Source organism: Megascapheus bottae, chromosome 23 (assembly GCF_031878675.1).
Source record: "Megascapheus bottae isolate mThoBot1 chromosome 23, mThoBot2.hap1, whole genome shotgun sequence".
NCBI lineage: Eukaryota > Metazoa > Chordata > Mammalia > Rodentia > Geomyidae > Megascapheus > Megascapheus bottae.
The window spans coordinates 10,264,164-10,373,041 of record NC_143531.1 but is presented as its reverse complement, the minus strand read 5'-3'; the positions used below and the strand labels follow the sequence as shown (position 1 = coordinate 10,373,041).

Sequence of the window (108,878 nt, the reverse complement as noted above, 5' to 3'; positions counted from 1 at the left end):
TTTGTTATTATAAAGGTGATGTACAGAGGGATGACGATAACATGAGTCAGACAATGAGTACATTTCCTTTTGGACAGGGCCTCTGTTCACTCACTGTTTCCCAATTCTTCCCTCCCTCCCTCCTTCCAAGTTTTCTTGCACAGTTTCAAAGAGAGGTGTTCCCTGGACATACCGTGAATCCTGTTTTCTGCATTAGGTAAGTACTCAACTTACTGTCTACTACACAGGAGCTAGGGGACTGTTCCCCCTTATGATCATAACCAAGCTGTGACCTGGTGTTGCACTTGGGAGGTGATCTATATAGAGTTGTAAATATTTAACAGTGATTACGCGTTTCATTTCTAACACATTTCACGTGGTATATCTAGTGCAACCTTCCAAACATCATGTGCCTGGGGACAGGGAGATTGTCCCTTAGCCCACGATTGTTTATCTGCCTGGTGGAGACCTTGCCACTCTCTCTGGGTTGGTTGGTTGATTTCCTCTAAAACTATCTTCTCACTGTAGTCTCATTTGATGTGGACATTTAGTGCAAGATCTAAGAACCATGTCATTTGTCCCCTCTGTTCTGGGACAGGCAGCTTAGGAAACACGCAGTCTCGTTCAGGGCAGCTGACTTTTTCTTTGCTGTATTGCGAAGATGAAATTATTTTATTTGCTCTGTTTTAGTATGATACCAGAGAAAGCCTCATTGGCTTGTTATCAATACGTCTGAAAAACATTTTCAAATGATATTCCTAGAACAGTATTATTTATATGACTTCACTGCTAGAGGAAGAGAATTTTATGTTCTAGGGTAGGTGGAGAAGTAGAGTCCTATATAGAACAAGAGCCTACTAAGAAGTCAAGGCGTTGCTGCCATATACTGGTGTGTCTCAGGAGTTTGAGATCTGAGGATTTTGGTTCAAAGCCAGGGCAGGCAGAAAAAGTCAGGGGGACCCTTACCTCTAACCACCAAAAAGCTGGAAGTGGAGCTGTGGCTTAGGTGATAGCGTGTTAACCTTGAGCAAAATAAGCTCAGGGACAGTCCCCAGGTCCTGAGTTCAAGCCCTGGGACTGGCACACACACACACACACACACACACAAACAAAAACAAATTCTAGGTGTCCAAAACCTAGAGACGTTCAAAAAATCATAACTATGTAATCTTGATCTGGTTGCAAATGTGAAAGATGCTTATTGCACGTGTACTCGCCACCCACCCTGGCTGGGTCATGCACTCTTCTGTGGGTTCTTATTTGCCATGGGCCTTGATCATTGAGGAAGAGTTTTAGGTTCTAGATCTGGTTACTTTGGATTCTAGCTCAGCTTGTATATGGAAAAGTATTATTACTTTCCTTTTTCGTATAGAAAAAGGATCTCTCTGACCCGGAATCATTTCAAATAAGGCTTAACTGAAATCCTGATGTGGAGGTTCAGAGAAAGTCTCTGGAGCACTTTTCTCTACATTGTGCCACGTTAAATTCCTCCCCAGCCCTTTCTTCTTAATCCCAGACTTCTTATCCACTTCTTTTCTCAACTTAGCTCCAAAATGGGACTTTTGATCCTCACCCTCCAGTAAGTTTCTCATTACTAGCATTTATGCACTTGCTCAAAATATCTCGAGTGCAAACTGCCAGTAAATGTTACTGTTGCTGGAGTCCTTGTAGTGGGCTAGACTGAGCATTTGCCTCCAGCTACAACTCTATGTGACTCCCTAGCAAGCCGAGACCTATAGGTGGTTTGAAGACTCCACACAAAGAAAAGTAAAATGCTTCATTAATTTTTAATTATTTTTTATTATTGCTTGTTGAAATAACATTTTGGATATATTGTATTGGATTTAGTATGGCTGCTGGCAAGTTTAATGTACTTCTGACAGCTTCCATTACTTTTTTTGTTGGACAACAGTATTTCAGAGGGAGAAAGTGACAGGAGGACAAACAATTTAACAGGATAATAGCTTTAAGTGTGCTATGTGCCTGGAAGGAAATAAACTGAGAGAAATGATCTTAAGCCAGAAGTTGGGGAGTACTGGAGAATTCCCTTTTCTTTAGCTCTGTTCCTATGTCAAACTATTTTCACACTCTATTAACTCCACTTGGAAACACATCTTAAATCAATCTGCTGCCACCCAATTTTCACCTGTGTCTTCTCTCTCTCTCTCTCTCTCTCTCTCTCTCTCTCTCTCTCTCTCTCTCTCTCTCTCTCTCTCTCTCTCTCTCTCTCTTCTCTCCTCTCCTCTCCTCTCTCCTCTCTCCTCTCTCCTCTCTCCTCTCTCCTCTCTCCTCTCTCCTCTCTCCTCTCCTCTCCTCTCCTCTCCTCTCCTCTCCTCTCCTCTCCTCTCCTCTCTTTCTCTTTCTCTTTCTCTTTCTCTTTCTCTTTCTCTTTCTCTTTCTCTTTCTCTTTCTCTTTCTCTTTCTGTGGCTGGTCTTGTCCTTTTCCTAGCTTTCTTCTCTGGACTCATCTTGGACTCTCACTGCACTGGTCTCGTTTGTGCTTAGATACTTCAGGGATTTTGCATTTGCTTGAGATTTCAACTAAAATGTCACAGGCAGACGCAGGTCATACTAACACAAGCAGCTATCAAGGAAAATAAAACTTTCAGGCATCTGTGGCTCATTCCTGTAATGGTAGCCACTTAGGAGGCCAAGAAAGTCTGTGAGACTCATTTCCAGTTATCCATCAAAAAGCTTGAAGTGGAGCTGGATTCAAGTGGTAGTTGCTTTCAGTGGGAAAGTTCAGGAACAGTGCCCAGGCTGTGCGTTTAAGCCCCCAGTATCAGCACAGAAACAGATAACCCTTACCGCCCCCAAAAGACCAAACCTTAATTTTCCCTGTTTTCCTTGTCTTACTCAGCAGTGTAGCCCTCTACCACAAGGCTAGGGACGTGGTAGGCTTTGATAAATGTATGCTAACTGAATAAATGAAATGGAAACACATTTCAATATGGAATACTTTGATTTAAAGATGGACGTTTCATGAGCTATATAGCCATGAAAAAATTTGGTCTGCTTGTGTGTTGATTGCTCACTTTTATCGTTACCATGTCTTGACTGCTTAGGTATATTTGTATAGGAAAGCAAATCACTGTTGCTCTAAGAGCAGAACATTCCCCCAGTGTGTAAGTCATTTCACAATTTGGAATATATAATATTAAATCAATGGAAAGGACAATCATGAAATCAAGAACTGACACATCGTAGCAGCAAAATAAAAATGGGTGAAAGTCAACCTGCATCCATCCTTTAGAACGCTTTGTCAAAAACAAAATTCTAAGAGACCTTTGGGGGCATATTTTCTTACACCTTTCTTTAGTATATTGATCAGGAATGTATGTGGATATGCATCCCCCCTACCCCCACACACACCAAAAGTTGATGTTCACTCAATTTTGGGCCTGACACTATTGACTGACTTACCCTATTGAGTGTCACCTTGTAGGTCAGATTCCTCAATAGTTTATGCTTGGCCAAATGAACCATATGTGTGCATGACTCTCGGAGTGGTGGGGCGGTACAGTCCTACAAGCTATAGACGAGAGGAATTCTCTCTGTAATCTAATGAAAAGTAAGTGGCAGGCTTTGATTTTCTTAATCATGCACAGATGAATGAATTTTTGTGTGGTCAGAACAACAAAAACTTGCCAGCCCATTATACAATACTGAAGATGGAATGTGTGCATTCCTCACTACTTCCCGTTACCCACCCTCACCTCCCTACCGTTCACAAGGGCTCACCAACTGTGACAAATGCTTGGGGAGTGACCTATGATGTCCAGACAGAACCTTTGCAGCAAGCATGAGGGTCATGCGTTTGCACTTGACCTGAGCATATGCTGCACACAGTTTTCCCCATTCTCATCCACAGGCCCTCCTATGCCTTGCAAGTTCAAGGCCACTTAAGGAGCCAGCCATTGGACTACCACTGTGTGTGTGTGTGTGTGTGTGTGTGTGTGTGTGTGTGTGTGTGTGTGTCTGATGCCATCTGGGGATCACAGGGTCCTGTTCCTCTCTTACCTCTATTCTGACATGTTCTGTGCAGACTAAGCTTGGATTTGAATGCATCAAGAGAAACCACAAAGCATTGCAGTTTAACAGCACTCTGGAGGATGGGTTGATTACTTTCCTGGTGACATGGCTGTCTGAATTATGGCTTGTTCCCGTCTACTGCATCATCAAAGAATATCTAGCTCACCTCATATTGCTAGGTTAAGGAGAGATCAACATTTGAAGCATGCTTCTGACTGAATGTGTATCACCCTGGTAGCACTGTAGAGCTGGCATGTGAGGATGGCTTATGTTACATGCTCTGACATGTCTTCCAGTTTTCATACAAGCAAGGTTGGTAACAACAGCTCCATTTTCAGAGAAAGAACTTGTGACTCGGAAGGTTGTATATTTGCTCAAGGCTGCAGGGCTCCTTTGCATGGGTGGGAAGGCAGAGGCAGGACAAAAGTCCCAGAATAGTTCATCACCCCATATGCATACATTCAAGAAGGATCAGCAGCTGTTCCATTAATGGGAAATCTCTCACCGTGAGGGTCACCTTGGCCAAAGGCTACCTTTGTCTCAGAGGTCAGCTCTAGGCTTCTCTGGACAGGTCATTCATTGCTCTGCATTAGCTCATTTTTATACTGGCGTGTGTGTGTATGTATGTGTGCCCAGATGTGCCCATGCATGAGTGTGCACCCGCACTGGTTCTGGGGCTTGAACTTGGGGTCTGGGTGCTCTCACTGAGCATGTTTTTTTTTCTCAAGGCTAGCCCTTTACTACTTGAACCACAGCTCTACTTTCAGCTTTTTTCCCCCTGGTAAATTGGAGACAAGAGTCTCATAGACTTTCCTGCCAGGGCTGGATTCAAACCCTAATCCTCAGATCTCAGCCTCCTGAGTAGATAGGATTACAGGCATGAGCACTTTTACCCAACCACATTTTTTTCCCCTTTCAATGTATAGAAACAATCTGATATTGATTTTAGAATTGCTATCACATTGATGAGTGACTTTGTAAAATGCAGTATTACTATTTTAAAATAACATGGGCACAATTCATTTAATTTTTTTTTTTTGCCAGTCCTGGGGCTTAAAGTCAAAGCCTGAGCACTGTCTTTGGGTTTTCTCAAGGCTAGAGCTCTACCCCCTGAGCCACAGCACCACTTCCAGCTTTTTCAATGTATGTGGGACCAAGGAATTGAACTAAGATATTCATGTATGTTAAGCAAGCAGTCTATCATTAGGCCAAACTCCCAGCCCCATTTCATTTTTTTTTAAGATAAAGGATTTATTAACTTTCAGGCAAATCCTTTTTATCAGCTTTCCTGTAATTAATATAGCATTCATTTATTTTTAAATGGAAATACAAATCTTTGTTAGCAGCTTTACTTCTAGATTTTAATCAGGTGCAGCCTCCCCTGGAATTTGCTGGAAAATAAAACCTTTGTTAGCTGATAATAGACATCGCACTAATCCTTGTTTTATTTGTATTTGTGGATTGTAGAAACATTTTGCTTTCTCATTTGCATTTTGATGAATGACCTTCAACCCAGAAAACATTGAGAGTGAAATTGTGTATGTAGATGAGATAGATTTTAAGTAAGTCAATTATGGTCAATAAGTCAGTTTTGGTTGCTAACATTCACAGACACTGGCAAGAGTCTTGACACCAATCTTAATTCTTTATTAGATATGGCTTATCAGGAAATTGGGCTCTGGGCATTTAAGGGTTAGTCATTTTTCTAGCATTCACAATGTGCCCCCTGTTGGTGAGATGCATATAAAATGTGTTTATCCCCTTAGAATTCTTTAGTAGATTGAAATGAATTTTACTGATTAGACATAGTATTCTGGGAGATCAGATGTGAGGAAAGTAGTTAACCCTTTCAAAAACCAGGTTGATATTTTTATTCTTACTATGGAGTAAGGATGAGATGTTGTTGATTATGTTGAAAAAGGGGAATACTGGATGTAGCCAGCTTTTTGAAATGGGAAACTCATTAGGAGAATGTGACTCCACTTCCTGTGGGATTTGATGTATCATCAGGATTCTTAATTTTCCTTTAAGTATTAGGGAGAACTTTGTCTTCCTGATTTCAGATATTAGGAGTAGACATTTGGGAAATCTTCAAGGTCACCTGTCGTGAATCTAACCATTCTTTGTAGCACTTTTGAGCTGTAGGGAAATATAATTGGCTGACTGTAACTGTGCCTGTACTGTAACTGTATTGATGGCAAGACTGCTTGCTAGCTTTAGCACTATAGTGAAGAATGTGGAGGTTGGTTTTGAATTCTGGCTCTGTGACTTTTAGCTGTATGAGCTTGGCTAAAAGACATTTCTGACATTCTAGATGTCTAAGGTTTAAAACGAGACTGATAAAATTCTGAAACCTCACAGTATAATTATAAAGATGGGATGAGATAAGCCAAGTGGCTACCTACTCAGGAGGAAGAGCTCCAAGGATCACAGTTGAAAGCTAACTTGGGCACAAAAAGTCCTTGAGTCTCTCCTCCAATTAACTGCCAAGAAACCAGAAGTGGCACCGTGGCTCAAATAGTAGAGCAGTAGCCTTGGGCTGAAGAATTCAGGCCCAGAGTTCAAGCCCCACAACAAAACAAACAAACAAAAAATGAAGAAAACGATAAACACTCTGTTTCCATGGATCTGTGTACACTGTACAGATTCATTCTGTGACCAGATCTTGGTCATCAGCTTTCCTGTTAACTCTAAACCACTCAGCCATCTTCATGCACTTCTGCATGTTGGCTTGCTCTTCAGTTTTGATAAACTCTTTATACATTTCTGTAAAGGTTTATTCCTCACTGGTCACTTATGAGGGAATACTACTCCCAACTTCATGGAAACCATATTTTTAATATTAGACTCAGAAGAAAAAAGGTCATGATATATTTAGCTTGAGTTGGAGAAACAATCTAGTACATTCTAATGCGTATGTATGTGAGGATTATTCCAACTATTAGGACATTAGTAAAATCCCTAAGTTCCAGAGAGTTAGGTTGCTTTGGAATTGGTTCATTTGTTAAAAAATAACTGAGACTCTACAATGACTTTCTGATTTCTCATCTAGTAGAGGAGACATACAGTTATGTATAATTTGATAAGTATTTAGCAGTATTGAACCACGTGACAAGTAGAGCTGAGTAGTATCTGAGCTTGGCAGGAGGGGGTGTTTGCTAATGCATCTGCTGAGTCCTGGAAGAGTGGGCTGTGTTCATCACCTGGGGTGGGGTTGAGGATGGGACTATTTTAGGCCTTGGGAGCAGCTATGGAATAGTTTACCATGGGGAATCTTTGGGCTGGGTTGCTGAGCTGGGAGACAGGATGCTTTATGAAGCCAGTCATGTTGAGTCGCAAAGTACCAAAGCATCTGCATGAAGAAGGCTGCCTGCTGGACGATTTCAAGCACGGGAAGAATCACTGTTCTATTCTCCTCTTGAGCTGTTTCTAATAAAATTATTTTGGCACATACGGTTGGGTGATACTGAGAAATGATCTCAAAAGCTGATGTTTTTGATGAAGGCAGTTCTCATCCTATGGTGTCTCACACAAAGAACTGTTTAGTTCGTGTTGATTCTTTTGCTTTGTGTCATCACCCTCAGTGATACAGCGCATGGAGGGCGTGGCTAGATCCCAGGAGGCCATTTAGAAGGCTCTTCTCAAGCACAGAGAGAAATGAGGACAAACAGAGGCAGTGTTGAAATGGGGTGGGCCTGGGAAAGATTGAGGAGGTGGAGTGGAGGAGCTGTGGTAACTGGATAGAGGCTGTGTGTGAGGGTGTTGAGAGGGGTGTGGTGCTCGAGTGTGGTGTCTCACTGTGCTTGGATGGCAGGGGGCAATAAGCGCTATAGGTCTTGGAGAGAAACAGGGTTCACGTGAAGATAAAGAACCCATGCTTAGCACCCATGTGGCCACGGTCCTGATGGCTGGTCTGGAAGACACCAGGAAGGCTCCTTGGAGACAGCATGGTTTACTCTTCATGGATGAGCGTGAGCTCCTCTTGAGAATGTGTAGCAGAAGTGCACAAGATAGGATGAACTGAGTCAGAGTCCGGAGGAACATTCGTAATCAAGGCAGAGGAGGAAGAGTGGACTGAGGGCAATGAGAAAGCAGGGCAGGTGAAAATGACAGGATTGTAGAGACAGGGGAGACCTTAAGCCAGCCTAATCAGGAAAGTCTGGGAGACTTTTATCTCCAATAACTACAAAAAAGGGGGGGCTGGAAGTGGCACTGTGGCTCAAGTGGTAGAGCACTAGCTTTGAGCACAATAGCTCAGGGATAGCTCCCAGGCTTTATAAAGTTCAAGCCCCAGGACGCGCACGTAGACACAAAGGTGTTGGAAAGGGTGGTAGTGGTATGTGTGTCTAATGCTAATGTTAGGAACAAGAAAGATGAGTGTGTTAGAAGTGCTTTTATTTGGGACTTGGAAATAATTGTTGAGTGGAGGCATTCAGTCATCCACCATGCACTAAACAGTTACTGTTATGTACTATATTCTAATCTCACTGTGTGAACTCGTGTGAGGGGGAGCATGAAGACAGAGAATACTGGAAGCGTTAGTACTTAACACAGAAAGTATTAGTTTTAAACAGAATCCCTTGGCTATGTACTGGTTGACTGGTAGAGTTATGATGGTGTGGAAAAGTAGACTAAAATTCTTTGTGGACTGTGTCTAAATAAAAAAATAGGCCAAGGTTTTCATGAATATCAATAAAGCTTTATAACAATACAATTCATTATTGTTGGATTAATATTGTAATAATTACACACTTTTTACATTATGAAAATAAGTCATAAATACTGTAAAAATAATTCTGAAGCTCAACTTCTCACAAACTAGGAACCCTGAAAACAAGTGTAAAAAAAAGCAAATAAAAAACAAATTACAAAGTGAACAAGATGTAATAATCATCTCCCAACTGCCCATCATGCATCCTTTGGTGAGGCGATTTCAGCTGGAGAAATGACAAGAAACTGAAATAGGAAATCGGGGCGAATTCAGTCTTTCAAATATTTACACTACTGAGATAATCAGCTTTGTGCCATGCTCACAGTGATGGGACACAACACATTCTTAGAATAATCAATGACATGAGGCTGGCCCATGAAATATTAACATAAAATCACAATGCAATTAATGATTATCATCTTTTTCATTTTCCTCTTCTTACATACTTAGGTGAGGTTTTGGCAATATAAAAATAGCTGCACATAGAGATGATGTTTAAAATGTAACAAAAACAAATATAATATTTCCTAAAGAGAAATCAGATACATACATCTTTAAGAAAATGTTAAGTTGAATGAAACATTTACAACAGTAGAAAGGATATTCACAGAGATGTCAACAATCTAAGACATTCTTTTGTGAATCAAATTCATTAATATTTCTGAGATGAGAGACTACCAACTGCATTGTGAGAAACTGGTACTGTGTCAAGAAATCAGACATGATAGGTCAGGTTAAAAGTTTTCCTATTTAATGAGCAGCATAGGTAATTTATGCACCTAAATGTATTTTTAATGAAAAAAAGTCATATTCATGAGTATTGGATTAAAAACACACCAAACAAATAAATCCACAAAAATTTAAATAAGACTGTCGTCATTTGGCATATAACAAATCTAGCTAAGCTGAAGAGGTGTTAAGGGTAATAAAAGGGACTGAAAAATGCCTTTGTATGCTGAAACAATTCAGCAGTAATACCTGGCCAAACATGGATTTCAATTTTGCTATATATGTGATTTAACAGCTAACACCATTCAGTTACTATTTTTAGTATTTTTGGAAACAGTGGATTCCTACAGACCATGACTGCTTAACTTTCTGGAGATAAGAGCTTTTTTGTTCATTTGTAGAAATTCAAAGTTTTATTTTCTGGCAGTAGTTGATTAAAAATATTAATCAACTTCTTGATTTACTAGAAAACCAAGCTTTCAAATACCAGCTCCTTAGGCACTAAAACATTATCAGGTTAAGTACAGTAAAGCCACGTTTGGGTAAGACGATGCAAAGATGGGGAGAGGTCTGTTTCAATATAAAACAACAACAAAAAAAACCCTTGGAAATTAAGCACATTCCTAAGGGGAAAAAACATACTGTTGGCATAGGTGTGCTGATTTGATTGTTTTCTACATTAGCAAATATACATACTGTGCACAAAGGAAACACTGTATAAATCACTTCGATGTATAAGGTTTTGCTATTCCTTTAGTGTGTCTTAGGCATAAGGCTGGATGTTAAAACCGCAAGACTTTTCTATTGGTAGAAATGAAAGACATTCCAATGTTCTCTATAAATTCACACGATAAAACAATTCTCCAGGACTGCTTTGGATAATAACAAGAACTGGAAGAATGATCTGTGCATATTTAAGCACCTGGTATTCTAAAGGCATGTACAGACTACCACTCGCTGTGTCAAGTCTAATCAGATTATGTAAGCTAAAAGATGAGGTAAATGAAAGTTGAGTAAAGTGTATGACCTATAAAGGGATCTATGACCCAAATTTAAAATCAAAATCACCTAAAGGCACACTGTTTTTTTTTTTTTTACATAAAGAAAGGCTGATCAATGAATCATAAAAGTAGCAAATTCACAAACTTTAAAAAACAATAAAAGTCACACACAGTTTAGGAATGCTATAAAGCAATGAAATGAAATTTTCTGTAGTAGAGTTGCATTGTCCATAAAGAAAAACATGAAATATATTAGCACCAACCAAAATGAGTGGAAAAGCATTTTTGATCTAAAACATATGACAACTTTTATCCTTTAAAGATGTTTGACCAGAAGTAGAAGTTGCCCTGGATTTAGTGCCAGTATATCTTCCCCTTTTCAGTATTCAATCCAGTAATATAGATTAAAAGAACTTTTAAAGAAACTGCTACCTGTCTCCGTATTTCAGTAACCACAATTCATTATCGATACATTTGGAAACTGAGAACTCCCTATATTGATGATTCATGTAGAGATGTTTGAAAATACTCTAGTAACCCAAACTTTAAGAATACTTATGGTGAAGATATGGCCATTCCATGGAAAAATGAGAAGTATTGTCTTTTCTTTTTTTCTTATTTCCCAAGGAAATAAATATAGTGGAAACTTATAAGTTCTTTTAATCATGGACTAAGTCGTTATTGTCAAATCAGTTATGAAGCAAAAGTTACACAGGAAAGCCTCATGGTTCTTCGAAGGGAAAGGTTCCACAAAAATGTTAAGTGCTTCTCTGATGTTGAGGTCTTCTCACTGGAAATAGAAGTCTTAAGTAGTAATCCATCTCACAACCTTTTCTACTTGAGGAATAGAAAGAAAAGGAAGAAATATAGTCACTGGGCTTTTCGCAGGATGTTATAGTTTTGTTCAGGATGATGTAGTTCCACTCGCTTGGTTCTTTTCCCCCCCCAAATCATTTAAGACAATTGTTTCAGACATTGAGCAATACTATATCCTATTCAAATCCTATAAGAAATAGTTCTGGGGGCAGGGAGTTTGCCCTAGTGATAGAGTGCTAGCCTAACATGCACGAAGACCGGGGTTCAACTCCTCGGTACCACATACATAGAAAAAAGCCAGAAGTGGTGCTGAGGCTCAAGTGGTAGAGCTCTAGCCTTGAGAAAGTCAAGGACAGTGCTCAGGCCCTGAGCTCAAGCCTCGTACTGGCAAAAAAAAAATAGTTCTGAAATATTCTCTGCTGTTTTTAAATGCTAAATTGGCTTAGAGGTGTGGAATGTTACTAGAAAAAATTGCCATGTAGGTGCATCTACTAGTTTAAACATCTCCCTAACCTTAGAAGCTTAATGTTAAAAAAGATGACATTTAAATAATGGAGCACTTGGTTACACAAGATGAAAGTGATCATTAGGATCTAAGAGTGATCATTAGGATCTAAGGCTATCCTATGATCTTACAAGGATCTTACCATTTTATCTTTACTGGTGTTACCATGAACCAATGATGAGCTAGTTTCTGGTGGAGTATACTTATGCTCATAACTGAAAATTTCCCACACAATGATGATAAATCATATTGAAAATGAAATTTCTCTAATGAGCTGACAAGGTGACTACTTCTCTTCAGCAATGTTACTCTTCCATAACTCTTCTACCTAAGCCATGTCCAAATGTGCTACCAAGTTTTTAGACTGTGCAAAGAAATGCTCAATTTAATATTGTTAGGTGATTTCTGAGCAAGTAGATGAAAAATACTCTTTTTATGGCAACTATATTTCATAGCTTTCTGAGATCTCAGATTTGGTCTGTGGATAAGACAAATATTTAGAAATGTAAAAGCAACAGAGAGAAAGAAGTCTAAATATAAAAGAAAACTCTTAGAATAATAAGAAATAGAAATGAATTAATGTTATCCAATGTGATAACATCTTGATTTTCTATTAGTCTCTACATATGTTACATTCATGATGTAAAAAAATCCAAAAGTACGACAAAATACTTCACTTTCATATTTTACAATGAGTAAGCTGCAAATAGAGCTTTAAAAGGTATTTTCAATTATCTAAAAAAAGATGTAAAAGAATCATTTCAATTCTTGGCATCAACTTATTATGAAACAACTTTAAACAATATTGCTTGAAACAAAAGTGATAAAGAATTTTTTAAAATACTCCCAGGGCTAAGAAAAAGGAAAAGTATGAAAAAGAATGGGAGAAAAACCAATCTCTTGTCTAGGTATTTTCTAGACCTCGCAGGAGATGCTGGGTATGGGTGGGAACTCAGAAGGAAGGAAAGTTCTCACAGTCAGCTTGGGTGGAGATGGTCAGGAACTCCAGGCTGCTTCCACAGCAGCTGGCAGACCCCTTCTAAAGACGACACACATGGCTGTGTCAGCAACCTAAGCTTCGGTGCGATGCCATATCCTTTGTCCTCAGGATCGGAGGGACCATTCCAAGAATCTCCTATCCCCAGTAGTGCTTCATGCTTCCATCATTTTCCAAAAGCACCCATTTTCCACACCTGCTAGAGTTCAGCTTATTAAAAATAAAAAGTCTGCTGTTCTGGGTGTTTGCGTCTGTAAACCTCTTTCCTATTGGTCTCTTGAAAGACTCTTCAGCATGCTGAGCTGGTCCTCTTCCGTGTCTTCACTGCCAAGGGCAGCCCAAGGAAAACAGGTGGCAGCCATCGGCTCAAGCCCTCGGTATTTCAACCAAAGTGGCCACGTGAGCCTACAATACTGGGAGCTGTAGACCTGCAGTTTGGGGACTGTAGGTGCCCTCAAAATATAAGATCCACTGGGTGTGCGCTCTCCACCAACTTATCTCTTTTTGGCAATAAGCCATGGTGTAACCCCCTTGAGATGGCAAAAAGGAATAAAAGCTCAGATATAATCAATGGTCTCACTAAGCAGCATGCTCAGCTTCTGAATCTGCACAATGACAGGCAGGGTTGGCACACAGTCATGCATTTTTAGTTTCAGTGGATGGTGTGGGTACAAATCAATGCTAATAGAGGAATGTGAGTGGGAATGTGACAAGAAACTCCAGTCAGTCAGTACAGTACACATTCATAGCTTTGAGTCCATATTTGGTCACCATTTCATGTAAACTATTTCAGGGCATTTTTGTTTTCTGTCCATGCAATTAACAGGCCCAAAGTAAGAAAATAACAAGGATGATCCTTCTTTATCGATGATGTCCATATAAATAGCTTCATGTAAGGTTAAAGAAATAACTGATGTATTTTTTGCAGGCGCCTCACTAGTTTCATAAATAGGCCAATTTCAGATGTAAGTGGAGGGAAGGTGGACATGTATGCTACTGCGAACGAGAGGAAGCAGCTCTATGTAAACAGATCTCTGACTTGCAAAACCTGCATTTCGGTTTTCAACTATAAATATAGAGAGTGGATCGTTATATACACAACTTCATGCTTGGAAGGTTAGGTTCATCACTGCAGAAAAACACAACAACAACAAAAAGACAATACATGGAATTAGTAGTCTTGGATGACAGTTCGAAATTGATATTTTTAGGACAGCTGGTAGAACCTTGAATATAGTCTTTCACTAATGAATTAACTGATCATTCAGATGTTTTCCACATCCTGTTGTTCTCAATTCCCAGATGTCATGATTATTTTCATCCTAGGTCAAACTCATATTTTCTACAGAGAAATCTGTAATAAGTGTATCTCTCTGTCAGTATTCTGGGAAAGCAGAAAATTAGGATTTTTTTGGATATTATGCTACAGTTACATTATGGTTTGTGTTTGTATCTTACATAAATGTCAAGCATTACAACACAGCTAGGGAAATGGCCCAGAATTCTGTCCTTAGTGGTGATTGCTTCACTAACCCCTGCATGCTCTGAGCACTTTGATCCTTGGTTCCTCTTTCTTCTAGATAGCTCTGCCCTAAGCTGAACAACCCAAGATTTCATAAATCCCAGATTCCTCATTCTGAGCTGCCATCCTTAGAAAGATTTGCTTTTAAATTTAAATTTTATTGAAAAGGTGATGTACAGAGGGTTATAGTTACATAAGTCAGGCAAAGCATACATTTCTTTATGAACAGTGTTATCCTGTCCCTCAGTTTCCCCCATTTCCCTCCCTCCCCCCAAGTTGTATGGTTCATTTCCAACAACGTGTCTAGGGAGTATCACTGTTGAATTGGTTTACCCTTTGGCCTTCCATTTCTGTGCTTTTCCTCCCCAGATAAGGTAAGTATATATACAAGACAAAGGGTACAGAAATTACAAAAGATGGTGACCAAAGGGAATAAACTGGAAGGGAAAAAAATAATTGCAAGTGGTACAAGAAGAAATCTCTTGTTTGTATTTCATGGAGTTTACTTCAATAAACGTATGATCATATGCACATAGCAATTGAGCCATTGTGACCCTCTCCTAAGAATATCCTCCTTTGTGCTCACTATGTGAATGTTCAGAGTACTGTTTACTTAATAATGGCCAAGTGTATTAGGAAGGTTGTTTTTCTTTAAAACTGAAGCTAAATTTGGAAGGCTAAGAAGTAGTATACTTCTTAGTATCAGATGATAAGGAAATCTTGGAGAATTCTTGAGTCACTCAAAACAAAACAAAACAAAGCAAACAAACAACAGAAAAGCACCTCTCAGTGAGAAAAGTCAACTACAGAGATTAAAATGGTAGAGATCTTTTCTCCTGCTCTTTTCCATCTTAGTTTGTTAATTAGTGATACTGGTTTTTCTGTCTCCCAGGGAAACAAAAACGATGCTCTCCTAGATGTGCTTTGAAGGGTGTATACTTTGATCTTTAGAAATGGCCTTCATGCAAAGTTAATGCATCACACATCCGTGCCAGAATTTGGGGCTCTGGGACAAATTCCTTTATCCAAATATTTATCTCAGATTTCAAGTCTGACATGACTTTGGGCGCCATAACCCGAAGTTTTAGAAATGATCTGTAGAATTTTACATTGTCTTCCCTCCTCCAACCCCTCAGATTTGAAAATTTTATTTGGAAAAAAAATACTAAAAAAAAAAAAACTAACTAAAAAAAACTAAAAAAAAAAAAAAAGAAAAAAAAAACTATTCCTTGGTTTTAGTAAGACTCTATAACAAACTTGTCAGAGAGAATGGTTTAGAGATATATTTCAAAAAGAGATAAAGGTATGGAATTAAAGGACCAGGCTCTAGCTAGGCCTTTTCCTATTATATACTTTCTTTTTTTCATATATTTTTATTTTAATTAATAGAAGGGTTACATTATATTTGCCAGATAGAAGGCGCATTAATTCACATACATAGATACCCTTTCTCATGTCTTGATCCCCATTTCCCTCCCCCCCACCCTTATATACTTTCTTATTCCTAGAAAACCAAGTTTACTTTGGATTTTTATTTCTTCTTCCCTCCCCTCCCCTCTTAACCCAGGATCTTGCTATACAACTTAAGCCTGAAACCCACAGTCCTCCTGTCTTCAGTCTTCAGACCTTAGGATTATAGTCAGGTGCTAAGCCTGCTTGTGCTTTCTGAATACATATTGCTATTTATTCTCATTATACAAATTCTTCCACAAACTGGTACATTGTACTTTGGTTTTAGTTTAGCAACACTTCTGTTGGTAAATTCAGCAAATGGAACTACATCTATTTAAAAAATGATGTTCAGAATTTTCCCCAAACAATTATGCCTCCACGTTCTCAGTGGTGTCAGAGTCTGGGGCAAGTAAACCTTTCACCTGTGTAAAGTGTGCTAATAAATGCATTAAAAAAATCATTATCTTATTCAATTACCAGACAAAGATGAGTGATCTCAGCTAAGGATGGCATTACAGATACCTCAGATGGGAGTTAGGACAGCAAGAAGATAGTTTCATCAGGGAAGAATTAATGATCTGCACCTCTGTGCATAGCCTGAGACCTACTTGACCTTAGGTGGTAGAGCTAATTACCTGATGGGCTGAAAGTGGAATGAATATGGAAAGCTCCTAAATAAATGATGTTGCTTAGAGAGGTTTGGCTTTCCTTAGCTAAGTCTGTGAAATTCATTAAGAGAATTAATCAGGATTTCCTTAGTGGCTGAGGTGTTGATTTGAGAAGCAATTAAAAGTCAAGAGTCTTAAGTTTCTGCTCTCTTACATAGTTTGTTCTAACAGTGCTCTGGCCACCATGACAGAATAAGTTATAGGTTTTGGATAAAAAAGAACCTCTAAGCTGCATGCTGATAGCTCATAGCTACTCAAAGTGCTGACATCTGAGGTTTGAAGTTCAAAGCCAGCTACAGCAGGAAAGTCCGATCTCCAATTAAGCCTAAAAAGCTGGAAGTGGAACTGTGTCTCAAGTGGTAGAGTGCTAGCCTTGAGCATGAAAGCTTAGGGACAGTGCCCAGGCCCTGAGTCCAAGCCCTGTTACTGGCATTAAAAAATAATCTAGGGCTGGAAGTTTGGCCTAGTGGTAGAGTGCTTGCCTAGCATGTATGAAGACCTGGGTTCGACTCCTACTGGTAGAGCACTAGCCATGAGGAAAGCCCAGGGACAGTGCTCAGGCCCTGAGTTAGAGCCACAGGACTGGCAAAAAAAAAAATCTAAAATCCTCAAAATAGCTTGTATACTTTCTTCAGTTCATTTTCACTTTCATTTTGTCCTTCCATAGTGTGTACGATCCTTTCTGATGGGGTTCACACCATTATTGTGAACAGATCTGGCATTTTTTCTGAGATTTACAGAATAGTTTTTCCCTGCTTGCAGTTCTGTCTTTGTTTCTCTTTTGCCAAATTCATTATGGGCCAGCTCAATGTTTCTGTAAGTTCCTTTGCTTTTCTGCATTTCAGTTTCCTCATCTGTGCATTGTTGCATGGATGAAATGAGATGACTGGCTCCAATTGAAAAGGGTTCACCCCATAGCTTTTGTACACAGAGGGTTTCCCAGGGACTCATCCCACATGTCCTGAGTGTATGCCCCAGTGGCTCTGGGTAGTCAGAGTTAGAGGCTAGAATAGATTGGTATCATAAAAGATGCCAGTTTAACGTTAATCAGGTTTTCTTAACAAATCAAGACATCACCAAAGGAAAAAAAAAAAAGAGATCATTTTCTGCTTTCTCAGCTTCATGACTAACACAGTCAGGGTTCTACCAGATGTTATTTTTGTCTAAGTAATTGAATATAAAGGACAAAGTCATGGGGAAGAATCATTTTAAACAGCAGGAGGACACGGTTATCAAGGTGGTACTGCCCCTTTCCATTCCAAACACAAGGATGGGAACCTTTTTTATTCTTCACTCTGCCAAGGGTCATTTATATGGTTATTGCATCTTTTGTGGGCGTGAATCCGTTGACGTTTTTTTTGAAAATGACTCCTAGATTTATTGAATTTCAACTCCTACCTGTTGTTGTCTTGGAAGAGTCAGCCAGATGATTTTGTGGGTATTATACAGCCGTTAGGCCAGAGATTTTCACCTCCCCCCAGTCCCTGCAAAACTGCAGATAACAAGGTATAATACTAAGAACTGTTTAAGTCATCAGCTTAGAAAGAAATCAACAATAAATATATTCATCAAAAGAGATTCTGAAGGTGGGATATGTTGCTTTTTAATAATCAACTGGTTGAATGTCAAATTCTAAATATCTGTTCTGAATGGAAAGGGCCAGGTCCCAGAAAGGGAGAGGACTTCCATTAAGGAAAAAAAAATTCCACAAACCTTCTGCCAACAACCAGGCATGGGCAATCCATCTGGTCCCTGTTTTAAAGGAGCAGAGAAAGAATTCTTCAGGCTCTTCAGGAGTGATCAAATTTCACTGCTTCCACACTTTCTACTTTTTAGGTGGCTCTGGTCCTACACATCCTTTATTAACTAGCAACTCCCAATACCTTATTAACTTTATTAACTAGCAACACCCAATTAACTAACACCTAATGTTAGTTAAAATGAAGATAATTCAAACAGAATGTGCACACATTTTGAAAACACATGAAGTACACAAAAGCTACAACTAATCTTGAGAAAATAATTTTCAAAGCATAATGGTTTAGTGGTCTACTCACAGTTACATCTTTAGCTAACAAAATTGTACTATCTCAATTTCCTTAAAATATATTTCATATTTTGCTAAATAAGCAAAAATAATGTATCTTCCTGATCACATATAACTGAATCATGACAATGGCCACCAGTAGTAAATCATTTCTACCTGAAGTTTATAGCTTTTCATATGCCAATAATTTTGCTTTCCTATATAGAACGTAGGAATTATAGAATACACTCAATGGAAATATAGGTCTATATAAAAGTACAATTCTATTCACACCATTAATTTTTCTATTTAAGTTCTTAGAAGTCAATTTGCATTCTAGGCAGAATACTAACTTCCTAAATGTTGCAAAATTTAATTTGAAGTATAAACATGCTTCAAATACAAATGATACAAATGAAACAGGAAAAGTTGGCATATTATGAAGGCATGCATATATTTCCCCCAATAAAATGCTCATAAAACATGAGTATCAATAGCAAGCAAAAAAAAAAAAAACAGAACGCTGGACCCTAAGTATAATTATTGCCATAGTAATATTTTTCCTCATATTTCCTCCAACATCTCATAAAAGACTTAAAATCTAAATTTACCTTTAAAGAATCATGCTTAGCATTTAAGAATCAAATCAAGAACATGCACATCCCATCTACAATAACCGTTCAATTTTTTCTTATACTCCAGAAGATATGAATATACTTTCTTTTTTGATGCTATAGATCCTTGAAAGAGCTTTCTAAAATATTTGGGAAAACTGGTGGTGCCAGGTTGGTACAAGGAAAAGGAGATCACCCAGTAGATTTTGTTTTTTGTTTTTTAGATTTTAGTGTAAGGAGGATTTTGAGTTCATGCCAATGGAGATAAGGGAGATTTGTCTACTTTAGGAAAGTGAGTTTCAAAAGGAGAGACCATTAAATTGCAAAGGTTAAGGGACAGAGAAGAGAGGTTGGGCTGCAAACTATTATTATCTTTAAAAGTTCAGAGGGGCATAAGGTTTTTTGTTGTTGTTGTTGTTCGTGGGGCTTGAACCCTTGGCCTGGGCGCTGTCCCTGAGCTCTTCAGCTCAAGCCTATCGCCCTACCCTGGGTCTGGGCACTGTCCTTGGGCTCTTCAGCTCAAGGCTATTGCCCTACCTTCTGAGCAACAGCACCACTTCAGGTTTTCTAGAGGTTAATTGGAGATAAGAGCCTTCCTGTCTTTAGTGCCGGGGCTGGCTTTGAACCACAATCCTCAGATCTCAGCCTCCTGAGTAGCTAAGATTACAGGCATGAGCCAATGAGCTGGGCTAGAGAGATGTGGTTTTCTTCACTAAGTCTCCTAGTAGCATTCCCTTGAATCAATTAGCTCTCAATGCCAGAAGCCTAATTTTATGGCCCTATTTATGACCTGATAAAAACTTAGCAAAAGAATTCCCTCTCTTCCTTCTCTTCCCCCAACGCAAACCCTTTCTTTGGGGAGTGGGGAGAAATAGTTAAACTTGAGGCAAAATGAGAAGTTACTAGTCTAACAGTACCTTCACATGAAAGCTTTTTTTTAAAAGTGTAATTTAAAAATAATCTTTGGGAATATTCAGCTAATCCATAAATATTTAAAGAACACAGATGCAGTGGTCAGGTCAGTTGTGAGAAGGATGTCCGTTAGTTCATGTTCACTGATAATGATCATGCATGTTCTCTTCCCCCTGTCTGGGGGGGGGGAGGGAGGGGGTGTCTTGGAAAGAACTGTTCATGCACATGCGTGTAGTGAGTGTGTTTGCCATGTAAAGCTTGCTCCACTTTACACTGGTAGAGATGAAAATGTGATCAACAAAGGAAGTGCATGCAGGAAGGTAGGAAAGAGAAATACTGTACCAATTGGCAAGGAGCATCCAGCCCATCTAGTCCAGGCTGGCCTGGCTCCCCTTTTTCCCCCTTAACGCCACGGAATCCCTGTTTGTAAAAATTAACTCATCATGTTACGAACACAAGAATTCACTTAAGCACCAAATAATAATAGCTAGAGCAACAAGAGACTGGACGAGGAGCAGCAGCAGGAAGGAAGGACAAACAGATGTCATTCTGTTCAGTCAAGTGGGACAAGATGAAAGGTGGCTGGGCCACCCTGCTGTCACTGGACCTGTGATGGAAGTGTGGGCTTCTCTTTTCGATGGGATGGAAGAATGGCCATGTACACCTCCCCGCCCCCCACCCCGACCCCAGATCCTGTATTTGGGTTCCAGCGGCTCAGCCATCCTTGAGAATTAGGAAACCAGGCCGAAAGCCGGTGGCCAGAGACCAGACCTAGAATCAGGGTCAGGCACTTCTAACAAGATGAGGAATGCATCATGTCTTGAACCCCTGGTAGAACCCTGCTGCCTCTGGGCCTTCTGGCTGCTCCTCGCCCATCTCCTCCCTCATACGATGTCTAGAGACAGTGCCACGAGTCACACATACCAACGGGCAGGGCGCATCTAATCCAGGCGCCCCCTGTTCTCCTTTCTCCCCTTTAGGCCCCTTTTTGCCTTTCTTTCCCTTTTCCCCCTGTGAATACAAGGGTTTAAATAAAAGACAGGTTTTAATTGGGGAAGGGAATTACAAGGGAGTCCAAAGATGGCTTAGTTCAGGAGAGTCTGGAAGGCCATTTACCACGCTTTTGGGGCTTTAGGTAAGGCATGATACTAGAAAAACTGGTGCAGGCTTGGCGTCACAATGTGTACTGGGCTGTGAGATGCTCAACAAGACAAAAAGACAGAGGCCTAGATGGCGGAAACCCCACAAAAGCAGATCGGGGTGAGATGAGGACTGACTCCCACCACTCACTTGCAGTCATGGAGAATGAGAAGCTGGAGCCTGGAGACCTGGGGTTAGGATGACAGATGTCAATCGTACTAAAAGCCAGCCCATGGCAGAATCATGGCCAGGTTTCCTAATTTGCAATACCTGTATCTTGCTTTTCTTTTTATTTCCCTAATCCTGAACGATATGATAGCTACCCTGAATCAGAGGAAAAGAGATGATGGTCAGGAGTGTGTATGCTTCTCTTTGAAATCTATCCAGTCGTAGGCTATTGTTTTGGCAGCTCTTGTTAAAAAATATTCATTGTATTAACATACACTTCTCTTTGGTAAATATTCTTTCTTTTTTAGAAACAATACTCAAAGCAAATACTTTCCTTATTCAGTCAGGTAAACAAACGTTCAAAAGGCTAATGCTTTGCCAAAATACAGATGGGAGAAACAGCCATCTATCAAGCTAGGGGTCTTCTTTAATTCATTGTTTGACTGATCTCATGCCTGGTGCTTACAGTGGTAAGTGAGATTCCAGCTTACTCAACAAAGGAACAAAAGCCAGAAAATATTCTGTTGGAGAAAGGAAAGGCTGTTTGGATGGAAGAGGGAGGGAGGGAGGGAGCAAGGGAGCAAGGAAGGGAGAGGGAGAGGGAAATGGAGAAGGAGAGGGAGAGGGAGGGAGGAAGGAAGAGAGGGAGGGAGAGAGGGAAATTGGCAGGACAATTAGTAGGAATGTAGCCGTGGAAATTAGTACTTGGGAATCAAGGAAAAGGTTGTGGGAACTCTGCATGGATACTAGGGATGGAGGGCTAAAGGAAAGGAGGCAGAAGGAGCAGAAGGAAGGAATCACCTCAGCTGTTTCACATTAGCATAAAGCACTCGGCACATTTATAGACAGGGAGTGGGGTGCTGTACAGAATACAAAACACGAGGCGGTACATATTTAAATGAGTGTGTTCATTCTGGAGTCAGGATGGCAGTCAACAATGGGACAGACTCATCTTGGAAGCCAAGGGGATATATATGCAGAGGTGAAAAGACATAGACAACAGAGACATAAGAGATACACGGTCAAAGTAATGCATTCATTCTGACAGCATCAGCGAAAGTGCGTCGTGTATCTCCTGTGTGCCAAAAAAGAGAATTGCATCAGAAAGCTCAGAATCAAAACCACTTGGGTTTCTCAAATATGAGGGAAAGAGAAGTTCATCATGATGTATGGTGGGGAACTGGAACCCAGTAAGCTGGGGACAGGGGAGGGGCATTCAGAAATCGTCTGCTTGTGATAGTCTTTCCTTAGCAAGTGACTTCAGTGCCATGAGAGTGATGGCTTCAACTTTTAGGGGAACTCTTTCTTCTCAGAAGGATTTGTCTTTAGGGTCAAATGCCTCTGGTGTCAATTTTGAATTCACTATTTGATTGGCCAATCCATTTAAGATTGACGGTTTAGCACAACAGAGTTGTCATATGTGTGTCACTGGATTAGGCACCGAGAGTCTTGTTTTTATTATTTTTCCCTGTCATGCTAATGAACAAAAAGCTTGATGGAAAAGGCACTAATAGATACAGAATAATGCGTTCATGGTCTCAGTAATCAACTATGCAACCCAAACTTATGGTCATTGTGGGTATAGGCATATGAGAACTCTTCATCTTTTTTGGGGGGGCATGGGTGGTGGCTGGTCCTGAGGCTTGAACTCTTGGCCTGGACCCTGTCTCTGAGATCCTTCTGCTCAAAGGTAATGCTCTACCACTTGAGCCACAGCACTATGCCTGCTGTTTCTGTAACTTAATTGGAGATGAGTCTCATGGACTTTTCCTGCTAGGCTGGCTTGGAACCTCATTCCTCAGATCTCAGCCTCCTGAGTAGCTAGGATTACAGGCATGAGCCACAAGTGTCGGGCTTCTGCTTATTATTTTTTTCCCAGAGAGAATTTCACTAATTCTTTCCCTGGGGCTGGCCTTGGACTGTAATCCTCCCACTTTGGTCTCCTGAACAGCAGAAATTACAGATGCACATTGCCACATTCATCTTATTTGTGGTGATAAGCTAGCCTTGAGCCATGACCCTTCTGATCTGTCTCTGAGTGGTATTGCTACTAGGGGGTAGGTTATAGCGTGATATCTAGGGTTAGAATGTTTTCTTTTCTATGCTAGATAATTCCCTTTATTTCTAGCAATGGAACCTTCCTTGAGACCTGATTCCTTGGATTAGGAATCATTGCATTTTTGGCACCCAGGACTGAGATAGACAAGACACTGATGGAATCCACAGGTTGCACAGAAAAGACACGAGTGAGCAAAAGCATGCAAGACATGTGCTGAGAGGGAATTACCTTTTCTCCCTTTTCACCTAGGTCTCCCTTCTCACCCCGTGGACCAGGGAAGCCCTGGAAGAGAAAGAACAGACCCAAAACATCTATTAGTGCAGTGCGGCAAGATGAGATTGAGGTGCAGGTAGGGGAGACACAGTTTAAGATTTCATTGATCTGAAATCAGGCATAACAGAATGGCATGCCAAACAGTGGTAGAATTTAGATAAAGTAACAAGTAGAAGTAGTAGTTTTCTACCCTCTTAATGATCTATATGCAATTACTCTCTTGCTTTCTTTCCTAACATGGAGGAGAGAATATCAGAATACTAGTTTGAGTCCAGGCTCATCCACTGATGAGCTCAGGTAAATCACATACCTCTGCACTTTAGTTCTTTCACTGTAAATTGGGGCCCAATGGGTATGTACCATATGGATACTAATGATTATTGGATGAGGGGATATACACAAACTACCAAAGTGAGACTGCACACAACAGGTGCCCAGTGTAGCAACTATTCTAACTTCTGTTACCATCATTTATATAGAACAGGAATTGCTTTTAGAGGCATTTGCTTTTGACACTATTTTTATGGAATTACATTAGCAAAACATATATGTGGAGACTTTATGATAAGGGGAAAAATACCTTATACTTGCTTTGAGAAAAAAATGTTAATGCCCTAAAGGTATCTGGTGAGACATTTGATTTTATGCATCTTTTCTTTCCTGTACATGGGCCGTGCTGATGTTGAATGTGTTTAATTTAGGAAAGCCTTCTGAAATGACACTATACCCTGTCAGTCTAATTTTATACCAGATAATTATATATATATGTACTTTTTATCTCATGCAAAATAAGTGTATATTCTATTGCTGTCTACATGCACAGCAATATATTCTATGCATATCCCATGCATAGACAAGCAAGTGCTCTTGCTATTCCTTTTTTTTTCTTGGTTGGTTGTGGGGTTTGAACTCAGGGCCTGGGCACTGTCTCTGAGCCTCTTTGTGCTCAAGGCTAGTGCTCTACCACTTAAACAATAGCACCACTTCTGGATTTTGAGTGGCTAAGTGGAAATAAGAGTCTCACAGAGACTTTTCTGCCCCAGCTGGCTCCAAACTGGGATCCTCAGCTCTCAGCCTCCTGAGTAGCTAGGATTACAGGCATGAGCCACCAGCACCCAGCTGGTCTTGTTATTCTTGATGATGGAACTCATCTATGACATGAGAAGATGGTTATTTTACATTTTACTTACATCAAGACCAGGCTCTCCATCTTTCCCCTGTCAAAGAACCATAGTAGCTACATTAGTGTTCCTAAAGTTTCACCAACAGGTTATTCTTTTGTTTAAGGCTGTCTGGACATGCAACTCAAGTATTAGAACAGCTACTTTGGAAAAGTGCAAAAGAGCCCTCATCAATTAATAAAATGAAATTTAAAATTAGTACCCAAGTCAAGTGACGTGACTATTAGTGTTCTAGTCAGGGTCATAGAAATTATGTATGGGGTTAAATAGATTCTGTTGCTGAGGATTAATGCTCTCTATTCAGATTATCAGTTTAGGAGTAGAGCCAAGAGCAAAAATACTATTAGTTCTTGCACACTAACACTAATGGAGGATACAAATCATTGCACTTTGGTAGCTTAATTAGTTTATTACCTATTATTATTCGTCCAGTAAAGAGTATTTGTCAAGTGTAGTTATTTGGCCAGATATGGACCAGAGAGGGATTATATTCTTTATAAAGAATGTGAAGTGTTGCAATCTAGAAACTGTTTTCCAGTGAGCTTCGTAAATTATTCCCAAACATTAATCGATAAGAATAAATAAGGCATGAAGATGGCTGTGATTGATGAAGTTTCTACTCTTCTTTTGGGATTCCATGAAAAGGCAGTCTGAGCATCCAGCTAGAACACGTAGAGCAGTCATTATCTGATCATCAGACTTCTCCTTTCAGGTTAGTGCGGCTGCTTATCCCACAGCCTTGTGGGATGCAAGTCATGTGACATGTATAGTGTGACCATGCATGTAGGTGGCACATGCCTGCTAACTATCTGGGAGTAACATGGAATGATCCATGGTGCAGAGCCTCAGTGGACTTCCTGCTTCTCAGGTGTGATGCGTATGATGCCCAAGGGAAGGATTAACCATTTGAGTGACAAGTTATGGATGGGTGCATGCTGCAGGTGACAACCATTCATGCAGCAGTGACTCACAGGCATGCCATGGGGCCCTCTGGGTCCAGGTTCTCCCGTGGCTCCCTTTTCCCCCTAAAATGAAAAGCAGAAAGTTCAAATCATACATGCACTTACAGTTCTCCACCTTCTCTCATGACCCGTGTTTGAAGCCTCTATTTAGGGGGTACTCCTTGGGGATACTTTTGAGATCCAGATTTCTGTGGGATGTGGGCAGTGATACAATGAACAGAATTCACAGTGGATTCCTCCAAGAGCTCGGAGAAGGGCAGGAAGAGACTAGGGCTGCTTGATTGCCCAACAGATTTACAGATTTGGGTCGCTATGCTTCACTGTCTCCAGCATTGATATAAAATAGGTATTCCTGTCAGGTGCCGATGGCTCAGGCCTGTAATCCTAGCTACTCAGGAGGCTGAGATCTGAGGTCACAGTTCAAAGCCAGCCCAGGCAGAAAAGTCCATGAGACTTTTAGCTTCAATTAACCACCAGAAAACTGGAAATGGCATTGTGGCTCAAGTAGTAAAGGGCTAGCCTTGACTGAAGAGCTCAGGGAAATGCTCAGGCCCAGAGTTCAAGCCCCAGGACACACACGGACACACACACACTCACCACCCCAGCAAAACTTTTTATGTGTTCACTAAATGCTTGGGAGTATCAAATTTCTATTACTTCCATCACTCTTTCCCAGCTTAAATGATAAGTGTATACATTTATAAAGAATACTTGGTATTAAAGGTGATCCCACGAAGAGATAATGGTGCTAATAAAGGAGGAGTCTCATTTCAAGGTTTTCATCAGCCACCAGATTAAAGTGATACTGGTATTTCAGGTGTAATGGTAATGTTTATATGACTAGGCTGGTAGAAAATCTTACCTTCTTACCACCTGCAAAATGGCTTAAGCGTTAGCACATTTGTTTTCACAGATGAGCGCTCACAAAGGGACACGGCATATCTGTGCTTCACTGAAAACTGCCAGTACAAGGACATGGCAGAGCATGGTACACATGTGACTTCTCTCCTCTAGGTCTCAGCTTGAGCAAATTTCAGGCCACTTTTCTCATTCTTACTTTGCATTTTCCAATAATGCATCATAATTGTACTTGGCAATATGGGTCAGTTTGGCCCGTGGCCTTTCCATTTGTTCTGGCTCTTTCTGCAGCTAGATGCCTTTAGTCAGTTTCTCTGCCTTTCTGTGACAGACCTACCTGAGTCATAAAACATGAACCATCATCTGTAATAACTGTTCTCAGGATTAAACGATAGTGATATATGACAGTGTTAGAATAGGTATCAGGTGACATAAACAGCGGCTTAATCAGAGGTGAGAATTGTTAATAGAAAGGGCATTCTAGCTTTACATTAAAATCACTTTCTTTCAGACTGAGTTGGCAGGGTTTTTTTTTTTTTTTTGGTGCTAGTCCTGGGGTTTTAACTCAGGGCTTGGGCACTTTCCCTTAGAGCACCAGCCTTGAGCAGAAAAAGCTATCACTTGAATTATAGCTCAGTTCCTGGCTGTTTTTGGTGATAAATTGGAGATGAGTCTTGTTGACCTGCCTGGGCTGGCTTTGAAGCGTAATCTTCAGCTCTCAGCTGAAGATTGAGTAGCTAGGATTACAGTTGAGAGCCAGGGGCCCTCGGCTACTTGTGATTTTATTTTTTAAACTGTGTGTTGATAGGAAGTGTAGTTACAGATAGAGTTCATGTAAATTTGAGTCTAGTTTGAAATAACTATACATATTAGTTCGATAAAATCCCCATAGAGCGTGTGTGTGTGTGTGTGTGTGTGTATGCATGTGTATGCTGGTCCTGAGGCTTGAACTTGGTGCCTTGGCTCTGTCCCTGAGTTGGTTTTTTTTTTAACCACTGAGCCACAGTTCCATTTCCACCATTTTGGTAGTGAGTCTCATGGACTTTCCTGCAGGGACTGGCTTTGAATTGTGATTCTTAGATGCCAGCATCCAGAGTAGGATTACCTGTGTGAGTTACTGGCACCTAGCTTCTCCATTGATCTTTTAGATAGCCCTTCTCCATCTTCTCTATTGAGAACACTGGCTTTGCTTTGGTTTTAAGATGAACATACATGGCTTATTTAAATAAAGCTGCCACTGTGGAACTCTTCACTCCATATCATTATTTGAAGCAAACAAGGAAGCCCCAATTCTCTGACTAGTGAGTTAGAAGTGGGCGAATGACTCAGTGCTGGCCCATGATGCATTGCTAGAGGGGGTGTTAGTCAGCTGGAACTACTGGGTCTGGAGTACCCCATTCTTGAGAGTCCTCCTCTTTCACTGGAGGGAAACTCTATCCTCTGCTCATGTCCCAGGAGGAAGCTTGGATCTGCCAAAGCAAAATCAAGAGCCTTTCTTTGCCGATTTGTCATAGGGAGCAAGACATTTTCGCCATTGTGAACTAGGGTTCTGTCTCTTAGAACCAAAGGCCTTTCAATTAGGCATCTTGAATACTTTTAGGAATAAAATACCAGCTTGGAGATTTGATGGTGTAACTTTTCCTAGAGTCAGCAGTTCAGAAAGCACTTTTGAAGTTCTCCAACTTAACGCACTACAGGATGCATTTTTTTTTTTTACAAGGAAAAAAACTCAGTTTGAAGTCAGGTGTTTGGGTTGCTGGATACCAGGGCTGTCAGCCACGTGCCTGGGAAATTCTGAGTAATAATGTGTTGAATGCCTCATTTCTTTTGGGCTAGTCTAATTTCTTCATTTAAATTATTTAAGTAGTTGTACAAGGGAATTATATTTGACAAAACAGTATAGAGTTACAATGCATTTTGATCAATGTCACATCCTCCATTGTTTCCCTCCATTCTTCTGAACCTACCCATTTCACTGGTTCATTGGAGCTTATGACTGCATTCTACCCCCTTTCCTCTCTTCATTGGGTTAATCTAGTTTCACTCAAACTCTTGATTTATGTATCTGTCCTGAGAATTAATCTAGACCACTCCTTCTGCAGATGGCTGCATCTTTAAAATGGGGATCTTTCTCAAGAGACTGGATGCCACATGACTGGCTTTAAGCACCCCACTCAAGTTCAGCACTTGAGGTGAGGACCACTTGGAGAGGGAGATGTGACCTAGTGAACACAGCATGCTGGGGGAAATATGAGCCTAACACTTCGCACTGAACACCATCTGCCTTCAACTATGCTGTCCAAAATTCTTCAGTGACTTCAGTTGTTCTTCTGGTCAGTTCTGCCCTGGCTCTGAGATCTGATACTCTTGTGGATGCTACAGCTACCGGATGTAACAGCTGATTTACCAAACCATAAACCCTCTTGAGCCTCAGGGCATTTTGCCAAAAGACTGCCTGAGATTTGCAGCTCCAGTTTTAGCACAGGGGCTGGGTTTCTTCCTGCAGTGCCTGGAAGCATGCGTGCTACAGCAACGCTGAGGCCCTTCGCTCTGAAACAGCTTTAATGAAGATGACACGCAGTGGCTGGTTTGATCTTAGAAAGGAGGCAACTGTAGATTCAGAACATATGTCTCTTGAGGACTCATCTCTTTCTAGAACCATTCTTGCATAAACTCACTCTTCTTTATGTCTAGCCTTTATTTGTATTCACTTTGGCTTCAATCTTGGGCTATTTCCTGCAGACATTTCCCCTCTTTTGCAATTAGATTGTAAAGCCTTCTGGGTCAAGGAAAACCAGCTGCTTCCTTAGCAGCACTGAGTGCATGTAAGTATTAATAAAAGGCTGGATCATGAATCTATCATACTGGTATTATTCAAAAATGAGCAACACAGATTTTCTTTCTGGCTGCCTAGTAGGAGTAAATACTCTGCTCTGCATCGGCCCAGTACTTTTGCCTCGATTGGACTGAGTTTGTAGATCGTAGTGTTCAATGAGAAGTAGAAGGCAGATCAAAGAAATTACTCCTCGGTTCTCTTTCTTTTCAAGCACATTATTCCAGTTGGATGAAAGCTATCTACTTTTCAAAAGACCACAAACTTGCCAGTATTTTGAAGTCTCCCCTTCACTTTGGGGGAAACTTACTTGATATCCTTTCTTGGATGGTGAAGGAAGTGTTGACCTAATTCCACCCATACACACACACACACACACACACACACACACACACACACTTTTGAGTCTTCCAAGGTAAAGAAAAGAAAAAGTAGAAGAGAGAAGGAAGGAGGGAGGGAGGGGGAAGGGAAGCTGTAGACAGGTAACCAGATGCCAACACTGAAGCATATTTTTCTGTGTCAGATATTTATCTTTGCCTCAGAACATTTTTTTTCTCTAAGAATATGGAAATAGGGTCTGGAATACTGAGGTTAGTGAAGGCTTTTGTTTTATAATGCACTAAAATTATTTCCTCATGGCTGAAGAAAAACAGGCTATTCTTTAGCTTGAAAACATGGCAGAATGTATACATAATTATAGAGAATACTTAGGATTTGTAATTTCCTTTGGAAAAAAATGTTACAACTTAGTCTAAATGAATACAGTAGCTTTCTACTAAAGATGATCAACCAGAATATTTAGTTCAGGAAATTTTAGCCCCATTGACTTCTGCATTCTGGATGAAGGCCAAATGAAAATATCTTCCTTATGGGTTAAGAAAGAATAATCACAGCAATTTATTTTAGCTATGTAAATGTATGCATTGTTTGTTTTTTTTTTATTAAGGTAGCTCTCTGCTATTTTAGATTGTGGTTTTCTTCTCAGGGTTAGGACTGAATAGAAATTAAATGATGTTATCTATTTTCAGTTGACACTAGATTGTCTTTTATTTCTTCTGGAAAATGAACAGTTCCAGTAGAGTGAATACGAGAAGACCATGCTTGCTATTTGCTTTTACACTCAGTTTGAGCTTGATACAACTCAGGAGCAACTTACTCTTTCTCCTTTGGGACCTGCAGGGCCGTGGGGTCCCATAGGACCATCTGTACCCTAAAATAAAAGACAGAAAAATAAAGCAAGATGAGACATGTATGAAGGCCTACAAGCAAAGCAGTCACTACTTATTTTTGACCTTTCCTGGCATGAGTGATGCCTTACGAGTCACAGAATTCATCTCTTTTCAAAGTACCTTCTATTTAATTTTTTTCAGGGCAGTGCTCTTCTAGAAACTGGTATAAAAAGGATGGGTTATGTAACCAAAATGTCTATGAGTAGTATGTACAAAGAGCTATCCACCATGATTGTTATATATTTCCTTCCTGCCTGAAACCACTATCCTCTATAATCTTCACAAGAAAAACAGAATGTTTCCTTCCTCAAATTCTTTCTCCTGTCTCCGGCTGCTGTTGGCCAGGCATGCTTTAGAGACTGGCGTTTGGCTGTAGACGTGGCTTCCACAGCTCTGCAAGTGGAAACATATATTCAATGGAGCAGTGTTTACCTGTCCAAACCCAGCAGGGGTGTACAGACAGGGAAGGAATTATTTTTCTAGGTTCTGCAGCGGTGGCTGTAATTACCAGGCTCACAAGTTGCAAACCAGGCAGGTGGAATCATTTAATGGTAGTAACTGTTGGCTACCAGGTTAGGACAGAGCATTTCAGCAATGGAGGAGACAATACGTGAATGGAAACAAAGAAAATTAAATGAACTTTAGGAGCTATTTCAATATAATTTCCTTCCTCCTTCTCTTCCTTCTTCTCCTTCTGTCCCTTCCCTTTCTTTTCCTTTTCCTTTTCCTTTCCCTTTCCAACTTCCCCTCCCCCTTCCTTCCTTCCTTCCTTCCCTCCTTCCTTCCTTCCTTCCTTCCTTCCTTCCTTCCTTCCTTCCTTCCTTCCTTTCTGTTGAGGATTGAACTTTGGGGCCTTATGCTTGCTGAGCAGATGTTCAAACACTTGACCCATGCCATCTATCCCTTCTGCAGTCGTTATCTTTGAGTTAGGGTCTTGCCAGGCTAGCCTGGGTGTGGATCTTCCTATGTTGCTGGGAATAATAGGTGTGTGCCACTGTACCCACACACTGGTTGAAATGGCGTCTCTTGGCTTTTTATGCCTAGACTGACCTCAAACATCGATTTTCTGATTTCTACCTCTCAAATAGCCATGATTACAAGCTCGAAGCACTGTACCTGACCTGTAAGCACTCCCTTTTCTTTTCTCTAGTATTCTGAAATTCATACTAACGTTGCTGAGATCTCATCATCTCAAGTCTTACTGCCCGGACTCAAAAGTTCACCTTCAAAAACATTTAAATGCTGAGTTTCTGCAGCTGAAATGTAAGAGATGGGGCTGTGAAGAGCCAAAGAAGAGAGGGAAATTGACAGGAGACAGCAAGTAATTCCCATGAACAGACACTTCATTCCAAAGCAGTTACTTTTCTTAGATAGAGTGAAACCTAAAAGAAAAAGTTATGTTAAAAATAAATCCACATTAATCTCTTTAGAGGGCCTCTCATGAAATTTCAGGGAATATTTTATTGGTTATGGAAAGATGTGTGTGGGATGCTAAGACAAAAAGCCAATTAGACTGCTCTTTCTTTGCACCTAGAGAATTCTCCAGACTTGAACTTGAGGCTTTTCTTCACACTGTGCTGCATCCTATTTTCTGAGCATGTGGTCCTTTCTCCTCTTTGGCATCAGCTCTAAGTATCCCTCATCATCTGAGGAGACCCTGAGTCACGTGATTCACAGCTGCACAGCATGTCAGAGCAAGATGAGGGACAGACTCACCCGGGATCCTGGCTTCCCGTCTAAGCCAGATGCTCCCTGTGTGATTGGGTTGGTAGCAGGGTTGGTGGGTGTAACACGAATGACAAGAACAGAGATTAGTATGAGGTACCAGTGAACAAATGCAACACTTTAAACCACACAATACACAGTCACAGGATTCTGGAATGAATAATCACATGGCTACATTTTGTTAGTTTCCAAAACAAAACAAAAAAAAAAACTAAACAACAAACCACATGACAATAAACACCCCACAGAGGATGGCATTTTAATGACTTTGCTATTAAGCAAATTCTCACTTAGAATTCAAGTGTATGAGATTTATAGAATGTGCTACTTCCATAGTAACTACTGGTCAGTAAGCATCACCTATCTGAATTTCTGTATGAAATTCATTTGTCAAAAGACCAGCCATTCACAATCCGTTTGTGAGGATTGAAGATATTAAGTCATTCTAGGGGAAAAGCTCATTTTAAAATGTTTAAGAAAAAGAAAGCTGTAACTACATGTGTTAGAAGTTTTATGGAGAACAAATACTTGACTCCTAAGCTGGGATGACTGGATTTTCTACGAATATTTTCTGGGTTGTTCCTGCTTGTTACCACTAGAGGGACTTCCAAGAACGGGGAAAAAAATAATATATGAGAACCGGTTAAAAATAGTTCCCACAATAAGTTATTTCTCAATTTTGCTTCAAATAATCCTTGCATCAAAGCCTAAAGGAGAAATGCCTTAAAAATCTAATGTTCTAAGACAATGCATCCATTTCTTTACTTTGAATTCTAGCCAATTGTGTGTGAGCAAAATAACGAATTGCTTTCATAAAGCTTTTGTCTTGTAAATCCAAGTAATTTTAGTATTTCAAAGATATTGATGAGATGGAGTGCTTAAAGGATGCATTATCCCTGTAAGTTCTCATGGCAAGGGTGTAGAACTCTTCCTCACCTTTACACTTCTGATGCAATGAATAACACAAGTTAAACAAAATATACTGAGTGATAGTGGCTCATGTTTGTAATCCTAGCTACTCAAGAGGCTCAGAGCTGAGGATCATGGTTCAAAACTAGCCCAGGAAAGAAAGTCTGTAAGACTTTCATCCCCAATTCCACCCGAAAGCTGGAAGTAGAGCTGTGATTCCATTTGGTAGAGTGTCAGCCATCAGAAGAAAAACTAAGGGACAATAGCCAGGCCTGAGTTCATGCTCCAGTACCTGCATGCACATACATACATACACACATACACACAAATCCCAGCAGCAAACTACCAAACAATACTGTACAATATTCCCTTAAGTATTTTTATTTTTATTAAAAAATTCTTTCATCCTATGATGATCCATATCTGAATATTTTTTAGTTATTGATGATTACAGTAAAGACATGTTTGGTGTTTGGCATTCATTTAATCAGGCCTAAAGAAAGCTTTTGACTAACTGGTACATAAAATGATCAATTGGGATCAGGAGTGTAGCCTAGTGAAAGAGTGCTCAGCTAGCATGCATGAACCACTGTGTTCGATTCCTCAGCTACCACATACACAGAAAAAGCCAGAAGTGGAGCTGTGGCTCATGTGGCAGAGTGTCCAAAGACAGTGCCCAGGCCCTGAGTTCAAGCACCAGGACTGGCAATAATTAATAATAGTAAAAGTATCAATAGCCTTCATTTGAAATGAACAGAAGTTAAAAAGTCAGATTGAAAGTTTAGGAAATCCAACCTTTTTTTCTTTTGGATAACATTTGAAAGTAAACAAGAAAATGGCAAGAATTTTATATTGATAATACACGTGCCTGTGGTGCTGAGTTAATGGTTCATATAAGTTATAGTGGTTTAATGTGTATGGTCCATTGATGCAATTGTCTTGGTTGAATCTACACTAATACAGGGCTTCTGTTCTACCCTCAAAAAATGAATTCCTAGGCAACATGTATTGTGTCCTGTACACACCCGCTGGCTTTCAGTGCTGTATCTGGTACATTGGAGTACTTGAATATTTAAGCACAGTATTCACAGGGAAAAAAATGAGTGCTCATCAACTTTCTTTCCTCCCAAATCTCAAACAGATGTAGTAACTACTTTCTATATGTTTTATGTCATCTCTTACTAATGTAAACAGGCAGCGTATTAAAAGCTTGGAACTAAACCTCTATATTCAGTAATAATTTTAACAAATCTTTTTAGTTGTGAAAAGTAAGGCTGGTATATAGTGCAGACAAAGGGAAATCCCCTTTTCCATTAAAAAAAAAACCCTAAATCTTCCATACTACCTAAATTGTCAAAATCCCCTCCTAACAGTATTTTCCAAACGAACAACATAAAACATATACAACACGGTGTGACTGATTCATATCAGGAGCACAGCACTGATCTGATGTCACTGACAACGGCCAATTGCATACCTGCCACCAACACAGGGCTATAGTTTGGACGTTTGGGGAGAAAACAATCAAGGGATGGTCTTAAACTGTCAAAGCATATGGGGGAAATTAGAAAATTATGAGCACAATACTTTGTATGTGTGCATGCCAGTCCTGAGGCTTGAACTCAGAGCCTGGGCTCTGTCCTGAAGCTTGTCTGCTCAAGGCTAGGAATCTACCACTTGAGCTACAGCTCTACTTCCAGCTTTATTTGGTGTTTAATTAGAGATAGAGTCTCAAGGAATTTCTTGCCTAGGCTGGCTTTAAACCACAATCCTCACATCTCTGGAGTAGCTAGGATTACAGGCCTGAGCCACTGGCACCTGGATAGGCACATCTCTTTTTAGAGGAAGAGAATAGAAGAATTGTCAGCCCTGAAAGAGGGTTGGCATGTATGTAATTGAGAAATGACAGATGTTGTGGCACTGTTATGGGATGGCAGGTATCAGAGAAGACAAAAGTAGGCTGAATTCTTCTCTGATGCATTCTTTTCTAATTACACAAATCTCATACTTGGGAGCTATGTAAGGTAGAAAGAAAAATCTGAGGTTTGCACTGAAATGGAAAGTTTTCTTTACTTACTGGAAGGCCAAGGGGGCCTCTGTCTCCCTTTTGACCTGCTTCACCTTTCAATCCTTTAACACCATTTAACCCTGGGTCACCCTAAATGCAAAAAGCAAATGCCGGTTTTGGTTGCTATTATGGGTGTGGAAATGGTGAGAGAAGATAGCCAGTCTCGGAAACATGATCACAGATTCCAGTTTTAGGTGCCGGCAAAATTGGGTACCAAAGTCAAGTTTTAAAGATGGGGCTGGGGATATGGCTCAGCGGCAGAGCACGTTTGGCATGTAGCATGCTAGAGTCCTTGGGTTCAGGCCTCATCACCCCACCCCACTCCCCAAAATATTCGGATAAACTGCAATGGACAGGTCAATAAGATTCTAAAAAGCAAAACTCTCAACCAAGTGTGCTGTAACACATGTCTGTTCCTGGACTTAGATTAATGCCACACTGCATTGCTTTGATTAAGCAAATGAATGGCAATCAGAGAATGCTGAAGGAGGTTTAGCAGCAAAAAAGCCCACTCTGCTGCAATGGAAAACTGGAATCTGCAGGACAGTGTACCGGACAAACATTTTAAGCCTTTAAGCATTTTGCCCAGGGGAATGAGCCACAAACATAGCAGCTGATGTTTGAAGCAATACCATCGATCAAGTTCTCAAATTCACTGCCAATGCCAAATCAAGATTCTGTATGGATTCATCAGTTGACACCATATTGTTAATCCTGATTAAAATGCCTAAATGTTGAACTGTCTATCTGTCCATGCTAGAGTCAAGGGGGCACACGTATACCTCCCTACTAAGACCGCACAGCACAGGAATGGGTGCACTTTGTGAGTGTTCAATCAGGAAATACAAAATTAGATCCATATATAGAACCATGTCATGTGTGAGGGTCAGAGAGGGAGGGCCCTATCTAATCTATCCATCTATCCATCTATCCATCCATCCATCCATCTGTCCGTCCATCCATCCGTCCGTCCATCCATCCGTCCGTCCATCCATCCGTCCGTCCGTCCGTCCGTCCATCCATCCATCCATCCATCCATCCATCCATCCTTTTGGCTACAAGTGACCCCCTGTCCTGACACTGGGTGTTTGAAGACTGGAGTTCTCAGTGCAGCTACCATAGGAATTTCAAATGTGCTAAGACCAGTAAAGTTGGATCCTCAAAAATGCACAGGGTCATATCAATAAGATGAAGGCCAAAAGGCGACTTCAGTCACTAGGCTTGAGATGGAAAGCTTTCCATGTGTGGGCAATGTCTCATGTGTGTGGTCTTGAGCTGATAAGACAGGCAAGGGCAACCAAGGTAAGCTATGTTCTTTGGTGGTTAATCGTGGATTAACTGGATGGAGGCTAGGTTGACAACAGTGAAATCCAGTAGAACAGAGACTAAATTTCAAATTGAGGCCCAATCCTAGTCCAGGATCTGCTATTAATTACCTATAAATGATCAGGCAAATAACAATTCCTAGGTCTGTAGTTATTAACTTGTGAACATCAAGAAACAAGCAAGAATAGGTTATCTGTGAAGTCTTTTCAGTTTTATCATTCCCTGCTAATCTGCACAATGAGTCATTGCATTTTAGACATCAAAAGGTGTGGGCCATCTCCTAAATGAATGGAATTTTTGCTGGCACCCTGAAATCCAAGGACAAGCCCAGAATGGAAAGCATGGATTTAATTCTGCAAGGGCAATGAAGAAAGCTAAGAGAGGTTGAATAACTATGCATATTGCAAATTGATAGAACTCCCTTCTCTGACTCCCAAGAATAGTATTCTGTGGAAACATGGTCACTGCCTGGCATTAATGGGAGATGTGAATTCTTTCCATTCTTGGTGTATCAACTGCCTGTCCCCCAAAAAGAAAACTCAAGGTTTCCTGAGGTATATCAGTTAATACCTACTACCACCTCTTTTTGTGGAAAGGCTAGAAGGGAGCCAGCCCCCATCTCTCCAACCCCCCAAAGAACAGGGTTGACAGCCTCGGGGCTTTCTGATGTGTAGGGTCAACACTTCACTGCAGATTGGTCCTTTAGGTCTGTAAGAGGCAAAGACTATTTCACATCGCAAGCTGCTCTAATTCTAGTAAGAGGAATGGCTCTCCATTGGCTCTCTTTCTAACCCAAAATACATTTTAATCCTTGTAAGGAATGCTAAAAACCTCACTACAACATTCTAGACCAGGCTCTCTGGACAAGGAAAGCATGTAGATGGTGAGTACTGTTTTATTATGTGGCAAGCGAACCACTTCACCAAAGAACCAACAAACAAAGCTAGACAGACATGATAAAGAAAAGGCACCTGGACTTGTCTGAGAATCTCATCAGATGACTTTGAAATGGTTGACCTGAGATATGATTAGCAATTTAAGGAACAAGTCGTGACAAGGAAAAAAGTAAATTGCAAGAATAATTGACTTACAGGTGATGTCATTTAAATTGTTGAAATTTAAATGTGAGGTTTACATATCAGGATGCTTAAAGGCTTAAAGAGTATCAATATTACTTGACAAATGAGACAGGACAGACATGCTTCCGTCATGCTTCCCCACAATCATCAAGGAAACAGAAATCAAATAATCAAGGGATTTGTTGAATTACCTTTGGCCCAGGAAGTCCATGGGGTCCCTGTAAATGGGAAACAGTTTTTAATTAAGAGGTGAGTTCACTGTGTTGCAACGTAAGTGAATATTCTATCAAGTAACGGAAAGGGTACTTGTTTGAGCTGCAGCTAGAGGCAGGCAGACCCTTGGATGTTATTTATTACCTACCAAACATTCCTTCCTGCTTTTGGACTGCACTGTAATAGGAAATTCATTAGTAGCAATTCTCTCTGCTAAATACCTATGTGAAGGAGGGAGAAAGCCACCAGGTTTTCATGGAAGAAAAATTAAGGAGAAAAATGTGCTTTTGAATTTATATTACTCCTTCTCAAGTTTCTATTAATTTTTTTCTGTGTGTGTGTGTGTGTGTGTGTGTGTGTGTGTGTGTGTGTGTGTGTGTGTGTGTGTGTGATGTTTCATGAGTTTACTCAGAATAGAAGGACTTTTAAGCTAGGAATGCTAACCTTCAGCAAAAAAGCTAAAGGACAGTGTGCAGACCCTGAGTTCAAGCCCCAAGACCAGCACACACACACACACACACACACACACACACACACACACACACACAAACAAACAAACAAAATCTCCAGGAATTTATCACAGCAAAATCCTATATTTTAACTACAAGTAGGGAAGTGTTCTTTTTTCCTTAATGACTCCATACCCAAGGTATTGAAGGATCTAGAGATGATAGGGAATTAGGATATGGCAGTGAACTGTGAGGTTCCAGCATGATTCATTTGACAGGAAGGAAGGCTAAACATATATATATATATATATATATATATATATATATATATATATATATATATATATATATATATTTGCCAGTCCTGGGCTTGAGCTCAGGGAAAGCTCTACCACTTGAGCCTCAGCACTGCTTCTGGCTTTTTTCTATGTATGTGGAACTGAAGAATCGAACCTAGGTCTTCATGTATGCTAGACAAGCACTCTACTACTAGGCCAAACTCTTGGCCCAGGCTAAACATATTTGTATTAAATTTAGTTTTACAAAGAGAAATTGTTTAAGGCTTTTACAATAACTGTTTGTTTGAAATCAGAATTTAAAGAACTCACATATTTTGGAGAAAATATAAATGTAGAGGCAATATAAAGATGAACACAACAGCAAGAACAATTTTTTTTTTTGCCAGTCCTGGGCTTAAGCTCAGGGCCTGAGCAATGTCCTTGGACTTTCTCAAGGCTAGAGCTCTACCACTTGAGCCTTAGCACCACTTCCGGCTTTTTTCTATGTATGTGGTACCAAGGAATTGAACCCGGGTCTTCATGCATGGTAGGCAAGCACTTTAACCACTAGGCAAAACTCCCAGCCCAAGAACAATGTTTTGAATAAGCAGGGCCTAGAGTGTTTGTTATATATGTCTAAAAGTTTTCTGTCAAATGGTTGTGGATAAACATGTTCAGGAAATGGCTGCGATTTCATCTAGTATTCTTATCTCATTTTAATGATGGCTTAAAATTCCTGAAAGCTAATTAATTTTATCATCTGAACAGGATGTAGCATTTTCTAATTTAATCTTCTAAAGTCAAGTAGAGGGAGTATAAAAGCCTCCAAGTATGGGACTTTACTCGATTCTGAAAGAATTGTTTGCTTTTAAGGAAACCAGATTAATTCTCATGGTTTTGTATTATGAAATAGAAGTGAGGGATGGTAGATGAGGGTAGAGTACCCTCAGCGACTTGGATCTTTCCCAAGCTCTCTTTACAGAATAACAGGAGGAAAGAGTGACTAAAACATACAATCTGTGTTATTGATGATTTTCAGTTTAATGAGGCACCTCTGCCTGCCTGCCTGCCTGCCTGCCTGCCTGCCTGGCTCTCGGGCCCCCAGCAGAACCATTTCAAGCTCTATGCCTGCTACAATCTAATGCTTCAATACAACTCTGCCTGAGGTTCAGAGAACTAAATATTAATGGCTGACTTCCTCAGTAGGCATAAGTTCTACGAGGACCACTATTTCCATTGATCACTGCGACACACTTAATAAGGCACTGGATCTGTCTCAAGACATCCTGAGGTATGTCTTGCAGTCCTGTTGGACCTATGGGAAAAGAAAAAAATCTATTTTTTTTGTTATCTGTGTATGTAAAACTATTTTTTGTTTCAACAAGGCAAAATTTACTTCTGCAGAAGAGGGTGTTAGGAATCCGGGCCCTGAGCACAGAGCTGGCAGACCATTCTCCTATTCATTCTAACAAGGCGGCCCCACCCCTCTGCTCGAGGGTTGAGCTCAGGTTTACAAGTCTGCTCATGATTGGCTAGTTTGAATAAGGTAAGATGTATTTACATAGGATGACCATTAAAAGACTTTGCCTTTGTGCTCTTAATTGTATTTCAATTTCAACTTCAGTCTCTGCTATTTCTTGAACAATATGGGGTGTGCTGTAATTCTATCTTGGAAAAACCAATTTTTATCCATTCTGTTTTATAATTTTTTTCCAGTCCTGGGGCTTGAACTCAAGGCTAGCTAGGTATTTGAGCCATAGAGCCACTTCTGGCTTTTTCTGAGTAGTTTATTGGGGATCTGAGTCTTGCTGGCTGGCTTCAGACTGTGATCCTTAGGTCTCAACTGCCCAAGTAGCTAGGATTATATGCACAAGCCACTGGTGCCTAGGTTTATAAGTGTTCGTATTGGATAGTTTGCTTCTCAGAGATGAGAGCACTGACTGGTTAAAGGGATCTGCCAATGTCCATATGGTAAAGTTGGTAGAAAGCTTGCCAGATCTGTCTGAGCTCAACTCTCCTAGTCCAAAGATCTCCTATCACTTTTCCAACACGTGTGTGTGTGTGTGTGTGTGTGTGTCTGGGGGGGGTGAAATACAACATTGTAAAGTCAGTACATCTCAAAACACCTCGTATTTTCTGTCTATCCCACTGAGAGTAGTACAGAACACAAGCTGGTTGTCTGGAGGACTGAGGCATGTTTTTTTCTGGTAGCATGCTCATAAAGAAAGAATTACATTTTGGAGAGAAAGGAAACTTACCATGGGGCCAGGTGGACCATGGGGGCCTGGGGGGCCTGGCGGGCCTATGATCTGTGGATCCAGAAAATAAACGTGGATTTGGTTACTTCGTTTAGATAAGGTAGTGCAGTCTGAGTCTTACACTGGGGCTCTGCTAAGTCCATTAATAGCTTCAGAGGAAGAAGGGTACTCGGAGAAGTCATGGGATTGATTCTCTTAGGTCTAAAAATTCCTATCTCAGAGCAGAACAGGTTATTTTTTTTTAAACCCTACAGTTTTGTTCTACAAAAGCTAGGATAAATCAAGCGAAAAGGAAGCAACTGATTACCAAGGAATTCTCTAATGCCACAACCACTACTAAACTCTCTAATATTTCATAAAGCATAAACAGGGCTGTGTAGAAATGAAGGGATGTATATTCTATTTTCACAAAGCTCTCTCTACAGTATTACGGGAAACCCACTGATTTTCCTCTCAGTCCTCTGAGAAATTGTTTCTCTCTTGAGTCACTCAGTCTCTCTGTGTAAGGCTAACATACATTTCTTCTACAGTTTGACAAACCCAAATGGTCCAGACTTAACTACTACTGATAAGCCAGCTGGCCCAGGTGGAGCTGGGTAAATAATGATACATGCCGATGTTTTCCAGGACCTACAAAAGTTAGGGGACTTACAGAAGGACCCTGAGGACCTGGCAGACCAGAGTCTCCTTTCTCTCCTTTCACTCCATTGGCACCCTACAAATAAACAGTAAGTGTTGTGAAGCATGTCAAGTTATTTCCAAAGTGTAAAACACGACAGATTCCCCTTGCCTATTCTATTGAAATATCATATACGTGCATATATATATATATGTATATATATAATTTTGTTCCAGTCCTGGGGTTTGAACTCAGGGTCTGGGCACTGTCCCTGAGTTATTGAAATGTTATTATATGTATACGAGTGTGTATGTATAACTTTTTGCCAGTCCTGGGATTTGAACTCAGGGCCTGGGCACTGTCCCTGAGCTTCTTTTGCTCAGGGATAGCACTCTTTCACTTGAGCCCCAGCTCCATTTCCAGCTGCTGGAATGTGTGCTTAGTTGGAGATAAGAGTCTCATGACCTTTTTCTGCCAGAGCTGGCTTCCAACTGTGCTCCTCAGATCTCAGCCTCCTGAGGAGCTAGGATTATAGGCACAAGCCACTGGTGCCTGATAGTAGTGCTCATTTTGAATAGCAAACGCTTTTTAATTTCTGCCTAGCCCTGGTGGCTCACACCAATAATCTTAGCTACTCAGGAGGCTGAAACAGGAAGAATGATGTTTGAAGTCAGTCCAGGCAAGAAAAACCTAATCTCTAATTAATCCCAAAAAGCCAGAAGTAGAGCTGCAGTTCAAGGGGTAGACAGCTAACCTTAGGCAAAATCAGCTCAGGGTCAGCACCTTGGACTTCAGTTCAAGCCCAGGAGTGGCACAAAATGAAATTTACATTTTTTTCCTAAGAAATTCTATTTTATCAGTAAAAATTATGAGGAAAAACCATAAAACACCATCCCTTAATATTGTCCACACAGAGCCGGGCGCTGGGGGCTCACACCTGTAATCCTAGCTACTGAGGAGGCTGCGATCTGAGGATCATGGTTCAAAGTCAGCAGGGCACAAAACGTCTGTGGGACTCTTATCTCCAATTAACCACTAGAACACCAGAAGTGGCACTGTGGCTCAAGTGGTAGAGTGGTAGCCTTGAGCTGAAGAGCTCATGGACAGTGCCCAGGCCCAGAGTTGAAACCTCATGACTGACAAAAATTAAATAAATAAATAAATAAATAAATAAAATATACACAGAGAGAATACTGTGAAACTACATTGGTTAACAGTTCTTTATTTTTGGCTTATTTCATAACAATCAGTGTCTACCATCATATGAAGGTGAACAATTTTATATGTATATATATATTGCTATCTATAGTAAAAGTAAAAATAATCCAGAAAAATGTGGTATACATTACCAGTCACTTAGCTACCAGCTTTAAAATTTTAGTTCTCTTGCTGGAGTAACTAACCAATACCCCTTCAAATATGTCAAGGTAAAAATACTATAGTAACCATTATTGCAGGTAATAGTATAATTCTTTACAGTTTAATTGGTTTTAGGAAGAATATAGCACAGAAATTATAAACATACCGGTAACCCTGGGAGTCCAATTCCTCCTTTTTCACCTGGCATGCCTGGGTCCCCTGTGTCTCCCTTTGAGCCTTTGAGTCCCTACAAGTGACAGATGTTTGCATGTAACAAGCATAAGTGACATGATGGTTATGTCCTGGCAAAACAGAAGCCCAGATCAATTTCTTAAAGATGTCAGTTCTCTGCTGAGATGATTCTGATTTGGGAGTTTGGTAGTTTTTCCACACCAAACAACCTTTTACATAGAATTCTCTTTCCCTAGGTAATAGAAAGGGTAAAGTTCGCTGAGGTCATTTTAATATGAAAAAGAGGAAATTTAACTTTTAATATTATTTCACCAGATTTTATATATTTCAGGAAGACAATTCTATCCTACTAGTTCAGAAGGCAATATGATGCTCCAATTCTTCACAGTATGGAATATATTTTAAATCAGGATCTGGTGGGATAACAGCACCCCCCACAAATTTTCCTCTCTACACAGTATGCATTCCAGCTAAACTTCATTTTCCATGTAAATTCCAGACTTCATCAGTTCTCAGTGGTCAATCTACCTTTACTGCACAACCAGGCTCAACAATACTCCAACTTTCCAGAGTGTTCTAACATTTCTCTGAGGTAGTCAGAGTGCTATTTATATTCTCTTCTTACACTGAGGAAGTAGATAAATATGCACTTTTGAACGTTAACAAATATGAATTATGTAATGTGAATATTGGTAGTTACTGATATTGCTGAGCATTTTTTATCCTGCTGCAATATGAATCCATGGCCCATTCTCCACATTCTGCAGCAGAGACTATCATCACTACTGCGCTGCCCATTTTCTTATTAACTAGACTTATTTCACAATATTTTTTTCCTCTTTTATTGTATTTTATTGTCAGGTAGAGGGGGCGTTACTTTATTTCATGAACTTTCTAAAGAACCATATAGTGGGGGAGTGGATAGGTGCCCTCTTAGATAGCTCTCATTTGTTAACTGGACCCTGATTTGTTTTATGGATTTACAGATGGAGCAAAACCAACAAGGCCAATCCTCTGGACTTCAAGGCAGGAGGGATTGTAATGCCTAAGAAGAAACTCAGCTATTGTATACATAGGGCTACTTTGTGAGTCATTTATTATTTATAATGACTAATAATGGGAGAAGTAATCTTAAGATGACCTTTGATTGATACAGAAAAACAAAATATCCTTCTTATCATGTTTATTTAATGTGTCATTCTGTGACTTCAACATCCAACTTGGAGATTAAAAAATATGTCTTCTACACTGAATGGTCTCACTATGAAAGAAAATTTCACCCTAGGAATACATGCCTCCTTGGCTTTATCAAGCATCTTCTTCCTTTCTTATTCCTCAGTTGTAGCCATTAAATATTAACACCTTGAAGTTAACTCTTGTGGTTTGATTCTTAAAAGGCAGGGGTCACTGAAGGATAGTTCCTGTACCCAATTTAATGTAGGGATTATTTTTTGAAGAGGCTGAGCTTTTAAAACAAATAAAAGCTTGAAACAAAAGAATGTGTTGGGGGCTATATGTGAGTAGCAAAGCCTAACACACATTTTATCTGGCCCTTTATAGAAAAGTTTGCTAACTTCTGTTTTAGGGTAAATCCCCAAAGTTATTGCTATATTCTGGAAAGCTACCAGGACTCGATTATTGGGTTTTCCTAAGGATCTAGTATTATACATAAACTGTTATGTGTCAGAAGAAAAAAAGCCAAAATACTATAGGTTCTAATTCTTTGAAAATGGTCACTGATTATAATCTTATTATTTGTACTCCTTTGCCAAAATTACCAGGCTACATGTACTACATGTACCTTACAAGTCTCCCCAAAATTTCTGAACAATTGCTTGTAAGTTGAGAGATCAACAGTATTAAAAGCAAAAATTAAAGTATCTATCTGTTGATGTTTCTGCAAACAAAACTAGTATCTGCTTTAAAGCCGATGTCTTCTCAGAGCTCATGTTGGCTCTAGGACAGAGGGCAGAAAAAAAAGTGGTTGTCATGTATTGCTATGCATGACTTTTTGGCTTCAACCTATAATAAACCAAGTGATCAATAATGATGCTATAAATAACAGTACGTCTTTGAAAATTACCTGCTCTCCATCAACTCCTGGAGTTCCTGGAGATCCCTGTTCTCCCTGTGAAGATTAAAAAAAACAACAACAGTGTGTCTTCATCTTATCATTGCCAAGCTATGATTCCAGTAGGTTAAAAGTACAATTTTGGGGATACCAGTGGGTCACATCTGTAATCCTAGCAACTGAAGAGGCTAAGACCTGTTTCAAGCCAGCCCAGGGAGAAACATTCATGACATTCTTATCACCAATAAAGTACTGAGAAAAAAACCAGAAGTAGCTTTGTGGCTCAAAGTGGTAGAGTGCTACCTTTGAGGTACAAAGAGGCTCAGGGACAGGGTCTGGGCCTTGAGTTCAAGCTGCAGTACTGGCAAGAAAAAAAAAGTACAATTTGACTTTAACAAATACATCATAACTCAAGAATACCTGGGCATAACACATTATCTTAAAGTGCCAAGACCAGTGCTTTTATTTTTTTTCTTCTCGCACGGTAAAAATGTTTTGCAAAAAAAATCCCTGATAATTGGATTGCTTATCATATTCCATGACAAGAACCTACATGATCTGGTTGATTTTGTCTATAGAAAATCTGTGTGGTATTTATATTATTATCAATCACAAACACACAAAGCCTCATGAATTTACAGCAATATTTATACTGGCCTAGTTTGAACAAATTCAGAATGACTATGAGAGTACTATATCTTACAAAAGCCTCTCTGGAGGAGATAATAAATCATCCACATAAAAATCACTTTTAGATCAATTTCTTATACTATGCCAGGAATGAAATGGAATTTTCAATTCATATTGTGATTTATTAGGACTTTTGACCAACTCAAACTATATAGACTGATGTGTGGTTTCTTTTGAAACTGAAGATGTTTCTTGAAAATAAATCGGAACAATCTGCTGGACATCTGTTTAGTCACCTTTCAGTTTTGAAAAGTATGGAACCAACCAATTCCTTGAAATGTAAAACATTGCTACTTTATCAAATCTTTGTAGGTCCTATTACATATAACCTAGATTTCTGCCCAGTGGCAACTCTGAAACCAACTCTTTGGAATTTGAATAGTCAGCCACAGAGGCAGCTGTTTTGAGACTGCTTTCTAGAAAGTTCTGTGCAGTGGTGGGACAAACCACAATATTGAAATGGCTAGTGCTCCTTGACCTGGTAAAAACTTTGAAGAGTTATGGGCCAAAGGACAAAATAGGAGCTTTCTAGGCTTCAAGGAAGGCTTGATCTTGTGGTTCCAAAAAATTGATTTTTTAAATATGAAAAATGCTTTTCCTCCCTTTAGATTTTCTTCCTCTGAGCTAAGTTTATTTTGCTACAAACAAGTCTGTTGAGACTGGTTGCACCTGGCTGAATTTTAGCTTCGTTCTGATGGAAGAGCAGTTAGAACTCTGTGGCTGGAGTGGCTGCTTTGCTAAGCTCGTCGCTTTAAAATGTGACTTACGGATACATAAAAGAAAAGCATATTTTATGCAGTTTATTTATCCTTCATTTCTCCAGTGTAGTTGGTAGAAGTTATTTGATTCCCACCAAATCTGTGAGTAAATCCAGAGACCAGACTGTACTTTGTACTTATTCAATCATTGAATGAACCAGTAACGTCATCACTTGCATTATTAAATTATAAAGTAAGTGGGAAAGTAGGCTTTAGTAATAGAGCCTTTTTTAAAACTAATATTACAAAGAAGGGAGAAAGAAGCCCGTGGGCTTTGGGGAAGAGTGAGTTATATATTTGCTTTGGATCTGGTCTTCTAGATCTAGTCTAGAGAGTAAATGAAAAAAGGCCTTTGGATCTTCATTGAATTAAAAAAGAGCCTCCGTTTTTTGTTGTTTTGTTTTGTTTTTCCTGTTCGTCCTGGGGCTTACACTCAGGGCCTGCACACTGTCCTTTTGCTTTCCCAAGGCTAGCACTCTACCACTTGAGCCACAGCATGATTTCCAGCTTTTTCTGTGTATGTGGTACTGAGGAATCGAATCCACGGCTTTCTGCATGCTAGGCAAGCATTCTACCACTAGGCCAGACTCCTGGTCAGAGCCACCAATTTCTTTTCAACAGGTATGGTTGCTCACTGAATAGCTAAATAGTAGATATTTTGGTTGCCCTGCTCACCAGGCACTGTGAACCATTGTGTGGTTGCAGGATATTTTTGTGTTCTATTTCTTAGGGAGTAGAAGAAAGAGAAATAAGAAAAATCCCATACATTTTTTTTTAAAAAATCTGTTTGATGTTAGAATCTATATTCGAAATACACTTCACATAGGCAAAGGCCTCCATAATGTTTCACTTTATAGCCCTTTAATTGAAAAGTATGCTTTTCTCTAACCTAGACATATTTTTAAATATCTAGAAAGGCAATGAGTAGGAAAGCTGATGAGTGTGTATATGTGTGGGTATGACAGGCTTAGCAAATAAACTAATTTAAGAAGCATAAACAAAGGATGAGTTTTGAAATCATTTGAACCATCTACAAGAATCCAATGACGAAAGTCGTATTTCAACACGTGGAGCTTAGTTCCGAGAAGCCACAATCCCAGCCACGTGTTAATTGATCAAACATGGTTAAATGGCTAAGCTTTAGTTAGAGGAAGAAAGCTAGCACCAGCAACAGTTTTGGTATAATCAACTTGTTCTGGCTTTCTACTGTTTGTTGTTAGTATGATTCATTAGATAAGAATGTAATAGCGGAAAGCAATGTGTTAAAAACATGACTGAAGAATGATTCCTGAAACTTATTTATGAATACAAGTACAAAAGACAGGAAGAATGTAAGTGTCTGAGGATATTTGTTTTAGCCCTATGTAAATATTTTTTTCCTACCTATTCTGCATTTAGTGTTTTTCTTAACATTTTTCATTCCAATGTGACTTGTGTTTTTCCTTGTTTAAATAGTTATTTTTCTGTGTCCTTCCCTTAAATTTATTTCCATTTCTTTCCTTTTGTTCCTGATTTTCCTCTTCTTTTAAACTTTAATGGTTTTCACCCCTCATTCTCTGAAGATGAAGTTTAAAAAATGCTAGACAAGAGAGCTCAGTAATGTTTCTTAAAAGATACACACACACACACACACACACACACACACACACACATTTAATATGAGCTTCCTTGCACTGGGCATAGATAAGTGGAAACAAATAAAGACTAACCTTTGGCCCTTGTAATCCTTGAGGCCCAGGAGGTCCAGGGGGACCCTAAATTAAGAAAAGAGACAATTAAAAAAACATAAAGCATTCAAATTATGATTGAGAGTAAACAAAACACTATACACCTCCTCCCTTACTTCTGCTGATACTCGGGTATCTCCTGATACTGATTTACAATGGGGAACCACTGTGCCATTCCATAATTAGAACAACCGTCTAATTGTATGAAGCTCACACGACATCAGGTCAGAACAATACTGCAGATGTTTCAGGGCAGTTTCAGTGGCTGCCATGCTTCCACACATGCTCTTGGACTCCCCTTCCATTCTTATCTATGCTTTCAAGCAACCACTTTTCCTCTCTCTCCCAAAGGCTTTGATGTCCATATTTCTCAAGAGCAATGCTAAACTATAAGGCTTAAAAGGCTTCAAGACCAACAACAAAACAGTGATAAGTTTTCCCTTGATTTTTTTTTTCTTTCATGAAAGTGATTTGACTAGGGTAAATACTTTAAGGCAACATAAAATTAAGTATGACATAAAACTGCATTAGTAATACTTTTCACCTGCATGCATCAACACTAAATATAAGTCACACACCACAGACAGCATGCAATAGGAGTTACCGTGACAGTTAAGGTGGTAATTCTCTGTGGGGAAAACGTATTAACAAAGATGGTTACCTATTTTGTGTGCTAAAAGTACAATAATACATTTCTGAAAAAAACCTTAGCGTTTTGACTGGGTTTTGGCAGGTCTAATAATGTCTTAAGGCACTGCCAAGTTCCTGAGAAAGTGTCTTCAACACAGTCTAGTTGCACATATTTGTAAAAAGTATTTTCAGAATTGAATGGTTAAACAGTAGTATATACTAGAGGTTGGTCAACATAATTGTGAATTGGGAAATTTGCTCTTGACTAAAATCTCTATTGGGGTGCCAGGGGTTAAGATATATTACCTTCATAAACTGCTTTGTTAAATGGCAACTCCTTTGTACAACTACTTAAGGATGATAAAAGCTCTAAGCTAGAGAACAATTAGAGAAAATGGAAACATTCATTTGCATATCTTTTCTCCTTCATACCTCATTTGCTGCATTATAATCAACCTTTCTTTTTTCTTAGGTGAGTCAGCGAAAGAGTTTGGCATTGAATTAGTTTCTTAAAGTGCTGCAGGACTTTATTGAAATACACTCAAATAGAAATTTCTAACATATTCATAAATTATCTTTCTTTGTATTAATATTTTCTGGTTTCAATCTTGAACTAAAAGAACTTTTAAGAAATAGTAAAAAGAAGAACATTTTCTCCTAAGGACTCTGCTCATAGAGAAGCGTTATACAATCACATGTACATTTCTGGATATCAGTTTAATATCATCCGTGCTGATTTTATTAACTGTTGTAAGTCATCTCTCTAGCAGGATGGAAGAGAGTCATTTCTATCAACATACATAGTACATGTTGTTGTAAAATAAGACAGACTTGTTCAATATTAGGAAGGCAGGACTAGTACAATAACCTATAAAGAAATTTGGAGTTCTGCTAGGCAGAGAAGGGCAAGATAAGTAGGATAAATTCTCCTTTGTTATGCCAAAAGAAAAGAATACCATGTGTATGTCAGGTGTTGGTTTTTATTCCCATTCAACATGACTTAGCAAATAACTGGTTTTTCATTTTCATTTAGCTGCACATAAATTAATGAGAACTACAAACATCCAATTCAAAATACCAACTACCTTGGCTGTATGGTTTATCCAGTGACTGAACTGTATTGGGTAATATTTTATCTCTTAAGTTGGGTGTTAGACCCACAGAAGTTATTATATTTTCAGTCAGTCATAGGGCTTGAACTCTGGGCCTGGGCATTATCCCTGAGCTCTTCAGCTCAAGACTACCATCCTACCCCTTGAGCCACAGAGCCATTTCCAATTTTCTGGTGGTTAATTGGAAGTAAGAGTCTCAGGGACTTTAGTGCCTGGGCTGAGTTTGAACTGCAGTCTTCAGAGCTCAGCCTCCTCAGTAACTAGGATTACAGGCATGAGCCACTGCACCCAGCCCACAGAAGTTATTTTATACTAGTCTTGAAATTTTTTCATAATCTAAAAATATTTCCTAGAGTAATAATCTTCAATCGAGATAATCTAAAATTTTATATTTCTACTGTGATATTTTAAGTAATATACTCCTAGCTACCTAATCCTAGGGGATTGCTGACAAATGTTTTTTTTTTAGAGGAGGCTTTCATGAAATATGTAGAAAGCTGTAATATCTCATTGATGACAAAATTAGAATAAATATTGCCTCTTCTCAAATCTAAAAGCTGTCCAACTGAATTGATTTTTTTATTAGATCCTAATCCACTAGAGTACACTAATAAATCCACTAGGGACACTAATAAATTATTCTGAAGCAATTCATACACATAACACATGTAGAGTTAGCCTAACAAACCCATAGGACATTGAATCTTATGATTTGGACATGAGCATGAGTGAGTTAACAACTCTAGTGGATATTGACTGACTATGGCTCAAAGTCATATAGAACTTGTGGTTAAGAAAAAGGAGCAGTGACCATGCTTTCATATCAAGAGGTTTTTTAAAGTACAGTGCTTTTAGGCCTACCAGCAAAATGTATTCAGGAGCTTCTAAAAACAACTGGAAGAATAAGACTTTCATAGACATACACGCACAAAAAAAAAAAAACCCAACAACAACAAAAACCTCACCTTCTGTACAATTCAATCTCCATTTCCAGATAAGATCTACAAAGCATAGATTCAGTGATTTCCCCCAAATGACACAGCTCATCAGTACTAGAGTGCCACTTTCATTTTAAGACCAGGGGTAGTTTCAGCGCCAGACACTCTGTTTATGTAAAAACCTCTTCTTTAGTATTAAGAAATACTAATGATACTGGAAGACAAGAGATTAGATACCACTAAAAGGTGGAGGCAAGAATTACACTGACATTGGAAGTAGTTTAGAGGAAATATATAACATGGCTATAAGGTTTAAAAATGTGTCCTTATTATATAAGAGCTTTGAAAACACAATGGGAATGTTTTGGGGCAGCACTAGGGTTTGAACTCAGGGCCTCACACTTGCTTAAGCAGGTGCTCGACCACCTGAGCTGTATACATTCAACCGTTTATAAGTGATTTTTTTTTCCTCAGGCAGGGTCTGACCATAGCTGGTCTGGACCACAATCCTATCTACACCTCCTCTGTAGTTGGGTAACAATATCTTTCATTGTTGAGAGTCTTGCTAATTGTTTTGCCTACACTGGTCTAAAAATTCCGTCTTGCTGATCTCTGCCTCCACGTGTAAGGAATTTACAGGTATGATCCAGTCTATACTTTACAGGTGGGAAAGGATGCATAGAGAAGTGAACTACCTTGCCTTAGTCACATATTTATTAAGTAGGAGAACTGAGATTTGAACCCAAGCTCCAAAGCCACTGTGCTCTTTTTATTATGCTCCTTCTTTAAAAAAGGAGGTAAAATGTCAACCAAACTAACCCCAAGCTTATACTTGGTAACACTTAAGGATATCTGAAAGTAGGAGGGAAAGAAAAGGACGGATTAAAAAAAACTATATATATATATGTATGTATATATCTATCTGTGGAAAGGAAAGGCAAGGACTCTGGAGGAGAGGATTTAGGAGATGTATGTCACAAGGGGCCACCTGTGTCACTTCCTGTGGCCAAGCGAGTAGGACAGTCACTTACCTGCAGGGCTTCGTGGAGGTTGCCATTGTAGTCTATGATCTCAGTAGCTCCTTGGTCGCCTTTCTGCCCAGGTGGACCCTGGAACAGAAAGCTTGGAGGTGAGATGAGCATAGAAGAGGACTATGACCAAAGCAGGCATCATTAGGAACCATCTCTGTCTGTCCCTTCCCTGTGATGACCTTCCCCATGTCACAACATAATTATGTTCATTTAAAAGAAAACATCTCAAAGGAGAAAAATTACTTTTATCTTCCTGTAGATAGGAAGTAGATAGGAAGACTGCTTTTTACAAATAGTACAGACTGCTTTCAGCCTATTATTTCTAAATTATAAGCTAACATTTTGAAATTTTATTGGCTTTCTCCATATTTTTTATTAAATCAACCCTAAACTTTATTTTTCTCACTGATCCTTATAGATTGCTTCCTTATTCTGTAAAGTTGACTCTATAAGAAATGCCTACTTTCCCAATGAAACTAGGTCCTCCCAAAAATGCAAGTAGGAAAAAAAATGTGTGTGCACGTAAATAGATCTTCTAGACTTCTAGAATATATATGGATATGTGTGGCTCCAGGGGTAGAGTGCCTGCTGGGCAGTGTAAAACTCTTGAGTTTAAATCCTAGCTTTAACAACAACAGCAAAAGCACTCCAAAAATCTAAACCAGACATGGTGGCTCATGTCTGTAAACCTAGCTACTCAAGAGATTGAGATCTGAAGACCATGGTTCAAAGCCAGCCCAGGTAGCAATGTGTATAAGACTCTTACCTCCAATTAATCACCAGAAAACTGGAAGTGGTGCTGAGACTCAAAGCAGTAAAACTAGTCTTGAGCAAAAAAGCTTAGAGACAGTACTGAGGCTTCAAGTTCAAGCCCCATGACCAACAGCAAAACAAAAATCTAGAATACATATCTAGACTAGATTCTGCCCTTCTCATTATATGCTACATGATTTTCATTACTCAGGGCTTTAACTCAGTCAAAAATAAAGAGCAAGGGACAATGGTAGCCTTAATAATCACAGCTGCCTGCTTCAGAGCTATCACTGGCCAAGTTAGTCCAAGTGTCAGTCACACTGACACTAACCTGGGATGGCAGGGACAAGTGTTTAGATAACAGGCATACTCACCCTTGGACCCAGAGCTCCAGAGTCTCCTTTGTCTCCACGATCGCCCTTTTCCCAATAGAAAAAGGAAAAAAAAATCATTGAGTGAGTCATAGGAGCAGTGGCCTAGAAATCTCTCCAGACTAAGCATGAATGCATTCACACAGCAGTACATTCTGAAGAAGAAAATACCAGTACCGACCAACATGAAAACTGCTTTTTTAAATATATAGCTTGCACAGAATTAGAATTACCATCTCAGATAAAAAGATAACGGGTCAGCAAAGCATATCAGGTGGTTTCTATAGCACTCAAGTAACCTTTAACCTTTGCCACTGAGCTATGTTCTATTCTTTGTTCTATTGGGAGGGCAGAGGGGACAAGGGTATTCATAGAAGAAATGTGGAGATAATTAGGACAGAGAAGGAGGGAGGAATTCATTCTAGGGAGTGAATGTTCAAGGAAAAGTAAGGTCACAGGCCAGGAATCTTTCTGCAATGATAGAGATCATAGGGAAATGATTTGCAAGCACGGGCATGTTAATACTTGGTGCTGAAATGGACAGCAGCCATCCAGAGCAATGCTAAAGGTCAGGGCCAGCCAGCTCTTTCTAACGCAATGTGAAAATGATGGGCTTTTATATGGTGGGATTAATTATGTGTGGAGACCAGGAACAGTCTTAAGCTTTCAAAATTCTCCAGAGTCTAAACTGAAATAGTGGGGGCTGGGGGTTTTCTCACTGATCCTTATAGATTGCTTCCTTATTCTGTGTAGATTTGAAGGCTCTTTGAAACAGGTTAAATTTAGGGAGTTCTCTTCTTATGTCAAATTCAGAGCATTTTCTACCTTTCTACCTAATTCTATAAAGGACTAGTGAACATAATGAGGGAATAGGACGTAAAATTTTCCCATTTGTGTTAAACTAATAGCCTGGACCATAACAATTAAATTTGATACAAATGGAGTATTAACCATCTCTAGTCTGTTTTCATTTGGAATGTATGTTTCCAGCATTTTAGATACCACGATTCTACTTATAGTATAATACAAAGTACATGCAAAGGAAAGAACTAAAATTGGCATTGATGTTTTGAGACAAGGAAGGAAGTCATTTAAATGCAATGTATAAGTTGAATGTTTATTAAAAGAAAGTTTGAAAATGAAAAGTAAGATTCTAACCATTATGTAAATTTGCACATAATGTAATTTAAAGTACCTTATTTCCTTTCAAAGAAGCTATTTTTTTAAGTAAACTTTTTTTTTTTTTTGCCAGTCCTGGGCTTAAGCTCAGGGCCTGAGCACTGTCCTTGGATTTTCTCAAGGCTAGAGCTCTACCACTTGAGCCTCAGCACCACTTCCGGCTTTTTTCTATGTATATGGTACCGAGGAATCGAACCCGGGTCTTCGTGCATGCTAGGCAAGCACTTTAACCACTAGGCCAAACCCCTGGCCCAAAGAAGCTATTTTTAAAGAATCTTACACAGGGGTCTAAAGTATCAGAATACATAAAGACAAATAAACCAATTGCCTTGTGATAGCATCATAGGATGCAGTTATTGTAATCCCTGTGGATGAAAAGCATTAATCTAGCATATGGTTGTCTATGGAAAAGGCAAAATGTACAGCTCTTATAACACAGAGGCCTCATGGGAAGAGCAAAATAGTCACCAGTTACTGACCTTTGACCCCTTTGGGCCTCTAGATCCTGTTTCACCTTGTTTCCCCTTGGAAGAGGAGAAGCAGTGGAAAAGAGGGAAAAAAACGAGAATAGAGGAGGTAAGAACAGACAAAGGAAATAAGCAGTGAGGAAGCATGGAAACACTTTTTAACAATAAAATTGGTGATGACGAGACTGAGATTGGGAGTCAACACTGTATCATCAGAGCCTTCCCTGGTCTCCTCACCATCCTTCCTTCCATTTGTATTCTGAAGAAAACCTCCCATCAGTGGTCTGGAAGTCCAACAGTATTTGTCTGTAAAGCTTCCCTTTTCATCAAAGTAAACTATTTCCCATATCTCCAGGATGCTGTACCAAAATAAAGCATCTCCACGTCAGTTTGCAGGAAGTGGAGATGAATAAAGATCGTAGAGTAACATCCTTAAGTGCAAATGTGTTCAAGGTGTTTGCATGCCATCAAGTTACCATGGAAACAAGCATGGCACTCACCAGCAGAGACTTTTCTTAGTACTCTATTAACAGGTTAATACCTTTTCCTTCCAAAGTGTCATTAAATATGCCTACTGGACTGAGCAGAGAATGTAAGGAAAGTTGTATTATAGAATCATTTTGAAAAGAACCAACTGGTGTGCCTTTCAGGAAGTCAGTTGTGATTTGGGTTACTTTTAATATCTACTGAGGAATTCATTTCATATTTGGAATATGGTGACTATGCATTACAAAATCCTATAATAACTGACCTTGGGTCCAGGAGCTCCAGGGTCTCCTCGCTCGCCTCTTCCAGGAGCCCCGATGGCCCCTCGCTCACCCTGTTGATAGAGAAATGATCTGAGTAAAATCCAGGTCAGCAGAGAGATACCACTTATTTACTAAGTATACCACACTGCATTATTAAATTCCTCAATATGAATCACCTCAACCTCATTTCTTTCTGAAAACAGTTGGGATGGTGATACTTGGATGTCACCTACCCTGGGATAAGGAAAGGCTAGGAAGGCATCCTTTTGAACTTTGTCTGAAATGGTGTTCCCAGAGGACATGGGGCATACACCTCAGAAGACTTGGGGATACTTTCTCCCCACACGGGTGGCCAGACAGAATGACAGGCTGGGAGTTTGGCCTAGTGGTAGAAGGCTTGCCTAGCATGCACGTAGCCCAGTTCGATTCTTTGGTACCAAAAAAGAAAAAGCCAGAAGTGGTGCTGTGCTCAAGTGGTAGAGCTTTATCCTGGAGAAAAGTCTAAGGATAATGCTCAAGCCCTGAGTTCAAGCCCCGGGACCAGAAAAAAATGAATGTTCCATCTATATTCCTGTTTGTAGGAATATCAAGCAGGTAACAGTCTGTTCTTTGTCCTTTTATGGGGAAGTTAGTATAGTATATTTTATAAAGTATTTAATCTAGAGTATCATGCCAGGTCCCTCATAGCAGCTAATATTGATTTTATGGTTCTACATGGGAGTCTTTATACATAAAAACATATTATACATATTTAATTAAATATATATTGAATAAGTACACACCCATATACACACAGTGTGGAGTAGTTTAGAAGCAGTTAACTTAGAAGATATTAAGGGATGAACTGTATTTTGTACTGCCTGCATTTCTTCTCTTTTCCCTTCTATTCACAAACAAAATGCCACAGTCAGTTACAGATCGAGTTCCTGTTCATTTTCTCCACAATGCAGTGACCAGCCTGCACTTGTGTGTTGTGCTTCTAGCTTGGCTGCCAGCCTAGAATAAGAATGCTTTCACTGCCCACCCTTTCCCTTTCTCTTCATTCTGCAAAGGTTTTTCTTGTGTGAATCTGCTGAAGCTAAAACGAGAACACTCCATATTTTTCTAACAAGCCTGACTGCTCATTATGGGACAAGAAATTTCTTAAGAAAACAAGAATTTTGCATCATTCCAAGTTTCAGCCCCCACTCCCAGGTCATGCACAGTTTCCATCTGGTAGGATTAGAGCTATTTTCACTTGACCAGCTGAAAGCAGGCCTATACTCTCTGAACAGATTTCTGTAACTAGTGGAAATCTCCCCTGGTTTATTTCTGGTGAATGCAGTACACATTTAGGCAGAACCTGCAGTGGTAGGCAAAATAAAGGAATGTAGCTTGATATATTTTTTGCTCCTTCTTTGATTCATGAATTCACGATTCATGAGCTACATCTTTTCCTATCTTCCTGGGTAGATACAAGGAGAACTCTAAGCATAACAATATCCAAAGCTACATATTTTCTTTTGACATGGCAGCATGGAGCTTGTGCTTTTAGGCTCTTCTCTGGGGGTTTCCAAGGGACAAATGGTTTTCACTAGAGACAATTTCTGGGGACCTCATTTGAAGAATCTTATGGTAATAAGGCATTCAGGAATGTACATGCCTTTGAAATCTATGGTACAGAATAGGAACAATATCTATTTTTTCAGGTACTTCCTAACATAGATGGCAAGGAACAGGAATTCATGAATTATGTCTCTCATCACAATTTCTTTTAAAAAGTATATATATATATATATATATATATATATATATATACCTTCTGCCAGTCAGGATATGAGTACAATGTATCTGAGTCTACTCTCACATAGTTGGTTTTTTTTTTTTTTTGCCAGTTATGGGGCTTGAACCCAGGTCCTGGGCACTGTCCCTGAGCTTTCGTGCTCAAGATTAGCACTCTACTACTTTGGGCCACAGTTCTGCTTCCTGTTTTCTAGTAGTTAATTGGAGATAAGAGTCTCAGTGACCTTTCTGCCCAGGCTGACTTTGAACCATGACCTTCAGATCTCAGCCTCCTGAGTACCTAGGATTACAGGTGTGAGCCACCAGTGTCTGGCTCTCTCCCATCTTTCCACTCACCTCTTCTTTACCTTGCTATATGGTTAGGAGGCATCTGGGATACAACTGGAACAGCTAACATATCGCACCAACTTGCTGTTTTATCCAAGGATGACTTCCTATTAACTTCCCCTTGCTCTACCGAATATGTTGGCCCCTTCCAAAGTGCCATTAATGGGTGGATTCAGGTGCTTTTGTTCTAATATGGAAGAAATAACTGTTTATGTAAATAGTAGAGCTGTCCACAGTTCTTTTTTTGGTGGGGGGGAGACCTAGAATTGAGCTTCGAGTCTAGCACTTTCTATCACTGGCTGGCACTCCATCATCTGAGCCACACCGCTCTCCCCAACCTCATTTCTTTTAGCAAGAAGAGACTCTACTTACTTTTGTTCCTGGTAGCCCTGGTAAGCCTGGTTCCCCCTGAGGTCCAGTGAAGCCGGGCTCTCCCTTTGAAAAGAGAGGTGCACATGGTTATTATTCCATTAAGCAATGGATAAAGCTAAACTCATTCCTTCCTTCTGGGACTTTGTTGGAGATAACTTTTTGAAGATCATACTATTGACTATTAAATTAACACCTGGTTTTAAACTAATGAAAACTAGAGAAGCTGTAGAAAGTGACAAAGTCAATGTCAATGGTTTTCTTTCTCCTCTATTCAGGGTTCCCTTACTACTTACCAATTTAAGATGCATTACATTTGGGTAGATGTGACAGGTGACCCGTCAAGTTGGCTTTCCTTAGTCCCTCGCCTGTGGTCATATCCTTCTGTTACCTGTTCCCCTTGATGCTGACTGGATTGAATCACTCACATCTAATGGACAGGATATGGCTGGACTGATGGGCTATCAACTGTTGTGAAAAGATTATGGTGGCTTACATTGGGGGACTGGTATGTGACTTGTTGCTTCTCCACTGGGCCATTTTTGGGGAAGGAAGCTGCCATGCTGTGATCTCACTTGTGGAACAGCCCACACTGGGGGTACTGAGGCGTGCTAGCAACCACACCAAGAGCTTGGCAGTAAACACCCAGCTCCCTGCAGTCTTTTGATGAGGCTACAGCACTGCCTGCCTGGGAGAATCTGAGCCTAAGGCACCTGACTTATTTGACTCAATTCTCATCCCTCAGAAACTGTGGGGGAAATTGTGTTATTTTGAAGTAAGATGGTAGGTAGTAATAGATAACACAAAGACTGAGGCTGTGGAAGAGGATCAGTAAGAAAGGAAACTATTTCTGTTCATACCTCACTCAGCTGTGATGTAATTAAAAAAAAAAACAAGCTTGGTATAGGTTCCTAGTACGGAGATTTCAACAGGAAGGATAAGGAGCATCCTTCATTACTTCCTAACAACCACACTTGAGTTTATGCAAATGAGATGAGTCTTGGTAGGCCCTGAGAGAGCCCTGGGATGGGAACTGGTTGCCAAGGAACCATGATTAGAGGGCGGAAACTTTCTGCCCCACTCCTGATCTGTAGGAGGAGAGTATCTTTGAGATTGAGTTCCATCTTCAATGGCCAGTGATTTCATTACTTCCATTAATATAATGGAGCCACTTTGAAAACCACTTTAAAAATCCCCTAAGCAACATTCCAAGTTGGTGAATGCATCTGTGCCAAGAGGAATGACCAGGGACAGAGGACACAGAATCTTGTGTATGGCACTTTTCAAGGCCTTACTTTATGTACTTAGGCTTCTGGCTGTTCATTCTTACCTTTTAGAATAAACTGTAATGGCATAACACTGTATGAAATTCTGAGTCTCCCAAATAAATTACAGAACCTAAATATCAGGAAAACTTCTAAAACTGCAGTGAAGTCAGACAGAAGTACAGGTAACAAGTACCTTTAACTGAAACTGGATCAGTCCCAGGGGAATAGGCTCAATATCTGTGGAGTTTAGCACAAACAGGACAGAACTAGAATAGGACTAAACTGCAGGATAACTCAATTGGTGTCTGAATGGAAAGAGTTGGTAACCTGATGTTGGAAAAGAGACAGTGTATCTTGTGATTTCAAAAAGTACCCGCACCAGTGTTCAGGTAATCTTGAATAGCCATAAAAATTGTATTTCCTTTTTAACTGTTCAAGTTCACATGTAAGGGTCAGACTACCTAAAGCGTAAAAACTATAACCAAAATTTAACATGAAACTCATAATGGCTCAATTTCTCCATGTCCTATTTTATTCCTGGGATCTCTCTGGAATAGCTGTTAATGTTTGATACATCTGATTTTGTTCAAAAGCAGCAATAGTTCAGCCATGTTTTATGAAACTTGGGAGTTGATCAGGATAGAACTGAGGGGCTGTTCTATAAAGCACGTAAGATGTCATCACATAGCTTTCAAACAAGTAAGTTTGCTTGTTCAGATATGCTATATGCTATATTCGGCATGGACACAGCTGAAAAAATTCTTTAATTCAGGTGCTCAAGGTACTGATTTAAGGGGTAAAAGGCAAGGATGGAAAATGAATGCTTTAGGTTGCTTATATGCCAAAATGTTCTCCCTGTGCCATGGCCTTCTACCTAGTGGAAAGGAAAATATGACACATGATTTTGGTTGGTCCTCTTATCAGATAAATAAAAATCTGAAAATAAAAATAAAAATCTGAAATCTATTTAGAGAAAGCCATGATGACAATTCTATTTTTAGTAAGAGTCTTAACATACTCCATAAAAGTTAAATTTATTTATAAGTAAAAAATGTCTAGTACAATGGGACATACAAGTAAATATTCCTTCCCTACTTCTCAAGAAAAAAGCTATAATTAATGTTAAAGTAGTCATGATATACGCTATGAAAAATGTAATGCAAGTTAAAAGGTTGAAAGTTAGTGAAGAACTCTTACATGTCCTTCAAGTAGAAATAAAACAATCATTTTACCAAATCACATAGAAGCACTATTAATGCATACTAATAAAAGAAAGCAGCATGAAGACTTCAGAAACACATTGCTTATTTAGTATTTAGTTTACAAATTAGGTAAAGCATGCAGTTACATAATTCATAATTCATAAAAGACACAAGTGTCTTTTCCTCTTTTATTTTGAATAAGTAGAACATATACTCTCCTTAGTAAAAGAACATAAAAGTAGACATAAAATCAGAAGTGCATTTGACAGTCTCTTTCACATTAGTACAATTAATATTGGCTAATTGTAAAGGCTTTGAACATCACTAATGATACCTGAACATGCCACTGGTTCTTATTCTCTAAGTCTATATCTGAGGATCTCAGAGGATACAGTGAGGAACTTTGGGTTCCGTGGGCCCTTTAAGGGAGCCTGTAAGGCCAAGCTATTTTAACAGTGACCAAACACATTATTTATTTTTCTATCTTCATTTTTTGGGGGGATACATAGTATGAAAAGTTCATGATATGGGTTCAGAATCTATGTTATAACTAATCTTTAAGATAAACTGCCCCTTGTGGAGTTCAGGGTGGTATGAAAGAGTATCATGTGCACGTATCTATATGAGGCTAGATATTCAACCAAAACAACAAACTGCAACAGACGGAATGTAAAAGCAGATAGGAGAATCTGGTGGCCTTCCATTTAGCCATGTATTAAAGTGATTTGAAGCAAAATCCTAAAATAGCAACAATACACACACACACACACACACACACACAGATGGTACTCCCCTTAAAAAAAACATGTTTACCATGTAATAAAAATGATCCAGTGTTAATTTCCAACAACTAATCTTAATAGGTCTAAAAAAAACAATAAAGGCCTTGAGAAAAGCCCTTGAGCCATTTCAGTAAGCTTTGTATATTTAACTAATTTATTATTTATTTCTGTGCCAGTCAGGGGCTTGAACTCAGGGCCTATGCACTGTCCTTGAGCTTTTCTGCTCATTTGCATCAAAGCTCCCCTTCTGGTTATTTGGTGGTTTATTAGAGACAGAAGTCTGACATTCCTGCCCCAGCATTAGAGCTATGACAGATTTGCTAAGCATGAATTTTCCTCCGCTAAGGAAGAGAAATAATAGAGGTCACAGATGTGTGTCCTTAAAAAGTAATTTTGCCTCTTTGACAAGAACTGGTGTCTATAGTTTAAGGCTTCTAGAATTCCCTGTGATAGCTAGAAGAAAGACAGTAAAAACCTAAGGGTACAAAACACATGGTTTTTGGTTTTAAAATTTAAGGGGGAGATGTTTTATTTTGGTTAGAATTTTAATTAACAAGAATAGAAGAGAGGGTCAGAGAAGAAGGGGAGGGATAAGTAGCTAAGTAATTCAAAGATCAAAAACACTTTTGGGAAACTTTTATTTATTTTTAGTAAATCAGAATACACAAGAATGAGGTTGTGTAATTTTTAGGGCAATAACTGGAGAAATAACTATGTTAGAATAATAGTTCCTATAGGGCAGGGAGTTTGGCCTAGTGGTTAAAGTGCTTGCCTAGCATGCACGAAGACCTGGGTTCAATTCCTCAGTACCACATACATAGAAAAAAGCCAGAAGTGGTGCTGTGGCTCAAGTGGTAGAGCTCTAGCCTTGAGAAAGTCCAAGGACAGTGCTCAGGACCTGAACTCAAGCCCAGGACTGGCAAAAAAAAAAAAAAAAGAAGAAGAATAGTTTCTATAGCTGTTTTTACGTATTTACTCTTAATCAACTGGAAGTAGATGAGTGCTAATTTTCCCACCTCTTGATCTGAGTAGAAAAGATGGGAAGAAATACAAGAGAGGATATCAGAATCACAATGGAATTAATGTCTTACGTCATATTTAATGAAGGGAAAAACCTAGTCCAGAAGACATTTTTTTCCTCTTTCCTAGGCAATTAGTAAAATTAGAAAAATCCAAATTACAATTCCAATGAGCCACTTTTAGGAGCACAGAGGAAGACAGAGACCCCATGAAATGGACCGGTGCTGGCTGCCTTAATCAGGAGAATATGGGTTTAATTATCAACAGTATATTAAGTATTTCTGCCATAAAAGTAAGACATGACTTTTTCCCTGAAATTATTACTCTTTTAAGTTAATGATATGTTGCTCTGTGTGTGTGTGTGTGTTTGGATGGTCATGGGGCTTGAACTCTGGGCTTGGGCACTGCCCTGAGCTCGTCAGCTCAAGGCTAGTGCTCTACCACTTAAGCCACAGTGCTACTTCCAGTTTTCTGGTGGTTAATTGGAGATAAGAGTCTCATAGCCTTTTGTGCCCAGGCTAGCTTTGAATTTCAATCCCCAGATCCATTATAATAATAGTTGACTTTTGTTTTGGGCAATAAAATGATTGAACACACATAAAAACCACACAGACAGTCACCCTCTCAATAAACCATAAGAACAACAAAACCTAGACTTTTCCATTACAAGAAGACAGAACAAAGCTGGGAAATTCTTTAACCCTTTGTAAAATCAAACTGCTACTAGTCTCAAGTCTTAGAATTCTACCATAAAATGTTGAATAGCTTAAAAAAATATAACCCTTATGTCAATAAATAGCAAGAAAGTACTGTGGATATTTTATCTTCTAAATGGGCACTAGAGCACTTCCCCTAAGTCTTTTGTCAAATTTACATCAAGGATATTTTCAACGAATAGTCAAGTAGGAGTATTAGTTAAGGTAAGACAGGCAAAGAAAGATTGATTCACACAGAATAATCCACCAGGTGTTTCCATATAAACGTCTAGATTTCATTGTCCATTGAACACAGTGGTGGGCAGAAAGTCTTAACTGATTAGCTCTTACCCAGAAAAAAACCCTCTGGTTTTTCACTTATTACCATCTGCTTTATTTCTATAAGTCATTATCAATTAGGAGAATAAATGGTTTATTTTTTTAACCTGTTTAAAAACGTCCTATGATTCCAGATTAATCGAAGTGTGTTTTTCATGGTATTTATTACTCTCAAGCAGAACTGATGTTCATTGTCCAAAAAATAGTAGAACAGGACTTGAAAAATATGTGCAGATTTGCCTGGGTGCTAAAAGAATCACCAATAATTTTGATTAATGTGCCCTGACATGGAATGTATTAGGCATATAATATTCTTCTTGCTTAAAGGCTAATTAGAATTCAAGTCAGCATGATACCTGCTTTTGAGGATTACAGCAATAACATTTGTTGTAATAAGAACCTCTAGGCAGCCAGTTTTGGTTATGATTGATTTATAAAATTATTGAGAGAAAAAAAAGAATGAGAAATTAGTCTGCCCCCCAACCACTTATTTCCCTGAAGAATAAAATTTGAGCATAAATTAAAACATCTTGTGATTCTATTGAAAATGAACTACAATAGGAGACTTAGTTAAAATCCAGAAAATATACCTTTCTGCTTTTTTTCTTCTTATGAGGAATACATCATGAAAGACACGGGTGGATTTATTGAAAGTGTCATTATGGCTGCTAGACATCTCCATTTTTTGGTTATAGTGGCTTTCCTCATTGGGCCTTAAATTCTTCAACTTCTCAGATTTAGTGTAAACAGAAAATAATTATAGCAACCATAATACAATGATATCCTTTTAACTATTGCTTCCTTTTCCTCTTTTAGGAACTCACTTTTTATCATATATTTCTTCCAGTGCATTTCCTCTGTTACTTGAAAAGATCTGATATCTCCCAATTTATATCAATTATAATATACCATCTAAGTGGCTATGTTTTACAGGTTAAAATCATGCCCCCGAGGAAAAGACCATCTTTCAACTGGTGCAGAGCCAGTGTTTCCAATGTTCTGAGCTTCCCCAAGGGAAGTAAAAACTGCCAGAATAAAGACAGCATTGACTGCATATATGGGAATATTTTAGGAGTTTTATGCACATTAATACATTTAATTCTCACCACAACTGTTTGTGTTATGATTAGCGATGACTCTTAATTGATGAGAAAGCAGAAACAGAACAGATAATGGAACTCGTCTCAAATCAGGGCTGGTAATTAGGTGGCCTATCCTATAGTCACTGTTGAATACTGAATTAGTAAGAAAATATGATCAGAAAAAGGGATAAGTGATGTCCTTGTTTTTCCAAAGTAAGTGTAGAAAATTTAAAAACTAGGAACTCAGAATCCCACATTTCCATGTGATATCAGAAAAACCAGTTACAGCAACTTTTTACCCATTAAAAAATATTTGAAGCCTTGGTCATCAACTTAATTGTCTGAACTCCAATCATATTCCAGAAGATTAATTTCTGCATGGTACATTGTCCATAATTTAATTTTCCCAGTTGAACATCTTGACGTTACAGGAACCATGAAGGCCTGAAAGAGGAATTGCAAATGCCTTCCACATGGCAGGCGGACTTTCAAATGCTTGCACAGGAAGCTTAGTAGTTTGCAAGTCAGCTCTGCCTGTTCCTGGCAACTTTTATTATGTATGCTGTCCATATTAGCTCATCTCCCTAAGACCCTGAAGTGACAGATGAGTTTTCTGTCTGCATTTAGGGACTTTGCTCACTTCCTCAGGGCTATGGTTACTCATTCAGTTTCCGCCCATTCCCCTCCCAGAGTGACAGGTGGCAAATCAAAGCTCCCTCGGTATGCCATGGCTGCTGTCCTCAATGTCTTAGAAATAATGGATGGCATGTTTATGCGCTTTGTAGTACGCACCAGATAAATAGTAGAGGAACGGCACCAGGAAGTATTTCCAAAGCATAAGTAAACACACACATCCCGGATGCATCTGCCTAACGTTCCTGGTCCTACCCCACTCTACAGCCGCACATAATCATTCCATCTTTTTTAATCCTACCACTTGCTCATACTATGAATGAAAGCTTTCCTGTGGTTTGCTACCTGAGAAGTAAGGTTCATTAAAGGAATGAACAAGACCCAACTTTCATTAATATAACATTAGAACTTTTTTGTCAGTCCTGGGACTTGAACTCTGGGTCTGGGTGCTGTGCTTGAGCTTCTTTTGCTCAAGGCTAGCACTCTACCACTTGAGACACAGTGTCATTTTCTGCTTTTTTGAGTAGTTTATTAGAGATAAGAGTCTCCTGGACTTTCCTGGCTGGGCTGGCTTCAAACTGAGATGGTCAGATCTCAGCATTCTGAGTAGTTAGGAATACAGGTGTAAGCCACCTGTGCCCAGCAAAATTATAAAAATGGTACATTTAATTCACGTTTAACTTACATTTTTAATTGTGAGTAGTCAGTGAATACGAATGCTTCAAGGGTAGTACATTCTTCAGTTGTCTCCTTTTCAAACTAATTTATACTCAGCACAACGTTTTAAGGGAAATAAAAAAATAAAACTTCTGTTTTGAGTCAAATATTGGATTGCTATCCAACAGTACTTGAGCCTTACCTAGGAACGAATGGCTAGGGGATGATGAAGAGCATTTTGTGTATTAATAGCACCTTCTCACTATGACCACTAGTTAGATACAGAAAAACAAAATATCAGAGGTACATGACCTGAAAGTCTGTCTCACAATTTCCTAGGGCTACAAGAATGCAAGCATTGGCTCAGGAGTTTTGACCTAGTAGTAGAGTGCTTGCCTAGCATGCATGAAGTCCTGGGTTTGATTTTTTGGTACCACATAAACAGAAAAAGCTAGAAGCGATGCTATGGCTCAAGTAGTAGAGAACTAGCCTTGAGGAAATCCCAAGGACAGTGCTCAGGCCCTGAGTTCAAGCCTCAGGGCTGGCAAAAAAAAAATGCAAGCATTTACTGGAGGTGGCAAGTCACTAGTAAGAGGCCCAATTGGAGAAAGTGCAGGAGCTGGAGGTATGTGGCTCAGTTGGTAAAAGTGCGAGCCAAGGAACAAGGGTCAGGTACTAAATTTGAGGCCAATCTTGGAAGAGAAAAAAGAAAAGAAAAAAACCCAAGAAACTTCACAAGTTTTAGGCTAGTCCACAGATGACTAAGGAGCTGTCAAAGGTACAGTGCAATGTTTGCCATGCTGGAAATCTAACATTAAAATAAGATAGTGGGAACAAAGTTCAGGAATCTGTCTCTTATTTGTTTTGTCCTGAAAACACGACTTCATTTTTATGGGCTCTTTCACTCAGAAAGTGCCTAAAACTCAGAAGGAACCACCAGATTTCAGGCCCAACGCGCCCCTGAACTGCGTGCACACTGGCAGCAGAGCACTGCTCGTGAGAGAACTGGCAAGGATTCTACTCTGGCTCTTCCCCAGGTCCTTCTTTGCAAATGCCTTCTTGCTGATTTATAACACCACTGGGTTCTTTTTAATTAACACTGAATGCCACTTTCTTGCATCCATCTACTGATCTATGATCATGTAGTCATTTATAAAAAAGCTGTTGTCATTTTTTTCTTTTTAAACATATTTTGTTCTTTTTTCATATATTTTTTATTGTAATTAATAGAAGGGTTACATTATATTCACCAGATAGAAGGTGTATTAATTCACATACATTGATACCCTTTCTCATGTCTTGGTCCCCATTTCCCTCCCCCCCACCCCACCCCTCATCTTGTTTTCCCCCCTCCCTATCAAATTTCAAATAACTATATACAAATATATCCAATAACAAAGTGAGATACTGTAACAATATGAGATAACCAAGGGACAGCAAAAGAGATGAGAGATAACATAGTACATTAAGAACAACAATCACTCATTGTATGGCTTTTGTTTCTATATCCTAGAGGTCCTTTCATTTAGCGTCATACTATATGGCCTTATGTATCTAGGTTTTGCTCTATTGCAAATCTCTGCTAGGAGAGCCTAAGGTTTCTACTGATTATGACAAATGAGGGAAACCATTGGGCCTATGTTCCTTTGAGTCTGGCTTACTTCACTTAATAGGATTTTTTCTAAGTTTTTTCCATTTCCTAACAAATGGGGCAATGCCATTCTTTCTGACAGCAGCATAGAATTCCATTGTGTACAAATACCACATCTTGTTGATCCACTCATCAACTGAGGGACATCTGGGTTGGTTCCATATCTTTGCTATGGTAAATAGTGCTGCAATGAATATTGTTGTGCTAGTGGATTTAGTATGTCCTTGTTTCTGGATGATTGGGTAAATGCCAAGTAGTGGAATTGCTGGGTCATAGGGGAGCTCTATGTTTAGTCTTTTGACGAACTGCCATACTGCTTTCCATAGTGGTTGAATGAGTTTGCACACCCACCAACAGTGTAGTAGTGATCCCTCCTGGGCATATACCCTCCAGCATCTGTTGTTATTAGATTTCTTGATCCTGGCCATTCTAACTGGAGTGAGGTTAAATTTTAGGGTTGTTTTGATTTGCATTTCTTTTATGACCAGAGATGTCGAGCATTTCTTCATGTGTCTATAGGCCATTTTTATTTCTTCTTCAGAAAAGACTCTTTTGTTGTCATTTTTAATAGGTGGAAGTTACTATGGAATAAACATAAATTAACCCTACCACATATTAATTTACGATGTTATTCTTGGTAAATATCAAATGAAAGAAGTGACTTTGACTTTGTAGTAAATCGGGTCACATAGTGGACTTCCCATGAACAAGATCATTAAAGGGGGTACATAAACTTGATATGAATCTAGAAACATCACATAAAAAGACAGTACCAAAATTTCTAAGTGTCAACTTAAAAGACCACATGTTCATGTGTATTAATCATACCAAAGATACTCATAAAATTTGATGTGTACCATATAATACCTGGAACTCAATAACTTGTTTATAATTTCATTTTAAAACTGTGAATCTTCATAAAATAGCTTATAGAACCCTTACACTGGAAGCAGGAGTTTTAATTATAAATTAATTTTAATTTTAGAGTGGATTAATGCCCACTTGAGACTGATTTTTAGTTCTGGTAGAATTATGCTACCCTATAAAATAGTTGTAGAGTGCTTATTTAATTTTTTCATATATACATACATTTATTTAAAAATAAGGCTGATATCAAAGGAATAATTATAGCTAGGGCAGTTGGATTTAAAGGCTTATCAGTTGCAAAGTAAAAAAATATTTAGTTAAGAAAGGTTAACATTTCAAGTAGCTTAGAAACATTTAAAACAATGTTTAATGCTGTGTTTGAGTAATTTTTTCAGAAGATGAATGGAAAGTTTAGGGAGGCATTGTATGAATTGGGTCAAATTAATAGGATAATTCCTACTTTTGGCAGTGGAAATACAAATACTTCTGTGGGGTTATTATAAGGATAAATCAAAAGTTTGATTACTATTTAACAGGGCCAGTAAGACTAATTAGGTCAAAACCTAATAGTGTGTGAGGAATAAATTTAAAAATTGAGGGTTAAGAGACATTCTAGCCTTCGACAACATTCACTGGGTTTCTGGTAAAAGGGCATTTACATGTACTTAAGGAGTACAATAAGCTGAATGATGGAAACATATTGGTGGCAATAGCACACTTTTGGGTATTTGTGCTGCATTTTCACTAAGTTTCATCAGTTGAGATGGCCGAGGGTTCTCCACCCATCAGCATTATCCTTGTACTTTTCATTCCCACCCCCATTTGCCAACTCTGTCCTAGCTGACATCTCTAGGAAACCAGGGCTGTGAGCGAAGTATTTACCTTTATTCCCGGAAGTCCAGGGAGCCCAGGAAGGCCCGGTTCACCCTACATAGGAAAATCACATAGCATTATAGAATCATAGTCACTCAGTCACAGTATCTGGAGAAAAAACATGGAGAAAGAAAAGTGCTCCTCTATATGCTTTCTGCATAGAGAAATGTATGCAAATGATGGTCTAAATGATTCAAAGAGGTGGATAAGGCTGTGCTCAGTCAACTCTTGATTCAGGGATTGGTTGACCATTTGGCACATTTCCCTTCTTTCTACAATTCACTGCCCATTGGCTTCTCATCAGAAGCCAGGAGGAGATATGGAAGGAGAAGCAACATGTGTATTTTGGCACCCCTCTGGTAAATGACTGGTTAGAGCTATTTGCTGAAATGTAGATTATGTATGCATTTTAATAATGTATTTGACTACTTCAGAACACTCTCTCACCTCAGACAATCAAGAGTTGGCTGTAGAAACAGACAGTCACATTAAAACAAAAAAAAAAAAAACGCAACCCACCAATATGCATTAACAGTATTGCTACCTTAAGAGTACATTACGATTTCCTTTCCATTCCTGAATGATGAGAAGATAATTAAATGGTCAAGATTATATTTAACCCCAGCCAATGTTTCTGACGCTTAGCAGTTTATGCCTAATGGTACTATGCAGCTGTTCGCGAATACAGATCTGGGATTAAGTGGTACATATTGCAGGAACACCCTGGAGTTTGGCTAAACCACACTTCCATAGAATTGTCTACATTATTTTAAGCACAATGTATCAGTGACAGGAGGTTACACGGCTTAGCAAATCTTCTGAATTCTACTAAATGAGCATAAAGAAATTTCAGGAAAAAGTGTCTGCCCTGGAGTTACAGACATAACTTTTTTTGTGTGTGGAAATAACATTTGAAAAATCACATCATTTCCTAATGGTCAGTTAGTGGGATAACTGCCATTCTGAAAGACATGGAAATAGCAATAAAATGCTGAAGGTGTGTCTAAAGGCTCAGCAGTCCTTAACTCAAGGAAAATCACTAGAAATGTCCAAATTTTCCCATCATTTTCCATCAGATTATCAAGAGCCATACTTTTCTCTGGTATTAGCATACAATGACTTCAGAAACCATTTAGTACATTGTGTGATTATATGAAGAACAAGAAGAGCAAAAAAAAAGAGCAATGACTTGCTTCATGGTTGCCATTAAAGGTATTTCAGGAATGTAAAAGAAAAACTATCTGGTCCCAAACTCTGTAGAGGAATGCTTGCATTGGAAATAAGACAAGATTAAGTTAGAAGAGAAAGGATGATTTTAAGATGCTTCTTATTCCATTCAAAAACTACTTGTTCAAGCATATTAAACTTTATATGTACATCTGATTTTCTTCTTTTGTGCCCTTTTACCTCTTAGCAATAAATCTAAGAAGATCCATTATAAAGGGCCTGTACACATATTTCACTGAAAGTTCTTTTACTTTAAGTAGGTTTAAAAACAGCAACGTGCAATAGAATATACAACTTGCAAAACTTGGCATTAAGAAAAGGCCTCCAATCTCATTTTGGAGACAATAAATCACTAGCGGACACACACACAGGCCACTTTACTTTCCAATGAGAATTCTTACCATTCCCTTTCTTCCCACTAATTAAAAGGATCATGTGACTACTTTAAGGAAAGAAATTTTTATATATACATGTATACGTGAACATGAGTCATGCTTTCTAATGAGAACAATATATAAGACACTGTGGAGTTTGTGGACTTAATTTTTTTTGCCAGTCCTATGGCTTGAACTCAGGGTCTGGGCACTATCTTTGAGTTTTCTCAGGGTTAGCTCTCTACCACTTGAGCCACAGAACCACTTCCAGCCTTTACTGAGTATGTGATACTAATGAATCCAACCCAGGGCTTCATGCATGCTATGCAAAGCTCTCTACCACTAGGCCATATTCCTGGACCTTAAATTTTTGTCTTATTCACTGTATAACCTGGGCTGATCTCAAAACCTGGAACTTACTATCTTGCCTAAGCTTCCTAAGTGCTGGTATTAGAGGAATGCATAACCACTTGGTTCTTATGATATAGATGAAATACTTATAGATATATTTACTATTTAGCTTTTTTCTGTATCATCTTGTTATACATGTATCTATGTGTGGTAGGCCTTTTCAGTGAAAAAAATATTTCATAAATGATACTCTGTTCTTGACTGTTAAATAAATCTGACCTTCATAAATTTGTATATTTTATGCGTACACTATGACTGTGATAAAAATTAATGTCACCCTTGGTGGAATAACTTATTTATAGGAAGTCATTTCCTATTCCATTCTTAAAATTTTCTCATGAAATCTTATCTTCCAACTATATTTTTCAGTTACGTTCTCCCTTTTGACTAAGCGTTGGTTAAGAGGCTTTATTGAGTTATAGTCTTGTACGTGCACATCCAGCCATCAGATCTGAGTCAGCATTAAGAACAGAATACTTGTTCAAGAGATTAAACCTCCCACATTACAGTACATTTCTCATTTTGTTGTTTCTTTCCTTTCCTCTCCCATTCTCCATTATGAGACTACCCATCAGGACTTCATGTTTCATGATTCGCCATGGTTGCAGTGCTCTGGCCTTCTAGAAGGGAAGTTTACCTGTGAGGGCTCCTTCTGAAAGGCGGTCATGTTGTTTTACATCTTTCAAATTAAAATGTGTGATTGATCAGTTACTGATTATTTTTTTGTGTGTGCCAGTCCTGGGGCTTGAATTTAGGGCCTAAGCACCGTGCCTTAGCTTTTTTTCTCAAGGCCGGTCAGTACTCTATTATTGGAGCCACAGCATCACTTCCATCCTTTTTTTTGATAAATAATTGGAAATGAGTATCTCACAGATTGTCCTACCGTAGTTGACTTCAAATCACAATCCTCACATTTCAGCCTCCTGAGTATATAGGATTACTGCCATGAGCCATGAGTGCCCAGTGTATAATGAGTAACTCTAAAGAAGTGGATAACCAGGAATACATGAAGAAACTCAGCATTTTATAAACCCACAGGTTTATTCTGCATGCCTGTATCTATACTCTGACCCACATAGAAGCTATAGGAGAAAGAATTCTTCTACCACTATGGAAGCTAGGAGAAAGAATTCAATCAAATGATTCCTACATGACGAATATTACTGTAAAGCTCATCGCTGGCTTGAGCTATGTGGAGCTACTGAATACTTTTTCATGAATGCTCCTTTGGGCTGTTGAAGCCCAGGGCACAGCTCTGCAATGGTGAGGAACATATGGCAGAGGACCTAAAGACAGTCTCTGCATCTAGTTCATTGAGTTCAGCGTATAATCTAAGCAAACGGCTTGCTTAAAAAAAAATCCACCTTGGCAAAGTACTGCCCAGTCTCAATATTAAAGGAAGTGACATAATTTCATCCAAGGGTAGAATCTGGCCTAATTATTAATGAGAACGATGTTGTTTATCTCAGGGCACATATTAACCTAGGAAAGTTGTAGGCTTTAAAATAAATCCATACCTTCTTTCAATGACATTTACAACTGACCTGGAGTGAAATGCAATGGAAATCCACTGTTTCTTCGTATAAACAGAGAAACTGGCAGGATCGATCTAAATTGCATTTCTAAATAATCATCTAAGGCAAGATTTTGTTTAAACAATTTAAGCTTCATTTCTTTTGATCTTTCAGTCTCAGCCTCCTGAGGGCTAGGATTATAGGCATGCACCATTGTAATAGAGCAATTAAAATATAGCTTTAATTTTTAAGGACTAAGGGACCCTCTCCCCAGATTATCTGAGTTTAGGAGTTTTTTCTACAATAAACTGTTCATTAATTTTAAATTTCTTTAAAAACTAAGAAAAAGAGATATTAAATAAGCAAAAGAATAAATATAAACATATGAAGAATATAATAAAATATAAAATATAACATAATATAAATAAGCAAACAAATAAGCAAGAAGCCTATGACTTTGAAAAATCACTCAAATCCTATGTGTTTAAGGCAAAGCTATTGTCAGACACAGAAAACTTCTAACTTTAGGTTCCAAACTACCATAATGGGACTAAACCTATTTGTATATAAGTGGGGTAGATTCCATCAGTCTAGTCTTCTTTGTCTATGACCTAGCCACTGCTAGACAAAGGCAGAACTGTTTGTAAGTGATTTAACTTAATGCAGAATCCACACTTCCTTGTTAGCTATAATCCATCTGTTTTCTGAAATCTGACTGTATTGGGCCCTGATATCAATATACTCTTACAGTCAACCACTAACATTTGCTTCCTGCCTCAGTCAGATGAGAACAGGAATGAACCATAGTCACTGCAAGTCCTCTAAGGTGTTATCAAAGTGAAACACAAATGATAAACACATTTGATATCTCTTTAGGTTCATTAAATTGATATGGCTAGTATATCTAACTGGTGTTTAGTTCATACAGATTACCTTTAAGCATGCAAATTAGACTGTTAGCATTCCAACAACTCATCTTGGTTAGTTTCAAACAGTTGAGTATATGCAGATTTTAGTTTCTAAAGCTTTCCTATTTTGCTACCAGCCAGCATCAAGACCTTTGAAAATGCAAAACAACCAATAACAGTCACTATGCAAATCAGGAAGACTGAGTAAGACTCATTTTCATGTGCCCAGTGTATGGTAGGGGGGGCCTCTGATGCACATCAACAACACACTGGAAACAGAGATGTTACCTTCTGCCCTGGACGACCAGACTCTCCTGGTTCTCCCTGGTAAAAGAAAACCAAAGATGAGAAAAGGTAACTCCACAGAGCTTTTCATCTCATTCTCACCCTGGGGTCTCTGGACAGCTCCACAGAGATGGCCCAGCCGACCCTTAAATCCCAGGCAATTTATTCACCTTATTCTTGTAACTCTGCATCTCATTAGATGTGGACATTTATCGCTGTGACTATTTATGTGTAAATCCACATTTTCATAAACTTCACGACGTCGGGAAGAGAAGGCAAGTCCTTTCCCCCGCCACCCCAGTCACGGGGCTTGAATTCAGGACCTACACTGTCCCTGAGTTTTTCTGCTCAAGACTAGTGCTCTACCACTTTGAGCCACAGCTTTACTTCCCATTTTCTGGTGGTTAATTGAAGGTAAGACTCTCATGGACTTTCCTGCCTACGCTAGGTTTGAACTGTGATCCTCAGATCTCAGCCTCCTGAGTAGCTAGAATTTCAAGCATGAGCCACCAGCACCTGACTTTTTTTTTAAAGCTTCATTAGTTTTCTAGATATACCCCTGTTGGGTTTGGAAGGCCACTATTAGAGAACAGGAATGGGGATATAACTTCCAATGTTGGTAAAGGAAAGAGACCCACAAAATCAAAACTGACTTCTGTGGTATAAACACAAGTTGCTGTTACCTTAATTCCTGCAGCAGAAGATCCTGGGTCACCCTACAAAGAAATGCCAGAGAGATTATGCCACAAGTTATGGGAATAGAAAACATCCACAAATACCCAAAGGGAGTTTACCCAAATGGATGCTCTAAGGGACCCTGTGACTAGTGGGTTTTATCTAGGCTCCATAGATAACTGTGCCAATATGTCAGCTGAACAAATGGAAATGATTTGAACCCTAACAATGCAGTTCTTCAAACAAGGGGGTTTACTTGGAATGCAAAATAAACAAGATCTAGGTGAACATAATTGTCTTCCCTTAACTGAATACCAAAATGTAATCCAAAGCAATACATTATTTATTATTCAGGGGGTGGGAATTTTCTGTGTTCTCTTCTTCTAGAATTGATTCATTGATTACTGTTTGCCACATCCGGGAGTGCTTTGACCCTGTGTCTTTGGAAAGTTGAAGTTCAATAGATAAAGTCAAAGGGCTAATGAGGTCAGCTTGGAACAGGCCAGACAGCAGATCTGTTCATTTCCCCCAAGAAGCACTGATATGTCTGTCATGCTTTTCCCTGGCTTTACACTTCTTTCATTGTAATGTGGTCCCTGCAAGGTACAGATGATGGATGAGTTACGGGTGATGGGGACACATGGAAGTGCTGGGAGAATGTTTTGAGACCGAATCTGGTCTTTGAAAAGGCACTGTGTCCTGTCCAGATTTCATGAAGAATGACTTCATTTCTAAGGCAAATTAACTTTCTATAGCAGCAGAGTGGGAAGAAGAGTCAAGGATATGGAGAGGCCAGTATGGGCTGCTCCTTAGTTCTGAAATGATGCCAGCAAAAAGACAAGACCATAGAGCTCCTTCCAGCCCTTTCCACCCGACGAACATGATAGGAGGACAAAGAAAAGGAAGAAAGTTATCTGAGATTGTTGGGAAAATAGCCATTGTCACAGGGGAAGGCCCAGTCTGTGGTTTCTTCAGCTTGCCTGAGCTACCAGGTCTTCTTCCTTGCTCTGGAGTATAGAAGCCACTCATCAATCTCCTTTAGAGACAGACAGACAGCACCTCAGGGCTTTTTGCACGAACACTCATCCCCCTCCCTCATTTCCTCTCATTCCACAGTTGACAGCTTGTTTTGCTGTAGATCCTGGCTTGAATGGTTTTGCCATTGTCAAAAAAGTTTGACATCTACCCACCTCCCACACTCGTCTGATTGTATAGCATCATGTGCTGGCCATGTCTGTAATTGTCCATTTATATTTCCTGTGTATTTCGTGTCTGTCCTTCTAACAGACAGCCAGTTGAATGGGACCTGATTCTTAGATCTAAGTTGACTTAGAGCCTGACCATAGGGACTGTTAGATATGTCATGAATGAACAGATCTCAAACAGAATATTGTAAATAGGCCAGCAGCCCAACATCAAAATGAAAGAAAAAAAATCCTATGGAATGGTCAAAACACAAGAAGGAAATAGTAAATTTGCTTGAGGAAAGACATACACATGGGAATGTCTTTTGACATTTGTAATTGCTATTACCCAAGGAAAAAGTCAAGCACAACTAAATAAAGAAAAAGGACACTAAGTACTGTTTTTCTGAAGAACAATACTCCTCTTCCCAATTACTAACATTCAAATAAGTTCCAAATGGAGGGAAGAATAAATGTAGCTAATAACAATACTATTTAGCTTGAAAGTTAGTAATGCTAATAAACTAGGTTTGCAATATTTTGCACAGCAAGGCCTTTGAATTCATAAAGGCAATTTGAGATTGCAAAATTCCTTTTTTTCATGTATTTTTATTGTAATTAATAGAAGGGTTACATTATATTCTCCACATAGAAGGTGCATTGATTCACATACATTGATACCCTTTCTCATGTCTTGGTCTCCATTTCCCTCTCCCCCACCCCTCATCTTGTTTTCCCCCGTTCCCTATCCAATTTCAAATAACCAAATACAAATATATCTGATATATCAGATAACAAAGTAAGATACTGTAACAATATGAGATAACCAAGGGACAGCAAAAGAGATGAGAGATAACATATAACAACAATCCCTAAACTCTACTTCCAGGTTCTTCCCATTAGAGAAGAAAAGGATGTAGTGTCTTTATTTCCTTTCTATCCACATGGCACAAAGGCTGCAGTAAACTTGAAAATCAAAGGAAGTTGCTCGTATTAAGTGGTTACATTTTTTCAGTATCTTTAATGAAAAGTGGTTAGATAATCCATGAGAATGTAGACCAGATTTCCTTTTTCACAGAGAGAGAATGGAAAGGAAGGAAGGATAGTCTCTTGAAAGACTGGATTATTTGTAGAAATCTGAGATTTCAGTTGATAGACAACTAAGAATTACACACACACACACACACACACACACACACACAGACATATATATTTCTCTTTTTAAAACAAGTTTTAGAACTGTGAAATCTCCAGAAATTTTTATAACCTTTAAGTGGCAAGGGAACTGCAAGAAGACAATCGTAAGTTAAACATTTTAGATGATAATGCTCCAAATAATTGAAATAAAAGTGTGTGCTTATAATCCTCCTCTCCTCAGAGTGAAATGAATACAGGATTAAAGTAGGAAACTGCTCTCCAACTAGCTCTTAAATATACTCCTAGCTTCACCAGCCAGTTGGTTTAGAAATAAAAATTTCCACAGAACATGGATAGGTACATACTATGAGAAGATACTTGAGATACATGAACTGAACTTGACTATGTTCTAGTCAAGCCCAATCCTTGGATTGGTTTATGATTATTTTCAAGTACAATACATGATGGGGAATGATATGCATATGTTAAGTGAACAAGGCGACATTTCTTCATCATTCATTCATTTCATAGTTTATGGAGCAACAGTTGTATTTAATTCATGTTGTGGATAGAGGGCTGATGGGAGCTGGGGAGACAGCACTCAACAGTGAAATTAAAAACCTAACCCTTGCTTTGCACTTACAATAAGCCTTTATGAACACACACACATACATGCACACACACATGCACACACATATGCATATGCATCTATACTACAAAAACTGTAGATAGAAAGCAAGCAATGTACTTTCTTATTCTTTCCCTTCAAAAATCTGGTATGTGACATAAGCAGTCCAGAGCTTGTCCTAAGGCAATGACTTTTAAATCAAATTTCACTGGATTTAGGAATGAGCAAACCTAGGAAATGGGGACATAAGGTGAGGTTTAGAGGAAGAGGGCATACACCAAGTGTCTAAACAATGCTGGGCTAGAGATGCCCACACTGTTATGGGAGCATCCACTGAGAGACCACCAGGTATAATTTCAAGAAAAGATCCTTTTGTTTGATGACTCCAGATAACAGGTGGCTTATAAAAAGGTCCCAAGCTTGCAAATCAAAGATGTCAAGTGTGAAGACAGTGTGTTCATAGAGATGGAAACAAGGAAGAAAAACAGAAAGAAGCAGACAATTCATGCCAACAAAGTGAAGGTGAAGGTCCTGAATGAGAAGATAAGCATGCCACGGTCAGACCATTCAAGTAGGACGTTCAACTGAGTGGAATAAAAACTCTGGAGAATCATAGTAACTACCCATGCTTCAAATCAGTCCTTGGCAGGTTATTCTTAAAGCTTCAGTGCACCACAGTTGCTGGACACACACACACACACACACACACACACACACACACACACACACACACACACAAAATAAAACCCAGCCTAGTGAGTTTCACAGTTCTACAGTATTCCAGATGATCAGTCTGGAACAGGCTCAGATTGCTTTACCATCCAAAGGCACTGAGTTTGGATCAAAAGGAAGCAACAACAAAAAAAATAGCTTATTAAAGTGAATCAGTCAATGATGTAATGTAATACATCAATGGCAGAAAAGAAGCATTTTTAAAAAATTTTACATCTCAACATTGCTCAGTGATGAATGAGTTTTACATCCTGAACACAAAGGCCACAAGAAAAGTGTTTCCAACATGCTGGAAAGAGATTATGTGACAGAAGCAGGAAATGTTTAAAAAAACACATCAAAAAATTATATTCCAATTACAGCATTCTTGGGATGAATGCAACAGGTCAGATTACACATTATACACATTACAGATTCCTATTTACAACCCCCTGTTTATATCCATTGGAAGTTTATAGAAATGATTTCCGTTTTAGCCAAGGCATTTCTTGTTCTCAATTTCAGTTGACCAATAAAACTTTTTGATAAAAAAAGAAAACCAACCCATCTTGTTGATTTCAATTTCCAGGTGGCAAGCAAAGCTCGTATTTATTGAGTTTATGATGTGTGAGTCAGTATGGCAAATGATTTGCATTAATGTATAAAATAAGATCAGTATTCCTTTGAGATTTTCCTTGATATTTTCAAAGAAAAAAATTTCCTTGGCTATTGTAAAATTGAATTTCAAAACATGTGTGATTAAAGAGAACAATTGCTTTCCTAGGTTTCTCTCCCAAAAATGAAGCTTTTAAAATATATATCATCTTCTGGGAGCTGGAAATTTGGCCTAGTGGTAGTGCTTGCCTAGCATGCAAGAAAACCCAGGTTCGATTCCTTGGTATCACATGACTCAGTGGTCAGGCCCTGAGTTCAAGCTCTAGAACTGGCAAAAAAAAATAAAATAAGATATACATCGTCTTCTAAAGCATAAATGCTTTTTATACATCTGCATAGGCACAGTTCATACTTGATATATGTATATATTTATATTTAATTTAAAACATTGTTGCTTGAAGAAATTGTCCTCTATGTCAAACATTTCCTTTTTTTTTTGTCAGAGGTTGGCCAACTGTGGCCCAACAGAGCTGACCATCTGTAAGGCCTAGGAGCCAAAATACTGTTCACATTTTTAAATGGTTTGAAAAAAAATCAAAATAACAATCATATTTCATGACACATGAAAATTACATGAGATCAAAATTTTCCTGTCCGGAAATTATGTTTCCCTGGAACCTGGCCACAGTTGTTTGTTTACATGTTTTTCTGTTCATGTATTCACGCTATAACAGGGAGTATGACGGAGACCATATGGCCCACAAAACTGAAAATATTTATTTTCTGGTTCTTTAGAGAAAAAGTTGGCTGACTTCTGCTTTTCCATAAAAACAAGAAAAGTGCAGTGCAACGTGATCCAGGTTTATATAATTAGGGGTTTTAATGTGACATTCAGAGGCAGAGGCAATGCCTGTATCTCCAGTATGTTCTCGATACTGCATTGGACATTTTCATGTTCTATTTGATTGTAGCATGATACTTAAATTTAGCCAATAAGCAAAACAGATATGTATCAATGCTACTCAAACGCAGTTTTTCTTTTTTTGGCAGTACTTAGGAATGAATTCAGAGGCTTGCTAGGCAGTCTCTCCCTTATTTGAACCACATCTCCAGGTCTTTTTTGCATTGATTTTTTTTTTTTAGGTTTGGTCTCACTTTATGCCTAGCCTTGGCTGGCCTGAGCCTTGATCTTACTACTTGTGCTTCCTCACCAGCTGAGATAATGCATGTGCACCATCATGCATGCATCTCAATGGTTGAGATGAGTCTTGACAGCATCTTTTGCTCTGGCTGGCCCTGAACTATATCATTTCCCAACGACTACCTTTCAAGTAGCTATGAACATGAACTACCATTTCTGGTTTCAACTTCGAGAGTTTTTTGATCCCCCAAGATGGGTCTTGAGGTCACCATTCAGGACGTCACTGGAGACTTGTACGTAGAGGCCATGAATGACTAAATGCCCAACAGTCCCGAGAATAAGGAAAATCTCTGATTCCCAGTTAACCAGAAACCAAGAATCACTCTAGTTTCTGGACTACTCTTCGATTACAAAAGAGTCACTACTTGGTGACACTAATTCATCCCCACTCCTGTGCCATATTTATTTTTATGAGGAGAAAAATAAATTCTTTTTATGTTGTGGGCCTGTTTCTATGACTAACCCTTATCCATATGTACTGTAACTGCCTTCAAAATGGAATAGTCTTATTCTCAAATATAAGTCTAGATGAATAATTCTTTCTTTATCCCTCAATTGCTTAGCTTGATTGATATTAAAATCCATCTGACTCTATTCTAATGTTTTGCTTCTGAAAAGATTTTTTACCTAATTCTTACATAGTAAACTAGCCTTTCTACATCATAAATGTCAAAGTAGGAATCCAAACAAAAGTTATACTAATAATTTATGAGATGGGTTTTGGGTGTGGGACAAGGCGAAGAAGGCAGCCCACTGTACTACCAGGATGTTCAAAGCCAAAGGATAGGGAGACAGAACACAAAAGATACAAAATACCCAGATTTAGTGCATCTCAAGGCAGCAAATTTTCAAACCTGCATTAAATCTTGGGCACTGGTGGCTCACGCCTGTAATCCTACCTGCTCAGGAGTCAGATCTGAAGATCAAAAGGTTCAAAGCCAACCCAAGGAAGGAAAATCCATGAGACTTTTATATCCAGTTAAACCTCTCCCCACAAATCTGTGTTCAAGGCTCTTTATTAAGGGACATTAACTTATGAACAGACTTACGTTTCACCCCCATTCTTCAATAAGTTTTTCCCTAAAACTAGAACATATAAGACACAAGGAACATTCATTTCATATCCCTGTGTATGAATGGAGCATCCCAGGGATAAATCAAGTGTTTTTACTCCTTGGAAAGACATTTCTGGAAACTTAATTATCCATTTTTCTAAAACTTTTGATATATACCATTTCCTTTCAAAATACATCAGTGTGTTCATAGAATAGGCAAAGTTCATTTTTGTTAACCAAATATTTGTAAGTTTTCTGATCTTGGAGAATTATCATATTACCTTGTCATATAAAGTCATTCAACCTTTTATAACCTCCCATACTTTTTATGCAGATGAAAGAATATTCTTGCCACATTTCAAGAAAACCATACCTTTTCACCTGCTTCACCTTTGGGGCCATTTTCTCCAGCATCTCCCTGAGGAGAGGGAAGAATGACACATGTAAAATGTCTGGGTGGCGTTAAGCAATGTGTCTTCAAAACAAATTAAGTTTCTTTCCAAACACATTACAGATAAAAATCTGCTACAAATGTTTTACAGAGCTAATGTACTTTCACTTGACCAGCTGCAGGACACCAATGCAATTAATTTTATTACACTGAACATGGATGAAGAGTTTTAAATCACACCATTAACAGAAATCCATAATGTGCTACCACCCACCAGCTCATTCTGACACCCAAACTTCCTCTTTCATTTCTCCTCCATGTAAAGACTTTGTCCTGACAATTCCCTCTGTGACTCGTTTGCCGCCTCTGTCCTCTCCATTCTTGCTCCTCTTCCATTTTCTTTTCTATTATTACTGGGGTATAAACTTGGTCCTTGAACCCATTAGTTGTTTTCTGCTCTTCTGGTAGTCTACCATTTGAGCCATAGGTCCACTGCCAGCTTTTTGATGATTAATTGAAGAATCTCACAAGCTTTTTTTTTTTTTTAAACTGGGCTGGTTTTGAACCATGATTCTTAAATTTTAACCTCCCGAGAAGCTGGGATTCTAAGTGTGAGTGGAACTTGGCTTCACTTTTCCTTTTTAGCTGAATAAATTCCACCCTGTTTTCAAACCCATCTCAGTTCTCTAGGGACTCAAAATTCATAGTAAACACTGTGGGGTGAACATTTATTTCTCTCTAGGTATGGTTTGAATTTTGTGAATTTTATTAGAAAATGTTTTCCCTACGCCATAGCACAATGAGTTTAGGAACGTAATGCTTGTTATTTATTTGTTCTTTTTGAGAATTACTGTTTGAGCTTTCATTCACTGACATCTTCTTTCTCCTCACAATACCAAGCATCCAGGGTAGAGCTTTTCACTTATTATCCAGGCCTTGACCTTTCAATTCTTGACTAATGTAAACCTCACACCATAGTAGAGTGGAAATAGGGCCTGTGGAGCTAGGAAGATGTAGTCTAAATCTGGTACTCATTGGGCAAAGAAATTCTCTTTGTATTACGTTTATCTTGTGGAATGTAAGGGTAGGAATACATCATGCACTGATAAGAAGTTACAGCCTGTGTAGAGAACAATTAGACAGGCCAGCCCAAGGGAAAAAAATACAAGACCCTATGTGAAAAATAACTAAAGCAAAGACAGGCTGAGGATGTATCTCTACTACAGAACCTGACTAGCAAGTATAAGGTCTTAAGTTCAAAACCCAATGCCACCAAACAAAACAAAACAAAAACAAAAACCAGAAAAACAAAAAAAAGAGAAGCATCTTTATTAGGAGAGCTGGCTCTAAGTGGTTGTAATGAAGAGCTTGACTGAGATATCCCTTTATGTAATTGAGTTTTATAAACTTCCCCTTTGCTTTTCTTCCATTTTCACAAGTGCCCCTTTAATCCTTTTGCTTTACAATGATGACAAATTCAGTACATTGAAAACTTCTTTCCTGATCCTTAGATGAACATCTTTGTGGGATCCATTATAATATTGCTATGTCAGCAAGATCCTGTCATTTTGGGGAAGAGCATGATGTAATATCGTGGTCATTTCTAACTCTGCTAGTAAACTCTCAAATGCTATTAAAGCAACAAGAGAACCAGAAAGCTAAATATCACTATATGATCTGAGAGACTAAGAGGAATCAGGGTAGGCACAAAGTAGCGAGGAAGGAGCCTGGGAGCAATCTAACATGCAATACCCTGCTTTTCCTTTTGTTCCTCGTTCTGGTTTTCATAGGAATTCTTTGTGTGGCAACCTTAGGTAATTGCTTCAGGTAACATCTGCATCCTTTTAACCTCATGACATGAGAAGTGGTAGACAGACATGTAGATGCTTAGGAAGTATTGGAATGGCACCAATGATGGAGAAGAATGAAGTTTTTTTGGCTGGCTTAGGGATTTTTGAAAAATTTTTAAAAAGTTTGATATACAATGTTTAATTTTGCTCCCTTTCTCTCTGTATCTTTAAGCCTTTTAACTCAAACTTTTGTCTGAATCTAAGAATTATATTATTTTCTTCCTTCACAAATCAACAGTTTGAAAGACACACAAAATAAACATGGTCACTGTCCCAATCTATCCATCCAATCCACTCATCCCACTCATCTATCTAGCCCTCGCATTAGTTCAACCACCTGTTCATCCACCATCTACCCAACTCACCATCCATCCCTCTCCATCCATCCATCCATCCATCCATCCCATCCGTCCATCCCATCTGTCCACCCATCCATCCCTTCCATCCACCAATTTATCCATTCATCTATCCCATCTAATAGCCATCTATCTATCCTATCCCATCCATTTTACCATCTCATTCCATCAATCCATCCCTTCCATCCACCCATCTACCCATCCATTCATCCATTCATGCCATCGTCCAGCCATTTGTCCTTTTCACATCCACCCCATCTCATCCCACCAACCCACCTAACCACCCGCCCATCCTATCTGTTCATCTATCTATCTTTCTAGCCACCATTCTTTCATCCAATCCATCCATCCATCCATCCTGTCCATCTGTCTTTCATACATCTATCCATCTATCCATTCATCCATCTAACCAGCCATCCATCCAGGTCAGTTTGGGTAAGAACATAAATACACACAATTTTCTTACCTTTTCTCCTTGTTCCCCAGGTTCTCCCTGAGCAAAAAAACAGAGATTGGATAACTTTAAGTGATAAAACACCTCATTAAGAAACATCAAACCAATGAGATACTGAATAGAGTAGGTCAATTGTGCTTGATTTTTGATTTGGGCTAGTTTCTATATGAAAACAAGAAGTTGAGTTTCGTGAACTGGGAATGTACATCAACACTTGCTGTAATTATTTGCTTTTGTAGGAATAAAAACATGCACAAAAATTATCAAGATGTTCCACAATGAACTTGCTAAAGCTTGAAGAAAAACATAGGTGGCAATTTACCATGTGAAGAGGTTTCCTAAATCTATTTTTTATTTTGCCTAAACTCAGTATCAATAAGGTAGGCTTGCATGTCCCTCCCAAAAGTCTCTTACTGAAAGTATACCCAGATGCACAGATTATTTCAGGGTTATGAAATCCCCTAACATGATCATAAACATTCATTCTGGAACTAAGACATTGCTACCATGTCATGAACTTTAACTATTGGTAATCAGTATATTCTCTATCATGTGTAGTTTAGGAAATATTTAATACCTTCAGCAGTGATACTAGAAGGTGCAAATTTTCTGTGCATTTATAAGAAGAAATGTTCTTTCTCAAAATAATAACCAGGAGGAAGAGGAGGTCGTACATGCCCAGGAGGCAAAGACAGGAGGATTACAAGTTGGAGGCCAGCTTGGGATACATAGTAAGAACCTGTTTTGAAATTCAAGGGCTGCTACCGTATAGCTCTCTGGTAGAGTGCTTGCTTAGTATGTGCAACAACCTGGCTTTGCATGTGAGCATGAGAAAAAAGACCAGGAAAATGTGAGGATAAAAATTCAAAACTGTGATTTGAAAAGTATTTCACTTTTAGTTTATTTAGGACAGGACAGTGGATGGACAGGACAGAGGATGGACAGTAGAAGTTCTACGATGCATCATATACATTGTGATGACACTTTCTAATGCAAAGCTGAACTGCTGCCATGAAACCAGAATGTTTAATTGGCTGTAAGGCAATTATTGTTGGTTTAAAAGGACAATTCATTGGAGAAGTCATTCTGGAGACAAAATGCTTCATTCTCTGAAAATCAACTTGACCTTTCTGGCCCACGGCATTTCTGGCTATGTTCACTGTTCAATATCCATCCTGATGGCCCCGTTGCTAGGCAACCAAAAAAACAGCATCATGAATATGCATCAAATATTACCTCTCATCATTTGGCTTTTTTAGCATAGAGCAAAAGAGGGAAGGAGACAGAAAAATGGCTCGAGTCTCAGGTCTTTTTTCTTTTGAAGGACAAAAGACAGGTCTATACTATGTTTCTAAGTCTATCCTAGGTGCCTGTCAATTGCCACAGACGTGTAAAATCATCTGGCAAACATGTGTGGGTGTGGGTATGTACCAGCACAGCTGATAGGATTAGACATTCGTTTTCTACTTCAAGGAATGTTCACTCATCAAAGAACTTGGTATTTGTTTACCTGTTCGGTTTAAACAAAACTGTTACCAATCTTTTCATATGTAACAGATTCATTTGCTCTTTAAGAAACATGGATGTGTAACTCTCCTTCTAAAGTCATTACACTTTTTTCTCCATTTAGTAATTCCAACTGAATCCATTTTTAAGTTTTTAAAAATTGATCTATTCTGTTCTTCATCTGACTAATGGGTTTATGCTGTGTGGAGGCTAAAGGTGTCCATATTTTGAGGAACAGACATCAAGGCAACTTGCATCTTATTTGTGGTGAGGCCTGGAAGAATGTACATTTTAGGTAGCTTGGATATAACCCCACTTTCATATGCTCATTTAAGAGGTAAAATGACGAGAGAGAGAGAGAGAGAGAGAGAGAGAGAGAGAGAGAGAGAGAGAGAGAGAGAGAGAGAGAGAGAGAGAGAAGGAGAGAGAGAGAGGGAGGGAGAGAGAGAGGGAGAGAGAGAGAGAGAAGGAGGGAAGGAGGGAAGGGGGAGAGAGAGAGGAGAGTTGCGTTTGTTGGCACTGGGCCTCACCTCTAGACTTTGCAGTCTCACTTGGCTTTTCTGCTTATGGCTGCCACTCTACCACATGAGCCATACTTCCAGTCCAGTGATTTTTTTTCCTGGTTAATTAGGAGTTGGAGATGAGGGTCTTACAAACTATTCTGCTTGCTGGCTTCAAATCTCAATCCTCAGATATCAGTCTCTCTTAAGTAGCCAGGATTATAAGGCATAAACTGGTAACAGTCATATTGAGCCAGTCTTAAGACAACATCCTTATATTATTTCACTGCTGCAGAAGAAGTGTTTTAGACAATCATGTCTTATTTCTTTTTTCTATACTTTTAATACTTAATGAGGATCACAAGAATAATTTATTCCTTAGTCACAAAGTTCTCTACTGTAACAGTCTTACACTATGGACAAGAAAATTCATTCAAGTGAAACCAACGGGTTATAAAAACATTAGACAAAACATTAGACAAGTTTCCCATGGCATGGACAGCTGTTCGATGAATGGTTCTGCATGGCTCTATTTACACTAACCTTCAGTCCTGGAAGTCCGTTCTGTCCTGCTGTTCCAGGCAACCCAGGTTCACCCTTAAAACACAAAAGTAATGACTAATACAGGCAAAACTTATCCATCATATGGACAACCAAAGGAGATAATCATCTAGTAAGAATCTAGAAGTACAGACAGAGCATGTAATTATTCATATAAATACTACATGATCAATAGATGGATCTAAATTCCATGTTAGAAACAGGGCTTAATATCCTGTGTGTAATCTTTCATCATTAAGGAAGCTAAAATAACTTACTGGAGGAGATTAGTATATACATGACAGTAGGCAAATTGCAGGCATCAAACAAGTATTTGTGGAATGAATAAAGGACATTGATAATGTATGACTGATCTGATGGAAGATTTTTCACAATCCATCAACTCAGGAAAATAAAAGTAATTATATTTCCCTATTAGTTCAAGTAAATATTTGCCATCTGAATCTCAAAAAATGTATCTTTGAACACTCAGCCATAGATGCCACATTGTAGTGTAAAACTCACTGAAGCTCCAGATTTGAGTCTCTCCAAGGTTCAGGGTAAAAATGGTGATGTTATTAGGTTGAAAAATGCTTCTGATTTTATTCTGGACCCTGATCAGTGATTGTTTTCCAAACAGAGGGGAAAAGTCCATGAAAGAACCCAGAAGAGAAAGAAAGATATCGTGTTCTACTATTGCTGCTAAGTGGCTCAAACTCACATCCAAGAGAACTTTCTTTTAAGGAACATTCTCAATACCCTGACTGCCACTACTGGATAGCTTTCTTCTTTTCACAGACAGAAGACAAGGTGCTTCATAGTTGATTTTTTATTCTTCATTCTGGTGTTCTTTTTTTAAGAGAAATTTTAGATTCACTGAAACAATTGATTTGGAAGAAGGTTTTATAAAGTCACCCAGAGAACAAGAATTGAGTCATTTTCATTTTTGTTTTCTCAACTTGAAAAACATATCTATAAATAATAAGATATTTATATTCATTAAATAAAGCTAACTTTTCTTTGTGTATATTTGACAGGCAAAGAAATTAAGACATGGAGAGTTAATTTGTCCAGATTTACACAAATGTAGTCAAGGTTTGACTTGTTACTGTCTGGCTTAATAATTGTATTCTAAATGCCTTGTTTCCAATTGAATGAAGAAAAACTAGAAATATATACGTATCTTCTATCTGGCAAATATAATGTAACCCTTCTATTAATTACAATAAAAATATATGAAAAATATCTAGAAATCCAGAGAGTAGGCAATATACTTCGAATCTCAATTTCAATTGGTTATGCATACCATTTATAAGTAATGTAGAATTGGAAGTTGAATTAAACATAACTCATATAAAGACAATTTATATATAGTTCAGACACATCATACCACTATTTGTCTAGAAGAGTAAAACCGTTCTTTCTGAGTGTTGGAGGTAGGGTTGGTAGAGTGCTAGCGAAAGCTAGCTAGACCCAACTGAGTCCTAATCTGAAATATTGTCTTCCTAGATGATGACATTATTATCATTTTTTACACTCCTTGTCCTGGATTACCACATTTGCTAAAGTCCTAATTTTCTGGTACAGATTCTGCTTCCTATATAAAGTCACACAAACTACACCTCCTGTACTTTTTTTTTTTTTGGTTGTTGTTAAGATGACAAAAATCACTGAGAACAATGATGACCATTATTGGACAGATTTGATATGCCATTTGTACATAACAAAAGCTGAGAACTTGGAAAGAGAACACATCCTGAAAGAGGACTATCGTTTTACCCTGCAGCCAGAAAAAAAAGAGCTATTCAATCTGTTTTCTTCAAACAGCCCACAACAGGATGCACTAATATCATAACTCATGGTTTGAATGCAAATAAGAATTGTTTCCAGGGAACAATACAAACTTTGTTTGGCCTTTCAAAGAATAACCATGGTAGCCAGAACTAATTTTCTTTAATGGTTAATCCCCTGGAACTGGACAAAATTCATGCTGAGATTTGAAGCATAAGAGAAATGTTTCTTAGGTATCTGTATAATGTTCTCCTTAATATATGAATAGGGAGGGACAAAAACTTGATCTCTTTTCCTCTTCAATTGTATAGTAATTTTATTGGGTCTGTTGTCTTATATTCTTTGACCTATGGCCACATATTTCCTGGAAACTATAGGTATATTATGTGCTGTGATGTTTTGATTTTTCACATCTTTTTAGAGCCTTTGAATAGTTTGAGGGTCCTCTTGAAGTCAGGGTGATGAATTAATTAGTCTCCCACTGTCAGATTTATTTTATGTTTAATAAACATAAATAAATGTGATATATAATCACATTTTTTTCTGCAATATTCTTTAATGATGAAAACTCCATGAGTTTGCTTTATAGTCCCAGGAAACATTTTACGGCATTGTTTCTAAGTTGCTTTCTGAAAGAATTTGACATTTCACTTGCTTTTATAGTCATCTGTTTAGTGTTACTTTTCCACTCTCTTCATCAGCTTTGAATAACACCATTTTAATTTTTGGTGGCTATTTTTAATAAGCACAAAGAAGCAATTGCAGTTGTTCAATTTTCTATTTCTTTCCCACTTTCAAGTTAAATATTGTTTCTCATGTGTTTCTAATTTAACTAATCTTAGGCTAAATAGTGAGTAGGAAGAGAAGAGGAATGGCTTAGAACATCTTTCCAATAGGCTGCATCAAAGAAAATTCCATGAAGTTTGATCAGGGAACTAAAGAACCTTCTATCCTTGCCCAAAGTTAGTCTGTCAAAGTCGTGTGACAGGAATACTCAAGATAAAGTACTCTACACGACCAGCACTAAGCAGCTATGGGTATCTGTGGGGCTTTCATTCATTCATATCACAGCCAAATATACAATAGGAGAACACAGCAGTTCTATCAAAACAGAAAAAGAGCTGATTTTGATAGAGGATAGCTGGTCAACAATTTATTTAGATATGTCTGCTAAGAGATAAGACATGAGAATGATGTAATTTTAGGAAAATAAGTGAACTGTGATCAGGCAGCTAGGAGTTGAGGAATCACAGAAGACAGGTAAATTGAATTCATCAGAACACTCATCAGATTTGAAGATCCAAGTTGGGATACTCAAAGAGACACATGGGGGAAAGCTCCTCTTAATTTCCCACACCCACCCATCACACCCCCACTTTTTCTTCCCATCTCCTTTCTCTCTCCAGCCCAGTTTTCACCAGGAAGAACCTGAGCGGTAATGCGTGAAACAAAGCATGCAAAGCTCTTCTATTTTTCCTTACCAACATCAGTGCTACCCCTTTCCACCTCCAACTTTACAGCCATGTGTACCTGGGGAAGCAGATACCGAACACAGGACTAATGTAGGACTTTATGGCAAAAGGGGAAGAGCAGACGCTGAGCAGGCATGTCTCTTTGGCCCCATGAACCCCACAGTTCAAGGGAAGGCTGATACTCTGTGCTGGATAAAGAAGGCTTAGGTGAAAGGCATTGCTTGTCTGTTTCCAAAGGAAACTCTGTGCACCATTTCCTTTCAAAATAAAACTCTGGAAGGCTCTAACAGTCACCTCCAACTAGCCAGAGACCCTGAGCCTGCACAGTGATGGTCTTTTCTGTACGTATAAAAGTTCTCCTCGGCATGTGTTCTGGTGTGTGTGGGAGGGGAGGTTAGGAATAAAGGCTTATGATTTAGGGGGACAAAATATCAGACAGGATAAAGGGCTCAGATGAAATGGATGGGTTTCTTAGAAGCGAGGAAAGAGCTACCTCGAGTTGTTCAGCTCCCCTGTGTTCCACGAATCTCCCCTAAATTAGACCATTAGCACTCACTCCAACTTTTGATTAGAGTTAGAATGCCAGAAAAGAAGTTTTAGCAGCAGTAGGCAGTCAACATCTGACAGTCCTTTAGCAAGGGGATGACCTGTGTTGCCAAAGGGTTGTGGGTATCTGGAGGCTCTCTGTGAACGTGGAAAGAGAAGAAGGAAGCTCCAGGGGTGATTGGGAGACCACTCCCCCCAGACCCCTAACAACCCAGAGGGGAGCAGGATATAGGACAAAAGCAGCATCACAGAACAAGGATGAAGAGACGGAAGCTGCCGGGATCTTAGTGATGATGCTTAGTTGCTTGACAGCGTAGAGTGAAAACCCCCACATCAGTGCTGGACTTTTGAAGTTTCTGTAAATTGAAGACATGCCTGTATTTTTACATCTGGCTCTGTTAAGTTTTAGACCTGGAAACATAACACCCCCTTGAAAATATATCTACTGTGTGTGTGTGTGTGTGTGTGTGTGTGTGTTTATATCTAGCAAATATCCTTTTCTCGCATTCTTAATAATAAACCTATCTATAGTTTGAATACTTTTTTTTCCTCATGGAAAGAAAAATGTACTCAATTATTAGGCTATGTTCCACCCGAATAAATTCTAAATGTCATTGAAGAGCACAATGAGGTAATACTTATTAGCATTCCCCTGTACCCCCACTCTCTTCCCTCCCCACACCTCTCTCCAGGATGCCCCTGAATCATGAAGGCCTCCAATTCCAAGAGAGGAAAGCAGTCAAATTTTACTGTTTTCACAATTGTTTTTGCCTGATTAAACTCTGAAGTAAATATTTACAGTATCTATGTGGCAAATGAGGAAACTAAGTTACAAAGAAGGTACTCTTGTCCATGTTTATTTAAATACTGACCACATTCTGTGGATCCAGTCTCAGAACCTCTATGATATGCTGCCATTTGATTACTTAACTTTGAAACTCTATTCTAAGAACAGCTGGGTAACACTGAGCAGAACAGCTCTTTGGTACCTCAGTTTCCTCATTTACAAAATGGACATAACTGCAGCATTCATATGACAGGATTCCATGAGGAGCTAATAGGAATATAAAACTTAAGAGTGCCTCATACTTAATAACTGTTGAGTCATTTTAGCCATTATTTTATATACAACTTCCATCATCTACACTAGGAAGAGATAAAAGAGAATAGTGAAATTTAATTTCTCATAAATTAATGCCACCCATGCTGTTTCATGTTGGATCACTGCTGTCTGCCTGAAGAACCCTTGGCAGCGGAATCCTTTCACTCTAAATTGTTTTTTAAATCTACAACAAAAGGAAATTGTAAATGTATGGGGTTATCTATCATCGAATAGGTCTTATTCTAGGAAATTTAAGTTAACCAGATAACAAATAGACCTATAACATACTGAAATCACTCAGGAATTTAATTCAGTGTGTGTGTGTGTGTGTGTGTGTGTGTGTGTGTGTGTGTGTGTGTGTGTCCCCACAAGTGTATTGGGAATCAAAGATAAGGCTTTTTCACATACTAAGCACATACTACCATCCAGTTACCCTCCTGACTTCAGATTTTTAAAATGATACTTAGGACAGCAAAGAAAAAAAAAAACCATTGTGTTGAGAGCTTACAAAGGGTAGAGTAAATCAGCCATAAGAAATATTGGGTTCACTAAATATCTCAGTGTGTCGACTGGAATCAATGGCTTGACCTTTGGAGACTGAGAGCTTCAATTTATCTACTCTTTAAATATTCCACAATAAAAATGCCACAAGAAGTATGCTGTGAAGATTAATGTCAGTAAAGCACCCTAAGACATGTGTAAGAGATAAAAAGGAATTCCAAATACCATAATTATCAACTAATTAAAATTTAATGCTACTTAAAAAATCACATAGCTACCTGAGATTTCATATGACACACTAATATAATTCTTAATTTACGATATATTTCCAAGTTTAAAAATTAATAAGTCCTAGAAAAGCACCAGAAAAATATATGAAACAAGACCATTTGATATTTTTTTTCTTTTCCTTTGGAAAGAATTTCTGTGACGCTCAGGCAAATTCTAGCTCACTTAGTCAATTTAGTTTTTTTGTGTGTGTGTGTCAGTCGTGGGGCTTGAACTCTGGGCACTGTCCCTTAGCTTTTCAGCTCAAGGCTAGTGCTCTACCACTTAAGCCACAGCACCACTTCTGGTTTTCTGGTGGATAACTGGAGATAAGAGTCTACGGACTTTTTGTGCCCAGGCTGACTTTGAACCGTGATTCTCAGATCTCAGCCTCCTGAGTAACTAGGATTACAGGTGTGAGCCACCGGCACCTGGCCTAAAATAGTTTTTAATTCTGAAAAATCATTGACACTATTTATAGCAATAAATGGATTAGACATAAACTCAGAGCTGCATGAATTGAAATTCTTGTATAATTTGTTTGTCCCAGATCTCTTCTATGACATTTAGGGCTTAGACTTAACTGCCATTGAAATAATTTGTCATGTTGCTGTCACACTCTCATAGCCACTTGTTAGGATCAAAGTGTAGAAAGGGGAAAAATACAGGGCTGTAAAGAGTGCCTATTCAGAGATTCAACATTAAAAACTAACCCATCAATATGCCAAAAAAATGTAAAAACTCTGTCTTCTGCCCAGGAATTCTTAAGTTTAATGATAATTCCATTATCAATTACCTTAAACAGGTCACATTTGTCCATCAAGTTTGAGGTAGGCTGTATCAACAGACATTCATATACAAATCTCCCTATTTATACATGTGTGCATGTAGAAAGCATACAATAAGATCTATTCAAGAGAATTACAAAAATTGTATTTGTGCCCAATATGATTAGCTAGGGAAAGAAAAAGCAACAGTGTCTGCTTTAGGTATGAGTTTCCATTAGATTTGCCTTAATCTCTTTGGCGAATGGATGCAAATCTAAATTGCGGAAAAACAACTTTCCATCTTGTGAACAGAGGTTGCTGGAAGCAGGATGTCTAGAAATTGTGACCTGGTTGGCCTTTTGTGGGCTCTTCTCACTGGAAGGCTTAGAGACATGCATTTAGCTTCTTCTCTCAGATGAGCTACCCTCTGATCCAAGAGAGGAAAGGAACCCTTCAGAGAGCTCAGGTTACCAGCCCCAGAACTGGAGATGCTACCCCACTGAGATTGTGCTGCTGAAATAATTATGATTGGATCTTTGTCCTTCCTGTATTGATAGTACTGACAAGCTAGCCAGTCCACACAATGCAGGGGGCAGGTGAGGGGGGGGCGGGGCACGCTGGAGAGTGGCCAGGAAGAGAGATATATTCTACCTTATTGTCTAACTCTGAATATTTGCTTCCTTCCCGTGATGAATTCTACGATCATAGGTGTTTGATTAACTTTACTGAGCTGCTGCTGTATAGTGTTCACTTAGTTGCCTTGTTCAGTGAGTACCAGGTCTACTTCTTTTTATTTTTAATATTGGAGGCTTAGAAAGGTTAAGTAATGTGCCCAGAAACATATCTTTCTCCTTCTCTCTCTACCCCTCTCTCTCTCTCTCCCCCTGCCTCTGTGAAAAGATGCAGCTTACTGTCTTCCACTGACTGCAGAAAAACATGTCTCCCTTCACAGGCTATATTGCCACAAGGAGCTGGAGTCTGATGCCCTTTTTTTTTTTTAAAATGTGTGCCAGTTTGGGGGCTGGAATTCAGGGCCTATGCACTGTCCCTGAACTTCTCTGGCTTAAGGTTAGCACTCTACCACTTGAGACACAGTGCACTTCTGGTCCTTTGAGTAATTTATTGGCTCCAAGAGTCGCATGGACTTTCCTGCCTGAAGACTATTAAAATAAATACTCAGGAAATCTTAAGTTTGACAGAACTCACCTTTTCTCCATTCATCCCTGGAATTCCGGGTGCTCCAATGGAACCCTGAAGAGTCACAAGATTAGACCACATTGACAATCATAATTATGAAACACCTCTATTCTAAAATTTGTTAGTTATGTCCCCTATAACTTTTACCATGCTAAAACTTGTCTGGAAGATCCCAGGTCACATTTCATCCACTGTGTTCATATCTATGCAAACAGCTTCTTTGAAGTACAGAGTCAAAGTATAAACTTGTCTCCAACTATCTACTTAAACCTCAGTTTTAAAGAATTTCATATCATACATTGAGATCCTTATCTATCAGAAGGCCTCATGCTCTAAATTTTATTGTCAAGGAGTAAGTAACCTTAGCTTGACCTGGAAAAATTACTACCAGTAGTTGTAATTCTTGAATTTCACAAATGTACACAAACAAATTAGAATTAAAATAACAGGTGTTTGTTACACAAGCAAAAGGGGACCACCCCAACGCAAGTTCATGTTATATGAAACACTTTCCTTCTGGACAGTTTCCTCAGTTTGAGGAAACTGAGGGAAAATAGGTCTTCTGGAACAGATTCAAAGAGATGCCATATAGATTAATACACTTAGTCAGGAGCACCACAACTTCCTGGCCAATAATCCTTTCAAAAATGAAGGTGTGTGTACACATTGAGACCAGGTGAGTGTGAATGGCTGGACATTGAAGGGGTGGAAACTCATAATATTTAAAGCTTGGAAGTAGAGAGGTGTCTCAAGAAGTAGTCAGCCCAGAGCAAAAAAGCTAAGCAAGACTGAGAGTCCCTGGGTTCAAGTCCCACAACTGGCACACACAAAAACATCTTAGTTATTATCTGAGAAAAATACATGTAATTAAGCAGACACAGAAACATTAGTCAATAGTGGTATCTTTCCCTTTTTTTTTTTTTTTTGCCAGTCCTGGGCTTGAGCTCAGGGCCTGAGCACTGTCCTTTGACTTTCTCAAGGCTAGAGCTCTACCACTTGAGCCTCAGCACCACTTAGAGCTTTTTCCTATGTATGTGGTACCAAGGAATCGAATCTGGGTCTTCATGCATGCTAGGCAAGCACTCTACCACTAGGCCAAACTCCCGGCCCTCTTTGTTCCCTTTATGTCTCACTTTTTGGCTTTGGAGGAAACATTTTTAAGTATATTTACTCTTTGTTTAGAAAACATTTTTTCTTAGCTGTATATTAAATTTCATTCATAATAATTGGGAATTCAAACTAGTCATGTAAACCCAAAACTATAGTCTATTAACAATAGTAATTATATGTAAACCAACTGAGATGGTAAGTTTCTTGGTGTGCTGGAGATTCTATAGAGTGGAACATTGAAGTATTTCCCCAAGCTTGAAATGGTAATTTTATCCTGGTGGATTAGGGTAGCTTTACAATTTCACACTATGCTTAATAGAGACATTATTGCGAGGGACAAAGTGTTCCTACACTCAAGGCATCTCACATCTCATTGGCTTTTACTAAGTTTGCAGGATTATGTTTCAACAGATGCCACATGCCCAGGCTCTATCTTTGATGGATTCCAAAGATAAAGAATAATCACTTTGCCACCTGTTAGAAGGCAATTGTTCTAATTTTCTGTGGGTTAAATATCCTCTCTCTCCCTCTGACAAGATGGCAGGTTAGCCAGGAATGGGGACTTAGTGATATTTTGTTGGCAAGGAGCCATCTACCTGCTATATATATTATTATATATAATATAGTATCTATAATATTATTTCTATAATATATAATTATTATATACTATCTATATAAAATATATATTATAATCTATATTCTATTCTATGTTAATTATATAAGTATATTTTATATATCTTATATAATATAAATATGAATTCTATATTACATCATATATTCATTTATATATATGTATATATAATCTCACATTGGTACTGGTATCATTTTAGAACTCCTTATCTTTTTCATCACAATGTAACAGTCAATTCAACTCACAGATGGCTGTGAGTAGCACTGAAATCACTGTCCCCAAGTCACTTTGCAGGTTACCTTAACTATGGGGCATACATATTGGTCAAACAATGCAGCAAACCAAACAACAATCACATTCTTTGTGGTGGTCAGTTTCATGTCCATTTGGCAATTTAATGTTTGGCCAAGAACAGCAATTATTTTGAAATGGCCTTAGATCCTTTACGTTTTTTAGGTCCAGTCACAGTATTTTATTAGTAATTTGGTTCAAAATTTCAATACCCAATGCACTGAATAATTTAAAAGGAGCCTTCTCTGGGTTTACTGAACATTTTCTAATAGATTAGAAATATAATGGTGCATTGCACTGAATATATTTTTAGACATCAAGAATGTGAGCCAGACGATCGACTTTAGCATGGCTTATTATAGCTAATTCTACCCCATTCTTCCATTGCTACTAGGCAATGGAGACATAATTACTCTCTCAATATTGTTTATACTCTACCTTTAGTCCTGGAGGCCCCAGAGGACCCTAAAGATATAAACAAAGACAAAAACAAAAATTCAATTAGCACAATACTATTGCCAATTCAGTCTAAATGACCAATCACAACTGCCCGATTTTCTATACAGAAAGTACAAAATGAGTCTGCTTTTCTTACTTCCTTCCCTTTTTAAGACCATTAAAGATATATAGTAGGATTTCATTTTTCAATTAGAGAAAAGGACTCTTGGCTACCCCAGAGCATCTGTTTTTTGTTGTTTTTTTTTAACTCACTTGCAAAGCTATCTCATCAACCCCATTTGGTGGGCTAGAGATAGAAGTGGATAAAACAATGCAGATCTGCTGCTGGTGGTTCATGCCTATGGCCACAGCTACTTAGAAGGGAAAGGATCTGAGGACTGAGGTTCAAAGCCAGCCTAGGTAAACAAATCTTACTTCAAATGAGAGAAGATAATGAAGAGACAGACTCTCATTTCCATTTAACTGGCAAAATGTCAGAAGTGGAGCTTTGGCTCAAATGGTAGAGTCCCAGCCTTAAAAGGAAAAAAAACAGGCAAGAGCAAGAGGCTCTGAGTACAAGCTCCATTACTGTCACACATGTGCACATACACACACACACACCCCCAAAACCAGACAACAATGAAAAATAAAACCCCACAAAAAAAGTAACAAAGTTTCCTGGCAAATGGTCAAGACCACATTGAATTCCTACATTTACAAAACAGTAAGCAGATTTACAAAGGCAATTATTGAAAAGCATTACAAAGAAGCACGTTTTGTTCTATGTTTCCTCTTAGGAGATGTGGTTCAATGACCTGCACAACAGCATGTTTACAAACTAGAGGAGGCCAAAGCCAAGCATGGCACCGTGCATGCACCTGAGACCGGAAGCACAGATGCTGTTAGTACCAGGATGTGATGTGGAGATGTGGGGCAGAAACACCACATCTCATGAGATGAAAGGCAATATTTACATAGAAAATGCAAATGTGACAGTTTTGAAATGAAGCAGTTTTCAACCACAAAGTGAGTGTTAGGATTCTGTTGGCTTGATTCAAGCAATGCATAGCTTTGAGACAATGGAAAGGAACACAAAGAGATCTAATTGTAGTTCCAACTCCGTGTGTCTATTTTTACAATATTTAAGTTCTTTGTAAAGTTTGTTTTGTTTTGGTATCTGTTAGTGAAGTTATAGATGTGATCACTTCATAGAAAAGCTTTCTAGACCTTTATCCATTGCTAATAGCTAGTTTATTTTCCATGTGTATCACCTTAATTCATCAGCAACTTACATCCATACTCTGCATCATTATGAAAAACACTACAATAGCCTGGTAGCAGTATTTCATGCCTGTAATTCTAGCTACTCAGGAGGTTGAGATCAGAGGACTGTCATTTGAAGTCAGCCTGGCAGGGAAGTTCTTGAGACTTGTACCCTCCCTCCCCCAATTAACCACCAAAAAGCTGCAGAGTAAGTAAGATTGTGGCTCAAGTGTATAGCATCAGCCTTCAGAAGAAGAAGAAAAAAAGCTAAGAAACAAACCAAAGAATGAAACACTGAAGTGATCCTCAGTGGAAGTTGGCCAGTCATCACTTTAAAATATTTTTTTTAATTAAAAATACATACTGCTGAACATTTGGAGACTTTTCTCCCAGTCGTTTTATAATAATCCTCCATAGACTAGTTTCCTTTGGCAATCAGTTTTTCATGATTGAAAGCACATAGTACAATACAACCTTTATGTACTTCTTTTTGATTCATTCTAGCAACCAATCAATGTTTTTGAGGAGGGGGCAGTCTTGTTATCTGCATAGCTGTGGCTGGACATTTTCCTACTTCCTCTCTTTAAAATGCTGGTTTCTTCTGGTTTAGATTTTGCAGAGAACATGGGGATTATCAGGTGCAGATTCCCTGGACATGCTGTCTCTCATCAACTCAAGCCCATGTGGACTCCTTTGTCCTCCATGAGAGGAAGAAGAGTCTCTGTTCTTATCCAAGGCAAGTTCATCCGGTATTCTGGAATCCATCCCTGTGTCTATCCCCAGGGATGCTTTCCAATCAATTATGGCTGGCATCTGTATCAGAACCTTCCCCTTTCCACTGCTCCTTCCCCTCTGAATGTAAACATGTGTAATCATTTCCTCACTTGGGTAAATTGTTTAGAAAGTCAATGTTAATGCAAGCAAGGGCAGAACTTGAGAGGGCGTGCTGATAGGAGATCTGAGAATGAAGACTCCAGTTTGATCACTGGCACAGATTCCATTTTCTCCCCTGTCCCTAGAGCATTTCCCTCATTAACATGTTGATGTTAGGAAGGAAACAGCATAACAAGAGCTACATTAATTCAATGTTTAGACTGAGCATGCACATGCTCAATTCACCAAATTTCTTTCCCACCATCAACCTGACTTTGCCACTTGGGGAAGGAATATTGTTCACGAAAAGTGGGTATTTCATTACATTGATATGTAAACACTGGAAAGAGATACAGCAACTGAAAATAAAAGCAAATTCTGCATCAAATATCTTGGCTGGGGAGTAAATTATCGGATGTTTTCTAATTTGGTGTCTGTTGTATATCTTATCAAATGAAGGGTTTTATAGAGACTTATCACCACTATGAAATCCATTTCATTACCTGACAGGCATGTTTTAACGTGGTGTTTAAGAAAGTTGAGAAACTATAAGTATTTCTCCTTCACTTTTATAAAATTAATGTTATATTTTGAACATTCCCCAAACGAAAGCAGTTTTAAGATTTAACATGAATTTTAAGTTGTGACTATGTGTCTTATGGTTTACTCACCATTCTGCTATCAAAATTATAATTTCAGCTACCAGAAAGGTACATAAAAACCTCTTTGGTATTACTGGCAGGAACTGGGCTATTGTTGATTTGAATACAAGGCACAGATATACATTTGTGTAAGTACACACATCTACATATGCATACATAGTATTCACATGCCCTAGTTATTTTTTTCTTGTATGTATGTATCTTAAGGATCACTATCCTTAAATGTTAACAACATAAGTCTTTATCTGTAACATTGTGGCAGTTAAATTTTGTAGGAAAATATCACAGAACCATTCATTAATTTATCTCTTCTTAAACTTATGCTTTCAGCTTACAAATTGCCTGGATGTAGAGGGTTATAATTTCATTATTCACTAGTGAAACTAATGCTTCTTCTTATTGCTCAAATTAAAGTTCTAGTACTTCAAGACTTCTAAATTAATTTCATTGTTAATAGCACCATGATTCAGGAAGTTTGGATTAAACAGTTCTCACAGCACTTATAATTCTTTTGGTCCATTTTTATTAGTCAGTGAGATGCATCTCTCTTTCTTGGTAGGCATACATATTTTCAGTTTGCCTATTCTTTACATACAACCAAGATGAAATGATCTCATTTTTACAATGTTCTTTTTTTTCAAATAAAGAAGAGGTTTATTTAGCACACAGGTTTGAAGATCCACTGGCTTATCATTATCAGCCTGATTCAAGTTTCACTGCTTTTTTTGGTAAATATTTGTGATTATTATAACGGTGATACACAGAAGGGTTACATAAGTCAGGCAAAGGATACATATCTTTTTGGACAATGTCAACCCTTCCCTCACTGTTTCCCAGTTTTTTTAATACATAATTTCATTCTATATATCTCCATATTAGAAACTACAAGATGTAGAACCCTCCAGGAGAGGGTGAACAGGTCAATAGGCTGACAGCTAGAAACATGAGTACTCAAAGATCACCAAGGAGGCCAAATGTGAGTTAGAAAGAGAAGGGGAATTGGATGTAGAAGGGATACTGTATTTAAATGGCCTAGCAGGGTCTTGTAAGCATAATATGTTTATGATATGACTATGATAAAAATAATAGAGTATTGAGAGGCTGGTGGTTTATACCCGTAATCCTAGCTACTCACTCAGGAGGCTGAGATCTGAGAATCATCAACCTGGCCAGGAAAGTCTATGAGACTCTTATCTCAGACTCCTCAGAAAAAGCCACAAGTGGAGCTGTGGCTAAGGTGGTGGAGTGCTAGCCTTGAGCAAAAGCAGCTCAGAGATAGTACCAAGGCCCAGAGTTCAAGCCCCAGGATCGGCAATCAATCAATCAAGTAATAAATGAATAAGAAGAATATATCAATCTAGTTTTCCTTTCTTACATCACCCTCCATAAGAATGGAAACATTTTCACCCTTTTGTTCACTTGAGTCATTCTTATATGACTGATTTATTTGAACAGAATCCTGATGATTGGAGCTTGTAAATGCCAGTGAGTGGAAGGAATGAAATGCATGCTTTCTAGAGAAATGGAAAGAATGAAGCATCTTCGTTCCCCAACCTACTGACCACGGACATTATGTTTGTGCAGGTTAGCTTGAGAGCTCTCGAAGTCATCCTGCAAGTAATAGATGAAATCACCAGTTCAGGCTCATCTTCCAACATTGAGGCAAGAAGGAGATTATTTCATGATGCTAAGGCATTGGCTGTGCTTTTCGGTTCTCACATCACTCTTAAAAGCTGTTTCCTCAATAGATCATGGGATGAGATGGAATGGAATGGGGAAAAAATGAATGAATTTTTCTGACACTACTGATGCTAGCACAAATTTGATGGAGGTATTAATTACTTAAACAGGACACTGAGTTTTCTAAATGATGTTCTCTAGGCTGCCTCCAGGGAAGTGTTTTAAGGTGAGTTCTGGTTGCCTGCTATTAGGAAATGATGGAAGGAGCGGACACAGTTCCTGTTCTGTCCCTGGTGGCTAACAGTAAAACCAAAACCTCTGAAAGCTGCCCCCATCATTGCTGGATACAAGAAGGTATAACCAGCTTCCGTAATAATAATAATATAAAAAACCACAGGAAGCAAAAAGGAGGTGGTCCACCTGGAAGGAAAAGATAACAGCTTCCAACTATTAAGCCATTTAAAATGATTCCCTTCTAGAGTTAACAATATTCACATGTTTAATGAAAGGTAGGTAAGGTGAAGAAAGCAAGCTTTCAAGTCCAATTCCATTGAGACATGACATGCAAAATATGATCATAAATGAAATAAAATCATAAAGCATTAGTACCAGCCTCTCTCAATGAAAAATGTGCACCTGAATTTAATTACAACTTTTTTTGAAAGATAGTAACCTGGTCAAATATATCAGAAGCTTATAAAATATATAAAGAAGGGATCAGGCACTAGTGGTTCTCACCCATAATCCTGACTACGCAGGAGGCTGAGATCTGAGAATCAAGGTTTAAAATAAGACAGGCAGACAAACACAAGAGACACATATCTCTGATTAGCCAGCAAAAGGCCAGAACTGGATCCTGGCTCACACGATAAAGTGCTAGGAATGAATGTAAAAACTATGAGTGTGGGGCCCTGAGTTCCAGCCCCAAATGCTTGCAAAAGGTAAAAGATGGGCCGGGAGTTTGGCCTAGCATGCATGAAGACCAGGGTTTGATTCCTCAGTACCACATATCTAGAAAAAGCAGGAAGTGGTGCTGTGTCTCAAGTTGTATAGCATTGAGAAAGCCCAAGGACAGTGCTCAGGCCTTGAGTTCAAGCCCCAGGACTGGAAAAAGAAAGAAAGAGAAAGAAAGAAAGAAAGAAAGAAAGAAAGAAAGAAAGAAAGAAAGAAAGAAAGGAACAAAGGAAGGAAGAAAGAAAGAAAATGGAAGAGAGAAGGAATTTAAAATTTGGCTGATCAGATTTCCACCATTATTTTGCTTCTAAAACTATCATAACTCCACCACGAGGAAGGTCCCCAGTTCTATAATTCTTATTATTTGGAGACATTCTTTTAAGACCTGGAGTCTGTTAATAAAATGGGCTGGAATGCTATTATTCACAAATGGAATAATCACTTTAAAAAAAGGACAAATTCTTCCTGACCTTCCTGTCTCACGTGTTGACTTTGGTGGGGAATATTAAACCAGGGTGATTGATTTATTGGTATTTTCCATAATCCCGAGTTCATGACCTTCGAAGGGAATTAAAGGGGTAATACATCTTTCTCATCACTTGATAAAAACAGAACATAGAATTAAATATTTGAGCATGAACTACCACACTAACAGATTAAAGACAGACTGAGGTATTTAAGAATCTATGTTTCGATCAGGTTCTACAAGAGAGTCCATATCACCTTTCACCAGGTATCTTCAGCTGCAATTAGCTAACTGTTTCTTCTAAATATTTGTTTCTTAGTGCTGAATCCAAAATGGAAATGATCCCAAAAGAAAGAAAATTAACTGGTTCTTAGGCCTCTGTGATTACATATACTTCCCTTGCATACCATAAAAGAAAAAGTTTATGATTCATAAAGGCCTATCACCCAATTACACTCAGTAAAAAATATTTGTAACCAGTGCAATATAAGTGCTTTTTCCTATTAATAATGCTGAGAAGTGCTAGCTTTTAGAACTGAAACATTCCATGATCCACAGATCTTAAATTTAAGATTCATATATATTAGTATATGGTAAGTATATTATTTTTTCAAATATGATTTGATCATACAACATATTATATATGATGTTGTATATATCATTATATATTATTTTTGCCATATAATATGCATTTATATATGTTAGATTATCTGTGTAAGGGAATTTGTATAATGGTGGAAACATGTCACATTTTTTAGTCTAGACTACTCATTTGTCATATATGGTTATACCATCTCTTGCAATTTGGAAAGTAAATTTCAATTAACTGAAACTCAAATTGAGGTATTCACATGTCATTAGAAGGTTCTGTATCATACAGTGTGCATTTAGACTATAATGTACATAAATTTAGTTAGCAGAACTGGATTAGAAACCAATTCTACTATATACCCCTGGCCTAATGACTCAAGATGTTGTACTTTTATTGGTGAAGTGATAGACTAGATACTTTTTATAATTTTTAAGAATAGCTACATAGTGTGGCTAGGAATTTATGTAAAATTTGTCCTGCTTAAGATTTTTTTCCTTTACAAGTTAACATATGGTTATCCATTTCATTTAATTATTTGCAAGATATATATAACACACAAATATGTACCTGTGTATTTATAATGGTCCTTAGAGTAGGTAGAAGGTTCACACCATTAAGTCACTTTCTTTGGATGAGCAATCTAAAGTCTAGACATCATAATTTGTCCAATATAATATGGAGGTTTATTTTTTCAAAGAACTTTTAGCTGGAGCCAGTGTAAAAGATAGCTAACTACAGAACCAAGTTTCAGCCTAGAGGTCATGAAGAAAAACCAAGCAAAACAATGGATCACCTGTTCAAGTCTTCGAGATGATCTTTCTGTGCTACTATCGCATAATGCTTCTAAACCGATGTTGAAGATGCTTCCTCCATTCCATTTCTAGGAGACAGCACTAGCTTCAAAGGAAAAGTCCTTTGTGTCACCCACTGCTCTAATGAGATCCTTCTAGGCACGTGTGGGCTCAAGGGCATCACCACATTCCCCCCCCCCCCCCCCCCGAGCTGGGCAACAGGGAAGACATTGGAATGGTGCCATGGAAAGAACGCTTCACTTGTGTGAGCCCTTTGGATGCACTGGGAAAAGCAAGTATTACAGGCTTGGGATCAAGGCACGGAGGGGGCAGAGGGCTTGGCTGCAGTGGTGGTACTTTTATGAACTTCATTGGCAATCTGATTAAGTGCAAATAATAAAGCATTTGAATGGTTGCTGAGATGCCGTGGCAGGCAGCGTGTTCACCACTAGTGGTTTTGCAGACAGGATTTTATCTTCAACATCAGTTCTAACAACTTTCAGTGCTTATATAGTTCAAAATGTGATGAATGAACATATTATAAAGTTTACATACTCTTAGGAGAAAGGAGAGAAAGGAACTTAAAATGCTTCAAAAATAAGGAAAGAGATAATGTCCTATGAAACCTTAGATATAGACACTTTGAGCTCCCTCAATGATCTAATGGTGTATAATGGCATTAAAATTACCATCTATTTTTCATGTTTTTAAAAACTTTTGCATTTGTCAGGGAAAGAAACAAGAGAGTATCTGAAGATATCTTCAAAAACACTTTTAAAAAATCTTCAAAAATATTTTAAGCCAGGTGCTGGTGGTTCATGCCTTTAATCCTAGTCATTCAAGAGGCTGAGATCCAAAAATGGTTCAAAGCCAACCTGAGCAGAAAACTCCCTGAGATTTGATTTTCAAGTAACCAACAAAAACGCCAGACTAGGGTGTAGTTCTAGTGGCAGAGTACCAGCCATGAGCAAGAACCAAACCAAAAACAAAGACAAAAACTCTCATAACAGTGTGAGACTCTAAGTTCAAGTCCTGATCTAGCACACAAAAAACCTGTGCGTGTGTATGTGTGTGTGTGTAAAAACAATGATATAAATTTCTGAAGAGCCAGAGATGGTTTGTGCCAAAATACATCTGAGCACTTCCAGTTATGGTCAGCCCTTAGTTTGATTTTTTTGTGTCTAGTTTTATCAGACAGTAGGTCTGTTCTTATTTAGATGAAGTCAGATTTATTTAAGTTCAAGATTCTGTCTTTTAAAATTTCATCCTCAACTTCTCCCAAAACCCAAAGGCCACATTGAGATGAGACACACAGCAGGATTCAATAAATGCAGGGCTGCCTGAACTGTGGGTTTTCGTTTCTCATTGTATCACCCTGGCTGCTCATGAACCTTCGATCCCAGATTATCAAAACTCACTCTCTACCTGATACACTGTTTTCTAAGAGCTTATTTTAGGATGTTTCTAGTTCTTCATTTCATCGTCAAAGACATTTTAAATAAAAAAAAATTCTGTGCTTCTAAGAGCCCCATCTAAGCCAGGGCTCAATACAACCGTGAGTGCATCTGAGAGAACATAGAAAAGATAGGATCCGTGTGTTATGCTCTCTCTGCTTTAACTGGTAGATGAGCAAATAATAATGTCAGATGATATTTGACAAAGTAACAATGAATAAGACAAACACAAACTACTAACATCTGTAATCGATATACGTGTATGTATGTAACCTAATTTTAATCAATTGATCCAAACCCTTACCTTTGATTGCCTTTGTATATGCTAAGCTATCTCACTGGATATTTAACAGTAATCTTACAAACTTAGGGATTGTTCATAGCTCATAAAATACTTCATGTGTGCTTTTCATTTGCTGCTTATAATCCAGCAGGGCACAATATTTATATTTTATGGATTAATAAAGAAGAATCACAGTGCAGTCAATCATTTATTATAGTTTCATGACCAGAGCTCCTCAATCAGAATATTTTCTTCTCTGCCAGATTTCAAGTTAAAGCATGTGGACACACAAGTATTTGGAAGAAAATTCCTAAGCCATATGTATTAAAAGTTACAATTGTGGGCCGGGAGTTTGGCCTAGTGGTTAAAGTGCTTGCCTAGCATGCACGAAGACCCGGGTTCAATTCCTTGGTACCACATACATATAAAAAAGAGCCGGAAGTGGTGCTGAGGCTCAAGTGGTAGAGCTCTAGCCTTGAGAAAGTCCAAGGACAGTGCTCAGGCCCTGAGCTCAAGCCCAGGACTGGCAAAAAATAAAAAAAATAAAAGTTACAATTGTATCCCTAGTATTTTCTCTCCTCTTTGAGATGGATGAAGATGTACAGGTATTATTCAGTTCAATAAGCAGAAACAGTGACTTTTTAAAGTGATCTTTATATCTGAGAAATATTTCATATTCTACAAATAAAAATGATCAAAATCTAGTTTTCTGGGAAAAGGAATTTGGGTGTTATATTCCTTTATAGAAAAACTTTGTGAAGGATTTCTTTAAACTGAAAAATCTCAGCACATGAAAAACATTTTGATTTATGAAAATCTGATCCACACAAAACAGAAATCCATTTGTTATATCAATCTATCTTCACCTGTAATATACTTGAGAGAAGAACTGATAATAATAATAATATTCTACTATAGGCCTTTATTTTATATTTTAAAGTGCTTTTGACTAACTTACTGCATTTGTCTTTGGCAACCTTGTAAGGCAGGCAGAAAGGGTATTATCCTTTCTTTACAGATGAGTAATTGAGAGGTTAAGTGACTCTCTCAAGGTCAGACATTCATTCATTCATTTACTACTCTGACTGATGTTGTTTTAACAGGCAGGTGGGGGGGCGGTCAGCGGAGGAAGTAAAGTGCTTCCTATTTTTTTTAAACCAGCTGTGAAGGCTATTAAATCTGAGGTTGACTTCACAAATACAATGTGGAATGAAAGAAGCCAGGCATGAGTGTGTACATACTGTAGGCTTCAATTATATAAAATTCAAATGCAGGCAAAGCTAATCCATGGTGACACAGTCAGCGGTGGCAGCTTTGGGTATGGAGATTGGGGGGGGGGTAAAGGAAGGTTCATGATAGTGTTCAAGTTACTGATCTGTTTTACGTATACTTATGTTCACTTGGTGAAAATTCACTGAGATGGACATGACAATCAATTTTAGAGATGTTTTTTCACTGACTAGGAATTCTACATTATTTCAGAGAGTCATTTCTAAAGTCATTTTTAAGTGTGCTTTAAAAGATCAGTAAATATATTCTTGGAACATCTGTGATTCTAATTAAGTTTCTTAGCTGCACTAAAAAGAAAAAAAGAACACAAAACAATCTGAACATGCTACAGAGAAGAAAATGTTTATAACTATCTGCAGTTGAGAATGTTTTATTGGGGAATTGAAGCACACTGAAATAACACAATTCATTCAGGTCAAATATGTAATATTGAATGACATCAGACTAGATACTGTGAATATCTTAGTGCTATGGCAGGTACTTACTATGCCTACAACCCTGAATTAAACCTCACACTCAGAACAAGGAATTACAGGAAAATGGAGATTATGCTACTGTTTGCATAGTAACATCCTTTATTATTTCTTTCTTTCTTTCTTTCCTTTCTTCCTTTCTTTCTTTCTTTTCTTCCTTCCTTTCTTCCTTTCTTTTTTTCTTTCTTTCTTTCTTTGTGAGTCATACGACTTGAACTCTGGGCCTGGATATTGTCCCTGAACTCAAGGCTACCTCACTACTCCTTGAGCTACAGCACCACTTCTGGTTTTCTGGAGGTTAACTGGAGAAAAGAGTCTCAGAGATTTTAGTGCCTGGGCTAAGACAGACAACTAGACACTTGCCTTTTCTCAAGGATTTAAGTTATCTGTGTTATGATAGGATGCCTTCTTACCTGGAAATGCCCAAAACATTTAGAAACTCAGAAAGCATAACCCCAGGAATGATTAGAGCACTCCTACTTTTGCATAACTTTGAAGTCAGACACTATAAATATCTCTGATGTCTTTCCTTGAGAGTACACAGTTTAGAAGCATGTGTCTTTCTACCTTTCGGCTTGTCTGCTTGTCTGCCTGCTTGCTTACTTACTCAATAAAGCTCCAGCAAGTTATTTCTTGCTTTGTTTTTTATTTTTACCATTGTGACTTGCCCAGAAATTCTTATACTGTGATCAAAGTCAAGGACTCCAAGCCTTTACACAAATCTTCACCTACAGCCAAGTGACAGTTTGAACTCACCTTATGTGCCCATAGCTGGCACTCTACCACTTGACCCCCACCTTCAACCTAGCTTTTTTGCTGGTTAATTGGAGATGGAGTCTCCAGGACCTCTATGCAAGCTGGTTTTGAACCCCCATCTTCCAGATCTTAGCCTCCTGAGTAGCTAATGATGCCTGGCTATCATACAAAATCTTGAATGCAGTTAAAAAAATAACCTGACTCAAGGTCATGGACATGAACTTGGAAGTATAAATATAACTACACAGACATATAAATCTATGACGGGATCTATCTTATAGACATAATGATATATTATATAGATCAATATATATCTATGACATACAAACTCTCAGCTTAATTTTAATTTTGTTCTTAAATTTATGTGCCAGTGATTGCATATAGAGATTCCATTCTTGAATACTTGTTTTGTTAAACTTGACATTTGAAATATGATGTAAAAATCATTGTTAATAAAATCTTTTAATAAGAAAAATAACCCGGATTTTTATCATCTTTAGCACAGGAAAAAAAAATGAAGTGAAATACTTGCCATCAAGCC

The 108,878-nt window shown here is 38.6% G+C and overlaps 1 protein-coding gene across 1 annotated transcript; it reads right to left on the bottom strand.

Annotated features, from left to right (window-relative positions):
- Positions 1-12,445: 12,445 nt before the first annotated feature.
- On the bottom strand, positions 12,446-97,157 carry Col25a1 (collagen type XXV alpha 1 chain). The gene is made up of 27 exons (XM_090356541.1): positions 97,074-97,157; positions 94,340-94,384; positions 86,691-86,744; positions 84,154-84,180; positions 81,464-81,508; positions 74,568-74,600; positions 73,888-73,923; positions 69,175-69,219; positions 58,100-58,162; positions 55,621-55,689; positions 54,882-54,926; positions 53,227-53,271; positions 52,100-52,177; positions 48,371-48,415; positions 45,226-45,270; positions 43,117-43,197; positions 41,625-41,687; positions 40,973-41,023; positions 37,966-37,992; positions 35,379-35,459; positions 30,595-30,648; positions 25,757-25,810; positions 24,795-24,821; positions 23,560-23,613; positions 20,889-20,975; positions 18,126-18,164; positions 12,446-13,899 (listed from the first exon to the last, which is right to left on the bottom strand). Exons 1-27 carry the CDS (start codon positions 97,155-97,157, stop codon positions 13,897-13,899), a joined length of 1,380 nt encoding a protein of 459 aa, XP_090212667.1. The 3' UTR covers positions 12,446-13,896.
- Between the last annotated feature and the right edge of the window lie 11,721 nt (positions 97,158-108,878).

Excerpts from the sequence above, each read along its gene's own strand:
- Col25a1 (XM_090356541.1), bottom strand. The coding sequence starts at position 97,157 with ATGAACCACCAGCAGCAGATCTGCATTGTTTTATCCACTTCTATCTCT. Across the intron at positions 45,271-48,370 it reads AAGGATTACAAGGGCCAAAG|GGAGAACAGGGATCTCCAGG; the intron begins GTTAGTCTTTAT and ends TAATCTTCACAG. Across the intron at positions 20,976-23,559 it reads TAGGTGAAAAGGGAGAAAAG|GGGGAAAAGGGAAAGAAAGG; the intron begins GTAATTCCCTCT and ends TTGTATTCACAG.